Here is a 144,179-nt window from a genome sequence, read left to right on the forward strand (position 1 = left end):
TTTCTTGCCTAAAAACACAGATCACAGATGATCTCTTGCATAGAAATGAGAAAACGCTCATATAACACACAAAATAAGCATCATTTTTGCTTAGAAAAACTAAGCTTTAATTTAGAAAGAAATTCATTATTATAAGTATTATTATCATTATTATTATTATTATTATTATTATTATTATTATTATTATTATTATTATTATTACTATTATTATTATTATTATTATTACTATTATTATTATTATTATTATTATTATTATTATTATTATTACTATTATTATTATTATTATTATTATTATTATTAACTTTTGTATAGTAAATGTTTTTATACCAGTTTTAAAATGAGTTATTAATTTTAGACAATTTCTTGCCTAAAAATACAGATCACAGATGATTTCTTGCATAGAAATGAGAAGGCGCTCATATAACACACAAAATAAGCTTCATTTTTGCTTAGAAAAACTAAGCTTTAATTTAGAAAGAAATTTATTATTATAAGTATTATTATCATTATTATTATTATTATTATTATTATTATTATTATTATTGTTTCTTTTATTACTATTATTATTATTATTATTATTATTATTATTATTATTAACTTTTGTATAGTAAATGTCTTTATACCAGTTTTAAAATGAGTTATTAATTTTATTCAATTTCTTGCCTAAAAACACAGATCACAGATGATCTCTTGCATAGAAATGAGAAAACGCTCATATAACACACAAAATAAGCATCATTTTTGCTTAGAAAAACTAAGCTTTAATTTAGAAAGAAATTCATTATTATAAGTATTATTATCATTATTATTATTATTATTATTATTATTATTATTATTATTATTATTATTATTATTATTACTATTATTATTATTATTATTATTACTATTATTATTATTATTATTATTATTATTATTATTATTATTATTATTATTATTATTGTTATTATTATTATTATTATTAAAAACTTATATTAAACAGACAGAAAACGTCGTATTCTGACACAAAAAAACGAATTACGTTATAGACTTGACGAGAACGGCGTATCTCGGACTCTTATAGGACTCTTATAGGGTCAAAATTATTAGTTTGGATTAAAACAAATTATTTTTGTTGACTCTCAGTCTGAATTGTTCATCAGTTCAAACAAAAACGGCTTACTTTAGACGATCTTTTGCTTTGAACAAGAAAACTTACATCGAACAGACTAAAAACGTATTAATCTGGCATAAAAGAGCAATTTATGTATCACTTTGGATAAAGGCAGCTAATCCTATTCGTTTCATTGCTTAAAATAGACAAAATTGTTAATAAATCTAACAAAAACGCTGTATTCTAGCACAAAATACTAATTACATTATAGTTTCGACGAGAATAGCTAATTTGGAATGATTCTATGCTTCCAAACGAGTAAATTTTTAATAAACAGATGCCAAACATCATGTTTTGTCCTATAAAGACATTTTATATTGCAGTTTGTATTAAAACAAAATATTTTCGTTGATTCTTTGTTAGAAGCAGCAAACCTAACATTAAAGAATCTGAAAACTTTGTATTCGGACACAAACCACCGAATTTTGTTTCAGTTTAGACAAAAACGGTTGATTTTCGACAATATTTTGCTTTGAACAAGAAAGCTTATATCAAACTGACTAAAAACGTCTTATTTTAGCACAAAACAAAAGATTTGCGTTATAGTCTTAAAGCTGATTTATGCCACAGTTTGGATAAAAACCAATTATTTTTGTTAATTCATTGTTACAAACAAGAAACCTTACATCAAAGAAACTGAAAACCCCTTATTTAGGCACAGAAATTCGAATTACGTTTCAGTCTGGACAAAAACTGCTTATTTTAGACGATCCTTTGTTTTGAACACGAAAACTTACATTAAAAAGATTAAAAACGTCTTATTCTGGCTGAAAACTGCAAATTATATATTACTCTAGATAAAAGCAATTTATCCTGATTACTCCTTTACTTAGAATAGAGTAAACTTGTATAAAACTTAATGAAAACTTTAAATTTCGTCTCAAAGAAATAATTTACGTTATAGTTTTGACCAGCACTGTTTATTTCAAACGAAATTATGATTCGAAACTAATGAACTTTTATGGGGCAGATGCAAAACCACATATTACCATATAAAGCGTTGTTTTAAGGCAAAGTATTACCTTTTGCAACAAGAAATTTCACGTCAAAGAAACTGAAAACTTCGTATCCATACATAAATATCTAATTACGTATCAGTTTAGGCAAATACAGCTTATTTTAAACGATTCCTTGCTATAAACAAGAAAAATTTTATCAAGCATATTGAAAACGTCTTATTCTCGAAAATAAGAGCAAATTATGTATCAGTTTTAACAAAAGCGGATTACTCTGTTTGATTCTATGCTTAGAGTAGAGTAAACTACTATAAAACGTAATGAAAACTCTATATTCAAGCTCAAAAGAACAAATTACGTTATAGTTTTGACAAAAAAAATATTTCGGACGATTACATACTTCGAAGTAAGCAAACTTTAATTGAACATGTGCAAAAGCTAATACTTTGCTTTAAAATAATGATTTATGTGGTAATATGGTATTTTGCATCTGTCCTATAAAAGTTTACCCGTTTCGCTCCATTGAATCATTAGAAATAAATTATTTTGACACAACAACAACACAAATAATTTGCTTTTGTTTAAACTGTAACATAAGTCGCTTTTATAAACCGAACTAAGACGTTTGGCATCTGTTTAGTGAAAGTTTTCTCGTTTGGGGGCATAAAATCGTTTGAAATTAACAGTTCTGGTCAAAACTATTACGTAAATTATTTCTTTGTATCACTTTAAAGATTTGCGTTATAGTCTTGACGAGAACTGTTAATTTCAAACGATTCTATGCTTTGAAACCACTATACTTTCACTGAACAGAGACAAAACGTCTGATTTCGCCTTTAAAAAACGATTTATGTCACAGTTTGGATTAAAACCAATGATTTTCGTTTATTCATTGTTACAAACAAGAAACCTTACATCAAAGAAACTGAAAATCTCTTATTCAGGCCCAGAAAATCAAATTACGTTTCAGTCTGGACACAAATTGCTTATTTTAGACGATTCTTTCTTTTGAACACGAAAACTTACATTAAAAAGATTAAAAACGTCTTATTCTGGCTCAAAACTGCAAATTATGTATTACTTTGGATAAAAGCAGTTTATCCTGATTACTCCTTTGCTTAGAATAGAGCAAACTTGTATAAAACTTAATGAAAACTTTAAATTTCGTCTCAAAGAAATAATTTACGTTATAGTTTTGACCAGAACTGTTAATTTCAAACGATTTTATGCCCCCAAACGAGAAAACTTTCACTAAACAGATGCCAAACGTCTTAGTTCGTTTTATAAAAACGACATGTTACAGTTTAAACAAAAAAATTATTTTCGTTGTTGTGTCAAAATAATTTATTTCGAATGATTCAATGGAGCGAAACGAGTAAACTTTTATAGGACAGATGCAAAATACCATATTACCACATAAATCGTTATTTTAAAGCAAAGTATTAGCTTTTGCACTTGTTCAATTAAAGTTTGCTTACTTCGAAATATGTAGTCGTCCGAAATAATTTTTTTTTGTCAAAACTATAACGTAATTTGTTCTTTTGAGCTTGAATATAGAGTTTTCATTACGTTTTATAGTAGTTTACTCTACTCTAAGCATAGAGTCAAACAGAGTAATCCGCTTTTGTTAAAACTGATACATAATTTGCTCTTATTTTCGAGAATAAGACATTTTCAATATGTTTGATAAAATTTTTCTTGTTTATAGCAAGGAATCGTTTAAAATAAGCTGTATTTGCCTAAACTGATACGTAATTCGATATTTGTGCATGGATACGATGTTTTCAGTTTCTTTGACGTGAAATTTCTTGTTGCAAAAGGTAATACTTTGCTTTAAAACAACGCTTTATATGGTAATATGTGGTTTTGCATCTGCCCCATAAAAGTTCATTAGTTTCGAATCATAATTTCGTTTGAAATAAACAGTGCTGGTCAAAACTATAACGTAAATTATTTCTTTGAGACGAAATTTAAAGTTTTCATTAAGTTTTATACAAGTTTACTCTATTCTAAGTAAAGGAGTAATCAGGATAAATTGCTTTTATCTAGAGTAATATATAATTTGCAGTTTTCAGGCAGAATAAGACGTTTTTAATCTTTTTAATGTAAGTTTTCGTGTTCAAAACAAAGGATCGTCTAAAATAAGCAGTTTTTGTCCAGACTGAAACGTAATTCGAATTTCTGTGCCTAAATAAGGGGTTTTCAGTTTCTTTGATGTAAGGTTTCTTGTTTGTAACAATGAATTAACAAAAATAATTGGTTTTTATCCAAACTGTGGCATGAATCAGCTTTAAGACTATAACGCAAATCTTTTGTTTTGTGCTAAAATAAGACGTTTTTAGTCAGTTTGATATAAGCTTTCTTGTTCAAAGCAAAATATTGTCGAAAATCAACCGTTTTTGTCTAAACTGAAACAAAATTCGGTGGTTTGTGTCCGAATACAAAGTTTTCAGATTCTTTAATGTTAGGTTTGCTGCTTCTAACAAAGAATCAACGAAAATATTTTGTTTTAATACAAACTGCAATATAAAATGTCTTTATAGGACAAAACATGATGTTTGGCATCTGTTTATTAAAAATTTACTCGTTTGGAAGCATAGAATCATTCCAAATAAGCTATTCTCGTCGAAACTATAATGTAATTAGTATTTTGTGCTAGAATACAGCGTTTTTGTTAGATTTATTAACAATTTTGTCTATTTTAAGCAATGAAACGAATAGGATTAGCTGCCTTTATCCAAAGTGATACATAAATTGCTCTTTTATGCCAGATTAATACGTTTTTAGTCTGTTCGATGTAAGTTTTCTTGTTCAAAGCAAAAGATCGTCTAAAGTAAGCCGTTTTTGTTTGAACTGATGAACAATTCAGACTGAGAGTCAACAAAAATAATTTGTTTTAATCCAAACTGATAATTTTTGACCCTATAAGAGTCCTATAAGAGTCCGAGATACGCCGTTCTCGTCAAGTCTATAACGTAATTCGTTTTTTTGTGTCAGAATACGACGTTTTCTGTCTGTTTAATATAAGTTTTTAATAATAATAATAATAATAACAATAATAATAATAATAATAATAACAATAATAATAATAATAATAATAATAATAATAATAATAATAATAATAATAATAATAATAATAATAATAATAATAATAATAATAATAATAAAAATAATAATAGAAATAAAAGTAAGCTTAGTTTTCTAAGCAAAAATGAAGCTTATTTTGTGTGTTATATGAGCGCTTTCTCATTTCTATGCAAGAAATCATCTGTGATCTGTATTTTTAGGCAAGAAATTGTCTAAAATTAATAACTCATTTTAAAACTGGTATAAAAACATTTACTATACAAAAGTTAATAATAATAATAATAATAATAATAATAATAATAATAATAATAATAGTAATAATAATAATAATAATAATAATAATAATAATAATAATAGTAATAAAAGAAATAATAATAATAATAATAATAATAATAATAATAATAATGATAATAATACTTATAATAATGAATTTCTTTCTAAATTAAAGCTTAGTTTTTCTAAGCAAAAATGATGCTTATTTTGTGTGTTATATGAGCGTTTTCTCATTTCTATGCAAGAGATCATCTGTGATCTGTGTTTTTAGGCAAGAAATTGAATAAAATTAATAACTCATTTTAAAACTGGTATAAAAACATTTACTATACAAAAGTTAATAATAATAATAATAATAATAATAATAATAATAATAATAATAATAATAATAATAATAATAATAATAATAATAATAATAATAATAGTAATAAAAGAAACAATAATAATAATAATAATAATAATAATAATAATGATAATAATACTTATAATAATAAATTTCTTTCTAAATTAAAGCTTAGTTTTTCAAAGCAAAAATGATGCTTATTTTGTGTTATCTGAGCGTTTTTTCATTTCTATGCAAGAGATCATCTGTGATCTGTGTTTTTAGGCAAGAAATTGTCTAAAATTAATAACTCATTTTAAAACTGGTATAAAAACATTTACTATACAAAAGTTATAATCGGTCTTTAATAATAATAATATTAATAATAATAATAATAATAATAATAATAATAATAATAATAATAATAATAATAATAATAATAATAATAATAATAATAATAGTAATAATAATAATAAAAATAATAGTAATAATAATAATAATAAAAATAAAAATAATAGTAGTAGTAAAAGTAAGCTTAGTTTTCTAAGCCAAAATGAAGCTTATTTTGTGTTATATGAGCGTTTTCTCATTTCTATGCAAAAGATCATGTGTGATCTGTGTTTTAAGTTGTGTCAGAATACGACGTTTTCTGTCTGTTTAATATAAGTTTTTAATAATAATAATAATAATAATAATAATAATAATAATAATAATAATAATAATAACAATAATAATAATAATAATAATAATAATAGTAATAGTAACAAAAGTAATAATAATAATAATACTTTTAAAAAGGAAAAATGGAGCTTATTTTGTGTGTTACATGAGCGTTTTCTCATTTTTATGCAAAAGATCATGTGTGATCTGTGTTTTTAGGCAATCTAAGCCATTTTATAGTTTTTAATATTTAACAAAAATTTGCTTTAAAATAAAATGTTTGAAAAACCGAAATTAAACTAAATTAATTGTGTCTAACACTTTAGTAGAGGAAAAAGGAGGAGACATAAAAGTCACTAAAGTCTTAAAGTTGTCTTTAGTCGTCATATTAATAACAATAACATTTATAATAACAATACTAGTAGTACTAAATTTGCTTATATGCAAGCGCTTAATTAAGGTAACAGTTTTTTTGTTTTTTGCCTATATCTCGAAAACAGTTACTCCTATCAATTTTTACTTTTTCACCAAAATTAAAGGTGATAAAATTTCCTACAAAATAGTTATTTGCATTTTTCATGTAAAACTAACCATAAGCGAGATATAAGTTTGAAAATAATTATTAATTAAAAAAAAGTGTTTTAACAGAAAATGTCTTGTGATTTAAAATACACTTAATTTGTTGGGTCCAATACTTTATTAGAAGAAAAAGGAGGTGACATAAAAGTCACTGAAGTCTTCAGAGTCGTTTTTAAATGCTGCATTTTTGACTTCGTCTCAAACATTGAAAACTGAATTACATTTTTGTTCAGTAACAGTTACAGTTTTCTTATTGGTTTTTTGCTTATATCTCGAAAACGGTTACTCCTATCAAATTTTATCTTTCTTTCAAAATTAAAGCTGATAAAATTTCCAACAAAATAGTTATTTACATTTTTCTTGTAGGACCAAGCATAAACGAGTTATAGAGTTGGATATAAATAATATTTAACAAAAATTTGCTTTAAAATAAAATGCTGGAAAAACCGGAATTAAACTAAATTAATTGTGTCTAACACTTTAGTAGAGGAAAAAGGAGAAGACATAAAAGTCACTAAATGTTTCAGAGTCGTATTTAGTCGTCATATTAATAACAATAACATTAATAATAATAATACTAATAGTACTAAATTTACTTATATGCAAACGCTTAATTAACGTAACATTTTTTTGGTTTCTTGCTTATATCTCGAAAACAGTTACTCCTATCAATTTTTATCTTTTTTTCAAAATTAAAGCTAATAAAATTTCCTACAAAAGAGTTATTTGCATTTTTTTGTAGGACCAACCATAAGCGAGTTATAGAGTTGGATATAAATAATATTTAACAAAAATTTGCTTTAAAATAAAATGTTTGAAAAACCGAAATTAAACTAAATTAATTGAGTCTAACACTTTAGTAGAGGAAAAAGAAAAAGACATAAAAGTCACTAAAGGTTTCAGAGTTGTCTTTAGTTGTCATATTAATAACAATAACATTAATAATAATAATACTAATAGTACTAAATTTGCTTATATGCAAACGCTTAATTAAGGTAACAGTGTTTTGGTTTCTTGCTTATGTCTCGAAAACAGTTACTCCTATCAATTTTTATCTTTTTACTAAAATTCAAGCTGATAAAATTTCCTACAAAATAGTTATTTGCATTTTTCATGTAGGACTAACCATAAGCGAGATATATGATTGAAAATAATTAATATTTAAAAAAAAAGTGCTTTAACAGAAAATGTCTTGTGATTTAAAATACACTTAATTTATTGGGTCCAATACTTTATTAGAAGAAAAAGGAAGTGACATAAAAGTCACTGAAGTCTTCAGAGTCGTTTTTAAATGCTGCAGTTTCGTCTTCGTCTCAAACATTGAAAACTGAATTACATTTTTGTTCAGTAACAGTCACAGTTTTCTTATTGGTTTTTTGCTTATATCTCGAAAACAGTTACTCCTATCAATTTTTATCTTTCTGTCAAAATTAAAGCTGATAAAATTTCCTACAAAATAGTTATTTGCATTTTTTTTGTAGGACCAACCATAAGCGAGTTATAGAGTTGGATATAAATAATATTTAACAAAAATTTGCTTTAAAATAAAATGTTTGAAAAACTGAAATTAAACTAATTTAATTGTGTCTAACACTTTAGTAGAGGAAAAAGAAGAAGACATAAAAGTCACTAAAGGTTTCAAAGTTGTCTTTAATCGTCATATTAATAACAATAACATTAATAATAATAATACTAATAGTACTAAATTTGCTTATATGCAAACGCTTAATTAAGGTTACAGTGTTTTGGTTTCCTGCTTATATCTCGAAAACAGTTACTCCTATCAATTTTTATCTTTTTACTAAAATTCAAGCTGATAAAATTTCCTACAAAATAGTTATTTGCATTTTTCATGTAGGACTAACCATAAGCGAGATATAAGTTTGAAAATAATTAAAATTTAAAAAAAAGTGCTTCAACAGAAAATGTCTTGTGATTTAAAATACACTTAATTTATTGGGTCCAATACTTTATTAGAAGAAAAAAGAGGTGAGAGAAAGGTCACTGAAGTCTTTAGAGTCGTTTGTAAATGCTGCATTTTTGTCTTCGTCTCAAACATTGAAAACTGAATTACATTTTTGTTCAGTAACTGTTACAGTTTTCTTATTGGTTTTTTGCTTATATCTTGAAAACAGTTGCTCCTATCAATTTTTATCTTTCTTTTAAAATTAAAGCTGATAAAGCTTCCTACAAAATAGTTGTTTGCATTTTTCTTGTAGGACCAACCATAAGCGAGTTATAGAGTTGGATATAAATAATATTTAACAAAAATTTGCTTTAAATAAAATGTTTAAAAAACCGAAATTAAACTAAATTAATTGAGTCTAACACTTTAGTAGAGAAAAAAGAAAAAGACATAAAAGTCACCAAAGTCTTCAGAATCGTTTTTAGTCGTCATATTAATAACAATAACATTATTAATAATAATACTAATAGTACTAAATCTGCTTATATGCAAGCGCTTTATTAAGGTAACAGTTTTTTGGTTTCTTGCTTATATCTCGAAAACAGTTACTCCTATCAATTTTTATCTTTTTTTCAAAATTAAAGCTGATAAAATTTCCTACAAAATAGTTATTTGCATTTTTCTTGTAGGACCAACCATAAGCGAGTTATAGAGTTGGATATAAATAATATTTAACAAAAATTTGCTTTAAAATAAAATGTTTGAAAAACTGAAATTAAACTAATTTAATTGTGTCTAACACTTTAGTAGAGGAAAAAGAAGAAGACATAAAAGTCACTAAAGGTTTCAAAGTTGTCTTTAATTGTAATATTAATAACAATAACATTAATAATAATAATACTAATAGTACTAAATTTGCTTATATGCAAACGCTTAATTAAGGTAACAGTGTTTTGGTTTCTTGCTTATATCTCGAAAACAGTTACTCCTATCAATTTTTATCTTTTTACTAAAATTAAAGCTGATAAAATTTCCTACAAAATAGTTAATTGCATTTTTAATGTAGGACTAACCATAAGCGAGATATAAGTTTGAAAATAATTAAAATTTAAAAAAAAGTGCTTCAACAGAAAATGTCTTGTGATTTAAAATACACTTAATTTATTGGGTCCAATACTTTATTAGAAGAAAAAAGAGGTGACAGAAAGGTCACTGAAGTCTTTAGAGTCGTTTGTAAATGCTGCATTTTTGTCTTCGTCTCAAACATTGAAAACTGAATTACATTTTTGTTCAGTAACTGTTACAGTTTTCTTATTGGTTTTTTGCTTATATCTTGAAAACAGTTGCTCCTATCAATTTTTATCTTTCTTTTAAAATTAAAGCTGATAAAGCTTCCTACAAAATAGTTGTTTGCATTATTCTTGTAGGACCAACCATAAGCGAGTTATAGAGTTGGATATAAATAATATTTAACAAAAATTTGCTTTAAATAAAATGTTTAAAAAACCGAAATTAAACTAAATTAATTGAGTCTAACACTTTAGTAGAGAAAAAAGAAAAAGACATAAAAGTCACCAAAGTCTTCAGAATCGTTTTTAGTCGTCATATTAATAACAATAACATTATTAATAATAATACTAATAGTACTAAATCTGCTTATATGCAAGCGCTTTATTAAGGTAACAGTTTTTTGGTTTCTTGCTTATATCTCGAAAACAGTTACTCCTATCAATTTTTATCTTTTTTTCAAAATTAAAGCTGATAAAATTTCCTACAAAATAGTTATTTGCATTTTTCTTGTAGGACCAACCATAAGCGAGTTATAGAGTTGGATATAAATAATATTTAACAAAAATTTGCTTTAAAATAAAATGTTTGAAAAACTGAAATTAAACTAATTTAATTGTGTCTAACACTTTAGTAGAGGAAAAAGAAGAAGACATAAAAGTCACTAAAGGTTTCAAAGTTGTCTTTAATCGTCATATTAATAACAATAACATTAATAATAATAATACTAATAGTACTAAATTTGCTTATATGCAAACGCTTAATTAAGGTAACAGTGTTTTGGTTTCTTGCTCATATCTCGAAAACAGTTACTCCTATCAATTTTTATCTTTTTACTAAAATTCAAGCTGATAAAATTTCCTACAAAATAGTTATTTGCATTTTTTATGTAGGACTAACCATAAGCGAGATATAAGATTGAAAATAATTAATATTTAAAAAAGAAGTGCTTTAACAGAAAATGTCTTGTGATTTAAAATACACTTAATTTATTAGGTCCAATACTTTATTAAAAAAAAAGGGGGTGACATATAAGTCACTGAAGTCTTCAGAGTCGATTTTAAATGCTGCATTTTCGTCTTCGTCTCAAACATTGAAAACTGAATTACATTTTTGTTCTGAAACGGTAACAGTTTTTACTTTGGTTTTTTGCTTATATCTCGAAAACAGTTACTCCTATCAATTTTTATCTTTCTTTCAAAATTAAAGCTGATAACATTTCCTACAAAATAGTTATTTGCATTTTTCTTGTAAGACCAACCATAAGCGAGTTATAAAGTTGGATATAAATAATATTTAACAAAAATTTGCTTTAAATAAAATGTTTAAAAAACCGAAATTAAACTAAATTAATTGAGTCTAACACTTTAGTAGAGAAAAAAGAAAAAGACATAAAAGTCACCAAAGTCTTCAGAATCGTTTTTAGTCGTCATATTAATAACAATAACATTATTAATAATAATACTAATAGTACTAAATCTGCTTATATGCAAGCGCTTTATTAAGGTAACAGTTTTTTGGTTTCTTGCTTATATCTCGAAAACAGTTACTCCTATCAATTTTTATCTTTTTTTCAAAATTAAAGCTGATAAAATTTCCTACAAAATAGTTATTTGCATTTTTCTTGTAGGACCAACCATAAGCGAGTTATAGAGTTGGATATAAATAATATTTAACAAAAATTTGCTTTAAAATAAAATGTTTGAAAAACTGAAATTAAACTAATTTAATTGTGTCTAACACTTTAGTAGAGGAAAAAGAAGAAGACATAAAAGTCACTAAAGGTTTCAAAGTTGTTTTAATCGTCATATTAATAACAATAACATTAATAATAATAATACTAGTAGTACTAAATTTGCTTATATGCAAACGCTTAATTAAGGTAACAGTGTTTTGGTTTCTTGCTCATATCTCGAAAACAGTTACTCCTGTCAATTTTTATCTTTTTACTAAAATTCAAGCTGATAAAATTTCCTACAAAATAATTATTTGCATTTTTTATGTAGGACTAACCATAAGCGAGATATAAGATTGAAAATAATTAATATTTAAAAAAGAAGTGCTTTAACAGAAAATGTCTTGTGATTTAAAATACACTTAATTTATTAGGTCCAATACTTTATTAGAAAAAAAGGGGGTGACATATGAGTCACTGAAGTCTTCAGAGTCGATTTTAAATGCTGCATTTTCGTCTTCGTCTCAAACATTGAAAACTGAATTATATTTTTGTTCTGAAACGGTAACAGTTTTTACTTTGGTTTTTTGCTTATATCTCGAAAACAGTTACTCCTATCAATTTTTATCTTTCTTTCAAAATTAAAGCTGATAACATTTCCTACAAAATAGTTATTTGCATTTTTCTTGTAGGACCAACCATAAGCGAGTTATAAAGTTGGATATAAATAATATTTAACAAAAACTTGCTTAAAAATAAAATGTTTGAAATACTGAAATTAAACTAAATTAATTGTGTCTAACACTTTAGTAAAGAAAAAAGGAAAAGACATAAAAGTCACCAAAGTCTTCAGAATCGTTTTTAGTCGTCATATTAATAACAATAACATTAATAATAATAATACTAATAGTACTAAATCTGCTTATATGCAAGCGCTTTATTAAGGTAACAGTTTTTTGGTTTCTTGCTTATATCTCGAAAACAGTTACTCCTATGAATTTTTGTCTTTCTTTCAAAATCAAAGCTGATAAAATATTCTACAAAATAGTTATTTGCATTTTTCTTGTAGGACCAACCATAAGCGAGTTATAGAGTTGGATATAAATAATATTTAACAAAAATTTGCTTTAAAATAAAATGTTTGAAAAACTGAAATTAAACTAATTTTACTGTGTCTAACACTTTAGTAGAGAAAAAACGAAAAGACATAAAAGTCACTAAAGGTTTCAGAGTTGTCTTTAGTTGTCATATTAATAACAATAACATTAATAATAATAATACTAATAGTTCTAAATTTGCTTATATGCAAACGCTTAATTAAGGTAACAGTGTTTTGGTTTCTTGCTTATATCTCGAAAACAGTTACTCCTATCAATTTTTATCTTTTTACTAAAATTCAAGCTGATAAAATTTCCTACAAAATAGTTATTTGCATTTTTCATGTAGGACTAACCATAAGCGAGATATATAATTGAAAATAATTAATATTTAAAAAAAAAGTGCTTTAACAGAAAATGTCTTGTGATTTAAAATACACTTAATTTATTGGGTCCAATACTTTATTAGAAGAAAAAGGAAGTGACATAAAAGTCACTGAAATCTTCAGAGTCGTTTTTAAATGCTGCAGTTTCGTCTTCGTCTCAAACATTGAAAACCGAATTACATTTTTGTTCAGTAACAGTCACAGTTTTCTTATTGGTTTTTTGCTTATATCTCGAAAACAGTTACTCCTATCAATTTTTATCTTTCTTTCAAAATTAAAGCTGATAAAATTTCCTACAAAATAGTTATTTGCATTTTTCTTGTACGACCAACCATAAGCGAGTTATAGAGTTGGATATAAATAATATTTAACAAAAATTTGCTTTAAAATAAAATGTTTGAAAAACTGAAATTAAACTAATTTAATTGTGTCTAACACTTTAGTAGAGGAAAAAGAAGAAGACATAAAAGTCACTAAATGTTTCAAAGTTGTCTTTAATCGTCATATTAATAACAATAACATTAATAATAATAATACTAATAGTACTAAATTTGCTTATATGCAAACGCTTAATTAAGGTAACAGTGTTTTGGTTTCTTGCTCATATCTCGAAAACAGTTACTCCTATCAATTTTTATCTTTCTTTCAAAATTAAAGCTGATAACATTTCCTACAAAATAGTTATTTGCATTTTTCTTGTGGGACCAACCATAAGCGAGTTATAAAGTTGGATATAAATAATATTTAACAAAAACTTGCTTAAAAATAAAATGTTTGAAATACTGAAATTAAACTAAATTAATTGTGTCTAACACTTTAGTAGAGAAAAAAGAAAAAGACATAAAAGTCACCAAAGTCTTCAGAATCGTTTTTAGTCGTCATATTAATAACAATAACATTAATAATAATAATACTAATAGTACTAAATCTGCTTATATGCAAGCGCTTTATTAAGGTAACAGTTTTTTGGTTTCTTGCTTATATCTCGAAAACAGTTACTCCTATGAATTTTTGTTTTTTTTTCAAAATTAAAGCTGATAAAATTTCCTACAAAATAGTTATTTGCATTTTTCTTGTAGGACCAACCATAAGCGAGTTATAGAGTTGGATATAAATAATTTTTAACAAAAATTTGCTTTAAAATAAAATGTTTGAAAAACTGAAATTAAACTAATTTAATTGTGTCTAACACTTTAGTAGAGGAAAAAGGAAAAGACATAAAAGTCACTAAAGGTATCAGAGTTGTCTTTAGTTGTCATATTAATAACAATAACATTAATAATAATAATACTAATAGTACTAAATTTGCTTATATGCAAACGCTTAATTAAGGTAACAGTGTTTTGGTTTCTTGCTTATATCTCGAAAACAGTTACTCCTATCAATTTTTATCTTTTTACTAAAATTCAAGCTGATAAAATTTCCTATAAAATAGTTATTTGCATTTTTCATGTAGGACTAACCATAAGCGAGATATATGATTGAAAATAATTAATATTTAAAAAAAAGTGCTTTAACAGAAAATGTCTTGTGATTTAAAATACACTTAATTTATTGGGTCCAATACTTTATTAGAAGAAAAAGGAAGTGACATAAAAGTCACTGAAGTCTTCAGAGTCGTTTTTAAATGCTGCAGTTTCGTCTTCGTCTCAAACATTGAAAACTGAATTACATTTTTGTTCAGTAACAGTCACAGTTTTCTTATTGGTTTTTTGCTTATATCTCGAAAACAGTTACTCCTATCAATTTTTATCTTTCTGTCAAAATTAAAGCTGATAAAATTTCCTACAAAATAAATATTTGCATTTTTCTTGTAGGACCAACCATAAGCGAGTTATAGAGTTGGATATAAATAATATTTAACAAAAATTTGCTTTAAAATAAAATGTTTGAAAAACTGAAATTAAACTAATTTAATTGTGTCTAACACTTTAGTAGAGGAAAAAGAAGAAGACATAAAAGTCACTAAAGGTTTCAAAGTTGTCTTTAATCGTCATATTAATAACAATAACATTAATAATAATAATACTAATAGTACTAAATTTGCTTATATGCAAACGCTTAATTAAGGTAACAGTGTTTTGGTTTCTTGCTCATATCTCGAAAACAGTTACTCCTATCAATTTTTATCTTTCTTTCAAAATTAAAGCTGATAACATTTCCTACAAAATAGTTATTTGCATTTTTCTTGTGGGACCAACCATAAGCGAGTTATAAAGTTGGATATAAATAATTTTTAACAAAAACTTGCTTAAAAATAAAATGTTTGAAATACTGAAATTAAACTAAATTAATTGTGTCTAACACTTTAGTAGAGAAAAAAGAAAAAGACATAAAAGTCACCAAAGTCTTCAGAATCGTTTTTAGTCGTCATATTAATAACAATAACATTAATAATAATATTACTAATAGTACTAAATCTGCTTATATGCAAGCGCTTTATTAAGGTAACAGTTTTTTGGTTTCTTGCTTATATCTCGAAAACAGTTACTCCTATGAATTTTTGTCTTTTTTTCAAAATTAAAGCTGATAAAATTTCCTACAAAATAATTATTTGCATTTTTCTTGTAGGACCAACCATAAGCGAGTTATAGAGTTGGATATAAATACTTTTTAACAAAAATTTGCTTTAAAATAGAATGTTTGAAAAACTGAAATTAAACTAATTTAATTGTGTCTAACACTTTAGTAGAGGAAAAAGGAAAAGACATAAAAGTCACTAAAGGTTTCAGAGTTGTCTTTAGTTGTCATATTAATAACAATAACATTAATAATGATAATACTAATAGTACTAAATTTGATTATATGTAAACGCTTAATTAAGGTAACAGTGTTTTGGTTTCTTGCTTATATCTCGAAAACAGTTACTCCTATCAATTTTTATCTTTTTACTAAAATTCAAGCTGATAAAATTTCCTATAAAATAGTTATTTGCATTTTTCATGTAGGGCTAACCATAAGCGAGATATATGATTGAAAATAATTAATATTTAAAAAAAAAGTGCTTTAACAGAAAATGTCTTGTGATTTAAAATACACTTAATTTATTGGGTCCAATACTTTATTAGAAGAAAAAGGAAATGACATAAAAGTCACTGAAGTCTTCAGAGTCGTTTTTAAATGCTGCAGTTTTGTCTTCGTCTCAAACATTGAAAACTGAATTACATTTTTGTTCAGTAACAGTCACAGTTTTCTTATTGGTTTTTTGCTTATATCTCGAAAACAGTTACTCCTATCAATTTTTATCTCTCTGTCAAAATTAAAGCTGATAAAATTTCCTACAAAATAGTTATTTGCATTTTTCTTGTAGGACCAACCATAAGCGAGTTATAGAGTTGGATATAAATAATATTTAACAAAAATTTGCTTTAAAATAAAATGTTTGAAAAACTGAAATTAAACTAATTTAATTGTGTCTAACACTTTAGTAGAGGAAAAAGAAGAAGACATAAAAGTCACTAAAGGTTTCAAAGTTGTCTTTAACCGTCATATTAATAACAATAACATTAATAATAATAATACTAATAGTACTAAATTTGCTTATATGCAAACGCTTAATTAAGGTAACAGTGTTTTGGTTTCTTGCTCATATCTCGAAAACAGTTACTCCTATCAATTTTTATCTTTCTTTCAAAATTAAAGCTGATAACATTTCCTACAAAATAGTTATTTGCATTTTTCTTGTGGGACCAACCATAAGCGAGTTATAAAGTTGGATATAAATAATATATTTAACAAAAACTTGCTTAAAAATAAAATGTTTGAAATACTGAAATTAAACTAAATTAATTGTGTCTAACACTTTAGTAGAGAAAAAAGAAAAAGACATAAAAGTCACCAAAGTCTTCAGAATCGTTTTTAGTCGTCATATTAATAACAATAACATTAATAATAATAATACTAATAGTACTAAATCTGCTTATATGCAAGCGCTTTATTAAGGTAACAGTTTTTTGGTTTCTTGCTTATATCTCGAAAACAGTTACTCCTATGAATTTTTGTTTTTTTTTTCAAAATTAAAGCTGATAAAATTTCCTACAAAATAGTTATTTGCATTTTTCTTGTAGGACCAACCATAAGCGAGTTATAGAGTTGGATATAAATAATTTTTAACAAAAATTTGCTTTAAAATAAAATGTTTGAAAAACTGAAATTAAACTAATTTAATTGTGTCTAACACTTTAGTAGAGGAAAAAGGAAAAGACATAAAAGTCACTAAAGGTATCAGAGTTGTCTTTAGTTGTCATATTAATAACAATAACATTAATAATAATAATACTAATAGTACTAAATTTGCTTATATGCAAACGCTTAATTAAGGTAACAGTGTTTTGGTTTCTTGCTTATATCTCGAAAACAGTTACTCCTATCAATTTTTATCTTTTTACTAAAATTCAAGCTGATAAAATTTCCTATAAAATAGTTATTTGCATTTTTCATGTAGGACTAACCATAAGCGAGATATATGATTGAAAATAATTAATATTTAAAAAAAAGTGCTTTAACAGAAAATGTCTTGTGATTTAAAATACACTTAATTTATTGGGTCCAATACTTTATTAGAAGAAAAAGGAAGTGACATAAAAGTCACTGAAGTCTTCAGAGTCGTTTTTAAATGCTGCAGTTTCGTCTTCGTCTCAAACATTGAAAACTGAATTACATTTTTGTTCAGTAACAGTCACAGTTTTCTTATTGGTTTTTTGCTTATATCTCGAAAACAGTTACTCCTATCAATTTTTATCTTTCTGTCAAAATTAAAGCTGATAAAATTTCCTACAAAATAAATATTTGCATTTTTCTTGTAGGACCAACCATAAGCGAGTTATAGAGTTGGATATAAATAATATTTAACAAAAATTTGCTTTAAAATAAAATGTTTGAAAAACTGAAATTAAACTAATTTAATTGTGTCTAACACTTTAGTAGAGGAAAAAGAAGAAGACATAAAAGTCACTAAAGGTTTCAAAGTTGTCTTTAATCGTCATATTAATAACAATAACATTAATAATAATAATACTAATAGTACTAAATTTGCTTATATGCAAACGCTTAATTAAGGTAACAGTGTTTTGGTTTCTTGCTCATATCTCGAAAACAGTTACTCCTATCAATTTTTATCTTTCTTTCAAAATTAAAGCTGATAACATTTCCTACAAAATAGTTATTTGCATTTTTCTTGTGGGACCAACCATAAGCGAGTTATAAAGTTGGATATAAATAATTTTTAACATAAAACTTGCTTAAAAATAAAATGTTTGAAATACTGAAATTAAACTAAATTAATTGTGTCTAACACTTTAGTAGAGAAAAAAGAAAAAGACATAAAAGTCACCAAAGTCTTCAGAATCGTTTTTAGTCGTCATATTAATAACAATAACATTAATAATAATATTACTAATAGTACTAAATCTGCTTATATGCAAGCGCTTTATTAAGGTAACAGTTTTTTGGTTTCTTGCTTATATCTCGAAAACAGTTACTCCTATGAATTTTTGTCTTTTTTTTCAAAATTAAAGCTGATAAAATTTCCTACAAAATAATTATTTGCATTTTTCTTGTAGGACCAACCATAAGCGAGTTATAGAGTTGGATATAAATACTTTTTAACAAAAATTTGCTTTAAAATAGAATGTTTGAAAAACTGAAATTAAACTAATTTAATTGTGTCTAACACTTTAGTAGAGGAAAAAGGAAAAGACATAAAAGTCACTAAAGGTTTCAGAGTTGTCTTTAGTTGTCATATTAATAACAATAACATTAATAATGATAATACTAATAGTACTAAATTTGATTATATGCAAACGCTTAATTAAGGTAACAGTGTTTTGGTTTCTTGCTTATATCTCGAAAACAGTTACTCCTATCAATTTTTATCTTTTTACTAAAATTCAAGCTGATAAAATTTCCTATAAAATAGTTATTTGCATTTTTCATGTAGGGCTAACCATAAGCGAGATATATGATTGAAAATAATTAATATTAAAAAAAAAAGTGCTTTAACAGAAAATGTCTTGTGATTTAAAATACACTTAATTTATTGGGTCCAATACTTTATTAGAAGAAAAAGGAGGTAACATAAAAGTCACTGAAGTCTTCAGAGTCGTTTTTAAATGCTGCATTTTTGTCTTCGTCTCAAACATTGAAAACTGAATTACATTTTTGTTCAGTAACAGTTACAGTTTTCTTATTGGTTTTTTGCTTATATCTCGAAAACAGTTACTCCTATCAATTTTTATCTCTCTGTCAAAATTAAAGCTGATAAAATTTCCTACAAAATAGTTATTTGCATTTTTCTTGTAGGACCAACCATAAGCGAGTTATAGAGTTGGATATAAATAATATTTAACAAAAATTTGCTTTAAAATAAAATGTTTGAAAAACTGAAATTAAACTAATTTAATTGTGTCTAACACTTTAGTAGAGGAAAAAGAAGAAGACATAAAAGTCACTAAAGGTTTCAAAGTTGTCTTTAACCGTCATATTAATAACAATAACATTAATAATAATAATACTAATAGTACTAAATTTGCTTATATGCAAACGCTTAATTAAGGTAACAGTGTTTTGGTTTCTTGCTCATATCTCGAAAACAGTTACTCCTATCAACTTTTATCTTTTTACTAAAAATCAAGCTGATAAAATTTCCTACAAAATAATTATTTGCATTTTTTATGTAGGACTAACCATAAGCGAGATATAAGATTGAAAATAATTAATATTTAAAAAAGAAGTGCTTTAACAAAAAATGTCTTGTGATTTAAAATACACTTAATTTATTAGGTCCAATACTTTATTAGAAAAAAAAGGGAGTGACATATAAGTCACTGAAGTCTTCAGAGTCGATTTTTAATGCTGCATTTTCGTCTTCGTCTCAAACATTGAATACTGAATTACATTTTTGTTCTGAAACGGTAACAGTTTTTACTTTGGTTTTTTGCTTATATCTCGAAAACAGTTACTCCTATCAATTTTTATCTTTCTTTCAAAATTAAAGCTGATAACATTTCCTACAAAATAGTTATTTGCATTTTTCTTGTAGGACCAACCATAAGCGAGTTATAAAGTTGGATATAAATAATATTTAACAAAAACTTGCTTAAAAATAAAATGTTTGAAATACTGAAATTAAACTAAATTAATTGTGTCTAACACTTTAGTAGAGAAAAAAGAAAAAGACATAAAAGTCACCAAAGTCTTTAAAATCGTTTTTAGTCGTCATATTAATAACAATAACATTAATAATAATAATACTAATAGTACTAAATCTGCTTATATGCAAGCGCTTTATTAAGGTAACAGTTTTTTGGTTTCTTGCTTATATCTCGAAAACAGTTACTCCTATGAATTTTTGTCTTTCTTGTCTTCTTCTTTTTCCTCTACTAAAGTGTTAGACACAATTAAATTAGTTTAATTTCAGTTTTTCAAACATTTTATTTTAAAGCAAATTTTTGTTAAATATTATTTATATCCAACTCTATAACTCGCTTATGGTTGGTCCTACAAGAAAAATGCAAATAACTATTTTGTAGGAAATTTTATCAGCTTTAATTTTGAAAAAAAGATAAAAATTGATAGGAGTAACTGTTTTCGAGATATAAGCAAAAAACCAATAAGAAAACTGTGACTGTTACTGAACAAAAATGTAATTCGGTTTTCAATGTTTGAGACGAAGACGAAACTGCAGCATTTAAAAACGACTCTGAAGACTTCAGTGATTTTTATGTCACTACCTTTTTCTTCTAATAAAGTATTGGACCCAATAAATTAAGTGTATTTTAAATCACAAGACATTTTCTGTTAAAGCACTTTTTTTTTAAATATTAATTATTTTCAATCATATATCTCGCTTATGGTTAGTCCTACATGAAAAATGCAAATAACTATTTTGTAGGAAATTTTATCAGCTTGAATTTTAGTAAAAAGATAAAAATTGATAGGAGTAACTGTTTTCGAGATATAAGCAAGAAACCAAAACACTGTTACCTTAATTAAGCGTTTGCATATAAGCAAATTTAGTACTATTAGTATTATTATTATTAATGTTATTGTTATTAATATGACAACTAAAGACAACTCTGAAACCTTTAGTGACTTTTATGTCTTTTCCTTTTTTCTCTACTAAAGTGTTAGACACAGTTAAATTAGTTTAATTTCAGTTTTTCAAACATTTTATTTTAAAGCAAATTTTTGTTAAATATTATTTATATCCAACTCTATACTCGCTTATGGTTGGTCCTACAAGAAAAATGCAAATAACTATTTTGTAGAATATTTTATCAGCTTTAATTTTGAAAGAAAGACAAAAATTCATAGGAGTAACTGTTTTCGAGATATAAGCAAGAAACCAAAAAACTGTTATCTTAATAAAGCGCTTGCATATAAGCAGATTTAGTACTATTAGTATTATTATTATTAATGTTATTGTTATTAATATGACGACTAAAAACGATTCTGAAGACTTTGGTGACTTTTATGTCTTTTTCTTTTTTCTCTACTAAAGTGTTAGACACAATTAATTTAGTTTAATTTCAGTTTTTCAAACATTTTATTTTAAAGCAAATTTTTGTTAAATATTATTTATATCCAACTCTATACTCGCTTATGGTTGGTCCTACAAGAAAAATGCAAATAACTATTTTGTAGGAAATGTTATCAGCTTTAATTTTGAAAGAAAGATAAAAATTGATAGGAGTAACTGTTTTCGAGATATAAGCAAAAAACCAAAGTAAAAACTGTTACCGTTTCAGAACAAAAATGTAATTCAGTTTTCAATGTTTGAGACGAAGACGAAAATGCAGCATTTAAAATCGACCCTGAAGACTTCAGTGACTTATATGTCACCCCCTTTTTTTTTTAATAAAGTATTGGACCTAATAAATTAAGTGTATTTTAAATTACAAGACATTTTCTGTTAAAGCACTTCTTTTTTAAATATTAATTATTTTCAATCTTATATCTCGCTTATGGTTAGTCCTACATAAAAAATGCAAATAACTATTTTGTAGGAAATTTTATCAGCTTGAATTTTAGTAAAAAGATAAAAATTGGTAGGAGTAACTGTTTTCGAGATATGAGCAAGAAACCAAAACACTGTTACCTTAATTAAGCGTTTGCATATAAGCAAATTTAGTACTATTAGTATTATTATTATTAATGTTATTGTTATTAATATGACGATTAAAGACAACTTTGAAACCTTTAGTGACTTTTATGTCTTCTTCTTTTTCCTCTACTAAAGTGTTAGACACAATTAAATTAGTTTAATTTCAGTTTTTCAAACATTTTACTTTAAAGCAAATTTTTGTTAAATATTATTTATATCCAACTCTATAACTCGCTTATGGTTGGTCCTACAAGAAAAATGCAAATAACTATTTTGTAGGAAATTTTATCAGCTTTAATTTTGAAAGAAACATAAAAATTGATAGGAGTAACTGTTTTCGAGATATAAGCAAAAAACCAATAAGAAAACTGTGACTGTTACTGAACAAAAATGTAATTCGGTTTTCAATGTTTGAGACAAAGACGAAACTGCAGCATTTAAAAACGACTCTGAAGACTTCAGTGACTTTTATGTCACTTCCTTTTTCTTCTAATAAAGTATTGGACCCAATAAATTAAGTGTATTTTAAATCACAAGACATTTTCTGTTAAAGCACTTTTTTTTTAAATATTAATTATTTTCAATCATATATCTCGCTTATGGTTAGTCCTACATGAAAAATGCAAATAACTATTTTGTAGAATATTTTATCAGCTTTAATTTTGAAAGAAATATAAAAATTCATAGGAGTAACTGTTTTCGAGATATAAGCAAGAAACCAAAAAACTGTTACCTTAATAAAGCGCTTGCATATAAGCAGATTTAGTACTATTAGTATTATTATTATTAATGTTATTGTTATTAATATGACGACTAAAAACGATTCTGAAGACTTTGGTGACTTTTATGTCTTTTTTTTTCTCTACTAAAGTGTTAGACACAATTAATTTAGTTTAATTTCAGTATTTCAAACATTTTATTTTTAAGCAAGTTTTTGTTAAATATTATTTATATCCAACTTTATAACTCGCTTATGGTTGGTCTTACAAGAAAAATGCAAATAACTATTTTGTAGGAAATGTTATCAGCTTTAATTTTGAAAGAAAGATAAAAATTGATAGGAGTAACTGTTTTCGAGATATAAGCAAAAAACCAAAGTAAAAACTGTTACCGTTTCAGAACAAAAATGTAATTCAGTTTTCAATGTTTGAGACGAAGACGAAAATGCAGCATTTAAAATCGACTCTGACTTATATGTCACCCCCTTTTTTTTTAATAAAGTATTGGACCTAATAAATTAAGTGTATTTTAAATCACAAGACATTTTCTGTTAAAGCACTTCTTTTTTAAATATTAATTATTTTCAATCTTATATCTCGCTTATGGTTAGTCCTACATAAAAAATGCAAATAACTATTTTGTAGGAAATTTTATCAGCTTGAATTTTAGTAAAAAGATAAAAATTGATAGGAGTAACTGTTTTCGAGATATGAGCAAGAAACCAAAACACTGTTACCTTAATTAAGCGTTTGCATATAAGCAAATTTAGTACTATTAGTATTATTATTATTAATGTTATTGTTATTAATATGACGATTAAAGACAACTTTGAAACCTTTAGTGACTTTTATGTCTTCTTCTTTTTCCTCTACTAAAGTGTTAGACACAATTAAATTAGTTTAATTTCAGTTTTTCAAACATTTTATTTTAAAGCAAATTTTTGTTAAATATTATTTATATCCAACTCTATAACTCGCTTATGGTTGGTCCTACAAGAAAAATGCAAATAACTATTTTGTAGAATATTTTATCAGCTTTAATTTTGAAAGAAATATAAAAATTCATAGGAGTAACTGTTTTCGAGATATAAGCAAGAAACCAAAAAACTGTTACCTTAATAAAGCGCTTGCATATAAGCAGATTTAGTACTATTAGTATTATTATTATTAATGTTATTGTTATTAATATGACGACTAAAAACGATTCTGAAGACTTTGGTGACTTTTATGTCTTTTTTTTTCTCTACTAAAGTGTTAGACACAATTAATTTAGTTTAATTTCAGTATTTCAAACATTTTATTTTTAAGCAAGTTTTTGTTAAATATTATTTATATCCAACTTTATAACTCGCTTATGGTTGGTCTTACAAGAAAAATGCAAATAACTATTTTGTAGGAAATGTTATCAGCTTTAATTTTGAAAGAAAGATAAAAATTGATAGGAGTAACTGTTTTCGAGATATAAGCAAAAAACCAAAGTAAAAACTGTTACCGTTTCAGAACAAAAATGTAATTCAGTTTTCAATGTTTGAGACGAAGACGAAAATGCAGCATTTAAAATCGACTCTGAAGACTTCAGTGACTTATATGTCACCCCCTTTTTTTTTAATAAAGTATTGGACCTAATAAATTAAGTGTATTTTAAATCACAAGACATTTTCTGTTAAAGCACTTCTTTTTTAAATATTAATTATTTTCAATCTTATATCTCGCTTATGGTTAGTCCTACATAAAAAATGCAAATAACTATTTTGTAGGAAATTTTATCAGCTTGAATTTTAGTAAAAAGATAAAAATTGATAGGAGTAACTGTTTTCGAGATATGAGCAAGAAACCAAAACACTGTTACCTTAATTAAGCGTTTGCATATAAGCAAATTTAGTACTATTAGTATTATTATTATTAATGTTATTGTTATTAATATGACGATTAAAGACAACTTTGAAACCTTTAGTGACTTTTATGTCTTCTTCTTTTTCCTCTACTAAAGTGTTAGACACAATTAAATTAGTTTAATTTCAGTTTTTCAAACATTTTATTTTAAAGCAAATTTTTGTTAAATATTATTTATATCCAACTCTATAACTCGCTTATGGTTGGTCCTACAAGAAAAATGCAAATAACTATTTTGTAGAATATTTTATCAGCTTTAATTTTGAAAGAAAGACAAAAATTCATAGGAGTAACTGTTTTCGAGATATAAGCAAGAAACCAAAAAACTGTTACCTTAATAAAGCGCTTGCATATAAGCAGATTTAGTACTATTAGTATTATTATTATTAATGTTATTGTTATTAATATGACGACTAAAAACGATTCTGAAGACTTTGGTGACTTTTATGTCTTTTTCTTTTTTCTCTACTAAAGTGTTAGACACAATTAATTTAGTTTAATTTCAGTATTTCAAACATTTTATTTTTAAGTAAGTTTTTGTGAAATATTATTTATATCCAACTTTATAACTCGCTTATGGTTGGTCTTACAAGAAAAATGCAAATAACTATTTTGTAGGAAATGTTATCAGCTTTAATTTTGAAAGAAAGATAAAAATTGATAGGAGTAACTGTTTTCGAGATATAAGCAAAAAACCAAAGTAAAAACTGTTACCGTTTCAGAACAAAAATGTAATTCAGTTTTCAATGTTTGAGACGAAGACGAAAATGCAGCATTTAAAATCGACTCTGAAGACTTCAGTGACTTATATGTCACCCCCTTTTTTTTTTAATAAAGTATTGGACCTAATACATTAAGTGTATTTTAAATCACAAGACATTTTCTGATAAAGCACTTCTTTTTTAAATATTAATTATTTTCAATCTTATATCTCGCTTATGGTTAGTCCTACATAAAAAATGCAAATAACTATTTTGTAGGAAATTTTATCAGCTTGAATTTTAGTAAAAAGATAAAAATTAATAGGAGTAACTGTTTTCGAGATATGAGCAAGAAACCAAAACACTGTTACCTTAATTAAGCGTTTGCATATAAGCAAATTTAGTACTATTAGTATTATTATTATTAATGTTATTGTTATTAATATGACGATTAAAGACAACTTTGAAACCTTTAGTGACTTTTATGTCTTCTTCTTTTTCCTCTACTAAAGTGTTAGACACAATTAAATTAGTTTAATTTCAGTTTTTCAAACATTTTATTTTAAAGCAAATTTTTGTTAAATATTATTTATATCCAACTCTATAACTCGCTTATGGTTGGTCCTTCAAGAAAAATGCAAATAACTATTTTGTAGGAAATTTTATCAGCTTTAATTTTGACAGAAAGATAAAAATTCATAGGAGTAACTGTTTTCGAGATATAAGCAAGAAACCAATAAGAAAACTGTGACTGTTACTGAACAAAAATGTAATTCAGTTTTCAATGTTTGAGACGAAGACGAAAATGCAGCATTTAAAATCGACTCTGAAGACTTCAGTGACTTATATGTCACCCCCTTTTTTTTTAATAAAGTATTGGACCTAATAAATTAAGTGTATTTTAAATCACAAGACATTTTCTGTTAAAGCACTTCTTTTTTAAATATTAATTATTTTCAATCTTATATCTCGCTTATGGTTAGTCCTACATAAAAAATGCAAATAACAATTTTGTAGGAAATTTTATCAGCTTGAATTTTAGTAAAAAGATAAAAATTGATAGGAGTAACTGTTTTCGAGATATGAGCAAGAAACCAAAACACTGTTACCTTAATTAAGCGTTTGCATATAAGCAAATTTAGTACTATTAGTATTATTATTATTAATGTTATTGTTATTAATATGACGATTAAAGACAACTTTGAAACCTTTAGTGACTTTTATGTCTTCTTCTTTTTCCTCTACTAAAGTGTTAGACACAATTAAATTAGTTTAATTTCAGTTTTTCAAACATTTTATTTTAAAGCAAATTTTTGTTAAATATTATTTATATCCAACTCTATAACTCGCTTATGGTTGGTCCTACAAGAAAAATGCAAATAACTATTTTGTAGGAAATTTTATCAGCTTTAATTTTGACAGGAAGATAAAAATTGATAGGAGTAACTGTTTTCGAGATATAAGCAAAAAACCAATAAGAAAACTGTGACTGTTACTGAACAAAAATGTAATTCAGTTTTCAATGTTTGAGACGAAGACGAAACTGCAGCATTTAAAAACGACTCTGAAGACTTCAGTGACTTTTATGTCACTTCCTTTTTCTTCTAATAAAGTATTGGACCCAATAAATTAAGTGTATTTTAAATCACAAGACATTTTCTGTTAAAGCACTTCTTTTTAAATATTAATTATTTTCAATCATATATCTCGCTTATGGTTAGTCCTACATGAAAAATGCAAATAACTATTTTGTAGGAAATTTTATCAGCTTGAATTTTAGTAAAAAGATAAAAAATGATAGGAGTAACTGTTTTCGAGATATAAGCAAGAAACCAAAACACTGTTACCTTAATTAAGCGTTTGCATATAAGCAAATTTAGTACTATTAGTATTATTATTATTAATGTTATTGTTATTAATATGACAACTAAAGACAACTCTGAAACCTTTAGTGACTTTTATGTCTTTTCTTTTTTTCTCTACTAAAGTGTTAGACACAGTTAAATTAGTTTAATTTCCGTTTTTCAAACATTTTATTTTAAAGCAAATTTTTGTTAAATATTATTTATATCCAACTCTATAACTCGCTTATGGTTGGTCCTACAAGAAAAATGCAAATAACTATTTTGTAGAATATTTTATCAGCTTTAATTTTGAAAGAAAGACAAAAATTCATAGGAGTAACTGTTTTCGAGATATAAGCAAGAAACCAAAAAAACTGTTACCTTAATAAAGCGCTTGCATATAAGCAGATTTAGTACTATTAGTATTATTATTATTAATGTTATTGTTATTAATATGACGACTAAAAACGATTCTGAAGACTTTGGTGACTTTTATGTCTTTTTCTTTTTTCTCTACTAAAGTGTTAGACACAATTAATTTAGTTTAATTTCAGTATTTCAAACATTTTATTTTTAAGTAAGTTTTTGTTAAATATTATTTATATCCAACTTTATAACTCGCTTATGGTTGGTCTTACAAGAAAAATGCAAATAACTATTTTGTAGGAAATGTTATCAGCTTTAATTTTGAAAGAAAGATAAAAATTGATAGGAGTAACTGTTTTCGAGATATAAGCAAAAAACCAAAGTAAAAACTGTTACCGTTTCAGAACAAAAATGTAATTCAGTTTTCAATGTTTGAGACGAAGACGAAAATGCAGCATTTAAAATCGACTCTGAAGACTTCAGTGACTTATATGTCACCCCCTTTTTTTTTTTAATAAAGTATTGGACCTAATAAATTAAGTGTATTTTAAATCACAAGACATTTTCTGATAAAGCACTTCTTTTTTAAATATTAATTATTTTCAATCTTATATCTCGCTTATGGTTAGTCCTACATAAAAAATGCAAATAACTATTTTGTAGGAAATTTTATCAGCTTGAATTTTAGTAAAAAGATAAAAATTGATAGGAGTAACTGTTTTCGAGATATGAGCAAGAAACCAAAACACTGTTACCTTAATTAAGCGTTTGCATATAAGCAAATTTAGTACTATTAGTATTATTATTATTAATGTTATTGTTATTAATATGACGATTAAAGACAACTTTGAAACCTTTAGTGACTTTTATGTCTTCTTCTTTTTCCTCTACTAAAGTGTTAGACACAATTAAATTAGTTTAATTTCAGTTTTTCAAACATTTTATTTTAAAGCAAATTTTTGTTAAATATTATTTATATCCAACTCTATAACTCGCTTATGGTTGGTCCTACAAGAAAAATGCAAATAACTATTTTGTAGGAAATTTTATCAGCTTTAATTTTGACAGAAAGATAAAAATTCATAGGAGTAACTGTTTTCGAGATATAAGCAAGAAACCAAAAAACTGTTACCTTAATAAAGCGCTTGCATATAAGCAGATTTAGTACTATTAGTATTATTATTATTAATGTTATTGTTATTAATATGACGACTAAAAACGATTCTGAAGACTTTGGTGACTTTTATGTCTTTTTCTTTTTTCTCTACTAAAGTGTTAGACACAATTAATTTAGTTTAATTTCAGTATTTCAAACATTTTATTTTTAAGCAAGTTTTTGTTAAATATTATTTATATCCAACTTTATAACTCGCTTATGGTTGGTCTTACAAGAAAAATGCAAATAACTATTTTGTAGGAAATGTTATCAGCTTTAATTTTGAAAGAAAGATAAAAATTGATAGGAGTAACTGTTTTCGAGATATAAGCAAAAAACCAAAGTAAAAACTGTTACCGTTTCAGAACAAAAATGTAATTCAGTTTTCAATGTTTGAGACGAAGACGAAAATGCAGCATTTAAAATCGACTCTGAAGACTTCAGTGACTTATATGTCACCCCCTTTTTGTTTTAATAAAGTATTGGACCTAATAAATTAAGTGTATTTTAAATCACAAGACATTTTCTGTTAAAGCACTTCTTTTTTAAATTTTAATTATTTTCAATCTTATATCTCGCTTATGGTTAGTCCTACATAAAAAATGCAAATAACTATTTTGTAGGAAATTTTATCAGCTTGAATTTTAGTAAAAAGATAAAAATTGATAGGAGTAACTGTTTTCGAGATATGAGCAAGAAACCAAAACACTGTTACCTTAATTAAGCGTTTGCATATAAGCAAATTTAGTACTATTAGTATTATTATTATTAATGTTATTGTTATTAATATGACGATTAAAGACAACTTTGAAACTTTTAGTGACTTTTATGTCTTCTTCTTTTTCCTCTACGAAAGTGTTAGACACAATTAAATTAGTTTAATTTCAGTTTTTCAAACATTTTATTTTAAAGCAAATTTTTGTTAAATATTATTTATATCCAACTCTATAACTCGCTTATGGTTGGTCCTACAAGAAAAATGCAAATAACTATTTTGTAGGAAATTTTATCAGCTTTAATTTTGACAGAAAGATAAAAATTGATAGGAGTAACTGTTTTCGAGATATAAGCAAAAAACCAATAAGAAAACTGTGACTGTTACTGAACAAAAATGTAATTCAGTTTTCAATGTTTGAGACGAAGACGAAACTGCAGCATTTAAAAACGACTTTGAAGACTTCAGTGACTTTTATGTCACTTCCTTTTTCTTCTAATAAAGTATTGGACCCAATAAATTAAGTGTATTTTAAATCACAAGACATTTTCTGTTAAAGCACTTTTTTTTTAAATATTAATTATTTTCAATCATATCTCTCGCTTATGGTTAGTCCTACATGAAAAATGCAAATAACTATTTTGTAGGAAATTTTATCAGCTTGAATTTTAGTAAAAAGATAAAAATTGATAGGAGTAACTGTTTTTGAGATATAAGCAAGAAACCAAAACACTGTTACCTTAATTAAGCGTTTGCATATAAGCAAATTTAGTACTATTAGTATTATTATTATTAATGTTATTGTTATTAATATGACAACTAAAGACAACTCTGAAACCTTTAGTGACTTTTATGTCTTTTTCTTTTTCCTCTACTAAAGTGTTAGACTCAATTAATTTAGTTTAATTTCGGTTTTTCAAACATTTTATTTTAAAGCAAATTTTTGTTAAATATTATTTATATCCAACTCTATAACTCGCTTATGGTTGGTCCTACAAAAAAATGCAAACAACTATTTTGTAGGAAATTTTATCAGCTTTAATTTTGAAAAAAAGATAAAAATTGATAGGAGTAACTGTTTTCGAGATATAAGCAAGAAACCAAAAAAATGTTACGTTAATTAAGCGTTTGCATATAAGCAAATTTAGTACTATTAGTATTATTATTATTAATGTTATTGTTATTAATATGACGACTAAAGACGACTCTGAAACATTTAGTGACTTTTATGTCTTCTCTTTTTTCCTCTACTAAAGTGTTAGACACAATTAATTTAGTTTAATTCCGGTTTTTCAAGCATTTAATTTTAAAGCAAATTTTTGTTAAATATTATTTATATCCAACTCTATAACTCGTTTATGCTTGGTTCTACAAAAAAAATGTAAATAACTATTTTGTTGGAAATTTTATCAGCTTTAATTTTGAAAGAAAGATAAAATTTGATAGGAGTAACTGTTTTCGAGATATAAGCAAAAAACCAATAAGAAAACTGTAACTGTTACTGAACAAAAATGTAATTCAGTTTTCAATGTTTGAGACGAAGTCAAAAATGCAGCATTTAAAAACGACTCTGAAGACTTTAGTGACTTTTATGTCACCTCCTTTTTCTTCTAATAAAGTATTGGACCCAACAAATTAAGTGTATTTTAAATCACAAGACATTTTCTGTTAAAACACTTTTTTTTAATTAATAATTATTTTCAAACTTATATCTCGCTTATGGTTAGTTCTACATGAAAAATGCAAATAACTATTTTGTAGGAAATTTTATCACCTTTAATTTTGGTGAAAAAGTAAAAATTGATAGGAGTAACTGATTTCGAGATATAGGCAAAAAACAAAAAAACTGTTACCTTAATTAAGCGCTTGCATATAAGCAAATTTAGTACTACTAGTATTGTTATTATAAATGTTATTGTTATTAATATGACGACTAAAGACAACTTTAAGACTTTAGTGACTTTTATGTCTCCTCCTTTTTCCTCTACTAAAGTGTTAGACACAATTAATTTAGTTTAATTTCGGTTTTTCAAACATTTTATTTTAAAGCAAATTTTTGTTAAATATTAAAAACTATAAATTGGCTTAGATTGTCTAAAAACACAGATCACACATGATCTTTTGCATAAAAATGAGAAAACGCTCATGCAACACACAAAATAAGCTCCATTTTTCCTTTTTAAAAGTATTATTATTATTATTACTTTTGTTACTATTACTATTATTATTATTATTATTATTATTATTATTATTATTGTTATTATTATTATTATTATTATTATTATTATTATTATTATTATTATTATTATTATTATTATTATTATTATTATTATTATTATTATTATTATTATTAAAAACTTATATTAAACAGACAGAAAACGTCGTATTCTGACACAACTTAAAACACAGATCACACATGATCTTTTGCATAGAAATGAGAAAACGCTCATATAACACAAAATAAGCTTCATTTTGGCTTAGAAAACTAAGCTTACTTTTACTACTACTATTATTTTTATTTTTATTATTATTATTATTATTATTACTATTATTTTTATTATTATTATTACTATTATTATTATTATTATTATTATTATTATTATTATTAATATTATTATTATTAAAGACCGATTATAACTTTTGTATAGTAAATGTTTTTATACCAGTTTTAAAATGAGTTATTAATTTTAGACTTATTTCTTTGTATCACTTTAAAGATTTGCGTTATAGTCTTGACGAGAACTGTTAATTTCAAACGATTCTATGCTTTGAAACCACTATACTTTCACTGAACAGAGACAAAACGTCTGATTTCGCCTTTAAAAAACGATTTATGTCACAGTTTGGATTAAAACCAATGATTTTCGTTTATTCATTGTTACAAACAAGAAACCTTACATCAAAGAAACTGAAAATCTCTTATTCAGGCCCAGAAAATCAAATTACGTTTCAGTCTGGACACAAATTGCTTATTTTAGACGATTCTTTCTTTTGAACACGAAAACTTACATTAAAAAGATTAAAAACGTCTTATTCTGGCTTAAAACTGCAAATTATGTATTACTTTGGATAAAAGCAGTTTATCCTGATTACTCCTTTGCTTAGAATAGAGCAAACTTGTATAAAACTTAATGAAAACTTTAAATTTCGTTTCAAAGAAATAATTTACGTTATAGTTTTGACCAGAACTGTTAATTTCAAACGATTTTACGCCCCCAAACGAGAAAACTTTCACTAAACAGATGCCAAACGTCTTAGTTCGTTTTATAAAAACGACATGTTATAGTTTAAACAAAAAAATTATTTTCGTTGTTGTGTCAAAATAATTTATTTCGAATGATTCAATGGAGCGAAACGAGTAAACTTTTATATGACAGATGCAAAATACCATATTACCACATAAATCGTTATTTTAAAGCAAAGTATTAGCTTTTGCACTTGTTCAATTAAAGTTTGCTTACTTCGAAATATGTAGTCGTCCGAAATAATTTTTTTTTGTCAAAACTATAACGTAATTTGTTCTTTTGAGCTTGAATATAGAGTTTTCATTACGTTTTATAGTAGTTTACTCTACTCTAAGCATAGAATCAAACAGAGTAATCCGCTTTTGTTAAAACTGATACATAATTTGCTCTTATTTTCGAGAATAAGACATTTTCAATATGTTTGATAAAATTTTTCTTGTTTATAGCAAGGAATCGTTTAAAATAAGCTGTATTTGCCTAAACTGATACGTAATTCGATATTTGTGCATGGATACGATGTTTTCAGTTTCTTTGACGTGAAATTTCTTGTTGCAAAAGGTAATACTTTGCTTTAAAACAACGCTTTATATGGTAATATGTGGTTTTGCATCTGCCCCATAAAAGTTCATTAGTTTCGAATCATAATTTCGTTTGAAATAAACAGTGCTGGTCAAAACTACAACGTAAATTATTTCTTTGAGACGAAATTTAAAGTTTTCATTAAGTTTTATACAAGTTTACTCTATTCTAAGTAAAGGAGTAATCAGGATAAATTGCTTTTATCTAGAGTAATATATAATTTGCAGTTTTCAGCCAGAATAAGACGTTTTTTAATCTTTTTAATGTAAGTTTTCGTGTTCAAAACAAAGGATCGTCTAAAATAAGCAGTTTTTGTCCAGACTGAAACGTAATTCGAATTTCTGTGCCTAAATAAGGGGTTTTCAGTTTCTTTGATGTAAGGTTTCTTGTTTGTAACAATGAATTAACAAAAATAATTGGTTTTTATCCAAACTGTGGCATGAATCAGCTTTAAGACTATAACGCAAATCTTTTGTTTTGTGCTAAAATAAGACGTTTTTAGTCAGTTTGATATAAGCTTTCTTGTTCAAAGCAAAATATTGTCGAAAATCAACCGTTTTTGTCTAAACTGAAACAAAATTCGGTGGTTTGTGTCCGAATACAAAGTTTTCAGATTCTTTAATGTTAGGTTTGCTGCTTCTAACAAAGAATCAACGAAAATATTTTGTTTTAATACAAACTGCAATATAAAATGTCTTTATAGGACAAAACATGATGTTTGGCATCTGTTTATTAAAAATTTACTCGTTTGGAAGCATAGAATCATTCCAAATAAGCTATTCTCGTCGAAACTATAATGTAATTAGTATTTTGTGCTAGAATACAGCGTTTTTGTTAGATTTATTAACAATTTTGTCTATTTTAAGCAATGAAACGAATAGGATTAGCTGCCTTTATCCAAAGTGATACATAAATTGCTCTTTTATGCCAGATTAATACGTTTTTAGTCTGTTCGATGTAAGTTTTCTTGTTCAAAGCAAAAGATCGTCTAAAGTAAGCCGTTTTTGTTTGAACTGATGAACAATTCAGACTGAGAGTCAACAAAAATAATTTGTTTTAATCCAAACTGATAATTTTTGACCCTATAAGAGTCCTATAAGAGTCCGAGATACGCCGTTCTCGTCAAGTCTATAACGTAATTCGTTTTTTTGTGTCAGAATACGACGTTTTCTGTCTGTTTAATATAAGTTTTTAATAATAATAATAATAATAACTACAATAATAATAATAATAATAATAATAACAATAATAATAATAATAATAATAATAATAATAATAATAATAATAATAATAATAATAATAATAATAAAAATAATAATAGAAATAAAAGTAAGCTTAGTTTTCTAAGCAAAAATGATGCTTATTTTGTGTGTTATATGAGCGTTTTCTCATTTCTATGCAAGAGATCATCTGTGATCTGTGTTTTTAGGCAAGAAATTGAATAAAATTAATAACTCATTTTAAAACTGGTATAAAAACATTTACTATACAAAAGTTAATAATAATAATAATAATAATAATAATAATAATAGTAATAAAAGAAACAATAATAATAATAATAATAATAATAATAATAATAATAATAATAATAATAATAATAATGATAATAATACTTATAATAATAAATTTCTTTCTAAATTAAAGCTTAGTTTTTCTAAGCAAAAATGATGCTTATTTTGTGTTATCTGAGCGTTTTCTCATTTCTATGCAAGAGATCATCTGTGATCTGTGTTTTTAGGCAAGAAATTGTCTAAAATTAATAACTCATTTTAAAACTGGTATAAAAACATTTACTATACAAAAGTTATAATCGGTCTTTAATAATAATAATATTAAAATAATAATAATAATAATAATAGTAATAATAATAATAAAAATAATAGTAATAATAATAATAATAATAATAATAATAACAATAATAATAATAATAATAATAATAATAATAATAATAATAATAGTAATAGTAACAAAAGTAATAATAATAATAATACTTTTAAAAGGAAAAATGGAGCTTATTTTGTGTGTTACATGAGCGTTTTCTCATTTTTATGCAAAAGATCATGTGTGATCTGTGTTTTTAGGCAATCTAAGCCATTTTATAGTTTTTAATATTAACAAAAATTTGCTTTAAAATAAAATGTTGGAAAAACCGAAATTAAACTAAATTAATTGTGTCTAACACTTTAGTAGAGGAAAAAGGAGGAGACATAAAAGTCACTAAAGTCTTAAAGTTGTCTTTAGTCGTCATATTAATAACAATAACATTTATAATAACAATACTAGTAGTACTAAATTTGCTTATATGCAAGCGCTTAATTAAGGTAACAGTTTTTTTGTTTTTTGCCTATATCTCGAAAAACAGTTACTCCTATCAATTTTTACTTTTTCACCAAAATTAAAGGTGATAAAATTTCCTACAAAATAGTTATTTGCATTTTTCATGTAGAACTAACCATAAGCGAGATATAAGTTTGAAAATAATTATTAATTAAAAAAAGTGTTTTAACAGAAAATGTCTTGTGATTTAAAATACACTTAATTTGTTGGGTCCAATACTTTATTAGAAGAAAAAGGAGGTGACATAAAAGTCACTGAAGTCTTCAGAGTCGTTTTTAAATGCTGCATTTTTGACTTCGTCTCAACATTGAAAACTGAATTACATTTTTGTTCAGTAACAGTTACAGTTTTCTTATTGGTTTTTTGCTTATATCTCGAAAACAGTTACTCTTATCAAATTTTATCTTTCTTTCAAAATTAAAGCTGATAAAATTTCCAACAAAATAGTTATTTACATTTTTCTTGTAGGACCAAGCATAAACGAGTTATAGAATTGGATATAAATAATATTTAACAAAAATTTGCTTTAAAATAAAATGCTTGAAAAACCGGAATTAAACTAAATTAATTGTGTCTAACACTTTAGTAGAGGAAAAAGGAGAAGACATAAAAGTCACTAAATGTTTCAGAGTCGTCTTTAGTCGTCATATTAATAACAATAACATTAATAATAATAATACTAATAGTACTAAATTTGCTTATATGCAAACGCTTAATTAACGTAACATTTTTTTGGTTTCTTGCTTATATCTCGAAAACAGTTACTCCTATCAATTTTTATCTTTTTTTCAAAATTAAAGCTAATAAAATTTCCTACAAAATAATTATTTGCATTTTTTTGTAGGACCAACCATAAGCGAGTTATAGAGTTGGATATAAATAATATTTAACAAAAATTTGCTTTAAAATAAAATGTTTGAAAAACCGAAATTAAACTAAATTAATTGAGTCTAACACTTTAGTAGAGGAAAAAGAAAAAGACATAAAAGTCACTAAAGGTTTCAGAGTTGTCTTTAGTTGTCATATTAATAACAATAACATTAATAATAATAATACTAATAGTACTAAATTTGCTTATATGCAAACGCTTAATTAAGGTAACAGTGTTTTGGTTTCTTGCTTATGTCTCAAAAACAGTTACTCCTATCAATTTTTATCTTTTTACTACAATTCAAGCTGATAAAATTTCCTACAAAATAGTTATTTGCATTTTTCATGTAGGACTAACCATAAGCGAGATATATGATTGAAAATAATTAATATTTAAAAAAAAAGTGCTTTAACAGAAAATGTCTTGTGATTTAAAATACACTTAATTTATTGGGTCCAATACTTTATTAGAAGAAAAAGGAAGTGACATAAAAGTCACTGAAGTCTTCAGAGTCGTTTTTAAATGCTGCAGTTTCGTCTTCGTCTCAAACATTGAAAACTGAATTACATTTTTGTTCAGTAACAGTCACAGTTTTCTTATTGGTTTTTTGCTTATATCTCGAAAACAGTTACTCCTATCAATTTTTATCTTTTTGTCAAAATTAAAGCTGATAAAATTTCCTACAAAATAGTTATTTGCATTTTTCTTGTAGGACCAACCATAAGCGAGTTATAGAGTTGGATATAAATAATATTTAACAAAAATTTGCTTTAAAATAAAATGTTTGAAAAACTGAAATTAAACTAATTTAATTGTGTCTAACACTTTAGTAGAGGAAAAAGAAGAAGACATAAAAGTCACTAAAGGTTTCAAAGTTGTCTTTAATCGTCATATTAATAACAATAACATTAATAATAATAATACTAATAGTACTAAATTTGCTTATATGCAAACGCTTAATTAAGGTAACAGTGTTTTGGTTTCTTGCTCATATCTCGAAAACAGTTACTCCTATCAATTTTTATTTTTTTACTAAAATTCAAGCTGATAAAATTTCCTACAAAATAGTTATTTGCATTTTTTATGTAGGACTAACCATAAGCGAGATATAAGATTGAAAATAATTAATATTTAAAAAAGAAGTGCTCTAACAGAAAATGTCTTGTGATTTAAAATACACTTAATTTATTAGGTCCAATACTTTATTAAAAAAAAAAAGGGGGTGACATATAAGTCACTGAAGTCTTCAGAGTCGATTTTAAATGCTGCATTTTCGTCTTCGTCTCAAACATTGAAAACTGAATTACATTTTTGTTCTGAAACGGTAACAGTTTTTACTTTGGTTTTTTGCTTATATCTCGAAAACAGTTACTCCTATCAATTTTTATCTTTCTTTCAAAATTAAAGCTGATAACATTTCCTACAAAATAGTTATTTGCATTTTTCTTGTAGGACCAACCATAAGCGAGTTATAAAGTTGGATATAAATAATATTTAACAAAAACTTGCTTAAAAATAAAATGTTTGAAATACTGAAATTAAACTAAATTAATTGTGTCTAACACTTTAGTAGAGAAAAAAGAAAAAGACATAAAAGTCACCAAAGTCTTCAGAATCGTTTTTAGTCGTCATATTAATAACAATAACATTAATAATAATAATACTAATAGTACTAAATCTGCTTATATGCAAGCGCTTTATTAAGGTAACAGTTTTTTGGTTTCTTGCTTATATCTCGAAAACAGTTACTCCTATAAATTTTTGTCTTTCTTTCAAAATTAAAGCTGATAAAATATTCTACAAAATAGTTATTTGCATTTTTCTTGTAGGACCAACCATAAGCGAGTTATAGAGTTGGATATAAATAATATTTAACAAAAATTTGCTTTAAAATAAAATGTTTGAAAAACTGAAATTAAACTAATTTAACTGTGTCTAACACTTTAGTAGAGAAAAAGGAAAAGACATAAAAGTCACTAAAGGTTTCAGAGTTGTCTTTAGTTGTCATATTAATAACAATAACATTAATAATAATAATACTAATAGTACTAAATTTGCTTATATGCAAACGCTTAATTAAGGTAACAGTGTTTTGGTTTCTTGCTTATATCTCGAAAACTGTTACTCCTATCAATTTTTATCTTTTTACTAAAATTCAAGCTGATAAAATTTCCTACAAAATAGTTATTTGCATTTTTCATGTAGGACTAACCATAAGCGAGATATATGATTGAAAATAATTAATATTTAAAAAAAAAGTGCTTTAACAGAAAATGTCTTGTGATTTAAAATACACTTAATTTATTAGGTCCAATACTTTATTAAAAAAAAAAGGGGGTGACATATAAGTCACTGAAGTCTTCAGAGTCGATTTTAAATGCTGCATTTTCGTCTTCGTCTCAAACATTGAAAACTGAATTACATTTTTGTTCTGAAACGGTAACAGTTTTTACTTTGGTTTTTTGCTTATATCTCGAAAACAGTTACTCCTATCAATTTTTATCTTTCTTTCAAAATTAAAGCTGATAACATTTCCTACAAAATAGTTATTTGCATTTTTCTTGTAGGACCAACCATAAGCGAGTTATAAAGTTGGATATAAATAATATTTAACAAAAACTTGCTTAAAAATAAAATGTTTGAAATACTGAAATTAAACTAAATTAATTGTGTCTAACACTTTAGTAGAGAAAAAAGAAAAAGACATAAAAGTCACCAAAGTCTTCAGAATCGTTTTTAGTCGTCATATTAATAACAATAACATTAATAATAATAATACTAATAGTACTAAATCTGCTTATATGCAAGCGCTTTATTAAGGTAACAGTTTTTTGGTTTCTTGCTTATATCTCGAAAACAGTTACTCCTATGAATTTTTGTCTTTCTTTCAAAATTAAAGCTGATAAAATATTCTACAAAATAGTTATTTGCATTTTTCTTGTAGGACCAACCATAAGCGAGTTATAGAGTTGGATATAAATAATATTTAACAAAAATTTGCTTTAAAATAAAATGTTTGAAAAACTGAAATTAAACTAATTTAACTGTGTCTAACACTTTAGTAGAAAAAAAAAGGAAAAGACATAAAAGTCACTAAAGGTTTCAGAGTTGTCTTTAGTTGTCATATTAATAACAATAACATTAATAATAATAATACTAATAGTACTAAATTTGCTTATATGCAAACGCTTAATTAAGGTAACAGTGTTTTGATTTCTTGCTTATATCTCGAAAACAGTTACTCCAATCAATTTTTATCTTTTTACTAAAATTCAAGCTGATAAAATTTCCTACAAAATAGTTATTTGCATTTTTCATGTAGGACTAACCATAAGCGAGATATATGATTGAAAATAATTAATATTTAAAAAAAAAGTGCTTTAACAGAAAATGTCTTGTGATTTAAAATACACTTAATTTATTGGGTCCAATACTTTATTAGAAGAAAAAGGAAGTGACATAAAAGTCACTGAAGTCTTCAGAGTCGTTTTTAAATGCTGCAGTTTCGTCTTCGTCTCAAACATTGAAAACCGAATTACATTTTTGTTCAGTAACAGTCACAGTTTTCTTATTGGTTTTTTGCTTATATCTCGAAAACAGTTACTCCTATCAATTTTTATCTTTTTTTTCAAAATTAAAGCTGATAAAATTTCCTACAAAATAGTTATTTGCATTTTTCTTGTAGGACCAACCATAAGCGAGTTATAGAGTTGGATATTAATAATATTTAACAAAAATTTGCTTTAAAATAAAATGTTTGAAAAACTGAAATTAAACTAATTTAATTGTGTCTAACACTTTAGTAGAGGAAAAAGAAGAAGACATAAAAGTCACTAAAGGTTTCAAAGTTGTCTTTAATCGTAATATTAATAACAATAACATTAATAATAATAATACTAATAGTACTAAATTTGCTTATATGCAAACGCTTAATTAAGGTAACAGTGTTTTGGTTTCTTGCTTATAACTCGAAAACAGTTACTCCTATCAATTTTTATCTTTTCACTAAAATTAAAGCTGATAAAATTTCCTACAAAATAGTTAATTGCATTTTTAATGTAGGACTAACCATAAGCGAGATATAAGTTTGAAAATAATTAAAATTTAAAAAAAAGTGCTTCAACAGAAAATGTCTTGTGATTTAAAATACACTTAATTTATTGGGTCCAATACTTTATTAGAAGAAAAAAGAGGTGACAGAAAGGTCACTGAAGTCTTTAGAGTCGTTTGTAAATGCTGCATTTTTGTCTTCGTCTCAAACATTGAAAACTGAATTACATTTTTGTTCAGTAACTGTTACAGTTTTCTTATTGGTTTTTTGCTTATATCTCGAAAACAGTTGCTCCTATCAATTTTTATCTTTCTTTTAAAATTAAAGCTGATAAAGCTTCCTACAAAATAGTTGTTTGCATTTTTCTTGTAGGACCAACCATAAGCGAGTTATAGAGTTGGATATAAATAATATTTAACAAAAATTTGCTTTAAATAAAATGTTTGAAAAACCGAAATTAAACTAAATTAATTGAGTCTAACACTTTAGTAGAGAAAAAAGAAAAAGACATAAAAGTCACCAAAGTCTTCAGAATCGTTTTTAGTCGTCATATTAATAACAATAACATTATTAATAATAATACTAATAGTACTAAATCTGCTTATATGCAAGCGCTTTATTAAGGTAACAGTTTTTTGGTTTCTTGCTTATATCTCGAAAACAGTTACTCCTATCAATTTTTATCTTTTTTTCAAAATTAAAGCTGATAAAATTTCCTACAAAATAGTTATTTGCATTTTTCTTGTAGGACCAACCATAAGCGAGTTATAGAGTTGGATATAAATAATATTTAACAAAAATTTGCTTTAAAATAAAATGTTTGAAAAACTGAAATTAAACTAATTTAATTGTGTCTAACACTTTAGTAGAGGAAAAAGAAGAAGACATAAAAGTCACTAAAGGTTTCAAAGTTGTCTTTAATCGTCATATTAATAACAATAACATTAATAATACTAATACTAATAGTACTAAATTTGCTTATATGCAAACGCTTAATTAAGGTAACAGTGTTTTGGTTTCTTGCTCATATCTCGAAAACAGTTACTCCTATCAATTTTTATCTTTTTACTAAAATTCAAGCTGATAAAATTTCCTACAAAATAATTATTTGCATTTTTTATGTAGGACTAACCATAAGCGAGATATAAGATTGAAAATAATTAATATTTAAAAAAGAAGTGCTTTAACAGAAAATGTCTTGTGATTTAAAATACACTTAATTTATTAGGTCCAATACTTTATTAGAAAAAAAGGGGGTGACATATAAGTCACTGAAGTCTTCAGAGTCGATTTTAAATGCTGCATTTTCGTCTTCGTCTCAAACATTGAAAACTGAATTATATTTTTGTTCTGAAACGGTAACAGTTTTTACTTTGGTTTTTTGCTTATATCTCGAAAACAGTTACTCCTATCAATTTTTATCTTTCTTTCAAAATTAAAGCTGATAACATTTCCTACAAAATAGTTATTTGCATTTTTCTTGTAGGACCAACCATAAGCGAGTTATAAAGTTGGATATAAATAATATTTAACAAAAACTTGCTTAAAAATAAAATGTTTGAAATACTGAAATTAAACTAAATTAATTGTGTCTAACACTTTAGTAGAGAAAAAAGAAAAAGACATAAAAGTCACCAAAGTCTTCAGAATCGTTTTTAGTCGTCATATTAATAACAATAACATTAATAATAATAATACTAATAGTACTAAATCTGCTTATATGCAAGCGCTTTATTAAGGTAACAGTTTTTTGGTTTCTTGCTTATATCTCGAAAACAGTTACTCCTATGAATTTTTGTCTTTCTTTCAAAATCAAAGCTGATAAAATATTCTACAAAATAGTTATTTGCATTTTTCTTGTAGGACCAACCATAAGCGAGTTATAGAGTTGGATATAAATAATATTTAACAAAAATTTGCTTTAAAATAAAATGTTTGAAAAACTGAAATTAAACTAATTTTACTGTGTCTAACACTTTAGTAGAGAAAAAACGAAAAAACATAAAAGTCACTAAAGGTTTCAGAGTTGTCTTTAGTTGTCATATTAATAACAATAACATTAATAATAATAATACTAATAGTTCTAAATTTGCTTATATGCAAACGCTTAATTAAGGTAACAGTGTTTTGGTTTCTTGCTTATATCTCGAAAACAGTTACTCCTATCAATTTTTATCTTTTTACTAAAATTCAAGCTGCTAAAATTTCCTACAAAATAATTATTTGCATTTTTCATGTAGGACTAACCATAAGCGAGATATATGATTGAAAATAATTAATATTTAAAAAAGAAGTGCTTTAACAGAAAATGTCTTGTGATTTAAAATACACTTAATTTATTAGGTCCAATACTTTATTAGAAAAAAAGGGGGTGACATATAAGTCACTGAAGTCTTCAGAGTCGATTTTAAATGCTGCATTTTCGTCTTCGTCTCAAACATTGAAAACTGAATTATATTTTTGTTCTGAAACGGTAACAGTTTTTACTTTGGTTTTTTGCTTATATCTCGAAAACAGTTACTCCTATCAATTTTTATCTTTCTTTCAAAATTAAAGCTGATAACATTTCCTACAAAATAGTTATTTGCATTTTTCTTGTAGGACCAACCATAAGCGAGTTATAAAGTTGGATATAAATAATATTTAACAAAAACTTGCTTAAAAATAAAATGTTTGAAATACTGAAATTAAACTAAATTAATTGTGTCTAACACTTTCGTAGAGAAAAAAGAAAAAGACATAAAAGTCACCAAAGTCTTCAGAATCGTTTTTAGTCGTCATATTAATAACAATAACATTAATAATAATAATACTAATAGTACTAAATCTGCTTATATGCAAGCGCTTTATTAAGGTAACAGTTTTTTGGTTTCTTGCTTATATCTCGAAAACAGTTACTCCTATGAATTTTTGTCTTTCTTTCAAAATCAAAGCTGATAAAATATTCTACAAAATAGTTATTTGCATTTTTCTTGTAGGACCAACCATAAGCGAGTTATAGAGTTGGATATAAATAATATTTAACAAAAATTTGCTTTAAAATAAAATGTTTGAAAAACTGAAATTAAACTAATTTTACTGTGTCTAACACTTTAGTAGAGAAAAAACGAAAAAACATAAAAGTCACTAAAGGTTTCAGAGTTGTCTTTAGTTGTCATATTAATAACAATAACATTAATAATAATAATACTAATAGTTCTAAATTTGCTTATATGCAAACGCTTAATTAAGGTAACAGTGTTTTGGTTTCTTGCTTATATCTCGAAAACAGTTACTCCTATCAATTTTTATCTTTTTACTAAAATTCAAGCTGCTAAAATTTCCTACAAAATAATTATTTGCATTTTTCATGTAGGACTAACCATAAGCGAGATATATGATTGAAAATAATTAATATTTAAAAAAGAAGTGCTTTAACAGAAAATGTCTTGTGATTTAAAATACACTTAATTTATTAGGTCCAATACTTTATTAGAAAAAAAGGGGGTGACATATAAGTCACTGAAGTCTTCAGAGTCGATTTTAAATGCTGCATTTTCGTCTTCGTCTCAAACATTGAAAACTGAATTATATTTTTGTTCTGAAACGGTAACAGTTTTTACTTTGGTTTTTTGCTTATATCTCGAAAACAGTTACTCCTATCAATTTTTATCTTTCTTTCAAAATTAAAGCTGATAACATTTCCTACAAAATAGTTATTTGCATTTTTCTTGTAGGACCAACCATAAGCGAGTTATAAAGTTGGATATAAATAATATTTAACAAAAACTTGCTTAAAAATAAAATGTTTGAAATACTGAAATTAAACTAAATTAATTGTGTCTAACACTTTATTAATGTTATTAATAACAATAACATTAATAATAATAATACTAATAGTACTAAATTTGCTTATATGCAAACGCTTAATTAAGGTAACAGTGTTTTGGTTTCTTGCTCATATCTCGAAAACAGTTACTCCTATCAATTTTTATCTTTCTTTCAAAATTAAAGCTGATAACATTTCCTACAAAATAGTTATTTGCATTTTTCTTGTGGGACCAATCATAAGCGAGTTATAAAGTTGGATATAAATAATATTTAACAAAAACTTGCTTAAAAATAAAATGTTTGAAATACTGAAATTAAACTAAATTAATTGTGTCTAACACTTTAGTAGAGAAAAAAGAAAAAGACATAAAAGTCACCAAAGTCTTCAGAATCGTTTTTAGTCGTCATATTAATAACAATAACATTAATAATAATAATACTAATAGTACTAAATCTGCTTATATGCAAGCGCTTTATTAAGGTAACAGTTTTTTGGTTTCTTGCTTATATCTCGAAAACAGTTACTCCTATCAATTTTTATCTTTTTACTAAAATTCAAGCTGCTAAAATTTCCTACAAAATAATTATTTGCATTTTTCATGTAGGACTAACCATAAGCGAGATATATGATTGAAAATAATTAATATTTAAAAAAGAAGTGCTTTAACAGAAAATGTCTTGTGATTTAAAATACACTTAATTTATTAGGTCCAATACTTTATTAGAAAAAAAGGGGGTGACATATAAGTCACTGAAGTCTTCAGAGTCGATTTTAAATGCTGCATTTTCGTCTTCGTCTCAAACATTGAAAACTGAATTATATTTTTGTTCTGAAACGGTAACAGTTTTTACTTTGGTTTTTTGCTTATATCTCGAAAACAGTTACTCCTATCAATTTTTATCTTTCTTTCAAAATTAAAGCTGATAACATTTCCTACAAAATAGTTATTTGCATTTTTCTTGTAGGACCAACCATAAGCGAGTTATAAAGTTGGATATAAATAATATTTAACAAAAACTTGCTTAAAAATAAAATGTTTGAAATACTGAAATTAAACTAAATTAATTGTGTCTAACACTTTCGTAGAGAAAAAAGAAAAAGACATAAAAGTCACCAAAGTCTTCAGAATCGTTTTTAGTCGTCATATTAATAACAATAACATTAATAATAATAATACTAATAGTACTAAATCTGCTTATATGCAAGCGCTTTATTAAGGTAACAGTTTTTTGGTTTCTTGCTTATATCTCGAAAACAGTTACTCCTATGAATTTTTGTCTTTCTTTCAAAATCAAAGCTGATAAAATATTCTACAAAATAGTTATTTGCATTTTTCTTGTAGGACCAACCATAAGCGAGTTATAGAGTTGGATATAAATAATATTTAACAAAAATTTGCTTTAAAATAAAATGTTTGAAAAACTGAAATTAAACTAATTTTACTGTGTCTAACACTTTAGTAGAGAAAAAACGAAAAAACATAAAAGTCACTAAAGGTTTCAGAGTTGTCTTTAGTTGTCATATTAATAACAATAACATTAATAATAATAATACTAATAGTTCTAAATTTGCTTATATGCAAACGCTTAATTAAGGTAACAGTGTTTTGGTTTCTTGCTTATATCTCGAAAACAGTTACTCCTATCAATTTTTATCTTTTTACTAAAATTCAAGCTGCTAAAATTTCCTACAAAATAATTATTTGCATTTTTCATGTAGGACTAACCATAAGCGAGATATATGATTGAAAATAATTAATATTTAAAAAAGAAGTGCTTTAACAGAAAATGTCTTGTGATTTAAAATACACTTAATTTATTAGGTCCAATACTATATTAGAAAAAAAGGGGGTGACATATAAGTCACTGAAGTCTTCAGAGTCGATTTTAAATGCTGCATTTTCGTCTTCGTCTCAAACATTGAAAACTGAATTATATTTTTGTTCTGAAACGGTAACAGTTTTTACTTTGGTTTTTTGCTTATATCTCGAAAACAGTTACTCCTATCAATTTTTATCTTTCTTTCAAAATTAAAGCTGATAACATTTCCTACAAAATAGTTATTTGCATTTTTCTTGTAGGACCAACCATAAGCGAGTTATAAAGTTGGATATAAATAATATTTAACAAAAACTTGCTTAAAAATAAAATGTTTGAAATACTGAAATTAAACTAAATTAATTGTGTCTAACACTTTAGTAGAGAAAAAAGAAAAAGACATAAAAGTCACCAAAGTCTTCAGAATCGTTTTTAGTCGTCATATTAATAACAATAACATTAATAATAATAATACTAATAGTACTAAATCTGCTTATATGCAAGCGCTTTATTAAGGTAACAGTTTTTTGGTTTCTTGCTTATATCTCGAAAACAGTTACTCCTATGAATTTTTGTCTTTCTTTCAAAATCAAAGCTGATAAAATATTCTACAAAATAGTTATTTGCATTTTTCTTGTAGGACCAACCATAAGCGAGTTATAGAGTTGGATATAAATAATATTTAACAAAAATTTGCTTTAAAATAAAATGTTTGAAAAACTGAAATTAAACTAATTTTACTGTGTCTAACACTTTAGTAGAGAAAAAACGAAAAAACATAAAAGTCACTAAAGGTTTCAGAGTTGTCTTTAGTTGTCATATTAATAACAATAACATTAATAATAATAATACTAATAGTTCTAAATTTGCTTATATGCAAACGCTTAATTAAGGTAACAGTGTTTTGGTTTCTTGCTTATATCTCGAAAACAGTTACTCCTATCAATTTTTATCTTTTTACTAAAATTCAAGCTGCTAAAATTTCCTACAAAATAATTATTTGCATTTTTCATGTAGGACTAACCATAAGCGAGATATATGATTGAAAATAATTAATATTTAAAAAAGAAGTGCTTTAACAGAAAATGTCTTGTGATTTAAAATACACTTAATTTATTAGGTCCAATACTTTATTAGAAAAAAAGGGGGTGACATATAAGTCACTGAAGTCTTCAGAGTCGATTTTAAATGCTGCATTTTCGTCTTCGTCTCAAACATTGAAAACTGAATTATATTTTTGTTCTGAAACGGTAACAGTTTTTACTTTGGTTTTTTGCTTATATCTCGAAAACAGTTACTCCTATCAATTTTTATCTTTCTTTCAAAATTAAAGCTGATAACATTTCCTACAAAATAGTTATTTGCATTTTTCTTGTAGGACCAACCATAAGCGAGTTATAAAGTTGGATATAAATAATATTTAACAAAAACTTGCTTAAAAATAAAATGTTTGAAATACTGAAATTAAACTAAATTAATTGTGTCTAACACTTTCGTAGAGAAAAAAGAAAAAGACATAAAAGTCACCAAAGTCTTCAGAATCGTTTTTAGTCGTCATATTAATAACAATAACATTAATAATAATAATACTAATAGTACTAAATCTGCTTATATGCAAGCGCTTTATTAAGGTAACAGTTTTTTGGTTTCTTGCTTATATCTCGAAAACAGTTACTCCTATGAATTTTTGTCTTTCTTTCAAAATCAAAGCTGATAAAATATTCTACAAAATAGTTATTTGCATTTTTCTTGTAGGACCAACCATAAGCGAGTTATAGAGTTGGATATAAATAATATTTAACAAAAATTTGCTTTAAAATAAAATGTTTGAAAAACTGAAATTAAACTAATTTAATTGTGTCTAACACTTTAGTAGAGAAAAAAGAAAAAGACATAAAAGTCACTAAAGGTTTCAAAGTTGTCTTTAATCGTCATATTAATAACAATAACATTAATAATAATAATACTAATAGTACTAAATTTGCTTATATGCAAACGCTTAATTAAGGTAACAGTGTTTTGGTTTCTTGCTCATATCTCGAAAACAGTTACTCCTATCAATTTTTATCTTTTTTTCAAAATTAAAGCTGATAACATTTCCTACAAAATAGTTATTTGCATTTTTCTTGTGGGACCAACCATAAGCGAGTTATAAAGTTGGATATAAATAATATTTAACAAAAACTTGCTTAAAAATAAAATGTTTGAAATACTGAAATTAAACTAAATTAATTGTGTCTAACACTTTAGTAGAGAAAAAAGAAAAAGACATAAAAGTCACCAAAGTCTTCAGAATCGTTTTTAGTCGTCATATTAATAACAATAACATTAATAATAATATTACTAATAGTACTAAATCTGCTTATATGCAAGCGCTTTATTAAGGTAACAGTTTTTTGGTTTCTTGCTTATATTTCGAAAACAGTTACTCCTATGAATTTTTGTCTTTTTTTCAAAATTAAAGCTGATAAAATTTCCTACAAAATAGTTGTTTGCATTTTTCTTGTAGGACCAACCATAAGCGAGTTATAGAGTTGGATATAAATACTTTTTAACAAAAATTTGCTTTAAAATAAAATGTTTGAAAAACTGAAATTAAACTAATTTAATTGTGTCTAACACTTTAGTAGAGAAAAAAGGAAAAGACATAAAAGTCACTAAAGGTTTCAGAGTTGTCTTTAGTTGTCATATTAATAACAATAACATTAATAATAATAATACTAATAGTACTAAATTTGCTTATATGCAAACGCTTAATTAAGGTAACAGTGTTTTGGTTTCTTGCTTATATCTCGAAAACAGTTACTCCTATCAATTTTTATCTTTTTACTAAAATTCAAGCTGATAAAATTTCCTATAAAATATTTATTTGCATTTTTCATGTAGGGCTAACCATAAGCGAGATATATGATTGAAAATAATTAATATTTAAAAAAAAAGTGCTTTAACAGAAAATGTCTTGTGATTTAAAATACACTTAATTTATTGGGTCCAATACTTTATTAGAAGAAAAAGGAAGTGACATAAAAGTCACTGAAGTCTTCAGAGTCGTTTTTAAATGCTGCAGTTTCGTCTTCGTCTCAAACATTGAAAACTGAATTACATTTTTGTTCAGTAACAGTCACAGTTTTCTTATTGGTTTTTTGCTTATATCTCGAAAACAGTTACACCTATCAATTTTTATCTTTCTATCAAAATTAAAGCTGATAAAATTTCCTACAAAATAGTTATTTGCATTTTTCTTGTAGGACCAACCATAAGCGAGTTATAGAGTTGGAAATAAATAATATTTAACAAAAATTTGCTTTAAAATAAAATGTTTGAAAAACTGAAATTAAACTAATTTAATTGTGTCTAACACTTTAGTAGAGGAAAAAGAAGAAGACATAAAAGTCACTAAAGGTTTTAAAGTTGTCTTTAATCGTCATATTAATAACAATAACATTAATAATAATAATACTAATAGTACTAAATTTGCTTATATGCAAACGCTTAATTAAGGTAACAGTGTTTTGGTTTCTTGCTCATATCTCGAAAACAGTTACTCCTATCAACTTTTATCTTTTTACTAAAATTCAAGCTGATAAAATTTCCTACAAAATAATTATTTGCATTTTTTATGTAGGACTAACCATAAGCGAGATATAAGATTGAAAATAATTAATATTTAAAAAAGAAGTGCTTTAACAAAAAATGTCTTGTGATTTAAAATACACTTAATTTATTAGGTCCAATACTTTATTAGAAAAAAAAGGGAGTGACATATAAGTCACTGAAGTCTTCAGAGTCGATTTTAAATGCTGCATTTTCGTCTTCGTCTCAAACATTGAATACTGAATTACATTTTTGTTCTGAAACGGTAACAGTTTTTACTTTGGTTTTTTGCTTATATCTCGAAAACAGTTACTCCTATCAATTTTTATCTTTCTTTCAAAATTAAAGCTGATAACATTTCCTACAAAATAGTTATTAGCATTTTTCTTGTAGGACCAACCATAAGCGAGTTATAAAGTTGGATATAAATAATATTTAACAAAAACTTGCTTAAAAATAAAATGTTTAAAATACTGAAATTAAACTAAATTAATTGTGTCTAACACTTTAGTAGAGAAAAAAGAAAAAGACATAAAAGTCACCAAAGTCTTCAAAATCGTTTTTAGTCGTCATATTAATAACAATAACATTAATAATAATAATACTAATAGTACTAAATCTGCTTATATGCAAGCGCTTTATTAAGGTAACAGTTTTTTGGTTTCTTGCTTATATCTCGAAAACAGTTACTCCTATGAATTTTTGTCTTTCTTGTCTTCTTCTTTTTCCTCTACTAAAGTGTTAGACACAATTAAATTAGTTTAATTTCAGTTTTTCAAACATTTTATTTTAAAGCAAATTTTTGTTAAATATTATTTATATCCAACTCTATAACTCGCTTATGGTTGGTCCTACAAGAAAAATGCAAATAACTATTTTGTAGGAAATTTTATCAGCTTTAATTTTGACAGAAAGATAAAAATTGATAGGAGTAACTGTTTTCGAGATATAAGCAAAAAACCAATAAGAAAACTGTGACTGTTACTGAACAAAAATGTAATTCAGTTTTCAATGTTTGAGACGAAGACGAAACTGCAGCATTTAAAAACGACTTTGAAGACTTCAGTGACTTTTATGTCACTTCCTTTTTCTTCTAATAAAGTATTGGACCCAATAAATTAAGTGTATTTTAAATCACAAGACATTTTCTGTTAAAGCACTTTTTTTTAAATATTAATTATTTTCAATCTGATATCTCGCTTATGGTTAGTCCTACATAAAAAATGCAAATAACTATTTTGTAGGAAATTTTATCAGCTTGAATTTTAGTAAAAAGATAAAAATTGATAGGAGTAACTGTTTTCGAGATATGAGCAAGAAACCAAAACACTGTTACCTTAATTAAGCGTTTGCATATAAGCAAATTTAGTACTATTAGTATTATTATTATTAATGTTATTGTTATTAATATGACGATTAAAGACAACTTTGAAACCTTTAGTGACTTTTATGTCTTCTTCTTTTTCCTCTACTAAAGTGTTAGACACAATTAAATTAGTTTAATTTCAGTTTTTCAAACATTTTATTTTAAAGCAAATTTTTGTTAAATATTATTTATATCCAACTCTATAACTCGCTTATGGTTGGTCCTACAAGAAAAATGCAAATAACTATTTTGTAGGAAATTTTATCAGCTTTAATTTTGAAAGAAAGATAAAAATTGATAGGAGTAACTGTTTTCGAGATATAAGCAAAAAACCAATAAGAAAACTGTGACTGATACTGAACAAAAATGTAATTCAGTTTTCAATGTTTGAGACGAAGACGAAACTGCAGCATTTAAAAACGACTTTGAAGACTTCAGTGACTTTTATGTCACTTCCTTTTTCTTCTAATAAAGTATTGGACCCAATAAATTAAGTGTATTTTAAATCACAAGACATTTTCTGTTAAAGCACTTCTTTTTTAAATATTAATTATTTTCAATCATATATCTCGCTTATGGTTAGTCCTACATGAAAAATGCAAATAACTATTTTGTAGGAAATTTTATCAGCTTGAATTTTAGTAAAAAGATAAAAATTGATAGGAGTAACTGTTTTCGAGATATAAGCAAGAAACCAAAACACTGTTACCTTAATTAAGCGTTTGCATATAAGCAAATTTAGTACTATTAGTATTATTATTATTAATGTTATTGTTATTAATATGACAACTAAAGACAACTCTGAAACCTTTAGTGACTTTTATGTCTTTTCCTTTTTTCTCTACTATAGTGTTAGACACAGTTAAATTAGTTTAATTTCCATTTTTCAAACATTTTATTTTAAAGCAAATTTTTGTTAAATATTATTTATATCCAACTCTATAACTCGCTTATGGTTGGTCCTACAAGAAAAATGCAAATAACTATTTTGTAGAATATTTTATCAGCTTTAATTTTGAAAGAAAAACAAAAATTCATAGGAGTAACTGTTTTCGAGATATAAGCAAGAAACCAAAAAACTGTTACCTTAATAAAGCGCTTGCATATAAGCAGATTTAGTACTATTAGTATTATTATTATTAATGTTATTGTTATTAATATGACGACTAAAAACGATTCTGAAGACTTTGGTGACTTTTATGTCTTTTTCTTTTTTCTCTACTAAAGTGTTAGACACAATTAATTTAGTTTAATTTCAGTATTTCAAACATTTTATTTTTAAGCAAGTTTTTGTTAAATATTATTTATATCCAACTTTATAACTCGCTTATGGTTGGTCTTACAAGAAAAATGCAAATAACTATTTTGTAGGAAATGTTATCAGCTTTAATTTTGAAAGAAAGATAGAAATTGATAGGAGTAACTGTTTTCGAGATATAAGCAAAAAGCCAAAGTAAAAACTGTTACCGTTTCAGAACAAAAATGTAATTCAGTTTTCAATGTTTGAGACGAAGACGAAAATGCAGCATTTAAAATCGACTCTGAAGACTTCAGTGACTTATATGTCACCCCCTTTTTTTTTTAATAAAGTATTGGACCTAATAAATTAAGTGTATTTTAAATCACAAGACATTTTCTGTTAAAGCACTTCTTTTTTAAATATTAATTATTTTCAATCTTATATCTCGCTTATGGTTAGTCCTACATAAAAAATGCAAATAACTATTTTGTAGGAAAATTTATCAGCTTGAATTTTAGTAAAAAGATAAAAACTGATAGGAGTAACTGTTTTCGAGATATGAGCAAGAAACCAAAACACTGTTACCTTAATTAAGCGTTTGCATATAAGCAAATTTAGTACTATTAGTATTATTATTATTAATGTTATTGTTATTAATATGACGATTAAAGACAACTTTGAAACCTTTAGTGACTTTTATGTCTTCTTCTTTTTCCTCTACTAAAGTGTTAGACACAATTAAATTAGTTTAATTTCAGTTTTTCAAACATTTTATTTTAAAGCAAAGTTTTGTTAAATATTATTTATATCCAACTCTATAACTCGCTTATGGTTGGTCCTACAAGAAAAATGCAAATAACTATTTTGTAGGAAATGTTATCAGCTTTAATTTTGAAAGAAAGATAGAAATTGATAGGAGTAACTGTTTTCGAGATATAAGCAAAATGCCAAAGTAAAAACTGTTACCGTTTCAGAACAAAAATGTAATTCAGTTTTCAATGTTTGAGACGAAGACGAAAATGCAGCATTTAAAATCGACTCTGAAGACTTCAGTGACTTATATGTCACCCCCTTTTTTTTTTTAATAAAGTATTGGACCTAATAAATTAAGTGTATTTTAAATCACAAGACATTTTCTGTTAAAGCACTTCTTTTTTAAATATTAATTATTTTCAATCTTATATCTCGCTTATGGTTAGTCCTACATAAAAAATGCAAATAACTATTTTGTAGGAAAATTTATCAGCTTGAATTTTAGTAAAAAGATAAAAACTGATAGGAGTAACTGTTTTCGAGATATGAGCAAGAAACCAAAACACTGTTACCTTAATTAAGCGTTTGCATATAAGCAAATTTAGTACTATTAGTATTATTATTATTAATGTTATTGTTATTAATATGACGATTAAAGACAACTTTGAAACCTTTAGTGACTTTTATGTCTTCTTCTTTTTCCTCTACTAAAGTGTTAGACACAATTAAATTAGTTTAATTTCAGTTTTTCAAACATTTTATTTTAAAGCAAAGTTTTGTTAAATATTATTTATATCCAACTCTATAACTCGCTTATGGTTGGTCCTACAAGAAAAATGCAAATAACTATTTTGTAGGAAATTTTATCAGCTTTAATTTTGACAGAAAGATAAAAATTTATAGGAGTAACTGTTTTCGAGATATAAGCAAGAAACCAAAAAACTGTTACCTTAATAATGCGCTTGCATATAAGCAGATTTAGTACTATTAGTATTATTATTATTAATGTTATTGTTATTAATATGACGACTAAAAACGATTCTGATGACTTTGGTGACTTTTATGTCTTTTTCTTTTTTCTCTACTAAAGTGTTAGACACAATTAATTTAGTTTAATTTCAGTATTTCAAACATTTTATTTTTAAGCAAGTTTTTGTTAAATATTATTTATATCCAACTTTATAACTCGCTTATTGTTGGTCTTACAAGAAAAATGCAAATAACTATTTTGTAGGAAATGTTATCAGCTTTAATTTTGAAAGAAAGATAAAAATTGATAGGAGTAACTGTTTTCGAGATATAAGCAAAAAACCAAAGTAAAAACTGTTACCGTTTCAGAACAAAAATGTAATTCAGTTTTCAATGTTTGAGACAAAGACGAAAATGCAGCATTTAAAATCGACTCGGAAGACTTCAGTGACTTTTATGTCTCCTCCTTTTTCTTCTAATAAAGTATTGGACCCATTAAATTAAGTGTATTTTAAATCACAAGACATTTTCTGTCAAAGCACTTTTTTTTAAATATTAATTATTTTCAAACTTATATCCCGCTTATGGTTAGTCCTACATAAAAAATGCAAACAACTATTTTGTAGAAAATTTTATCAGCCTTAATTTTTGTAAAAAGATAAAAATTGATAGGAGTAACTGTTTTCGAGATATAAGCAAGAAACTGTTGCCTTAATTAAGCGCTTGCATATAAGCAAATTTAGTAATATTAGTATTATTATTATTAATGTTATTGTAATTAATATGACGACTAAAAACGACTCTCAAGACTTTGGTGACTTTTATGTCTTCTCCTTTTTCTTCTACTAATGTGTTAGTCTTAATTAATTTAGTTTAATTTCGGATTTTCAAACATTTTATTTTAAAGCAAATTTTTGTTAAATATTATTTATATCCAACTCCATAACTCGTTTATGCTTGGTCCTACAAGAAAAATGTAAATAACTATTTTGTTGGAAATTTTATCAGCTTTAATTTTGAAAAAAAGATAAAATTTGATAGGAGTAACAGTTTTCGAGATATAAGCAAAAAACCAATAAGAAAACTGTAACTGTTACTGAACAAAAATGTAATTCAGTTTTCAATGTTTGAGGCGAAGACGAAAATGCAGCATTTAAAAACGACTCTGAAGACTTCAGTGACTTTTATGTCACCTCCTTTTTCTTCTAATAAAGTATTGGACCCAATAAATTAAGTGTATTTTAAATCACAAGACATTTTCTGTTAAAGCACTTTTTTTTTAAATATTAATTATTTTCAAACTTATATCTCGCTTATGGTTAGTCCTACATAAAAAATGCAAATAAGTATTTTGTAGGAAATTTTATCAGCTTTAATTTTAGTGAAAAGATAAAAATTGATAGGAGTAACTGTTTTCGAGATATAAGCAAGAAACCAAAAAACTGTTACCTTAATTAGGGGCTTACATATAAGCAAATTTAGTACTAAAAACCACTCTGAAAACTTTGGTGACTTTTATGTCACCTCCTTTTTTTTCTAATAAAGTATTGAACCCATTAAATTAAGTGTATTTTAAATCACAAGACATTTTCTGTTAAAGCACTTTTTCTTTAAATATTAATTATTTTCAAACTTATATCTCGCTTATGGTTAGTTCTACATAAAAAATGCAAATAGCTATTTTGTAGGAAATTTTATCAGCTTTAATTTTAGTAAAAAGATAAAAATTGATAGGAGTAACTGTTTTCGAGATATAAGCAAGAAACTGTTATCTTAATTAAGCGCTTGCATATAAGCAAATTTAGTAATATTAGAATTATTATTATTAATGTTATTGTTATTAATATGACGATTAAAAACGACTCTCAAGACTTTGGTGACTTTTATGTCTTCTCCTTTTTCCTATACTAAAGTGTTAGACTCAATTTATTTAGTTTAATTTCAGTTTTTCAAACATTTTATTTTAAAGCAAATTTTTGTTAATGATTATTTATATCCAACACTATAACTCGCTTATAGTTGGTCTTACAAAAAAAATGCAAATAACTATTTTGTAGGAAATTTTATCAGCTTTAATTTTGAAAGAAAGATAAAAATTGATAAGAGTAATAGTTTTTGAGATATAAGCAAAAAACCAAAGTGAAAACTGTTACAGTTACTGAACAAAAATGTAATTCAGTTTTCATTGTTTGAGACGAAGACGAAAATGCAGCATTTAAAAACGACTCTTAAAACTTTAGTGACTTTTATGTCACCTCCCTTTTCTTCTAATAAAGTATTGGACCCAATAAATTAAGTGTATTATAAATCACAAGACATTTTCTGTTAAACACTTTTTTTTTAAATATTAATTATTTTCAAACTTATATCTCGCTTATGGTTAGTCCTACATAAAAAATGCAAATAACTATTTTGTAGGAAATTTTATCAGCTTTAATTTTTGTAAAAAGATAAAAATTGATAGGAGTAACTGTTTTCGAGATATAAGCAAGAAACTGTTGCCTTAATTAAGCGCTTGCATATAAGCAAATTTAGTAATATTAGTATTATTATTATTAATGTTATTGTTATTAATATGACGACTAAAAACGACTCTCAAGATTTTGGTGACTTTTATGTCTTCTCCTTTTTCCTCTACTAATGTGTTAGTCTTAATTAATTTAGTTTAATTTCGGATTATCAAACATTTTATTTTAAAGCAAATTTTTGTTAAAGATTATTTATATCCAACTCTATAACTCGCTTATGGTTGGTCTTACAAAAAAAATGCAATTAACTATTTTGTAGGAAATTTTATCAGCTTTAATTATTATTATTATTATTATTATTATTATTATTATTATTATTATTATCATTATTATTATTATTATTATTATTAACTTTTGTATAGTAAATGTTTTTATACCAGTTTTAAAATGAGTTATTAATTTTATTCAATTTCTTGCCTAAAAACACAGATCACAGATTATTTCTTGCATAGAAATGAGTAAACGCTCATATAACACACAAAATAAGCTTCATTTTTGCATAGAAAACTAAGCTTACTTTTATTACTATTATTATTATTATTACTATTATTATTATTATTATTATTATTATTATTATTATTATTAACTTTTGTATAGTAAATGTTTTTATACCAGTTTTAAAATGAGTTATTAATTTTAGACAATTTCTTGCCTAAAAACACAGATCACAGATGATTTCTTGCATAGAAATGAGAAAACGCTCATATATCACACAAAATAAGCTTCATTTTTGCTTAGAAAACTAAGCTTACTTTTATTACTATTATTATTTTCATTATTATTATTATTAATATTATTATTATTATTACTATTATTAATATTATTATTATTATTATTATTATTATTATTGTTATTATTATTATTAAAAACATATTAAACAGACAGAAAACGTCGTATTCTGACACAAAAAAACGAATTACGTTATAAACTTGACGAGAACGGCGTATCTCGGACTCTTATAGGACTCTTATAGGGTCAAAAAGTATCAGTGTGGATTAAAACAAATTATTTTTGTTGAGTCTCAGTCTGAATTGTTTATCAGTTCAAACAAAAACGGCTTATTTTAGTCGATCTTTTGCTTTGAACAAGAAAACTTACGTCGAACAGACTAAAAAGGTATTAATCTGGCATAAAAGAGCAATTTATGTATCACTTTGAATAAAGGCAGCTAATCCTATTCGTTTCATTGCTTAAAATAGACAAAATTGTTAATAAATCTAACAAAAACGCTGTATTCTAGCACAAAATACTAATTACATTATAGTTTCGACGAGAATAGCTTATTTGGAATGATTCTATGCTTCCAAACGAGTAAATTTTTATTAAACAGATGCCAAACATCATGTTTTGTCCTATAAAGACATTTTATATTGCAGTTTGTATTAAAACAAAATATTTTCGTTGATTCTTTGTTAGAAGCAGCAAACCTAACATTAAAAAATCTGAAAACTTTGTATTCGGACACAAACCACCGAATTTTGTATCAGTTTAGACAAAAACGGTTGATTTTCGACAATATTTTGCTTTGAACAAGAAAACTTATATCAAACTGACTAAAAACGTCTTATTTTAGCACAAAACAAAAGATTTGCGTTATAGTCTTAACGAGAGCTGTTAATTTCAAACGGTTCTTTGCTTTGAAACGAGTAAACTTTCACTGTACAGCGGAAAAACATCTTATTTCGCCTTTTAAAAACGATTCATGCCACAATTTGGATAAAAACCAATTATTTTCGTTAATTCATTGTTACAAACATGAAACCTTACATCAAAGTAACTGAAAACCCCTTATTCAGGCACAGAAATTCGAATTACATTTCAGTCTGGACAAAAACTGCTTACTTTAGACGATCCTTTGTTTTAAATACAAAAACTTACATTAAAAAGAATAAATACATCTTATTCTGGCTGAAAACTGCAAATTATATATTACTCTAGATAAAAGCAATTTATCCTGATTACTCCTTTCCTTAGAATAGAGTAAACTTGTATAAAACTTAATGAAAACTTTAAATTTCGTCTCAAAGAAATAATTTACGTTATAGTTTTGACCAGCACTGTTTATTTCAAACGATTTTATGATTCGAAACTAATGAACTTTTATGGGGCAGATGCAAAACCACATATTACCATATAAAGCGTTGTTTTAAAGCAAATTATTACCTTTTGCAACAAGAAATTTCACGTCAAAGAAACTGAAAACAGCGTATCCATGCACAAATATCGAATTACGTATCAGTTTAGGCAAATACAGCTTATTTTAAACGATTCCTTGCTATAAACAAGAAAAATTTTATCAAACATATTGAAAATGTCTTATTCTCGAAAATAAGAGCAAATTATGTATCAGTTTTAACAAAAGCGGATTACTCTGTTTGATTCTATGCTTAGAGTAGAGTAAACTACTATAAAACGTAATGAAAACTCTATATTCAAGCTCAAAAGAACAAATTACGTTATAGTTTTGACAAAAAAAATTATTTCGGACGACTACATATTTCGAAGTAAGCAAACTTTAATTGAACAAGTGCAAAAGCTAATACTTTGCTTTAAAATAACGATTTATGTGGTAATATGGTATTTTGCATCTGTCCTATAAAAGTTTACTCGTTTCGCTCCATTGAATCATTCGAAATAAATTATTTTGACACAACAACGAAAATAATTTGTTTTTGTTTAAACTGTAACATAAGTCGTTTTTATAAAACGAACTAAGACGTTTGGCATCTGTATAGTGAAAGTTTTCTCGTTTGGGGGCATAAAATCGTTTGAAATTAAGAGTTCACAGTTTGGATTAAAACCAATGATTTTCGTTTATTCATTGTTACAAACAAGAAACCTTACATCAAAGAAACTGAAAACCTCTTATTCAGGCCCAGAAAATCAAATTACGTTTCAGTCTGGACACAAATTGCTTATTTTAGACGATTCTTTCTTTTGAACACGAAAACTTACATTAAAAAGATTAAAAACGTCTTATTCTGGCTCAAAACTGCAAATTATGTATTACTTTGGATAAAAGCAGTTTATCCTGATTACTCCTTTGCTTAGAATAGAGCAAACTTGTATAAAACTTAATGTAAACTTTAAATTTCGTCTCAAAGATATAATTTACGTTTAGTTTTGACCAGAACTGTTAATTTCAAACGATTTTATGCCCCAAACGAGAAAACTTTCACTAAACAGATGCCAAACGTCTTAGTTCGTTTTATATAAACGACATGTTACAGTTTAAACAAATAATTATTTTCGTTGTTGTGTCAAAATAATTTATTTCGAATGATTCAATGGAGCGAAACGAGTAAACTTTTATAGTACAGATGCAAAATACCATATTACCACATAAATCGTTATTTTAAAGCAAAGTATTAGCTTTTGCACTTGTTCAATTTTTTTTTTCTCAAAACTATAACGTAATTTGTTCTTTTGAGCTTGAATATAAAGTTTTCATTACGTTTTATAGTAGTTTACTCTACTCTAAGCATAGAATCAAACAGAGTAATCCGCTTTTGTTAAAACTGATACATAATTTGCTCTTATTTTCAAGAATAAGACATTTTCAATATGTTTGATAAAATTTTTCTTGTTTATAGCAAGGAATCGTTTAAAATAAGCTGTATTTGCCTAAACTGATACGTAATTCGATATTTGTGCATGGATACGATGTTTTCAGTTTCTTTGACGTGAAATTTCTTGTTGCAAAAGGTAATAATTTGCTTTAAAACAACGCTTTATATGGTAATATGTGGTTTTGCATCTGCCCCATAAAAGTTCATTAGTTTCGAATCATTAAATCGTTTGAAATAAACAGTGCTGGTCAAAACTATAACGTAAATTATTTCTTTGAGACAAAATTTAAAGTTTTCATTAAGTTTTATACAAGTTTACTCTATTCTAAGTAAAGGAGTAATCAGGATAAATTGCTTTTATCTAGAGTAATATATAATTTGCAGTTTTCAGCCAGAATAAGACGTTCTTAATCTTTTTAATGTAAGTTTTTGTATTCAAAACAAAGGATCGTCTAAAGTAAGCAGTTTTTGTCCAGACTGAAACGTAATTCGAATTTCTGTGCCTAAATAAGGGGTTTTCAGTTTCTTTGATGTAAGGTTTCTTGTCTGTAACAATGAATTAACAAAAATAATTGGTTTTTATCCAAACTGTGGCATGAATCAGCTTTAAGACTATAACGCAAATCTTTTGTTTTGTGCTAAAATAAGACGTTTTTAGTCAGTTTGATATAAGTTTTCTTGTTCAAAGCAAAATATTGTCGAAAATCAACCGTTTTTGTCTAAACTGATACAAAATTCGGTGGTTTGTGTCCGAATACAAAGTTTTCAGATTCTTTAATGTTAGGTTTGCTGCTTCTAACAAAGAATCAACGAAAATATTTTGTTTTAATACAAACTGCAATATAAAATGTCTTTATAGGACAAAACATGATGTTTGGCATCTGTTTAATAAAAATTTACTCGTTTGGATGCATAGAATCATTCCAAATAAGCTATTCTCGTCGAAACTATAATGTAATTAGTATTTTGTGCTAGAATACAGCGTTTTTGTTAGATTTATTAACAATTTTGTCTATTTTAAGCAATGAAACGAATAGGATTAGCTGCCTTTATCCAAAGTGATACATAAATTGCTCTTTTAGGCCAGATTAATACGTTTTTAGTCTGTTCGATGTAAGTTTTCTTGTTCAAAGCAAAAGATCGTCTAAAATAAGCCGTTTTTGTTTAAACTGATAAACAATTCAGACTGAGACTCAACAAAAATAATTTGTTTTAATCCAAACTGATACTTTTTGACCTTATAAGAGTCCTATAAGTGTCCGAGATACGCCGTTCTCGTCAAGTCTATAACGTAATTCGTTTTTTTGTGACAGAATACGACGTTTTCTGTCTGTTTAATATAAGTTTTTAATAATAATAATAATAACAATAATAATAATAATAATAATAATAATAATAATAATAATAATAATAATAATAATAATAGTAATAATAATAATAATATTAATAATAATAATAATGAAAATAATAATAGTAATAAAAGTAAGCTTAGTTTTCTAAGCAAAAATGAAGCTTATTTTGTGTGTTATATGAGCGTTTTTTCATTTCTATGCAAGAAATCATCTGTGATCTGTGTTTTTAGGCAAGAAATTGTCTAAAATTAATAACTCATTTTAAAACTGGTATAAAAATATTTACTATACAAAAGTTAATAATAATAATAATAATAATAATAATAATAATAATAATAATAATAATAGTAATAATAATAATAATAGTAATAAAAGTAAGCTTAGTTTTCTATGCAAAAATGAAGCTTATTTTGTGTGTTATATGAGCGTTTACTCATTTCTATGCAAGAAATAATCTGTGATCTGTGTTTTTAGGCAAGAAATTGAATAAAATTAATAACTCATTTTAAAACTGGTATAAAAACATTTACTATACAAAAGTTAATAATAATAATAATAATAATAATAATGATAATAATAATAATAATAATAATAATAATAATAATAATAATATTAATAATAATAATAATAATAATAATAATAATAATAATAATAATAATAATGATAATAATACTTATAATAATGAATTTCTTTCTAAATTAAAGCTTAGTTTTTCTAAGCAAAAATGATGCTTATTTTGTGTTATCTGAGCGTTTTCTCATTTCTATGCAAGAGATCATCTGTGATCTGTGTTTTTAGACAAGAAATTGTCTAAAATTAATAACTCATTTTAAAACTGGTATAATAACATTTACTATACAAAAGTTATAATCGGTTTTTAATAATAATTATATTAATAATAATAATAATAATAATAATAGTAATAATAATAATAAAAATAATAGTAATAATAATAATAATAATAATAATAATAATAATAATAATAGTAATAGTAACATAAGTAATAATAATAATAATACTTTTAATAAGGAAAAATGGAGCTTATTTTGTGTGTTACATGAGCGTTTTCTCATTTCTATGCAAAAGATCATGTGTGATCTGTGTTTTTAGGCAATCTAAGCCGATTTATAGTTTTTAATATTTAACAAATATTTGCTTTAAAATAAAATGTTTGAAAAACTGAAATTAAACTAAATTAATTGTGTCTAACACTTTAGTAGAGGAAAAAGGAGGAGACATAAAAGTCACTAAAGTCTTAGAGTTGTCTTTAGTCGTCATATTAATAACAATAACATTTATAATAACAATAATAGTAGTACTAAATTTGCTTATATGCAAGCGCTTAATTAAGGTAACAGTTTTTTTGTTTCTTGCTTATATCTCGAAAACAGTTACTCCTATCAATTTTTATCTTTTTACTAAAATTAAAGCTGATAAAATTTCCTACAAAATAGTAATTTGCATTTTTCATGTAGGACTAACCATAAGCGAGATATAAGTTTGAAAATAATTAATATTTAAAAAAAAAGTGTTTTAACAGAAAATGTCTTGGGATTTAAAATACACTTAATTTATTGGGTCCAATAGTTTATTAGAAGAAAAAGGAGGTGACATAAAAGTCACTGAAGTCTTCAGAGTCGATTTTAAATGCTGCATTTTCGTCTTCGTCTCAAACATTGAAAACTGAATTACATTTTTGTTCAGTAACAGTTACAGTTTTCTTATTGGCTTTTTGCTTATATCTCGAAAACTGTTACTCCTATCAATTTTTATCTTTATTTCAAAATTAAAGCTGATAAAATTTCCTACAAAATCGTTATTTGCATTTTTCATGTAGGACTAACCATAAGCGAGTTATAGAGTTGGATATAAATAATATTTAACAAAAATTTGCTTTAAAATAAAATGTTTGAAAAACTGAAATTAAACTAATTTAATTGGGTCTAACACTTTAGTAGAGGAAAAAGAAAAAGACATAAAAGTCACTAAAGGTTTCAGAGTCGTCTTTAGTCGTCATATTAATAACAATAACATTAATGATAATAATACTAATAGTACTAAATTTGCTTATATGCAAACGCTTAATTAAGGTAACAGTGTTTTGGTTTCTTGCTTATATCTCGAAAACAGTTACTCCTATCAATTTTTATCTTTTACTAAAATTAAAGCTGATAAAATTTCCTACAAAATAGTAATTAGCATTTTTCATGTAGGACTAACCATAAGCGAGATATAAGTTTGAAAATAACTAATATTTAAAAAAAAGTGCTTTAACAGAAAATGTCTTGTGATTTAAAATACACTTAATTTATTGGGTCCAATACTTTATTAGAAGAAAAAGGAGGTGACATAAAAGTCACTGAAGTCTTCAGAGTCGATTTTAAATGCTGCATTTTCGTCTTCGTCTCAAACATTGAAAACTGAATTACATTTTTGTTCAGTAACAGTTACAGTTTTCTTATTGGTTTTTTGCTTATATCTTGAAAACTGTTACTCCTATCAATTTTTATCTTTCTTTCAAAATTAAAGCTGATAAAATTTCCTACAAAATCGTTATTAGCATTTTTCTTGTAGGACCAACCATAAGCGAGTTATAGAGTTGGATATAAATAATATTTAACAAAAATTTGCTTTAAAATAAAATGTTTGAAAAACTGAAATTAAACTAGTTTAATTGTGTCTACCACTTTAGTAGAGAAAAAAGAAAAAGACATAAAAGTCACTAAAGGTTTCAGAGTCGTCTTTAGTCGTCATATTAATAACAATAACATTAATAATAATAATATTAATAGTACTAAATTTGCTTATATGCAAACGCTTAATTAAGGTAACAGTGTTTTGGTTTCTTGCCTATATCTCGAAAACAGTTACTCCTATCAATTTTTAGCTTATACTAAAATTAAAGCTGATAAAATTTTCTACAAAATAGTTATTTGCATTTTTCTTGTAGGACCAAGCATAAGCGAGTTATAGAAATGGATATAAATAATATTTAACAAAAATTTGCTTTAAAATAAAATGTTTGAAATACTGAAATTAAACTAAATTAATTGTGTCTAACACTTTAGTATAGGAAAAAGGAGAAGACATAAAAGTCACCAAAGTCTTTAGAGTCTTTTTTAGTCGTCATTTTAATAACAATAACATTAATAATAATAATACTAATAGTACTAAATTTGCTTATATGCAAGCGCTTTATTACGGTAACAGTTTTTTGGTTTTTTGCTTATATCTCGAAAACAGTTACTCCTATTAATTTTTATCTTTTTACTAAAATTAAAGCTGATAAAATTTCCTACAAAATAGTTATTTGCATTTTTCTTGTAGGACCAAGCATAAGCGAGTTATAGAGATGGATATAAATAATGTTTAACAAAAATTTGCTTTAAAATAAAATGTTTGAAATACTGAAATTAAACTAAATTAATTGTGTCTAACACTTTAGTAGAGGAAAAAGAAAAAGACATAAAAGTCACTAAAGGTTTCAGAGTCGTCTTTAGTCGTCATATTAATAACAATAACATTAATAATAATAATACTAATAGTACTAAATTTGCTTATATGCAAACGCTTAATTAAGGTAACAGTGTTTTGGTTTCTTGCTTATATCTCGAAAACAGTTACTTCTATCAATTTTTATCTTTTTACTAAAATTAAAGCTGATAAAATTTCCTACAAAATAGTTATTTGCATTTTTTTGTAAGACCAACCATAAGCGAGTTATAGAGTTGGAAATAAATAATCTTCAACAAAAATTTGCTTTAAAATAAAATGTTTGAAAAACCGAAATTAAACTAAATTAATTGAGTCTAACATTTTAGTATAGGAAAAAGGAGAAGACATAAAAGTCACCAAAGTCTTTAGAGTTTTTTTTAGTCGTCATTTTAATAACAATAACATTAATAATAATAATACTAATAGTACTAAATTTGCTTATATGAAAGCGCTTTATTAAGGTAACAGTTTTTTGGTTTTTTGCTTATATCTCGAAAACAGTTACTCCTATCAATTTTTATCTTTCTACTAAAATTAAAGCTGATAAAATTTCCTACAAAATAGTTATTTGCATTTTTTTTGTAGGACCAAGCATAAGCGAGTTATAGAGATGGATATAAATAATATTTAACAAAAATTTGCTTTAAAATAAAATGTTTGAAATACTGAAATTAAACTAAATTAATTGTGTCTAACACTTTAGTAGAGGAAAAAGAAAAAGACATAAAAGTCACTAAAGGTTTTAGAGTCGTCTTTAGTCGTCATATTAATAACAATAACATTAATAATAATAATACTAATAGTACTAAATTTGCTTATATGCAAGCGCTTAATTAAGGTAACAGTTTCTTGCTTATATCTCGAAAACAGTTACTCCTATCAATTTTTATTTTTTACTAAAATTAAAGCTTATAAAATTTCCTACAAAATAGTTATTTGCATTTTTTATGTAGAACTAACCATAAGCGAGATATAAGTTTGAAAATAATTAATATTTAAAGAAAAAGTGCTTTAACAGAAAATGTCTTGTGATTTAAAATACACTTAATTTAATGGGTCCAATACTTTATTAGAAGAAAAAAGAGGTGACAAAAAAGTCACCAAAGTTTTCAGAGTTGTTTTTAGTACTAAATTTGCTTATATGTAAGCCCTTAATTAAGGTAACAGTTTTTTGGTTTCTTGCTTATATCTCGAAAACAGTTACTCCTATCAATTTTTATCTTTTCACTAAAATTAAAGCTGATAAAATTTCCTACAAAATAGTTATTTGCATTTTTTATGTAGGACTAACCATAAGCGAGATATAAGTTTGTAAATAATTAATATTTAAAAAAAAATTGCTTTAACAGAAAATGTCTTGTGATTTAAAATACACTTAATTTAATGGGTCCAATACTTTATTAGAAGAAAAAAAAGGTGACATAAAAGTCACTGAAGTTTTCAGAGTTGTTTTTAAATGCTGCATTTTCGTCTTAGTCTCAAATATTGAAAACTGAATTACATTTTTGTTCAGTAACAGTTACAGTTTTCTTATTGGTTTTTTGCTTATATCTCGAAACCAGTTACTTCTATCAATTTTTACCTTTTTTTCAAAATTAAAGCTGATAAAATTTCCTACAAAATAGTTAATTGCATTTTTTTTGTAAGACCAACCATAAGCGAGTGATAGAGTTGGATATAGATAATCTTTAACAAAAATTTGCTTTAAAATAAAATGTTTGATAATCCGAAATTAAACTAAATTAATTAAGACTAACACATTAGTAGAGGAAAAAGGAGAAGACATAAAAGTCACCAAAATCTTGAGAGTCGTTTTTAGTCGTCATATTAATAACAATAACATTAATAATAATAATACTAATATTACTAAATTTGCTTATATGCAAGCGCTTAATTAAGGCAACAGTTTCTTGCTTATATCTCGAAAACAGTTACTCCTATCAATTTTTATCTTTTTACAAAAATTAAAGCTGATAAAATTTCCTACAAAATAGTTATTTGCATTTTTTATGTAGGACTAACCATAAGCGAGATTTAAGTTTGAAAATAATTAATATTTAAAAAAAAAGTGTTTGACAGAAAATGTCGTGTGATTTATAATACACTTAATTTATTGGGTCCAATACTTTATTAGAAGAAAAGGGAGGTGACATAAAAGTCACTAAAGTTTTAAGAGTCGTTTTTAAATGCTGCATTTTCGTCTTCGTCTCAAACAATGAAAACTGAATTACATTTTTGTTCAGTAACTGTAACAGTTTTCACTTTGGTTTTTTGCTTATATCTCGAAAACAATTACTCTTATCAATTTTTATCTTTCTTTCAAAATTAAAGCTGATAAAATTTCCTACAAAATAGTTATTTGCATTTTTCTTGTAGGACCAAGCATAAGCGAGTTATAGAGATGGATATAAATAATATTTAACAAAAATTTGCTTTAAAATAAAATGTTTGAAATACTGAAATTAAACTAAATTAATTGTGTCTAACACTTTAGTAGAGGAAAAAGAAAAAGACATAAAAGTCACTAAAGGTTTCAGAGTCGTCTTTAGTCGTCATATTAATAACAATAACATTAATAATAATAATACTAATAGTACTAAATTTGCTTATATGCAAACGCTTAATTAAGGTAACAGTGTTTTGGTTTCTTGCTTATATCTCGAAAACAGTTACTTCTATCAATTTTTATCTTTCTACTAAAATTAAAGCTGATAAAATTTCCTACAAAATAGTTATTTGCATTTTTTTTGTAGGACCAAGCATAAGCGAGTTATAGAGATGGATATAAATAATATTTAACAAAAATTTGCTTTAAAATAAAATGTTTGAAATACTGAAATTAAACTAAATTAATTGTGTCTAACACTTTAGTAGAGGAAAAAGAAAAAGACATAAAAGTCACAAAAGGTTTTAGAGTCGTCTTTAGTCGTCATATTAATAACAATAACATTAATAATAATAATACTAATAGTACTAAATTTGCTTATATGCAAGCGCTTAATTAAGGTAACAGTTTCTTGCTTATATCTCGAAAACAGTTACTCCTATCAATTTTTATCTTTTTACTAAAATTAAAGCTTATAAAATTTCCTACAAAATAGTTATTTGCATTTTTTATGTAGAACTAACCATAAGCGAGATATAAGTTTGAAAATAATTAATATTTAAAGAAAAAGTGCTTTAACAGAAAATGTCTTGTGATTTAAAATACACTTAATTTAATGGGTCCAATACTTTATTAGAAGAAAAAAGAGGTGACATAAAAGTCACCAAAGTTTTCAGAGTTGTTTTTAGTACTAAATTTGCTTATATGTAAGCCCTTAATTAAGGTAACAGTTTTTTGGTTTCTTGCTTATATCTCGAAAACAGTTACTCCTATCAATTTTTATCTTTTCACTAAAATTAAAGCTGATAAAATTTCCTACAAAATAGTTATTTGCATTTTTTATGTAGGACTAACCATAAGCGAGATATAAGTTTGTAAATAATTAATATTTAAAAAAAAATTGCTTTAACAGAAAATGTCTTGTGATTTAAAATACACTTAATTTAATGGGTCCAATACTTTATTAGAAGAAAAAAAAGGGACATAAAAGTCACTGAAGTTTTCAGAGTTGTTTTTAAATGCTGCATTTTCGTCTTAGTCTCAAATATTGAAAACTGAATTACATTTTTGTTCAGTAACAGTTACAGTTTTCTTATTGGTTTTTTGCTTATATCTCGAAACCAGTTACTTCTATCAATTTTTACCTTTTTTTCAAAATTAAAGCTGATAAAATTTTCTACAAAATAGTTAATTGCATTTTTTTTGTAAGACCAACCATAAGCGAGTGATAGAGTTGGATATAGATAATCTTTAACAAAAATTTGCTTTAAAATAGAATGTTTGATAATCCGAAATTAAACTAAATTAATTAAGACTAACACATTAGTAGAGGAAAAAGGAGAAGACATAAAAGTCACCAAAATCTTGAGAGTCGTTTTTAGTCGTCATATTAATAACAATAACATTAATAATAATAATACTAATATTACTAAATTTGCTTATATGCAAGCGCTTAATTAAGGCAACAGTTTCTTGCTTATATCTCGAAAACAGTTACTCCTATCAATTTTTATCTTTTTACAAAAATTAAAGCTGATAAAATTTCCTACAAAATAGTTATTTGCATTTTTTATGTAGGACTAACCATAAGCGAGATTTAAGTTTGAAAATAATTAATATTTAAAAAAAAAGTGTTTGACAGAAAATGTCGTGTGATTTATAATACACTTAATTTATTGGGTCCAATACTTTATTAGAAGAAAAGGGAGGTGACATAAAAGTCACTAAAGTTTTAAGAGTCGTTTTTAATTGCTGCATTTTCGTCTTCGTCTCAAACAATGAAAACTGAATTACATTTTTGTTCAGTAACTGTAAGAGTTTTCACTTTGGTTTTTTGCTTATATCTCGAAAACAATTACTCTTATCAATTTTTATCTTTCTTTCAAAATTAAAGCTGATAAAATTTCCTACAAAATCGGTATTTGCATTTTTCTTGTAGGACCAACCATAAGCGAGTTATAGAGTTGGATATAAATAATATTTAACAAAAATTTGCTTTAAAATAAAATGTTTGAAAAACTGAAATTAAACTAATTTAATTGTGACTAACACTTTAGTAGAGGAAAAAGAAAAAGACATAAAAGTCACTAAAGGTTTCAGAGTCGTCTTTAGTCGTCATATTAATAACAATAACATTAATGATAATAATACTAATAGTACTAAATTTGCTTATATGCAAACGCTTAATTAAGATAACAGTGTTTTGGTTTCTTGCTTATATCTCGAAAACAGTTACTCCTATAAATTTTATCTTTTTACTAAAATTAAAGCTGATAAAATTTCCTACAAAATAGTTGTTTGCATTTTTTTTGTAAGACCAACCATAAGCGAGTTATAGAGTTGGATATAAATAATCTTCAACAAAAATTTGCTTTAAAATAAAATGTTTGAAAAACCGAAATTAAACTAAATTAATTGAGTCTAACACTTTACTATAGGAAAAAGGAGAAGACATAAAAGTCACCAAAGTCTTCAGAGTCGTTTTTAGTCGACATTTTAATAACAATAACATTAATAATAATAATACTAATAGTACTAAATTTGCTTATATGCAAGCGCTTTATTAAGGTAACAGTTTTTTGGTTTCTTGCTTATATCTCGAAAACAGTTACTCCTATCAATTTTTATCTTTTTACTAAAATTAAAGCTGATAAAATTTTCTACAAAATAGTTATTTGCATTTTTCTTGTAGGACCAAGCATAAGCGAGTTATAGAGATGGATATAAATAATATTTAACAAGAATTTGCTTTAAAATAAAATGTTTGAAATACTGAAATTAAACTAAATTAATTGTGTCTAACACTTTAGTAGAGGAAAAAGAAGAAGACATAAAAGTCACTAAAGGTTTCAGAGTCGTCTTTAGTCGTCATATTATTAGCAATAACATTAATAATAATAATACTATTAGTACTAAATTAGCTTATATGCAAACGCTTAATTAAGGTAACAGTTTTTTGGTTTCTTGCTTATATCTCGAAAACAGTTACTCCTATCAATTTTTATCTTTTTTTATTTTTATATCAAATTTTTGTTAAAGATTATTTATATCCAACTCTATAACTAGCTTATAGTTGGTCCTACAAAAAAATGCAAAAAACTATTTTGTAAAAAATTTTATCAGCTTTAATTTTGAAGGAAAGATAAAAATTGATAGGAGTAACTGTTTTCGAGATATAAGCAAAAAACCAAAGTGAAAACTGTAACAGTTACTAAACAAAATGTAATTCAGTATTTAATGTTTGAGACGAAGACGAAAATGCAGCATTTACTGTCACCTCCTTTTTCTTCTAATTAAGTATTGGACCCAATAAATTAAGTGTATTTTAAATCACAAGACATTTTCTGTTAAAGCACATTTTTTTTAATTATTAATTATTTTCAAACTTATATCTTGCTTATGGTTAGTTCTACATGAAAAATGCAAATAACGATTTTGAAGGAAATTTTATCAGCTTTAATTTTGGTGAAAAGGTAAAAACTGATAGGAGTAACTGTTTTCGAGATATAAGCAAACAACAAAAAAACTGTTACCTTAATTAAGCGCTTGCATATAAGCAAATTTAGTACTAATAGTATTGTTATTATTAATGTTATTGTTATTAATATGACGACTAAAGACGATTCTGAAGACTTTAATGACTTTTATGTCTCCTCCTTTTTCCTCTACTAAAGTGTTAGACACAATTAATTTAGTTTAATTTCGGTTTTTCAAACATTTTATTTTAAAGCAAATTTTTGTTTAATATTATTTATATCCAACTCTATAACTTGCTTATGCTTGGTCCTACAAGAAAAATGTAAATAACTATTTTGGTGTTTTTGAGATATAAGCAAAAAACCAAAGTGAAAACTGTTACAGTTACTTAACAAAAATGTAATTCAGTTTTCAATGTTTGAGACGAAGACGAAAATGCAGCATTTAAAAACGACTCTGAAGACTTCAGTGACTTTTATGTCACCTCCTTTTTCTTCTAATAAAGTATTGGACCCAATAAATTAAGTGTATTTTAAATCACAAGACATTTTCTGTTAAAGCACTTTTTTTTTAAATATTAATTATTTTCAAACTTATATCTCGCTAATGGTTAGTCCTACATAAAAAATGCAAATAAATATTTTGTAGGAAATTTTATCAGCTTTAATTTTAGTAAAAAGATAACAATTGATAGGAGTAACTGTTTTTGAGATATAAGCAAGAAACTGTTACCTTAATTAACCGCTTGCATATAAGCAAATTTAGTAATATTAGTATTATTATTATTAATGTTATTGTTATTAATATGACGACTAAAAACGACTCTCAAGACTTTGGTGACTTTTATGTTTTCTCTTTTTTCCTCTACTAAAGTGTTAGTCTTAATTAATTTAGTTTAATTTCGGTTTTTCAAACATTTTATTTATTTTTATTTTTATAGGAGTAACTGTTTTCGAGATATAAGCAAAAAACCAATAAGAAAACTGTAACTGTTACTGAACAAAAATGTAATTCAGTTTTCAATGTTTGAGACAAAAACAAAAATGCAGCATTTAAAATCGACTCTGAAGACTTTAGTGACTTTTATGCCTCCTCCTTTTTCTTCTAATAAAGTATTGACCCAACTGTGACATAAATCGTTTTTTAAAGGCGAAATCAGACGTTTTGCCTCTGTTCAGTGAAAGTATACTGGTTTCAAAGCATAGAATCGTTTGAAATTAACAGTTCTCGTCAAGACTATAACGCAAATCTTTAAAGTGGTACAAAGAAATAATTTACGTAATAGTTTTGACCAGAACTGTTAATTTCAAACGATTTTATGCCCTCAAACGAGAAAACTTTCACTAAACAGATGCCAAACGTCTTAGTTCGTTTTATAAAAGCGACTTATGTTACAGTTTAAACAAAAACAAATTATTTGTGTTGTTGTTGTGTCAAAATAATTTATTTCTAATGATTCAATGGAGCGAAACGGGTAAACTTTTATAGGACAGATGCAAAATACCATATTACCACATAAATCATTATTTTAAAGCAAAGTATTAGCTTTTGCACATGTTCAATTAAAGTTTGCTTACTTCGAAGTATGTAATCGTCCGAAATATTTTTTTTTGTCAAAACTATAACGTAATTTGTTCTTTTGAACTTGAATATAGAGTTTTCATTACGTTTTATAGTAGTTTACTCTACTCTAAGCATAGAATCAAACGGAGTAATCCGCTTTTGTTAAAACTGATACATAATTTGCTCTTATTTTCGAGAATAAGACGTTTTCAATATGCTTGATAAAATTTTTCTTGTTTATAGCAAGGAATCGTTTAAAATAAGCTGTATTTGCCTAAACTGATACGTAATTAGATATTTATGTATGGATACGAAGTTTTCAGTTTCTTTGACGTGAAATTTCTTGTTGCAAAAGGTAATACTTTGCTTTAAAACAACGCTTTATATGGTAATATGTGGTTTTGCATCTGCCCCATAAAAGTTCATTAGTTTCGAATCATAATTTTGTTTGAAATAAACAGTGCTGGTCAAAACTATAACGTAAATTATTTCTTTGAGACGAAATTTAAAGTTTTCATTAAGTTTTATACAAGTTTACTCTATTCTAAGTAAAGGAGTAATCAGGATAAATTGCTTTTATCTAGAGTAATATATAATTTGCAGTTTTCAGCCAGAATAAGACGTTTTTAATCTTTTTAATGTAAGTTTTCGTGTTCAAAACAAAGGATCGTCTAAAATAAGCAGTTTTTGTCCAGACTGAAACGTAATTCGAATTTCTGTGCCTAAATAAGGGGTTTTCAGTTTCTTTGATGTAAGGTTTCTTGTTTGTAACAATGAATTAACAAAAATAATTGGTTTTTATCCAAACTGTGGCATGAATCAGCTTTAAGACTATAACGCAAATCTTTTGTTTTGTGCTAAAATAAGACGTTTTTAGTCAGTTTGATATAAGCTTTCTTGTTCAAAGCAAAATATTGTCGAAAATCAACCGTTTTTGTCTAAACTGAAACAAAATTCGGTGGTTTGTGTCCGAATACAAAGTTTTCAGATTCTTTAATGTTAGGTTTGCTGCTTCTAACAAAGAATCAACGAAAATATTTTGTTTTAATACAAACTGCAATATAAAATGTCTTTATAGGACAAAACATGATGTTTGGCATCTGTTTATTAAAAATTTACTCGTTTGGAAGCATAGAATCATTCCAAATAAGCTATTCTCGTCGAAACTATAATGTAATTAGTATTTTGTGCTAGAATACAGCGTTTTTGTTAGATTTATTAACAATTTTGTCTATTTTAAGCAATGAAACGAATAGGATTAGCTGCCTTTATCCAAAGTGATACATAAATTGCTCTTTTATGCCAGATTAATACGTTTTTAGTCTGTTCGATGTAAGTTTTCTTGTTCAAAGCAAAAGATCGTCTAAAGTAAGCCGTTTTTGTTTGAACTGATGAACAATTCAGACTGAGAGTCAACAAAAATAATTTGTTTTAATCCAAACTGATAATTTTTGACCCTATAAGGGTCCTATAAGAGTCCGAGATACGCCGTTCTCGTCAAGTCTATAAGGTAATTCGTTTTTTTGTGTCAGAATACGACGTTTTCTGTCTGTTTAATATAAGTTTTTAATAATAATAATAATAATAATAACAATAATAATAATAATATTAATAATAACAATAATAATAATAATAATAATAATAATAATAATAATAATAATAATAATAATAATAATAATAAAAATAATAATAGAAATAAAAGTAAGCTTAGTTTTCTAAGCAAAAATGAAGCTTATTTTGTGTGTTATATGAGCGCTTTCTCATTTCTATGCAAGAAATCATCTGTGATCTGTATTTTTAGGCAAGAAATTGTCTAAAATTAATAACTCATTTTAAAACTGGTATAAAAACATTTACTATACAAAAGTTAATAATAATAATAATAATAATAATAATAATAATAATAATAATAGTAATAATAATAATAATAATAGTAATAATAATAATAATAATAATAATAATAGTAATAAAAGAAATAATAATAATAATAATAATAATAATACTTATAATAATGAATTTCTTTCTAAAATAAAGCTTAGTTTTTCTAAGCAAAAATGATGCTTATTTTGTGTGTTATATGAGCGTTTTCTCATTTCTATGCAAGAGATCATCTGTGATCTGTGTTTTTAGGCAAGAAATTGAATAAAATTAATAACTCATTTTAAAACTGGTATAAAAACATTTACTATACAAAAGTTAATAATAATAATAATAATAATAATAATAATAATAATAATAATAATAATAATAGTAATAAAAGAAACAATAATAATAATAATAATAATAATAATAATAATAATGATAATACTTATAATAATAAATTTCTTTCTAAATTAAAGCTTAGTTTTTCTAAGCAAAAATGATGCTTATTTTGTGTTATCTGAGCGTTTTCTCATTTCTATGCAAGAGATCATCTGTGATCTGTGTTTTTAGGCAAGAAATTGTCTAAAATTAATAACTCATTTTAAAACTGGTATAAAAACATTTACTATACAAAAGTTATAATCGGTCTTTAATAATAATAATATTAATAATAATAATAATAATAATAATAATAATAATAATAATAGTAATAATAATAATAAAAATAATAGTAATAATAATAATAATAATAAAAATAAAAATAATAGTAGTAGTAAAAGTAAGCTTAGTTTTCTAAGCCAAAATGAAGTTTATTTTGTGTTATATGAGCGTTTTCTCATTTCTATGCAAAAGATCATGTGTGATCTGTGTTTTAAGTTGTGTCAGAATACGACGTTTTCTGTCTGTTTAATATAAGTTTTTAATAATAATAATAATAATAATAATAATAATAATAATAATAATAATAATAATAATAATAATAATAATAATAATAATAATAATAATAATAACAATAATAATAATAATAATAATAATAATAATAATAATAATAATAATAATAGTAATAGTAACAAAAGTAATAATAATAATAATACTTTTAAAAAGGAAAAATGGAGCTTATTTTGTGTGTTACATGAGCGTTTTCTCATTTTTATGCAAAAGATCATGTGTGATCTGTGTTTTTAGGCAATCTAAGCCAATTTATAGTTTTTAATATTTAACAAAAATTTGCTTTAAAATAAAATGTTTGAAAAACCGAAATTAAACTAAATTAATTGTGTCTAACACTTTAGTAGAGGAAAAAGGAGGAGACATAAAAGTCACTAAAGTCTTAAAGTTGTCTTTAGTCATCATATTAATAACAATAACATTTATAATAACAATACTAGTAGTACTAAATTTGCTTATATGCAAGCGCTTAATTAAGGTAACAGTTTTTTTGTTTTTTGCCTATATCTCGAAAACAGTTACTCCTATCAATTTTTACTTTTTCACCAAAATTAAAGGTGATAAAATTTCCTACAAAATAGTTATTTGCATTTTTCATGTAGAACTAACCATAAGCGAGATATAAGTTTGAAAATAATTAATAATTAAAAAAAAGTGTTTTAACAGAAAATGTCTTGTGATTTAAAATACACTTAATTTGTTGGGTCCAATACTTTATTAGAAGAAAAAGGAGGTGACATAAAAGTCACTGAAGTCTTCAGAGTCGTTTATAAATGCTGCATTTTTGACTTCGTTTCAAACATTGAAAACTGAATTACATTTTTGTTCAGTAACAGTTACAGTTTTCTTATTGGTTTTTTGCTTATATCTCGAAAACAGTTACTCCTATCAAATTTTATCTTTCTTTCAAAATTAAAGCTGATAAAATTTCCAACAAAATAGTTATTTACATTTTTCTTGTAGGACCAAGCATAAACGCGTTATAGAGTTGGATATAAATAATATTTAACAAAAATTTGCTTTAAAATAAAATGCTTGAAAAACCGGAATTAAACTAAATTAATTGTGTCTAACACTTTAGTAGAGGAAAAAGGAGAAGACATAAAAGTCACTAAATGTTTCAGAGTCGTCTTTAGTCGTCATATTAATAACAATAACATTAATAATAATAATACTAATAGTACTAAATTTGCTTATATGCAAACGCTTAATTAACGTAACATTTTTTTGGTTTCTTGCTTATATCTCGAAAACAGTTACTCCTATCAATTTTTATCTTTTTTTCAAAATTAAAGCTGATAAAATTTCCTACAAAATAGTTATTTGCATTTTTTTGTAGGACCAACCATAAGCGAGTTATAGAGTTGGATATAAATAATATTTAACAAAAATTTGCTTTAAAATAAAATGTTTGAAAAACCGAAATTAAACTAAATTAATTGAGTCTAACACTTTAGTAGAGGAAAAAGAAAAAGACATAAAAGTCACTAAAGGTTTCAGAGTTGTCTTTAGTTGTCATATTAATAACAATAACATTAATAATAATAATACTAATAGTACTAAATTTGCTTATATGCAAACGCTTAATTAAGGTAACAGTGTTTTGGTTTCTTGCTTATATCTCAAAAACAGTTACTCCTATCAATTTTTATCTTTTTACTAAAATTCAAGCTGATAAAATTTCCTACAAAATAGTTATTTGCATTTTTCATGTAGGACTAACCATAAGCGAGATATATGATTGAAAATAATTAATATTTAAAAAAAAATGTTTTAACAGAAAATGTCTTGTGATTTAAAATACACTTAATTTATTGGGTCCAATACTTTATTAGAAGAAAAAGGAAGTGACATAAAAGTCACTGAAGTCTTCAGAGTCGTTTTTAAATGCTGCAGTTTCGTCTTCGTCTCAAACATTGAAAACTGAATTACATTTTTGTTCAGTAACAGTTACAGTTTTCTTATTGGTTTTTTGCTTATATCTCGAAAACAGTTACTCCTATCAATTTTTATCTTTCTGTCAAAATTAAAGCTGATAAAATTTCCTACAAAATAGTTATTTGCATTTTTCTTGTAGGACCAACCATAAGCGAGTTATAGAGTTGGATATAAATAATATTTAACAAAAATTTGCTTTAAAATAAAATGTTTGAAAAACTGAAATTAAACTAATTTAATTGTGTCTAACACTTTAGTAGAGGAAAAAGAAGAAGACATAAAAGTCACTAAAGGTTTCAAAGTTGTCTTTAATCGTCATATTAATAACAATAACATTAATAATAATAATACTAATAGTACTAAATTTGCTTATATGCAAACGCTTAATTAAGGTAACAGTGTTTTGGTTTCTTGCTCATATCTCGAAAACAGTTACTCCTATCAATTTTTATCTTTTTACTAAAATTCAAGCTGATAAAATTTCCTACAAAATAGTTATTTGCATTTTTTATGTAGGACTAACCATAAGCGAGATATAAGATTGAAAATAATTAATATTTAAAAAAGAAGTGCTTTAACAGAAAATGTCTTGTGATTTAAAATACACTTAATTTATTAGATCCAATACTTTATTAAAAAAAAAAAGGGGGTGACATATAAGTCACTGAAGTCTTCAGAGTTGATTTTAAATGCTGCATTTTCGTCTTCGTCTCAAACATTGAAAACTGAATTACATTTTTGTTCTGAAACGGTAACAGTTTTTACTTTGGTTTTTTGCTTATATCTCGAAAACAGTTACTCCTATCAATTTTTATTTTTTTTTCAAAATTAAAGCTGATAACATTTCCTACAAAATAGTTATTTGCATTTTTCTTGTAAGACCAACCATAAGCGAGTTATAAAGTTGGATATAAATAATATTTAACAAAAACTTGCTTAAAAATAAAATGTTTGAAATACTGAAATTAAACTAAATTAATTGTGTCTAACACTTTTGTAGAGAAAAAAGAAAAAGACATAAAAGTCACCAAAGTCTTCAGAATCGTTTTTAGTCGTCATATTAATAACAATAACATTAATAATAATAATACTAATAGTACTAAATCTGCTTATATGCAAGCGCTTTATTAAGGTAACAGTTTTTTGGTTTCTTGCTTATATCTCGAAAACAGTTACTCCTATGAATTTTTGTCTTTCTTTCAAAATTAAAGCTGATAAAATATTCTACAAAATAGTTATTTGCATTTTTCTTGTAGGACCAACCATAAGCGAGTTATAGAGTTGGATATAAATAATATTTAACAAAAATTTGCTTTAAAATAAAATGTTTGAAAAACGGAAATTAAACTAATTTAACTGTGTCTAACACTTTAGTAGAGAAAAAAGGAAAAAACATAAAAGTCACTAAAGGTTTCAGAGTTGTCTTTAGTTGTCATATTAATAACAATAACATTAATAATAATAATACTAATAGTACTAAATTTGCTTATATGCAAACGCTTAATTAAGGTAACAGTGTTTTGGTTTCTTGCTTATATCTCGAAAACAGTTACTCCTATCAATTTTTATCTTCTCACTAAAATTCAAGCTGATAAAATTTCCTACAAAATAGTTATTTGCATTTTTCATGTAGGACTAACTATAAGCGAGATATATGATTGAAAATAATTAATATTTAAAAAAAAAGTGCTTTAACAGAAAATGTCTTGTGATTTAAAATACACTTAATTTATTGGGTCCAATACTTTATTAGAAGAAAAAGGAAGTGACATAAAAGTCACTGAAGTCTTCAGAGTCGTTTTTAAATGCTGCAGTTTCGTCTTCGTCTCAAACATTGAAAACCGAATTACATTTTTGTTCAGTAACTGTCACAGTTTTCTTATTGGTTTTTTGCTTATATCTCGAAAACAGTTACTCCTATCAATTTTTATCTTTTTTTCAAAATTAAAGCTGATAAAATTTCCTACAAAATAGTTATTTGCATTTTTCTTGTAGGACCAACCATAAGCGAGTTATAGAGTTGGATATAAATAATATTTAACAAAAATTTGCTTTAAAATAAAATGTTTGAAAAACTGAAATTAAACTAATTTAATTGTGTCTAACACTTTAGTAGAGGAAAAAGAAGAAGACAAGAAAGACAAAAATTTATAGGAGTAACTGTTTTCGAGATATAAGCAAGAAACCAAAAAACTGTTCAGTATTTCAAACATTTTATTTTTAAGCAAGTTTTTGTTAAATATTATTTATATCCAACTTTATAACTCGCTTATGGTTGGTCCTACAAGAAAAATGCAAATAACTATTTTGTAGGAAATGTTATCAGCTTTAATTTTGAAAGAAAGATAAAAATTGATAGGAGTAACTGTTTTCGAGATATAAGCAAAAAACCAAAGTAAAAACTGTTACCGTTTCAGAACAAAAATGTAATTCAGTATTCAATGTTTGAGACGAAGACGAAAATGCAGCATTTAAAATCGACTCTGAAGACTTCAGTGACTTATATGTCACTTCCTTTTTTTTCTAATAAAGTATTGGACCTAATAAATTAAGTGTATTTTAAATCACAAGACATTTTCTGTTAAAGCACTTCTTTTTTAAATATTAATTATTTTCAATCTTATATCTCGCTTATGGTTAGTCCTACATAAAAAATGCAAATAACTATTTTGTAGGAAATTTTATCAGCTTGAATTTTAGTAAAAAGATAAAAATTGATAGGAGTAACTGTTTTCGAGATATGAGCAAGAAACCAAAACACTGTTACCTTAATTAAGCGTTTGCATATAAGCAAATTTAGTACTATTAGTATTATTATTATTAATGTTATTGTTATTAATATGACGATTAAAGACAACTTTAAAACCTTTAGTGACTTTTTTTCTTGCTTATTTCTCGAAAACAGTTACTCCTATCAATTTTTATCTTTTTACTAAAATTAAAGCTGATAAAATTTCCTACAAAATAGTTATTTGCATTTTTCTTGTAGGACCAACCATAAGCGAGTTATAGAGATGGATATAAATAATATTTAACAAAAATTTGCTTTAAAATAAAATGTTTGAAATACTGAAATTAAACTAAATTTATTGTGTCTAACACTTTAGTATAGGAAAAAGGAGAAGACATAAAAGTCACCAAAGTCTTTAGAGTTTTTTTTAGTCGTCATTTTAATAACAATAACATTAATAATAATAATACTAATAGTACTAAATTTGCTTATATGCAAGCGCTTTATTAAGGTAACAGTTTTTTGGTTTTTTGCTTATATCTCGAAAACAGTTACTCCTATCAATTTTTATCTTTTCACTAAAATTAAAGCTGATAAAATTTCCTACAAAATAGTTATTTGCATTTTTCTTGTAGGACCAAGCATAAGCGAGTTATAGAGATGGATATAAATAATATTTAACAAAAATTTGCTTTAAAATAAAATGTTTGAAATACTGAAATTAAACTAAATTAATTGTGTCTAACACTTTAGTAGAGGAAAAAGAAAAAGACATAAAAGTCACTAAAGGTTTCAGAGTCGTTTTTAGTCGTCATATTAATAACAATAACATTAATAATAATAATACTAATAGTACTAAATTTGCTTATATGCAAACGCTTAATTAAGGTAACAGTGTTTTGGTTTCTTGCATATATCTCGAAAACAGTTATTCCTATCAATTTTTATCTTTTTACTAAAATTAAAGCTGATAAAATTTCCTACAAAATAGTTATTTGCATTTTTTTGTAAGACCAACCATAAGCGAGTTATAGAGTTGGATATAAATAATCTTCAACAAAAATTTGCTTTAAAATAAAATGTTTGAAAAACCGAAATTAAACTAAATTAATTGAGTCTAACACTTTAGTATAGGAAAAAGGAGAAGACATAAAAGTCACCAAAGTTTTTAGAGTCTTTTTTAGTCGTCATTTTAATAACAATAACATTAATAATAATAATACTAATAGTACTAAATTTGCTTATATGCAAGCGCTTTATTAAGGTAACAGTTTTTTGGTTTTTTGCTTATATCTCGAAAACAGTTACTCCTATCAATTTTTATCTTTTTACTAAAATTAAAGCTGATAAAATTTCTTACAAAATAGTTATTTGCATTTTTTTTGTAGGACCAAGCATAAGCGAGTTATAGAGATGGATATAAATAATATTTAACAAAAATTTGCTTTAAAATGAAATGTTTGAAAAACTGAAATTAAACTAAATTAATTGTGTCTAACACTTTAGTAGAGGAAAAAGAAAAAGACATAAAAGTCACTAAAGGTTTTAGAGTCGTCTTTAGTCGTCATATTAATAACAATAACATTAATAATAATAATACTAATAGTACTAAATTTGCTTATATGCAAGCGCTTAATTAAGGTAACAGTTTCTTGCTTATATCTCGAAAACAGTTACTCCTATCAATTTTTATCTTTTTACTAAAATTAAAGCTTATAAAATTTCCTACAAAATAGTTATTTGCATTTTTTATGTAGAACTAACCATAAGCGAGATATAAGTTTGAAAATAATTAATATTTAAAGAAAAAGTGCTTTAACAGAAAATGTCTTGTGATTTAAAATACACTTAATTTAATGGGTCCAATACTTTATTAGAAGAAAAAAAAGGTGACATAAAAGTCACTGAAGTTTTCAGAGTTGTTTTTAAATGCTGCATTTTCGACTTAGTCTCAAATATTGAAAACTGAATTACATTTTTGTTCAGTAACAGTTACAGTTTTCTTATTGGTTTTTTGCTTATATCTCGAAACCAGTTACTCCTATCAATTTTTACCTTTTTTTCAAAATTAAAGCTGATACAATTTCCTACAAAATAGTTAATTGCATTTTTTTTGTAAGACCAACCATAAGCGAGTTATAGAGTTGGATATAAATAATCTTTAACAAAAATTTGCTTAAAAATAAAATGTTTGAAATACTGAAATTAAACTAAATTAATTGTGTCTAACACTTTAGTAGAGAAAAAAGAAAAAGACATAAAAGTCACCAAAGTCTTCAGAATCGTTTTTAGTCGTCATATTAATAACAATAACATTAATAATAATAATACTAATAGTACTAAATCTGCTTATATGCAAGCGCTTTATTAAGGTAACAGTTTTTTGGTTTCTTGCTTATATCTCGAAAACAGTTACTCCTATGAATTTTTGTCTTTCTTTCAAAATTAAAGCTGATAAAATATTCTACAAAATAGTTATTTGCATTTTTCTTGTAGGACCAACCATAAGCGAGTTATAGAGTTGGATATAAATAATATTTAACAAAAATTTGCTTTAAAATAAAATGTTTGAAAAACGGAAATTAAACTAATTTAACTGTGTCTAACACTTTAGTAGAGAAAAAAGGAAAAAACATAAAAGTCACTAAAGGTTTCAGAATTGTCTTTAGTTGTCATATTAATAACAATAACATTAATAATAATAATACTAATAGTACTAAATTTGCTTATATGCAAACGCTTAATTAAGGTAACAGTGTTTTGGTTTCTTGCTTATATCTCGAAAACAGTTACTCCTATCAATTTTTATCTTTTCACTAAAATTCAAGCTGATAAAATTTCCTACAAAATAGTTATTTGCATTTTTCATGTAGGACTAACTATAAGCGAGATATATGATTGAAAATAATTAATATTTAAAAAAAAAGTGCTTTAACAGAAAATGTCTTGTGATTTAAAATACACTTAATTTATTGGGTCCAATACTTTATTAGAAGAAAAAGGAAGTGACATAAAAGTCACTGAAGTCTTCAGAGTCGTTTTTAAATGCTGCAGTTTCGTCTTCGTCTCAAACATTGAAAACCGAATTACATTTTTGTTCAGTAACAGTCACAGTTTTCTTATTGGTTTTTTGCTTATATCTCGAAAACAGTTACTCCTATCAATTTTTATCTTTTTTTCAAAATTAAAGCTGATAAAATTTCCTACAAAATAGTTATTTGCATTTTTCTTGTAGGACCAACCATAAGCGAGTTATAGAGTTGGATATAAATAATATTTAACAAAAATTTGCTTTAAAATAAAATGTTTGAAAAACTGAAATTAAACTAATTTAATTGTGTCTAACACTTTAGTAGAGGAAAAAGAAGAAGACAAGAAAGACAAAAATTTATAGGAGTAACTGTTTTCGAGATATAAGCAAGAAACCAAAAAACTGTTACCTTAATAAAGCGCTTGCATATAAGCAGATTTAGTACTATTAGTATTATTATTATTAATGTTATTGTTATTAATATGACGACTAAAAACGATTTTGAAGACTTTGGTGACTTTTATGTCTTTTTCTTTTTTCTCTACTAAAGTGTTAGACACAATTAATTTAGTTTAATTTCAGTATTTCAAACCTTTTATTTTTAAGCAAGTTTTTGTTAAATATTATTTATATCCAACTTTATAACTCGCTTATGGTTGGTCCTACAAGAAAAATGCAAATAACTATTTTGTAGGAAATGTTATCAGCTTTAATTTTGAAAGAAAGATAAAAATTGATAGGAGTAACTGTTTTCGAGATATAAGCAAAAAACCAAAGTAAAAACTGTTACCGTTTCAGAACAAAAATGTAATTCAGTATTCAATGTTTGAGACGAAGACGAAAATGCAGCATTTAAAATCGACTCTGAAGACTTCAGTGACTTATATGTCACTTCCTTTTTTTTCTAATAAAGTATTGGACCTAATAAATTAAGTGTATTTTAAATCACAAGACATTTTCTGTTAAAACACTTCTTTTTTAAATATTAATTATTTTCAATCTTATATCTCGCTTATGGTTAGTCCTACATAAAAAATGCAAATAACTATTTTGTAGGAAATTTTATCAGCTTGAATTTTAGTAAAAAGATAAAAATTGATAGGAGTAACTGTTTTCGAGATATGAGCAAGAAACCAAAACACTGTTACCTTAATTAAGCGTTTGCATATAAGCAAATTTAGTACTATTAGTATTATTATTATTAATGTTATTGTTATTAATATGACGATTAAAGACAACTTTGAAACCTTTAGTGACTTTTTTTCTTGCTTATTTCTCGAAAACAGTTACTCCTATCAATTTTTATCTTTTTACTAAAATTAAAGCTGATAAAATTTCCTACAAAATAGTTATTTGCATTTTTCTTGTAGGACCAACCATAAGCGAGTTATAGAGATGGATATAAATAATATTTAACAAAAATTTGCTTTAAAATAAAATGTTTGAAATACTGAAATTAAACTAAATTTATTGTGTCTAACACTTTAGTATAGGAAAAAGGAGAAGACATAAAAGTCACCAAAGTCTTTAGAGTTTTTTTTAGTCGTCATTTTAATAACAATAACATTAATAATAATAATACTAATAGTACTAAATTTGCTTATATGCAAGCGCTTTATTAAGGTAACGGTTTTTTGGTTTTTTGCTTATATCTCGAAAACAGTTACTCCTATCAATTTTTATCTTTTCACTAAAATTAAAGCTGATAAAATTTCCTACAAAATAGTTATTTGCATTTTTCTTGTAGGACCAAGCATAAGCGAGTTATAGAGATGGATATAAATAATATTTAACAAAAATTTGCTTTAAAATAAAATGTTTGAAATACTGAAATTAAACTAAATTAATTGTGTCTAACACTTTAGTAGAGGAAAAAGAAAAAGACATAAAAGTCACTAAAGGTTTCAGAGTCGTTTTTAGTCGTCATATTAATAACAATAACATTAATAATAATAATACTAATAGTACTAAATTTGCTTATATGCAAACGCTTAATTAAGGTAACAGTGTTTTGGTTTCTTGCATATATCTCGAAAACAGTTATTCCTATCAATTTTTATCTTTTTACTAAAATTAAAGCTGATAAAATTTCCTACAAAATAGTTATTTGCATTTTTTTGTAAGACCAACCATAAGCGAGTTATAGAGTTGGATATAAATAATCTTCAACAAAAATTTGCTTTAAAATAAAATGTTTGAAAAACCGAAATTAAACTAAATTAATTGAGTCTAACACTTTAGTATAGGAAAAAGGAGAAGACATAAAAGTCACCAAAGTTTTTAGAGTCTTTTTTAGTCGTCATTTTAATAACAATAACATTAATAATAATAATACTAATAGTACTAAATTTGCTTATATGCAAGCGCTTTATTAAGGTAACAGTTTTTTGGTTTTTTGCTTATATCTCGAAAACAGTTACTCCTATCAATTTTTATCTTTTTACTAAAATTAAAGCTGATAAAATTTCCTACAAAATAGTTATTTGCATTTTTTATGTAGAACTAACCATAAGCGAGATATAAGTTTGAAAATAATTAATATTTAAAGAAAAAGTGCTTTAACAGAAAATGTCTTGTGATTTAAAATACACTTAATTTAATGGGTTCAATACTTTATTAGAAGAAAAAGGAGGTGACATAAAAGTCACCAAAGTCTTCAGAGTGGTTTTTAGTACTAAATTTGCTTATATGTAAGCCCTTAATTAAGGTAACAGTTTTTTGATACTTGCTTATATCTCGAAAACTGTTACTCCTATCAATTTTTATCTTTTCACTAAAATTAAAGCTGATAAAATTTCCTACAAAATACTTATTTGCATTTTTCATGTAGGACTAACCATAAGCGAGATATAAGTTTGAAAATAATTAATATTTAAAAAAAAAGTGTTTTAACAGAAAATGTCTTGGGATTTAAAATACACTTAATTTATTGGGTCCAATAGTTTATTAGAAGAAAAAGGAGGTGACATAAAAGTCACTGAAGTCTTCAGAGTCGATTTTAAATGCTGCATTTTCGTCTTCGTCTCAAACATTGAAAACTAAATTACATTTTTGTTCAGTAACAGTTACAGTTTTCTTATTGGTTTTTTGCTTATATCTCGAAAACTGTTACTCCTATCAATTTTTATCTTTATTTCAAAATTAAAGCTGATAAAATTTCCTACAAAATCGTTATTTGCATTTTTCTTGTAGGACCAACCATAAGCGAGTTATAGAGTTGGATATAAATAATATTTAACAAAAATTTGCTTTAAAATAAAATGTTTGAAAAACTGAAATTAAACTAATTTAATTGTGTCTAACACTTTAGTAGAGGAAAAAGAAAAAGACATAAAAGTCACTAAAGGTTTCAGAGTCGTCTTTAGTCGTCATATTAATAACAATAACATTAATGATAATAATACTAATAGTACTAAATTTGCTTATATGCAAACGCTTAATTAAGATAACAGTGTTTTGGTTTCTTGCTTATATCTCGAAAACAGTTACTTCTATCAATTTTTATCTTTTTACTAAAATTAAAGCAGATAAAATTTCCTACAAAATAGTTATTTGCATTTTTCTTGTAGGACCAAGCATAAGCGAGTTATAGAGATGGATATAAATAATATTTAACAAAAATTTGCTTTAAAATAAAATGTTTGAAAAACCGAAATTAAACTAAATTAATTGAGTCTAACACTTTAGTATAGAAAAAAAGAGAAGACATAAAAGTCACCAAAGTCTTCAGAGTCGTTTTTAGTCGTCATTTTAATAACAATAACATTAATAATAATAATACTAATAGTACTAAATTTGCTTATATGCAAGCGCTTTATTAAGGTAACAGTTTTTTGGTTTCTTGCTTATATCTCGAAAACAGTTACTCCTATCAATTTTTATCTTTTTACTAAAATTAAAGCTGATAAAATTTCCTACAAAATAGTTATTTGCATTTTTCTTGTAGGACCAAGCATAAGCGAGTTATAGAGATGGATATAAATAATATTTAACAAAAATTTGCTTTAAAATAAAATGTTTGAAATACTGAAATTAAACTAAATTAATTGTGTCTAACACTTTAGTAGAGGAAAAAGAAGAAGACATAAAAGTCACTAAAGGTTTCAGAGTCGTCTTTAGTCGTCATATTATTAACAATAACATTAATAATAATAATACTATTAGTACTAAATTAGCTTATATGCAAACGCTTAATTAAGGTAACAGTTTTTTGGTTTCTTGCTTATATCTCGAAAACAGTTACTCCTATCAATTTTTATCTTTTTTTATTTTTATATCAAATTTTTGTTATCCAACTCTATAACTCGCTTATAGTTGGTCCTACAAAAAAATGCAAAAAACTATTTTGTAAAAAATTTTATCAGCTTTAATTTTGAAGGACAGATAAAAATTGATAGGAGTAACTGTTTTCGAGATATAAGCAAAAAACCAAAGTGAAAACTGTAACAGTTACTAAACAAAAATGTAATTCAGTATTTAATGTTTGAGACGAAGACGAAAATGTAGCATTTACTGTCACCTCCTTTTTCTTCTAATTAAGTATTGGACCCAATAAATTAAGTGTATTTTAAATCACAAGACATTTTCTGTTAAAACACATTTTTTTTAATTATTAATTATTTTCAAACTTATATCTTGCTTATGGTTAGTTCTACATGAAAAATGCAAATAACGATTTTGAAGGAAATTTTATCAGCTTTAATTTTGGTGAAAAGGTAAAAACTGATAGGAGTAACTGTTTTCGAGATATAAGCAAACAACAAAAAAACTGTTACCTTAATTAAGCGCTTGCATATAAGCAAATTTAGTACTAATAGTATTGTTATTATTAATGTTATTGTTATTAATATGACGACTAAAGACGATTCTGAAGAGTTTAGTGACTTTTATGTCTCCTCCTTTTTCCTCTACTAAAGTGTTTGACACAATTAATTTAGTTTAATTTCGGTTTTTCAAACATTTTATTTTAAAGCAAATTTTTGTTTAATATTATTTATATCCAACTCTATAACTTGCTTATGCTTGGTCCTACAAGAAAAATGTAAATAACTATTTTGGTGTTTTTGAGATATAAGCAAAAAACCAAAGTAAAAACTGTTACAGTTACTTAACAAAAATGTAATTCAGTTTTCAATGTTTGAGACGAAGACGAAAATGCAGCATTTAAAAACGACTCTGAAGACTTCAGTGACTTTTATGTCACCTCCTTTTTCTTCTAATAAAGTATTGGACCCAATAAATTAAGTGTATTTTAAATCACAAGACATTTTCTGTTAAAGCACTTTTTTTTTAAATATTAATTATTTTCAAACTTATATCTCGCTTATGGTTAGTCCTACATAAAAAATGCAAATAAATATTTTGTAGGAAATTTTATCAGCTTTAATTTTAATAAAAAGATAACAATTGATCGGAGTAACTGTTTTTGAGATATAAGCAAGAAACTGTTACCTTAATTAACCGCTTGCATATAAGCAAATTTAGTAATATTAGTATTATTATTATTAATGTTATTGTTATTAATATGACGACTAAAAACGACTCTCAAGACTTTGGTGACTTTTATGTGTTCTCTTTTTTCCTCTACTAAAGTGTTAGTCTTAATTAATTTAGTTTAATTTCGGTTTTTCAAACATTTTATTTATTTTTATTTTTATAGGAGTAACTGTTTTCGAGATATAAGCAAAAAACCAATAAGAAAACTTTAACTGTTACTGAACAAAAATGTAATTCAGTTTTCAATGTTTGAGACAAAGACAAAAATGCAGCATTTAAAATCGACTCTGAAGACTTTAGTGACTGTTATGCCTCCTTCTTTTTCTTCTAATAAAGTATTGAACCCATTAAATTAAGTGTATTTTAAATCACAAGACATTTTCTGTTAAAGCACTTTTTTTTTAAATATTAATTATTTTCAAACTTATATCTTGCTTATGGTTAGTCCTACATGAAAAATGCAAATTACTATTTTGTACAAAATTTTATCAGCTTGCTTTAATTTTAGTAAAAATTTAAAAATTGATAGGAGTAACTGTTTTCGAGATATAAGCAAGAAACCAAAAAACTGTTACCTTAATTAAGCGCTGGCATATAAGCAAATTTAGTAATATTAGTATTATTATTATTAATGTTATTGTTATTAATATGACGACTAAAAACGACTCTCAAGACTTTGGTGACTTTTATGTCTTCTCCTTTTACCTCTACTAAAGTGTTAGTCTTAGTTTATTTTAATTTCGGTTTTTCAAACATTTTATTTTAAAGCAAATTTTTGTTAAAGATTATTTATATCCAACTCTATAACTCGCTTATGGTTGGTCCTACAAAAAAAAGCAAATAACTATTTTGTAGGAAATTTTATCAGCTTTAATTTTGAAAAAAAGATAAAAATTGATAGGAGTAACTGTTTTCGAGATATAAGCAAGAAACCAAAAAACTGTTACCTTAATTAAGCGTTTGCATATAAGCAAATTTAGTACTATTAGTATTATTATTATTAATGTTATTGTTATTAATATGACGACTAAAGACGACTCTGAAACATTTAGTGACTTTTATGTCTTCTCCTTTTTCCTCTACTAAAGTGTTAGACACAATTAATTTAGTTTAATTCCGGTTTTTCAAGCATTTTATTTTAAAGCAAATTTTTGTTAAATATTATTTATATCCAACTCTATAACTCGTTTATTCTTGGTCCTACAAGAAAAATGTAAATAACTATTTTGTTGGAAATTTTATCAGCTTTAATTTTGAAAGAAAGATAAAATTTGATAGGAGTAACTGTTTTCGAGATATAAGCAAAAAACCAATAAGAAAACTGTAACTGTTACTGAACAAAAATGTAATTCAGTTTTCAATGTTTGAGACAAAGACAAAAATGCAGCATTTAAAAACGACTCTGAAGACTTCAGTGACTTTTATGTTACCTCCTTTTTCTTCTAATAAAGTATTGGACCCAATAAATTAAGTGTATTTTAAATCACAAGACATTTTCTGTTAAAACACTTTTTTTTAATTATTAATTACTTTCAAACTTATATCTCGCTTATGGTTAGTTCTACATGAAAAATGCAAATAACTATTTTGTAGGAAATTTTATCACCTTTAATTTTGGTGAAAAAGTAAAAATTGTTAGGAGTAACTGTTTTCGAGATATAAGCAAAAAACAAAAAAACTGTTACCTTAAGTAAGCCTTGCATATAAGCAAATTTAGTACTACTAGTATTGTTATTATAAATGTTATTGTTATTAATATGACGACTAAAGACAACTCTAAGACTTTAGTGACTTTTATGTCTCCTCCTTTTTCCTCTACTAAAGTGTTAGACACAATTAATTTAGTTTAATTTCAGTTTTTCAAACATTTTATTTTAAAGCAAATTTTTGTTAAATATTAAAAACTATAAAATGGGTTAGATTGCCTAAAAACACAGATCACACATGATCTTTTGCATAGAAATGAGAAAACGCTCATGTAACACACAAAATAAGCTCCATTTTTCCTTATTAAAAGTATTATTATTATTACTACTTATGTTACTATTACTATTATTATTATTATTATTATTATTATTATTATTATTATTATTATTATTATTACTATTATTATTATTATTATTATTATTATTATTATTATTATTATTATTATTATTATTATTATTATTATTATTATTAATTTTATTATTATTAAAAACTGATTATAACTTTTGTATAGTAAATGTTTTTATACCAGTTTTAAAATGAGATATTAATTTTAGACAATTTGTTGCCTAAAAACACAGATCACAGATGATTTCTTGCATAGAAATGAGAAAACGCTCATATAACACACAAAATAAGCTTCATTTTTGCTTAGAAAACTAAGCTTACTTTTATTACTATTATTATTTTCATTATTATTATTATTAATATTATTATTATTATTACTATTATTATTATTATTATTAATATTATTATTATTATTATTGTTATTATTATTATTATTAAAAACTTATATTAAACAGACAGAAAACGTCGTATTCTGACACAAAAAAACGAATTACGTTATAGACTTGACGAGATCGGCGTATCTCGGACTCTTATAGGACTCTTATAGGGTCAAAAAGTATCAGTTTGGATTAAAACAAATTATTTTTGTTGAGTCTCAGTCTGAATTGTTTATCAGTTCAAACAAAAACGGCTTATTTTAGACGATCTTTTGCTTTGAACAAGAAAACTTACATAGAACAGATTAAAAACGTATTAATCTGGCATAAAAGAGCAATTTATGTATCACTTCGGATAAAGGCAGCTCTAACATTAAAGAATCTGAAAACTTTGTATTCGGACACAAACCACCGAATTTTGTATCAGTTTAGACAAAAACGGTTGATTTTCGACAATATTTTGCTTTGAACAAGAAAACGTATATCAAACTGACTAAAAACGTCTTGTTTTAGCACAAAACAAAAGATTTGCGTTATAGTCTTAACGAGAGCTGTTAATTTCAAACGGTTCTATGCTTTGAAACGAGTAAACTTTCACTGTACAGAGGAAAAACATCTTATTTCGCCTTTTAAAAACGATTCATGCCACAGTATGGATAAAAACCAATTATTTTCGTTAATTCATTGTTACAAACATGAAACCTTACATCAAAGTAACTGAAAACCCCTTATTCAGGCACAGAAATTCGAATTACGTTTCAGTCTGAACAAAAACTGCTTACTTTAGACGATCCTTTGTTTTGAATACAAAAACTTACATTAAAAAGATTAAAAACGTCTTATTCTGGCTGAAAACTGCAAATTATATATTACTCTAGATAAAAGCAATTTATCCTGATTACTCCTTTACTTAGAATAGAGTAAACTTGTATAAAACTTAATAAAAACTTTAAATTTCGTCTCAAAGAAATAATTTACGTTATAGTTTTGACCAGCACTGTTTATTTCAAACGATTTTATGATTCGAAACTAATGAACTTTTATGGGGCAGATGCAAAACCACATATTACAATATAAAGCGATGTTTTAAAGCAAATTATTACCTTTTGCAACAAGAAATTTCACGTCAAAGAAACTGAAAACATCGTATCCATGCACAAATATCGAATTACGTATCAGTTTAGGCAAATACAGCTTATTTTAAACGATTCCTTGCTATAAACAAGAAAAATTTTATCAAACATATTGAAAATGTCTTATTCTCGAAAATAAGAGCAAATTATGTATCAGTTTTAACAAAAGCGGATTACTCTGTTTGATTCTATGCTTAGAGTAGAGTAAACTACTATAAAACGTAATGAAAACTCTATATTCAAGCTCAAAAGAACAAATTACGTTATAGTTTTGACAAAAAAAAATTATTTCGGACGACTACATATTTCGAAGTAAGCAAACTTTAATTGAACAAGTGCAAAAGCTAATACTTTGCTTTAAAATAACGATTTATGTGGTAATATGGTATTTTGCATCTGTCCTATAAAAGTTTACTCGTTTCGCTCCATTGAATCATTCGAAATAAATTATTTTGACACAACAACGAAAATAATTTTTTTGTTTAAACTGTAACTGTAACTGTTTTTATAAAACGAACTAAGACGTTTGGCATCTGTTTAGTGAAAGTTTTCTCGTTTGGGGGCATAAAATCGTTTGAAATTAACAGTTCTGGTCAAAACTATAACGTAAATTATTTCTTTGAGACGAAATTTAAAGTTTTCATTAAGTTTTATACAAGTTTGCTCTATTCTAAGCAAAGGAGTAATCAGGATAAACTGCTTTTATCCAAAGTAATACATAATTTGCAGTTTTGAGCCAGAATAAGACGTTTTTAATCTTTTTAATGTAAGTTTTCGTGTTCAAAAGAAAGAATCGTCTAAAATAAGCAATTTGTGTCCAGACTGAAACGTAATTTGATTTTCTGGGCCTGAATAAGAGGTTTTCAGTTTCTTTGATGTAAGGTTTCTTGTTTGTAACAATGAATAAACGAAAATCATTGGTTTTAATCCAAACTGTGACATAAATCGTTTTTTAAAGGCGAAATCAGACGTTTTGCCTCTGTTCAGTGAAAGTATACTGGTTTCAAAGCATAGAATCGTTTGAAATTAACAGTTCTCGTCAAGACTATAACGCAAATCTTTAAAGTGATACAAAGAAATAATTTACGTAATAGTTTTGACCAGAACTGATAATTTCAAACGATTTTATGCCCCCAAACGAGAAAACTTTCACTAAGCAGATGCCAAACGTCTTAGTTCGATTTATAAAAGCGACTTATGTTACAGTTTAAACAAAAACAAATTATTTGTGTTGTTGTTGTGTCAAAATAATTTATTTCTAATGATTCAATGGAGCGAAACGGGTAAACTTTTATAGGACAGATGCAAAATACCATATTACCACATAAATCATTATTTTAAAGCAAAGTATTAGCTTTTGCACATGTTCAATTAAAGTTTGCTTACTTCGAAGTATGTAATCGTCCGAAATATTTTTTTTTTTGTCAAAACTATAACGTAATTTGTTCTTTTGAGCTTGAATATAGAGTTTTCATTACGTTTTATAGTAGTTTACTCTACTCTAAGCATAGAATCAAACAGAGTAATCCGCTTTTGTTAAAACTGATACATAATTTGCTCTTATTTTCGAGAATAAGACGTTTTCAATATGCTTGATAAAATTTTTCTTGTTTATAGCAAGGAATCGTTTAAAATAAGCTGTATTTGCCTAAACTGATACGTAATTAGATATTTATGTATGGATACGAAGTTTTCAGTTTCTTTGACGTGAAATTTCTTGTTGCAAAAGGTAATACTTTGCTTTAAAACAACGCTTTATATGGTAATATGTGGTTTTGCATCTGCCCCATAAAAGTTCATTAGTTTCGAATCATAATTTCGTTTGAAATAAACAGTGCTGGTCAAAACTATAACGTAAATTATTTCTTTGAGACGAAATTTAAAGTTTTCATTAAGTTTTATACAAGTTTACTCTATTCTAAGTAAAGGAGTAATCAGGATAAATTGCTTTTATCTAGAGTAATATATAATTTGCAGTTTTCAGCCAGAATAAGACGTTTTTAATCTTTTTAATGTAAGTTTTCGTGTTCAAAACAAAGGATCGTCTAAAATAAGCAGTTTTTGTCCAGACTGAAACGTAATTCGAATTTCTGTGCCTAAATAAGGGGTTTTCAGTTTCTTTGATGTAAGGTTTCTTGTTTGTAACAATGAATTAACAAAAATAATTGGTTTTTATCCAAACTGTGGCATGAATCAGCTTTAAGACTATAACGCAAATCTTTTGTTTTGTGCTAAAATAAGACGTTTTTAGTCAGTTTGATATAAGCTTTCTTGTTCAAAGCAAAATATTGTCGAAAATCAACCGTTTTTGTCTAAACTGAAACAAAATTCGGTGGTTTGTGTCCGAATACAAAGTTTTCAGATTCTTTAATGTTAGATTTGCTGCTTCTAACAAAGAATCAACGAAAATATTTTGTTTTAATACAAACTGCAATATAAAATGTCTTTATAGGACAAAACATGATGTTTGGCATCTGTTTATTAAAAATTTACTCGTTTGGAAGCATAGAATCATTCCAAATAAGCTATTCTCGTCGAAACTATAATGTAATTAGTATTTTGTGCTAGAATACAGCGTTTTTGTTAGATTTATTAACAATTTTGTCTATTTTAAGCAATGAAACGAATAGGATTAGCTGCCTTTATCCAAAGTGATACATAAATTGCTCTTTTATGCCAGATTAATACGTTTTTAGTCTGTTCGATGTAAGTTTTCTTGTTCAAAGCAAAAGATCGTCTAAAGTAAGCCGTTTTTGTTTGAACTGATGAACAATTCAGACTGAGAGTCAACAAAAATAATTTGTTTTAATCCAAACTGATAATTTTTGACCCTATAAGAGTCCTATAAGAGTCCGAGATACGCCGTTCTCGTCAAGTCTATAACGTAATTCGTTTTTTTGTGTCAGAATACGACGTTTTCTGTCTGTTTAATATAAGTTTTTAATAATAATAATAATAATAACAATAATAATAATAATAATAATAATAACAATAATAATAATAAAAATAATAATAGAAATAAAAGTAAGCTTAGTTTTCTAAGCAAAAATGAAGCTTATTTTGTGTTATATGAGCGCTTTCTCATTTCTATGCAAGAAATCATCTGTGATCTGTATTTTTAGGCAAGAAATTGTCTAAAATTAATAACTCATTTTAAAACTGGTATAAAAACATTTACTATACAAAAGTTAATAATAATAATAATAATAATAATAATAATAATAATAATAATAATAATAATAATAATAATAATAATAATAATAATAATAATAATAATAATAATAATGATAATAATACTTATAATAATGAATTTCTTTCTAAATTAAAGCTTAGTTTTTCTAAGCAAAAATGATGCTTATTTTGTGTGTTATATGAGCGTTTTCTCATTTCTATGCAAGAGATCATCTGTGATCTGTGTTTTTAGGCAAGAAATTGAATAAAATTAATAACTCATTTTAAAACTGGTATAAAAACATTTACTATACAAAAGTTAATAATAATAATAATAATAATAATAATAATAATAATAATAATAATAATAATAGTAATAATAATAATAATAATAATAATATTAATAATAATAGTAATAAAAGAAATAATAATAATAATAATAATAATAATAATAATAATAATGATTATAATACTTATAATAATGAATTTCTTTCTAAATTAAAGCTTAGTTTTTCTAAGCAAAAATGATGCTTATTTTGTGTTATATGAGCGTTTTCTCATTTCTATGCAAGAGATCATCTGTGATCTGTGTTTTTAGGCAAGAAATTTAATAAAATTAATAACTCATTTTAAAACTGGTATAAAAACATTTACTATACAAAAGTTAATAATAATAATAATAATAATAATAATAATAATAATAATAACAATAATAATAATAATAATAATAATAATAATAATAATAATAATAATAATAATAATAATAATAATAATAATAATAATAATAATAATAATAATAATAGTAATAATAATAATAATAATAGTAATAATGATAATAATACTTATAATAATGAATTTCTTTCTAAATTAAAGCTTAGTTTTTCTAAGCAAAAATGATGCTTATTTTGTGTGTTATATGAGCGCTTTCTCATTTCTATGCAAGAAATCATCTGTGATCTGTATTTTTAGGCAAGAAATTGTCTAAAATTAATAACTCATTTTAAAACTGGTATAAAAACATTTACTATACAAAAGTTAATAATAATAATAATAACAATAATAATAATAATAATAATAATAATAATAATAATAATAATAATAATAATAATAATAATAATAATAATAATAATAATAATAATAAAAATAATAATAGAAATAAAAGTAAGCTTAGTTTTCTAAGCAAAAATGAAGCTTATTTTGTGTGTTATATGAGCGCTTTCTCATTTCTATGCAAGAAATCATCTGTGATCTGTATTTTTAGGCAAGAAATTGTCTAAAATTAATAACTCATTTTAAAATTGGTATAAAAACATTTACTATACAAAAGTTAATAATAATAATAATAATAATAATAATAATAATAATAGTAATAATAATAATAATAATAGTAATAATAATAATAATAATAATAATAGTAATAAAAGAAATAATAATAATAATAATAATAATAATGATAATAATACTTATAATAATGAATTTCTTTCTAAATTAAAGCTTAGTTTTTCTAAGCAAAAATGATGCTTATTTTGTGTGTTATATGAGCGTTTTCTCATTTCTATGCAAGAGATCATCTGTGATCTGTGTTTTTAGGCAAGAAATTGAATAAAATTAATAACTCATTTTAAAACTGGTATAAAAACTTTTACTATACAAAAGTTAATAATAATAATAATAATAATAATAATAATAAAAATAATAATAATAGTAATAAAAGAAACAATAATAATAATAATAATAATAAAAATAATAATAATAATGATAATAATACTTATAATAATAAATTTCTTTCTAAATTAAAGCTTAGTTTTTCTAAGCAAAAATGATGCTTATTTTGTGTTATCTGAGCGTTTTCTCATTTCTATGGTGATAGAAAACAACAAGCAAAAAAAACAAGTTGACAAGGAGGGTAACACAGTCCAGGACAAAAAACCCGAAACAAGCCAATCATTAAACCAACGAAACGACGAAAAAGAAAAAGACATCAGGACAAAGGTTGCAAAAAAATCGAAACAGGACGTAATCACAGGGACAGCTAGAGTAGATGAGGCTGACGGCTTCAGAGGCGCCCGTAAGATGGGATGGCTGTTTGTTGGCCGTGCAACAAGTACTACGACAGAAGATAAAGTATCAAATTATCTCAAACAACTACATCCTGATGAACATTTCACCGTGGAAGAACTACCCAAGCACATCAACAATAAGAGCAAAATAAATCCTTTAAAGTTGGACTACGATTTGAATTAGTAGAAGAAATGATGAAACCTGAGTCGTGGCCCGAAAACCTAACCATACAGAGGTTCAAGTTTTTTCGAAGACCCCAACAAATCGGTAGGTTTTGAAAACCTAACCACAATAATAAACTATAACATACAATCACTATCGAAAAAAATAGACGCACTGACTATACAGTTAACAGAAGACGAAGTAGACATTGTAATTATCACTGAGCACTGGTGCAAGGACAACACCCTGGAAAGCTTAACCATCCCAGGATATAATATTATAAGCCACTTTAGCAGATCACTTAACCAGCATGGCGGATCCTTAATCGCAACAAGGGAGGGTATTTCCGCAAAAAATATTGAAGGCATTAGACCCTTATGTGAAGAATTCACTGCAGAAATCTCAGCTGCTGAGATTCCTTCAAAAAACTTAATAATAATGGCGGTATATCGATCTCCAAATCAGAACTTCAAGCACTTCATAGATAAAATTAATGAAGCACTAGAAAACCTGACACAAAGGAACCACTCTAGACGATACATTGTCGCTGGGGACTTTAACACCAATATTCTCAAGGATGGCGTCGAACAATCTTTATTAATCGAAACTTTCACAACATATGGTATGCAACCACTAATGAGAGAGGCATCTAGAACAACTGAAACTTCTTCTAGCTGCATAGATAATATATTTTCAAATATTAACATAGAAGAAATCTTCTCAAAAGAGACAAAAAGTTGGTGCATGTCTGATCACTACTGTCAAGTCCTGAAGATTAAGAACCCAGTGCAAGAACCTAGAAAACCAGAAAAACATATATACAGAAGAATAAATGAACAGAATACTTACTACTTTAAGGAGTACTTAACCGGAATTGAGTGGGCTCGTGTCTTCAAACACCGTAATGCAAAAGAGGCCTACACTGTCTTCCATACAACTCTGACAGCTGCCTTTGACAAATTCTTCCCTAGAAAAGAAAAAATTAATAAACCAAAATTCAATAAGAGACCTACGTGGATTAGTAAAAAAATCATGAGTATGAAAAATACACTAGAAGCTCTACAAACAATAGCAAGAGTTGAGAAAAGCCAACAATCAGCTGAGGTCTTCAAGTCATATAAACGCAGCTACTTCCAAGAAATTGAAGAAAACCACAGAAACTACAACGCTTATATCCTAAACAATGCTGATAATAAGCAAAAAGCCATTTGGAAAATCATCAATACAAAAACGAAGACAAGCAATACCAAAGAATGCAAATTGAATGCCGACGACCTCAATCTCTACTTTGCCACGATAGGAGAGAAAACGTCAGACAGTATAAAAAAAATCGACAAAGATCCTTGTGATTTCCTCAAGGCGTGTAAAAGCAATGCAAAATCGTTTTGGTTAGCGCCTGTTAGTGAAGAAGAGGTCACAAGACTGATAAGATCCTTAAAATGCAAAAACTCCAAAGATGTGTACGATATGTCTACGTCATTTTTGAAAGAAATACTCCTAGAAATTACAAATACACTTACTATGCTCATAAACAAAAGTTTTATTGAAGGATACTTTCCTGACGAGTTAAAGGTGGCAAAAATTATTCCGGTTCCAAAAGAAAAAGGCGAAGTAGAAAACATCAACAAATTTAGACCAATCTCTATTCTACCTACAATTTCAAAAGTCTTCGAGGCTGCTCTGAAGAATCGTTTAATGAAGTATCTTGAGCAAAATGACTTATTTAGTGAGTCACAACATGGCTATAGAAGTGGTAGATCAACCATTACTGCAGCATTGGATCTATACAAGAAAATAACAAGAGCCCTAGATAACCGAGAAATGGTAGAAGTAGCGATGTGCGATCTAAGCAAAGCGTTTGACACCCTGCCACACAAGTTGATTCTACAAAAATTACAACACTATGGGATACGAGGGATCACGCAAGAAATTTTTAAGTCCTACCTTGAAAATAGAACCCAGATAGTAAAATGGAATGAAAAATGGTCAAAGCCTCTGCCAACAAGGTGTGGAGTGCCCCAGGGATCAATCCTCGGTCCACTGCTATTTATAATCTATGTAAATGACTTGCCTATCAATATGAGAGTGGATGGACAGTGTCTATATGCGGACGACACTTCCTTCTGCATCAAAGAAGAAACAGAGGATACGCTAAAACCAAAAATGAGAAAAATCCTTGAAGATGCCAATGAATGGTTCACAGCAAATAAACTGAAACTCAATGGAGACAAGACTCAGGAACTATTTATATCTTCAAAACCCACCAACGTCACATCGGTAAAATTCTTGGGATTTTACCTAAATAGCAAAGCATCTTGGAAGGACCACATTCAGGAAACCTGCAAAAACCTAGCATCAGCTTTATTCAGTATCAGAAGAATCAAGAATATCTCAACTCCCCAAGCTGCAAGGGTGACATACTTTGCTAACTTCCACAGCAAAGCCACCTATGGTATACTTCTATGGGGTACTTCATCAGATGCTGACAAGATCTTCGTCCTGCAAAAGAAAGCAATCAGAATCCTGTGCCAAATGAACTATCGGGAAAGCTGCCGCCCAGCCTTCAAACAACAACAAATTCTTACCATCCCTTCCGCGTACATATTGAGCTGTCTGAGGTACGTCCACAACCACCTCCACGAGTTCATCAAGAATGGCTCATATCACGAGCATAACACAAGACACGCTGACGCGCTCTCAACACCGTACCATCGGCTTAAAGTGTCACAGCACAGCATTGACCATTGGGGCCCGAAGCTTTATAACAAGCTTCAGGACCCGATGAAGAGACTAGCTCCGGCTCTGTTTGAGAAGAAGGTAAAGGACGCACTATTAGAAATGAGTTATTATTCTATCCAAGAGTTCCTGGATAACCCTCCAGATTTAAAATAAATGTATGTATTGTCCCATATACACTTACATGTACATAATTATATGACGCGCCATGTATTATTTATTGATGGCAATAAATCTATTATTATATGTATTATTATTATTATTATATTATGCAAGAGATCATCTGTGATCTGTGTTTTTAGGCAAGAAATTGTCTAAAATTAATAACTCATTTTAAAACTGGTATAAAAACATTTACTATACAAAAGTTATAATCGGTCTTTAATAATAATAATATTAATAATAATAATAATAATAATAATAATAATAATAATAATAATAATAATAATAATAATAATAATAATAGTAATAATAATAAAAAAAATAATAGTAATAATAATAATAATAATAAAAATAAAAATAATAGTAGTAGTAAAAGTAAGCTTAGTTTTCTAAGCCAAAATGAAGCTTATTTTGTGTTATATGAGCGTTTTCTCATTTCTATGCAAAAGATCATGTGTGATCTGTATTTTTAGGCAAGAAATTGTCTAAAATTAATAACTCATTTTAAAATTGGTATAAAAACATTTACTATACAAAAGTTAATAATAATAATAATAATAATAATAATAATAATAATAATAATAGTAATAATAATAATAATAATAATAATAGTAATAATAATAATAATAATAATAATAATAGTAATAAAAGAAATAATAATAATAATAATAATAATAATAATAATAATGATAATAATACTTATAATAATAAATTTCTTTCTAAATTAAAGCTTAGTTTTTCTAAGCAAAAATGATGCTTATTTTGTGTGTTATATGAGCGTTTTCTCATTTCTATGCAAGAGATCTGTGATCTGTGTTTTTAGGCAAGAAATTGAATAAAATTAATAACTCATTTTAAAACTGGTATAAAAACATTTACTATACAAAAGTTAATAATAATAATAATAATAATAATAATAATAATAATAATAATAATAATAATAGTAATAAAAGAAACAATAATAATAATAATAATAATAATAATAATAATAATGATAATAATACTTATAATAATAAATTTCTTTCTAAATTAAAGCTTAGTTTTTCTAAGCAAAAATGATGCTTATTTTGTGTGTTATATGAGCGCTTTCTCATTTCTATGCAAGAAATCATCTGTGATCTGTATTTTTAGGCAAGAAATTGTCTAAAATTAATAACTCATTTTAAAACTGGTATAAAAACATTTACTATACAAAAGTTAATAATAATAATAATAACAATAATAATAATAATAATAATAATAATAATAATAATAATAATAATAATAATAATAATAATAATAATAATAATAATAATAATAATAATAATAATAATAATAATAATAATAATAATAATAATAATAATAATAATAATAATAATAATAATAATAATAATAAAAATAATAATAGAAATAAAAGTAAGCTTAGTTTTCTAAGCAAAAATGAAGCTTGTTTTGTGTGTTATATGAGCGCTTTCTCATTTCTATGCAAGAAAGAGGAAAAAGAATAAGACATAAAAGTCACTAAAGGTTTCAAAGTTGTCTTTAGTTGTCATATTAATAACAATAACATTAATAATAATAAAACTAATAGTACTAAATTTGCTTATATGCAAACGCTTAATTAAGGTAACAGTGTTTTGGTTTCTTGCTTATATCTCGAAAACAGTTACTCCTATCAATTTTTATCTTTTTACTAAAATTATAGCTGATAAAATTTCCTACAAAATAGTTAATTGCATTTTTAATGTAGGACTAACCATAAGCGAGATATAAGTTTGAAAATAATTAAAATTTAAAAAAAAGTGCTTCAACAGAAAATGTCTTGTGATTTAAAATACACTTAATTTATTGGGTCCAATACTTTATTAGAAGAAAAAAGAGGTGACAGAAAGGTCACTGAAGTCTTTAGAGTCGTTTGTAAATGCTGCATTTTCGTCTTCGTCTCAAACATTGAAAACTGAATTACATTTTTGTTCAGTAACAGTCACAGTTTTCTTATTGGTTTTTTGCTTATATCTCGAAAACAGTTACTCCTATCAATTTTTATCTTTCTGTCAAAATTAAAGCTGATAAAATTTCCTACAAAATAGTTATTTGCATTTTTCTTGTAGGACCAACCATAAGCGAGTTATAGAGTTGGATATAAATAATATTTAACAAAAATTTGCTTTAAAATAAAATGTTTGAAATACTGAAATTAAACTAATTTAATTGTGTCTAACACTTTAGTAGAGGAAAAAGAAGAAGACATAAAAGTCACTAAAGGATTCAAAATTGTCTTTAATCGTCATATTAATAACAATAACATTAATAATAATAATACTAATAGTACTAAATTTGCTTATATGCAAACGCTTAATTAAGGTAACAGTGTTTTGGTTTCTTGCTCATATCTCGAAAACAGTTACTCCTATCAATTTTTATCTTTTTACTAAAATTCAAGCAGATAAAATTTCCTACAAAATAGTTATTTGCATTTTTTATGTAGGACTAACCATAAGCGAGATATAAGATTGAAAATAATTAATATTTAAAAAAGAAGTGCTTTAACAGAAAATGTCTTGTGATTTAAAATACACTTAATTTATTAGGTCCAATACTTTATTAGAAAAAAAGGGGGTGACATATAAGTCACTGAAGTCTTCAGAGTCGATTTTAAATGCTGCATTTTCGTCTTCGTCTCAAACATTGAAAACTGAATTATATTTTTGTTCTGAAACGGTAACAGTTTTTACTTTGGTTTTTTGCTTATATCTCGAAAACAGTTACTCCTATCAATTTTTATCTTTTTTTCAAAATTAAAGCTGATAACATTTCCTACAAAATAGTTATTTACATTTTTCTTGTAGGACCAACCATAAGCGAGTTATAAAGTTGGATATAAATAATATTTAACAAAAACTTGCTTAAAAATAAAATGTTTGAAATACTGAAATTAAACTAAATTAATTGAGTCTAACACTTTAGTAGAGAAAAAAGAAAAAGACATAAAAGTCACCAAAGTCTTCAGAATCGTTTTTAGTCGTCATATTAATAACAATAACATTAATAATAATAATACTAATAGTACTAAATCTGCTTATATGCAAGCGCTTTATTAAGGTAACAGTTTTTTGGTTTCTTGCTTATATCTCGAAAACAGTTACTCCTATGAATTTTTGTCTTTTTTTCAAAATTAAAGCTGATAAAATTTCCTACAAAATAGTTATTTGCATTTTTCTTGTAGGACCAACCATAAACGAGTTATAGAGTTGGATATAAATAATATTTAACAAAAATTTGCTTTAAAATAAAATGTTTGAAAAACTGAAATTAAACTAATTTAATTGTGTCTAACACTTTAGTAGAGGAAAAAGGAAAAGACATAAAAGTCACTAAAGGTTTCAGAGTTGTCTTTAGTTGTCATATTAATAACAACAACATTAATAATAATAATACTAATAGTACTAAATTTGCTTATATGCAAACGCTTAATTAAGGTAACAGTGTTTTGGTTTCTTGCTTATATCTCGAAAACAGTTACTCCTATCAATTTTTATCTTTTTACTAAAATTCAAGCTGATAAAATTTCCTACAAAATAGTTATTTGCATTTTTCATGTAGGACTAACCATAAGCGAGATATAAGTTTGAAAATAATTAAAATTTAAAAAAAAGTGCTTCAACAGAAAATGTCTTGTGATTTAAAATACACTTAATTTATTGGGTACAATACTTTTTTAGAAGAAAAAGAAAGTGACAGAAAGGTCACTGAAGTCTTTAGAGTCGTTTGTAAATGCTGCATTTTCGTCTTCGTCTCAAACATTGAAAACTGAATTACATTTTTGTTCATAACAGTCACAGTTTTCTTATTGGTTTTTTGCTTATATCTCGAAAACAGTTACTCCTATTAATTTTTATTTTTTTGTCAAAATTAAAGCTGATAAAATTTCCTACAAAATAGTTATTTGCATTTTTCTTGTAGGACCAACCATAAGCGAGTTATAGAGTTGGATATAAATAATATTTAACAAAAATTTGCTTTAAAATAAAATGTTTGAAAAACTGAAATTAAACTAATTTAATTGTGTCTAACACTTTAGTAGAGGAAAAAGAAGAAGACATAAAAGTCACTAAAGGTTTCAAAGTTGTCTTTAATCGTCATATTAATCGTCATATTAAACTTATATCTCGCTTATGGTTAGTTCTACATGAAAAATGCAAATAACTATTTTGTAGGAAATTTTATCACCTTTAATTTTGGTGAAAAAGTAAAAATTGCTAGGAGTAACTGTTTTCGAGATATAGGCAAAAAACAAAAAAACTGTTACCTTAATTAAGCGCTTGCATATAAGCAAATTTAGTACTACTAGTATTGTTATTATAAATGTTATTGTTATTAATATGACGACTAAAGACAACTTTAAGACTTTAGTGACTTTTATGTCTCCTCCTTTTTCCTCTACTAAAGTGTTAGACACAATTAATTTAGTTTAATTTCGGTTTTTCAAACATTTTATTTTAAAGCAAATTTTTGTTAAATATTAAAAACTATAAAATGGCTTAGATTGCCTAAAAACACAGATCACACATGATCTTTTGCATAAAAATGAGAAAACGCTCATGTAACACACAAAATAAGCTCCATTTTTCCTTTTTAAAAGTATTATTATTATTATTACTTTTGTTACTATTACTATTATTATTATTATTATTATTATTATTATTGTTATTATTATTATTATTATTATTATTATTATTATTATTATTATTATTATTATTATTATTATTATTATTATTATTATTATTATTATTATTATTATTATTATTATTATTATTATTATTATTATTAAAAACTTATATTAAACAGACAGAAAACGTCGTATTCTGACACAACTTAAAACACAGATCACACATGATCTTTTGCATAGAAATGAGAAAACGCTCATATAACACAAAATAAGCTTCATTTTGGCTTAGAAAACTAAGCTTACTTTTACTACTACTATTATTTTTATTTTTATTATTATTATTATTATTACTATTATTTTTATTATTATTATTACTATTATTATTATTATTATTATTATTATTATTATTATTATTATTATTATTATTATTATTATTATTATTATTATTATTATTATTATTATTATTATTATTATTATTATTATTAACTTTTGTATAGTAAATGTTTTTATACCAGTTTTAAAGTGAGTTATTAATTTTATTCAATTTCTTGCCTAAAAACACAGATCACAGATGATCTCTTGCATAGAAATGAGAAAACGCTCATATAACACACAAAATATGCATCATTTTTGCTTAGAAAAACTAAGCTTTAATTTAGAAAGAAATTCATTATTATAAGTATTATTATCATTATTATTATTATTATTATTATTATTATTATTATTATTATTATTATTATTACTATTATTATTATTATTATTACTATTATTATTATTATTATTATTATTATTATTATTATTATTATTAACTTTTGTATAGTAAATGTTTTTATACCAGTTTTAAAATGAGTTATTAATTTTAGACAATTTCTTGCCTAAAAATACAGATCACAGATGATTTCTTGCATAGAAATGAGAAAGCGCTCATATAACACAAAATAAGCTCCATTTTTGCTTAGAAAACTAAGCTTACTTTTATTTCTATTATTATTTTTATTATTATTATTATTATTATTATTATTATTATTATTATTGTTATTATTATTATTATTATTATTATTATTGTTATTATTATTATTATTATTAAAAACTTATATTAAACAGACAGAAAACGTCGTATTCTGACACAAAAAAACGAATTACGTTATAGACTTGACGAGAACGGCGTATCTCGGACTCTTATAGGACTCTTATAGGGTCAAAAATTATCAGTTTGGATTAAAACAAATTATTTTTGTTGACTCTCAGTCTGAATTGTTCATCAGTTCAAACAAAAACGGCTTACTTTAGACGATCTTTTGCTTTGAACAAGAAAACTTACATCGAACAGACTAAAAACGTATTAATCTGGCATAAAAGAGCAATTTATGTATCACTTTGGATAAAGGCAGCTAATCCTATTCGTTTCATTGCTTAAAATAGACAAAATTGTTAATAAATCTAACAAAAACGCTGTATTCTAGCACAAAATACTAATTACATTATAGTTTCGACGAGAATAGCTTATTTGGAATGATTCTGTGCTTCCAAACGAGTAAATTTTTAATAAACAGATGCCAAACATCATGTTTTGTCCTATAAAGACATTTTATATTGCAGTTTGTATTAAAACAAAATATTTTCGTTGATTCTTTGTTAGAAGCAGCAAACCTAACATTAAAGAATCTGAAAACTTTGTATTCGGACACAAACCACCGAATTTTGTTTCAGTTTAGACAAAAACGGTTGATTTTCGACAATATTTTGCTTTGAACAAGAAAGCTTATATCAAACTGACTAAAAACGTCTTATTTTAGCACAAAACAAAAGATTTGCGTTATAGTCTTAAAGCTGATTCATGCCACAGTTTGGATAAAAACCAATTATTTTTGTTAATTCATTGTTACAAACAAGAAACCTTACATCAAAGAAACTGAAAACCCCTTATTTAGGCACAGAAATTCGAATTACGTTTCAGTCTGGACAAAAACTGCTTATTTTAGACGATCCTTTGTTTTGAACACGAAAACTTACATTAAAAAGATTAAAAACGTCTTATTCTGGCTGAAAACTGCAAATTATATATTACTCTAGATAAAAGCAATTTATCCTGATTACTCCTTTACTTAGAATAGAGTAAACTTGTATAAAACTTAATGAAAACTTTAAATTTCGTCTCAAAGAAATAATTTACGTTATAGTTTTGACCAGCACTGTTTATTTCAAACGAAATTATGATTCGAAACTAATGAACTTTTATGGGGCAGATGCAAAACCACATATTACCATATAAAGCGTTGTTTTAAAGCAAAGTATTACCTTTTGCAACAAGAAATTTCACGTCAAAGAAACTGAAAACATCGTATCCATGCACAAATATCGAATTACGTATCAGTTTTGGCAAATACAGCTTATTTTAAACGATTCCTTGCTATAAACAAGAAAAATTTTATCAAACATATTGAAAATGTCTTATTCTCGAAAATAAGAGCAAATTATGTATCAGTTTTAACAAAAGCGGATTACTCTGTTTGATTCTATGCTTAGAGTAGAGTAAACTACTATAAAACGTAATGAAAACTCTATATTCAAGCTCAAAAGAACAAATTACGTTATAGTTTTGACAAAAAAAAATATTTCGGACGATTACATACTTCGAAGTAAGCAAACTTTAATTGAACATGTGCAAAAGCTAATACTTTGCTTTAAAATAATGATTTATGTGGTAATATGGTATTTTGCATCTGTCCTATAAAAGTTTACCCGTTTCGCTCCATTGAATCATTAGAAATAAATTATTTTGACACAACAACAACACAAATAATTTGTTTTTGTTTAAACTGTAACATAAGTCGCTTTTATAAAACGAACTAAGACGTTTGGCATCTGTTTAGTGAAAGTTTTCTCGTTTGGGGGCATAAAATCGTTTGAAATTAACAGTTCTGGTCAAAACTATTACGTAAATTATTTCTTTGTATCACTTTAAAGATTTGCGTTATAGTCTTGACGAGAACTGTTAATTTCAAACGATTCTATGCTTTGAAACCACTATACTTTCACTGAACAGAGACAAAACGTCTGATTTCGCCTTTAAAAAACGATTCATGTCACAGTTTGGATTAAAACCAATGATTTTCGTTTATTCATTGTTACAAACAAGAAACCTTACATCAAAGAAACTGAAAATCTCTTATTCAGGCCCAGAAAATCAAATTACGTTTCAGTCTGGACACAAATTGCTTATTTTAGACGATTCTTTCTTTTGAACACGAAAACTTACATTAAAAAGATTAAAAACGTCTTATTCTGGCTCAAAACTGCAAATTATGTATTACTTTGGATAAAAGCAGTTTATCCTGATTACTCCTTTGCTTAGAATAGAGCGAACTTGTATAAAACTTAATGAAAACTTTAAATTTCGTCTCAAAGAAATAATTTACGTTATAGTTTTGACCAGAACTGTTAATTTCAAACGATTTTATGCCCCCAAACGAGAAAACTTTCACTAAACAGATGCCAAACGTCTTAGTTCGTTTTATAAAAGCGACTTATGTTACAGTTTAAACAAAAACAAATTATTTGTGTTGTTGTTGTGTCAAAATAATTTATTTCTAATGATTCAATGGAGCGAAACGGGTAAACTTTTATAGGACAGATGCAAAATACCATATTACCACATAAATCATTATTTTAAAGCAAAGTATTAGCTTTTGCACATGTTCAATTAAAGTTTGCTTACTTCGAAGTATGTAATCGTCCGAAATATTTTTTTTTGTCAAAACTATAACGTAATTTGTTCTTTTGAGCTTGAATATAGAGTTTTCATTACGTTTTATAGTAGTTTACTCTACTCTAAGCATAGAATCAAACAGAGTAATCCGCTTTTGTTAAAACTGATACATAATTTGCTCTTATTTTCGAGAATAAGACGTTTTCAAAATGCTTGATAAAATTTTTCTTGTTTATAGCAAGGAATCGTTTAAAATAAGCTGTATTTGCCTAAACTGATACGTAATTCGATATTTGTGCATGGATACGATGTTTTCAGTTTCTTTGACGTGAAATTTCTTGTTGCAAAAGGTAATACTTTGCTTTAAAACAACGCTTTATATGGTAATATGTGGTTTTGCATCTGCCCCATAAAAGTTCATTAGTTTCGAATCATAATTTCGTTTGAAATAAACAGTGCTGGTCAAAACTATAACGTAAATTATTTCTTTGAGACGAAATTTAAAGTTTTCATTAAGTTTTATACAAGTTTACTCTATTCTAAGTAAAGGAGTAATCAGGATAAATTGCTTTTATCTAGAGTAATATATAATTTGCAGTTTTCAGCCAGAATAAGACGTTTTTAATCTTTTTAATGTAAGTTTTCGTGTTCAAAACAAAGGATCGTCTAAAATAAGCAGTTTTTGTCCAGACTGAAACGTAATTCGAATTTCTGTGCCTAAATAAGGGGTTTTCAGTTTCTTTGATGTAAGGTTTCTTGTTTGTAACAATGAATTAACAAAAATAATTGGTTTTTATCCAAACTGTGGCATGAATCAGCTTTAAGACTATAACGTAAATCTTTTGTTTTGTGCTAAAATAAGACGTTTTTAGTCAGTTTGATATAAGCTTTCTTGTTCAAAGCAAAATATTGTCGAAAATCAACCGTTTTTGTCTAAACTGAAACAAAATTCGGTGGTTTGTGTCCGAATACAAAGTTTTCAGATTCTTTAATGTTAGGTTTGCTGCTTCTAACAAAGAATCAACGAAAATATTTTGTTTTAATACAAACTGCCATATAAAATGTCTTTATAGGACAAAACATGATGTTTGGCATCTGTTTATTAAAAATTTACTCGTTTGGAAGCATAGAATCATTCCAAATAAGCTATTCTCGTCGAAACTATAATGTAATTAGTATTTTGTGCTAGAATACAGCGTTTTTGTTAGATTTATTAACAATCTTGTCTATTTGAAGCAATGAAACGAATAGGATTAGCTGCCTTTATCCAAAGTGATACATAAATTGCTCTTTTATGCCAGATTAATACGTTTTTAGTCTGTTCGATGTAAGTTTTCTTATTCAAAGCAAAAGATCGTCTAAAGTAAGCCGTTTTTGTTTGAACTGATGAACAATTCAGACTGAGAGTCAACAAAAATAATTTGTTTTAATCCAAACTGATAATTTTTGACCCTATAAGAGTCCTATAAGAGTCCGAGATACGCCGTTCTCGTCAAGTCTATAACGTAATTCGTTTTTTTGTGTCAGAATACGACGTTTTCTGTCTGTTTAATATAAGTTTTTAATAATAATAATAATAATAACAATAATAATAATAATAATAATAATAATAATAATAATAATAATAATAATAATAATAATAATAATAAAAATAATAATAATAATAATAGTAATAATAATAATAATAATAATAGTAATAATAATAATAATAATAATAATAATAATAATAATGATAATAATACTTATAATAATGAATTTCTTTCTAAATTAAAGCTTAGTTTTTCTAAGCAAAAATGATGCTTATTTTGTGTGTTATATGAGCGTTTTCTCATTTCTATGCAAGAGATCATCTGTGATCTGTGTTTTTAGGCAAGAAATTGAATAAAATTAATAACTCATTTTAAAACTGGTATAAAAACATTTACTAAACAAAAGTTAATAATAATAATAATAATAATAATAATAATAATAATAATAATAATAATAATAATAATAATAATAATAATAATAGTAATAAAAGAAACAATAATAATAATAATAATAATAATAATAATAATAATAATGATAATAATACTTATAATAATAAATTTCTTTATAAATTAAAGCTTAGTTTTTCTAAGCAAAAATGATGCTTATTTTGTGTTATCTGAGCGTTTTCTCATTTCTATGCAAGAGATCATCTGTGATCTGTGTTTTTAGGCAAGAAATTGTCTAAAATTAATAACTCATTTTAAAACTGGTATAAAAACATTTACTATACAAAAGTTATAATCGGTCTTTAATAATAATAATATTAATAATAATAATAATAATAATAATAATAATAATAATAATAATAATAATAATAATAATAATAATAATAATAGTAATAATAATAATAAAAATAATAGTAATAATAATAATAATAATAAAAATAAAAATAATAGTAGTAGTAAAAGTAAGCTTAGTTTTCTAAGCCAAAATGAAGCTTATTTTGTGTTATATGAGCGTTTTCTCATTTCTATGCAAAAGATCATGTGTGATCTGTGTTTTAAGTTGTGTCAGAATACGACGTTTTCTGACTGTTAACAAAAATTTGCTTTAAAATAAAATGTTTGAAAAACCGAAATTAAACTAAATTAATTGTGTCTAACACTTTAGTAGAGGAAAAAGAAAAAGACATAAAAGTCACTAAAGGTTTCAGAGTTGTCTTTAGTTGTCATATTAATAACAATAACATTAATAATAATAATACTAATAGTACTAAATTTGCTTATATGCAAACGCTTAATTAAGGTAACAGTGTTTTGGTTTCTTGCTTATTTCTCGAAAACAGTTACTCCTATCAATTTTTATCTTTTTCACCAAAATTAAAGGTGATAAAATTTCCTACAAAATAGTTATTTGCATTTTTCATGTAGAACTAACCATAAGCGAGATATAAGTTTAAAAATAATTATTAATTAAAAAAAAGTGTTTTAACAGAAAATGTCTTGTGATTTAAAATACACTTAATTTGTTGGGTCCAATACTTTATTAGAAGAAAAAGGAGGTGACATAAAAGTAACTGAAGTCTTCAGAGTCGTTTTTAAATGCTGCATTTTTGACTTCGTCTCAAACATTGAAAACTGAATTACATTTTTGTTCAGTAACAGTTACAGTTTTCTTATTGGTTTTTTGCTTATATCTCAAAAACAGTTACTCCTATCAAATTTTATCTTTCTTTCAAAATTAAAGCTGATAAAATTTCCAACAAAATAGTTATTTACATTTTTCTTGTAGGACCAAGCATAAACGAGTTATAGAGTTGGATATAAATAATATTTAACAAAAATTTGCTTTAAAATAAAATGCTTGAAAAACCGGAATTAAACTAAATTAATTGTGTCTAACACTTTAGTAGAGGAAAAAGGAGAAGACATAAAAGTCACTAAATGTTTCAGAGTCGTTTTTGGTCGTCATATTAATAACAATAACATTAATAATAATAATACTAATAGTACTAAATTTGCTTATATGCAAACGCTTAATTAACGTAACATTTTTTTGGTTTCTTGCTTATATCTCGAAAACAGTTACTCCTATCAATTTTTATCTTTTTTTCAAAATTAAAGCTAATAAAATTTCCTACAAAATAGTTATTTGCATTTTTTTGTAGGACCAACCATAAACGAGTTATAGAGTTGGATATAAATAATATTTAACAAAAATTTGCTTTAAAATAAAATGTTTGAAAAACCGAAATTAAACTAAATTAATTGAGTCTAACACTTTAGTAGAGGAAAAAGAAAAAGACATAAAAGTCACTAAAGGTTTCAGAGTTGTCTTTAGTTGTCATATTAATAACAATAACATTAATAATAATAATACTAATAGTACTAAATTTGCTTATATGCAAACGCTTAATTAAGGTAACAGTGTTTTGGTTTCTTGCTTATGTCTCGAAAACAGTTACTCCTATCAATTTTTATCTTTTTACTAAAATTCAAGCTGATAAAATTTCCTACAAAATAGTTATTTGCATTTTTCATGTAGAACTAACCATAAGCGAGATATATGATTGAAAATAATTAATATTTAAAGAAAAAGTGCTTTAACAGAAAATGTCTTGTGATTTAAAATACACTTAATTTATTGGGTCCAATACTTTATTAGAAGAAAAAGGAAGTGACATAAAAGTCACTGAAGTCTTCAGAGTCGTTTTTAAATGCTGCAGTTTCGTCTTCGTCTCAAACATTGAAAACTGAATTACATTTTTGTTCAGTAACAGTCACAGTTTTCTTATTGGTTTTTTGCTTATATCACGAAAACAGTTACTCCTATCAATTTTTATCTTTCTGTCAAAATTAAAGCTGATAAAATTTCCTACAAAATAGTTATTTGCATTTTTCTTGTAGGACCAACCATAAGCGAGTTATAGAGTTGGATATAAATAATATTTAACAAAAATTTGCTTTAAAATAAAATGTTTGAAAAACTGAAATTAAACTAATTGAATTGTGTCTAACACTTTAGTAGAGGAAAAAGAAGAAGACATAAAAGTCACTAAAGGTTTCAAAGTTGTCTTTAATCGTCATATTAATAACAATAACATTAATAATAATAATACTAATAGTACTAAATTTGCTTATATGCAAACGCTTAATTAAGGTAACAGTGTTTTGGTTTCTTGCTCATATCTCGAAAACAGTTACTCCTATCAATTTTTATCTTTTTACTAAAATTCAAGCAGATAAAATTTCCTACAAAATAGTTATTTGCATTTTTTATGTAGGACTAACCATAAGCGAGATATAAGATTGAAAATAATTAATATTTAAAAAAGAAGTGCTCTAACAGAAAATGTCTTGTGATTTAAAATACACTTAATTTATTAGGTCCAATACTTTATTAAAAAAAAAAGGGGGTGACATATAAGTCACTAAAGTCTTCAGAGTCGATTTTAAATGCTGCATTTTCGTCTTCGTCTCAAACATTGAAAACTGAATTACATTTTTGTTCTGAAACGGTAACAGTTTTTACTTTGGTTTTTTGATTATATCTCGAAAACAGTTACTCCTATCAATTTTTATCTTTCTTTCAAAATTAAAGCTGATAACATTTCCTACAAAATAGTTATTTGCATTTTTCTTGTAGGACCAACCATAAGCAAGTTATAAAGTTGGATATAAATAATATTTAACAAAAACTTGCTTAAAAATAAAATGTTTGAAATACTGAAATTAAACTAAATTAATTGTGTCTAACACTTTAGTAGAGAAAAAAGAAAAAGACATAAAAGTCACCAAAGTCTTCAGAATCGTTTTTAGTCGTCATATTAATAACAATAACATTAATAATAATAATACTAATAGTACTAAATCTGCTTATATGCAAGCGCTTTATTAAGGTAACAGTTTTTTGGTTTCTTGCTTATATCTCGAAAACAGTTACTCCTATGAATTTTTGTCTTTCTTTCAAAATTAAAGCTGATAAAATATTCTACAAAATAGTTATTTGCATTTTTCTTGTAGGACCAACCATAAGCGAGTTATAGAGTTGGATATAAATAATATTTAACAAAAATTTGCTTTAAAATAAAATGTTTGAAAAACTGAAATTAAACTAATTTAACTGTGTCTAACACTTTAGTAGAGAAAAAAGGAAAAGACATAAAAGTCACTAAAGGTTTCAGAGTTGTCTTTAGTTGTCATATTAATAACAATAACATTAATAATAATAATACTAATAGTACTAAATTTGCTTATATGCAAACGCTTAATTAAGGTAACAGTGTTTTGGTTTCTTGCTTATATCTCGAAAACAGTTACTCCTATCAATTTTTATCTTTTTACTAAAATTCAAGCTGATAAAATTTCCTACAAAATAGTTATTTGCATTTTTCATGTAGGACTAACAATAAGCGAGATATATGATTGAAAATAATTAATATTTAAAAAAAAAGTGCTTTAACAGAAAATGTCTTGTGATTTAAAATACACTTAATTTATTAGGTCCAATACTTTATTAAAAAAAAAAGGGGGTGACATATAAGTCACTGAAGTCTTCAGAGTCGATTTTAAATGCTGCATTTTTGTCTTCGTCTCAAACATTGAAAACTGAATTACATTTTTGTTCTGAAACGGTAACAGTTTTTACTTTGGTTTTTTGCTTATATCTCGAAAACAGTTACTCCTATCAATTTTTATCTTTCTTTCAAAATTAAAGCTGATAACATTTCCTACAAAATAGTTATTTGCATTTTTCTTGTAGGACCAACCATAAGCGAGTTATAAAGTTGGATATAAATAATATTTAACAAAAACTTGCTTAAAAATAAAATGTTTGAAATACTGAAATTAAACTAAATTAATTGTGTCTAACACTTTAGTAGAGAAAAAAGAAAAAGACATAAAAGTCACCAAAGTCTTCAGAATCGTTTTTAGTCGTCATATTAATAACAATAACATTAATAATAATAATACTAATAGTACTAAATCTGCTTATATGCAAGCGCTTTATTAAGGTAACAGTTTTTTGGTTTCTTGCTTATATCTCGAAAACAGTTACTCCCATGAATTTTTGTCTTTCTTTCAAAATTAAAGCTGATAAAATATTCTACAAAATAGTTATTTGCATTTTTCTTGTGCGACCAACCATAAGCGAGTTATAAAGTTGGATATAAATAATATTTAACAAAAATTTGCTTTAAAATAAAATGTTTGAAAAACTGAAATTAAACTAATTTAATTGTGTCTAACACTTTAGTAGAGGAAAAAGAAAAAGACATAAAAGTCACTAAAGGTTTCAAAGTTGTCTTTAATCGTCATATTAATAACAATAACATTAATAATAATAATACTAATAGTACTAAATTAGCTTATATGCAAACGCTTAATTAAGGTAACAGTGTTTTGGTTTCTTGCTCATATCTCGAAAACAGTTACTCCTATCAATTTTTATCTTTTTACTAAAATTCAAGCTGATAAAATTTCCTACAAAATAGTTATTTGCATTTTTTGTGTAGGACTAACCATAAGCGAGATATAAGATTGAAAATAATTAATATTTAAAAAAGAAGTGCTTTAACAGAAAATGTCTTGTGATTTAAAATACACTTAATTTATTAGGTCCAATACTTTATTAAAAAAAAAGGGGGTGACATATAAGTCACTGAAGTCTTCAGAGTCGATTTTAAATGCTGCATTTTCGTCTTCGTCTCAAACATTGAAAACTGAATTACATTTTTGTTCTGAAACGGTAACAGTTTTTACTTTGGTTTTTTGCTTATATCTCGAAAACAGTTACTCCTATCAATTTTTATCTTTCTTTCAAAATTAAAGCTGATAACATTTCCTACAAAATAGTTATTTGCATTTTTCTTGTAGGACCAACCATAAGCGAGTTATAAAGTTGGATATAAATAATATTTAACAAAAACTTGCTTAAAAATAAAATGTTTGAAATACTGAAATTAAACTAAATTAATTGTGTCTAACACTTTAGTAGAGAAAAAAGAAAAAGACATAAAAGTCACCAAAGTCTTCAGAATCGTTTTTAGTCGTCATATTAATAACAATAACATTAATAATAATAATACTAATAGTACTAAATCTGCTTATATGCAAGCGTTTTATTAAGGTATCAGTTTTTTGGTTTCTTGCTTATATCTCGAAAACAGTTACTCCTATGAATTTTTGTCTTTCTTTCAAAATTAAAGCTGATAAAATATTCTACAAAATAGTTATTTGCATTTTTCTTGTAGGACCAACCATAAGCGAGTTATAGAGTTGGATATAAATAATATTTAACAAAAATTTGCTTTAAAATAAAATGTTTGAAAAACTGAAATTAAACTAATTTAACTGTGTCTAACACTTTAGTAGAGAAAAAAGGAAAAGACATAAAAGTCACTAAAGGTTTCAGAGTTGTCTTTAGTTGTCATATTAATAACAATATCATTAATAATAATAATACTAATAGTACTAAATTTGCTTATATGCAAACGCTTAATTAAGGTAACAGTGTTTTGGTTTCTTGCTTATATCTCGAAAACAGTTACTCCTATCAATTTTTATCTTTTTACTAAAATTCAAGCTGATAAAATTTCCTACAAAATAGTTATTTGCATTTTTCATGTAGGACTAACAATAAGCGAGATATATGATTGAAAATAATTAATATTTAAAAAAAAAGTGCTTTAACAGAAAATGTCTTGTGATTTAAAATACACTTAATTTATTAGGTCCAATACTTTATTAAAAAAAAAAGGGGGTGACATATAAGTCACTGAAGTCTTCAGAGTCGATTTTAAATGCTGCATTTTTGTCTTCGTCTCAAACATTGAAAACTGAATTACATTTTTGTTCTGAAACGGTAACAGTTTTTACTTTGGTTTTTTGCTTATATCTCGAAAACAGTTACTCCTATCAATTTTTATCTTTCTTTCAAAATTAAAGCTGATAACATTTCCTACAAAATAGTTATTTGCATTTTTCTTGTAGGACCAACCATAAGCGAGTTATAAAGTTGGATATAAATAATATTTAACAAAAACTTGCTTAAAAATAAAATGTTTGAAATACTGAAATTAAACTAAATTAATTGTGTCTAACACTTTAGTAGAGAAAAAAGAAAAAGACATAAAAGTCACCAAAGTCTTCAGAATCGTTTTTAGTCGTCATATTAATAACAATAACATTAATAATAATAATACTAATAGTACTAAATCTGCTTATATGCAAGCGCTTTATTAAGGTAACAGTTTTTTGGTTTCTTGCTTATATCTCGAAAACAGTTACTCCCATGAATTTTTGTCTTTCTTTCAAAATTAAAGCTGATAAAATATTCTACAAAATAGTTATTTGCATTTTTCTTGTGGGACCAACCATAAGCGAGTTATAAAGTTGGATATAAATAATATTTAACAAAAATTTGCTTTAAAATAAAATGTTTGAAAAACTGAAATTAAACTAATTTAATTGTGTCTAACACTTTAGTAGAGGAAAAAGAAAAAGACATAAAAGTCACTAAAGGTTTCAAAGTTGTCTTTAATCGTCATATTAATAACAATAACATTAATAATAATAATACTAATAGTACTAAATTAGCTTATATGCAAACGCTTAATTAAGGTAACAGTGTTTTGGTTTCTTGCTCATATCTCGAAAACAGTTACTCCTATCAATTTTTATCTTTTTACTAAAATTCAAGCTGATAAAATTTCCTACAAAATAGTTATTTGCATTTTTTGTGTAGGACTAACCATAAGCGAGATATAAGATTGAAAATAATTAATATTTAAAAAAGAAGTGCTTTAACAGAAAATGTCTTGTGATTTAAAATACACTTAATTTATTAGGTCCAATACTTTATTAAAAAAAAAGGGGGTGACATATAAGTCACTGAACTCTTCAGAGTCAATTTTAAATGCTGCATTTTCGTCTTCGTCTCAAACATTGAAAACTGAATTACATTTTTGTTCTGAAACGGTAACAGTTTTTACTTTGGTTTTTTGCTTATATCTCGAAAACAGTTACTCCTATCAATTTTTATCTTTCTTTCAAAATTAAAGCTGATAACATTTCCTACAAAATAGTTATTTGCATTTTTCTTGTAGGACCAACCATAAGCGAGTTATAAAGTTGGATATAAATAATATTTAACAAAAACTTGCTTAAAAATAAAATGTTTGAAATACTGAAATTAAACTAAATTAATTGTGTCTAACACTTTAGTAGAGAAAAAAGAAAAAGACATAAAAGTCACCAAAGTCTTCAGAATCGTTTTTAGTCGTCATATTAATAACAATAACATTAATAATAATAATACTAATAGTACTAAATCTGCTTATATGCAAGCGTTTTATTAAGGTAACAGTTTTTTGGTTTCTTGCTTATATCTCGAAAACAGTTACTCCTATGAATTTTTGTCTTTCTTTCAAAATTAAAGCTGATAAAATATTCTACAAAATAGTTATTTGCATTTTTCTTGTAGGACCAACCATAAGCGAGTTATAGAGTTGGATATAAATAATATTTAACAAAAATTTGCTTTAAAATAAAATGTTTGAAAAACTGAAATTAAACTAATTTAACTGTGTCTAACACTTTAGTAGAGAAAAAAGGAAAAGACATAAAAGTCACTAAAGGTTTCAGAGTTGTCTTTAGTTGTCATATTAATAACAATTACATTAATAATAATAATACTAATAGTACTAAATTTGCTTATATGCAAACGCTTAATTAAGGTAACAGTGTTTTGGTTTCTTGCTTATATCTCGAAAACAGTTACTCCAATCAATTTTTATCTTTTTACTAAAATTCAAGCTGATAAAATTTCCTACAAAATAGTTATTTGCATTTTTCATGTAGGACTAACCATAAGCGAGATATATGATTGAAAATAATTAATATTTAAAAAAAAAGTGCTTTAACAGAAAATGTCTTGTGATTTAAAATACACTTAATTTATTGGGTCCAATACTTTATTAGAAGAAAAAGAAAGTGACATAAAAGTCACTGAAGTCTTCAGAGTCGTTTTTAAATGCTGCAGTTTCGTCTTCGTCTCAAACATTGAAAACCGAATTACATTTTTGTTCAGTAACAGTCACAGTTTTCTTATTGGTTTTTTGCTTATATCTCGAAAACAGTTACTCCTATCAATTTTTATCTTTTTTTCAAAATTAAAGCTGATAAAATTTCCTACAAAATAGTTATTTGCATTTTTCTTATAGGACCAACCATAAGCGAGTTATAGAGTTGGATATAAATAATATTTAACAAAAATTTGCTTTAAAATAAAATGTTTGAAAAACTGAAATTAAACTAATTTAATTGTGTCTAACACTTTAGTAGAGAAAAAAGAAGAAGACATAAAAATCACTAAAGGTTTCAAAGTTGTCTTTAATCGTAATATTAATAACAATAACATTAATAATAATAATACTAATAGTACTAAATTTGCTTATATGCAAACGCTTAATTAAGGTAACAGTGTTTTGGTTTCTTGCTTATATCTCTAAAACAGTTACTCCTATCAATTTTTATCTTTTTACTAAAATTAAAGCTGATAAAATTTTCTACAAAATAGTTAATTGCATTTTTAATGTAGGACTAACCATAAGCGAGATATAAGTTTGAAAATAATTAAAATTTAAAAAAAAGTGCTTCAACAGAAAATGTCTTGTGATTTAAAATACACTTAATTTATTGGGTCCAATACTTTATTAGAAGAAAAATGAGGTGACAGAAAGGTCACTGAAGTCTTTAGAGTCGTTTGTAAATGCTGCATTTTCGTCTTCGTCTCAAACATTGAAAACTGAATTACATTGTTGTTCAGTAACTGTTACAGTTTTCTTATTGGTTTTTTGCTTATATCTCGAAAACAGTTACTCCTATCAATTTTTATCTTTCTTTTAAAATTAAAGCTGATAAAGCTTCCTACAAAATAGTTGTTTGCATTTTTCTTGTAGGACCAACCATAAGCGAGTTATAGAGTTGGATATAAATAATATTTAACAAAAATTTGCTTTAAATAAAATGTTTGAAAAACCGAAATTAAACTAAATTAATTGAGTCTAACACTTTAGTAGAGACAAAAGAAAAAGACATAAAAGTCACCAAAGTCTTCAGAATCGTTTTTAGTCGTCATATTAATAACAATAACATTATTAATAATAATACTAATAGTACTAAATCTGCTTATATGCAAGCGCTTTATTAAGGTAACAGTTTTTTGGTTTCTTGCTTATATCTCGAAAACAGTTACTCCTATCAATTTTTATCTTTTTTTCAAAATTAAAGCTGATAAAATTTCCTACAAAATAGTTATTTGCATTTTTCTTGTAGGACCAACCATAAGCGAGTTATAGAGTTGGATATAAATAATATTTAACAAAAATTTGCTTTAAAATAAAATGTTTGAAAAACTGAAATTAAACTAATTTAATTGTGTCTAACACTTTAGTAGAGGAAAAAGAAGAAGACATAAAAGTCACTAAAGGTTTCAAAGTTGTCTTTAATCGTCATATTAATAACAATAACATTAATAATAATAATACTAATAGTACTAAATTTGCTTATATGCAAACGCTTAATTAAGGTAACAGTGTTTTGGTTTCTTGCTCATATCTCGAAAACAGTTACTCCTATCAATTTTTATCTTTTTACTAAAATTCAAGCTGATAAAATTTCCTACAAAATAATTATTTGCATTTTTTATGTAGGACTAACCATAAGCGAGATATAAGATTGAAAATAATTAATATTTAAAAAAGAAGTGCTTTAACAGAAAATGTCTTGTGATTTAAAATACACTTAATTTATTAGGTCCAATACTTTATTAGAAAAAAAGGGGGTGACATATAAGTCACTGAAGTCTTCAGAGTCGATTTTAAATGCTGCATTTTCGTCTTCGTCTCAAACATTGAAAACTGAATTATATTTTTGTTCTGAAACGGTAACAGTTTTTACTTTGGTTTTTTGCTTATATCTCGAAAACAGTTACTCCTATCAATTTTTATCTTTTTTTCAAAATTAAAGCTGATAACATTTCCTACAAAATAGTTATTTGCATTTTTCTTGTAGGACCAACCATAAGCGAGTTATAAAGTTGGATATAAATAATATTTAACAAAAACTTGCTTAAAAATAAAATGTTTGAAATACTGAAATTAAACTAAATTAATTGTGTCTAACACTTTAGTAGAGAAAAAAGAAAAAGACATAAAAGTCACCAAAATCTTCAGAATCGTTTTTAGTCGTCATATTAATAACAATAACATTAATAATAATAATACTAATAGTACTAAATCTGCTTATATGCAAGCGCTTTATTAAGGTAACAGTTTTTTGGTTTCTTGCTAATATCTCGAAAACAGTTACTCCTATGAATTTTTGTCTTTCTTTCAAAATCAAAGCTGATAAAATATTCTACAAAATAGTTATTTGCATTTTTCTTGTAGGACCAACCATAAGCGAGTTATAGAGTTGGATATAAATAATATTTAACAAAAATTTGCTTTAAAATAAAATGTTTGAAAAACTGAAATTAAACTAATTTTACTGTGTCTAACACTTTAGTAGAGAAAAAACGAAAAGACATAAAAGTCACTAAAGGTTTCAGAGTTGTCTTTAGTTGTCATATTAATAACATGAACATTAATAATAATAATACTAATAGTACTAAATTTGCTTATATGCAAACGCTTAATTAAGGTAACAGTATTTTGGTTTCTTGCTCATATCTCGAAAACAGTTACTCCTATCAATTTTTATCTTTTTTTCAAAATTAAAGCTGATAACATTTCCTACAAAATAGTTATTTGCATTTTTCTTGTGGGACCAACCATAAGCGAGTTATAAAGTTGGATATAAATAATATTTAACAAAAACTTGCTTAAAAATAAAATGTTTGAAATACTGAAATTAAACTAAATTAATTGTGTCTAACACTTTAGTAGAGAAAAAAGAAAAAGACATAAAAGTCACCAAAGTCTTTAGAATCGTTTTTAGTCGTCATATTAATAACAATAACATTAATAATAATAATACTAATAGTACTAAATCTGCTTATATGCAAGCGCTTTATTAAGGTAACAGTTTTTTGGTTTCTTGCTTATATCTCGAAAACAGTTACTCCTATGAATTTTTGTCTTTTTTTCAAAATTAAAGCTGATAAAATTTCCTACAAAATAGTTATTTGCATTTTTCTTGTAGGACCAACCATAAGCGAGTTATAGAGTTGGATATAAATAATTTTTAACAAAAATTTGCTTTAAAATAAAATGTTTGAAAAACTGAAATTAAACTAATTTAATTGTGTCTAACACTTTAGTAGAGGAAAAAGGAAAAGACATAAAAGTCACTAAAGGTTTCAGAGTTGTCTTTAGTTGTCATATTAATAACATGAACATTAATAATAATAATACTAATAGTACTAAATTTGCTTATATGCAAACGCTTAATTAAGGTAACAGTGTTTTGGTTTCTTGCTTATATCTCGAAAACAGTTACTCCTATCAATTTTTATCTTTTTACTAAAATTCAAGCTGATAAAATTTCCTATAAAATAGTTATTTGCATTTTTCATGTAGGGCTAACCATAAGCGAGATATATGATTGAAAATAATTAATATTTAAAAAAAAAGTGCTTTAACAGAAAATGTCTTGTGATTTAAAATACACTTAATTTATTGGGTCCAATACTTTATTAGAAGAAAAAGGAAGTGACATAAAAGTCACTGTAGTCTTCAGAGTCGTTTTTAAATGCTGCAGTTTCGCCTTCGTCTCAAACATTGAAAACTGAATTACATTTTTGTTCAGTAACAGTCACAGTTTTCTTATTGGTTTTTTGCTTATATCTCGAAAACAGTTACTCCTATCAATTTTTATCTTTCTGTCAAAATTAAAGCTGATAAAATTTCCTACAAAATAAATATTTGCATTTTTCTTGTAGGACCAACCATAAGCGAGTTATAGAGTTGGATATAAATAATATTTAACAAAAATTTGCTTTAAAATAAAATGTTTGAAAAACTGAAATTAAACTAATTTAATTGTGTCTAACACTTTAGTAGAGGAAAAAGAAGAAAACATAAAAGTCACTAAAGGTTTCAAAGTTGTCTTTAATCGTCATATTAATAACAATAACATTAATAATAATAATACTAATAGTACTAAATTTGCTTATATGCAAACGCTTAATTAAGGTAACAGTGTTTTGGTTTCTTGCTCATATCTCGAAAACAGTTACTCCTATCAATTTTTATCTTATTTCCAAAATTAAAGCTGATAACATTTCCTACAAAATAGTTATTTGCATTTTTCTTGTGGGACCAACCATAAGCGAGTTATAAAGTTGGATATAAATAATATTTAACAAAAACTTGCTTAAAAATAAAATGTTTGAAATACTGAAATTAAACTAAATTAATTGTGTCTAACACTTTAGTAGAGAAAAAAGAAAAAGACATAAAAGTCACCAAAGTATCCAGAATCGTTTTTAGTCGTCATATTAATAACAATAACATTAATAATAATATTACTAATAGTACTAAATCTGCTTATATGCAAGCGCTTTATTAAGGTAACAGTTTTTTGGTTTCTTGCTTATATCTCGAAAACAGTTACTCCTATGAATTTTTGTCTTTTTTTCAAAATTAAAGCTGATAAAATTTCCTACAAAATAGTTATTTGCATTTTTCTTGTAGGACCAACCATAAGCGAGTTATAGAGTTGGATATAAATACTTTTTAACAAAAATTTGCTTTAAAATAAAATGTTTGAAAAACTGAAATTAAACTAATTTAATTGTGTCTAACACTTTAGTAGAGGAAAAAGAAAAAGACATAAAAGTCACTAAAGGTTTCAGAGTTGTCTTTAGTTGTCATATTAATAACAATAACATTAATAATAATAATACTAATAGTACTAAATTTGCTTATATGCAAACGCTTAATTAAGGTAACAGTGTTTTGGTTTCTTGCTTATATCTCGAAAACAGTTACTCCTATCAATTTTTATCTTTTTACTAAAATTCTAGCTGATAAAATTTCCTATAAAATAGTTATTTGCATTTTTTATGTAGGGCTAACCATAAGCGAGATATATGATTGAAAATAATTAATATTTAAAAAAAAAGTGCTTTAACAGAAGATGTCTTGTGATTTAAAATACACTTAATTTATTGGGTCCAATACTTTATTAGAAGAAAAAGGAAGTGACATAAAAGTCACTAAAGTCTTCAGAGTCGTTTTTAAATGCTGCAGTTTCGTCTTCGTCTCAAACATTGAAAACTGAATTACATTTTTGTTCAGTAACAGTCACAGTTTTCTTATTGGTTTTTTGCTTATATCTCGAAAACAGTTACTCCTATCAATTTTTATCTTTCTGTCAAAATTAAAGCTGATAAAATTTCCTACAAAATAGTTATTTGCATTTTTCTTGTAGGACCAACCATAAGCGAGTTATAGAGTTGGATATAAATAATATTTAACAAAAATTTGCTTTAAAATAAAATGTTTGAAAAACTGAAATTAAACTAATTTAATTGTGTCTAACACTTTAGTAGAGGAAAAAGAAGAAGACATAAAAGTCACTAAAGGTTTCAAAGTTGTCTTTAATAGTCATATTAATAACAATAACATTAATAATAATAATACTAATAGTACTAAATTTGCTTATATGCAAACGCTTAATTAAGGTAACAGTGTTTTGGTTTCTTGCTCATATCTCGAAAACAGTTACTCCTATCAACTTTTATCTTTTTACTAAAATTCAAGCTGATAAAATTTCCTACAAAATAATTATTTGCATTTTTTATGTAGGACTAACCATAAGCGAGATATAAGATTGAAAATAATTAATATTTAAAAAAGAAGTGCTTTAACAAAAAATGTCTTGTGAATTAAAATACACTTAATTTATTAGGTCCAATACTTTATTAGAAAAAAAAGGGAGTGACAAATAAGTCACTGAAGTCTACAGAGTCGATTTTAAATGCTGCATTTTCGTCTTCGTCTCAAACATTGAATACTGAATTACATTTTTGTTCTGAAACGGTAACAGTTTTTACTTTGGTTTTTTGCTTATATCTCGAAAACAGTTACTTCTATCAATTTTTATCTTTCTTTCAAAATTAAAGCTGATAACATTTCCTACAAAATAGTTATTTGCATTTTTCTTGTAGGACCAACCATAAGCGAGTTATAAAGTTGGATATAAATAATATTTAACAAAAACTTGCTTAAAAATAAAATGTTTGAAATACTGAAATTAAACTAAATTAATTGTGTCTAACACTTTAGTAGAGAAAAAAGAAAAAGACATAAAAGTCACCAAAGTCTTCAAAATCGTTTTTAGTCGTCATATTAATAACAATAACATTAATAATAATAATACTAATAGTACTAAATCTGCTTATATGCAAGCGCTTTATTAAGGTAACAGTTTTTTGGTTTCTTGCTTATATCTCGAAAACAGTTACTCCTATGAATTTTTGTCTTTCTTTCAAAATTAAAGCTGATAAAATATTCTACAAAATAGTTATTTGCATTTTTCTTGTAGGACCAACCATAAGCGAGTTATAGAGTTGGATATTAATAATATATAACAAAAATTTGCTTTAAAATAAAATGTTTGAAAAACTGAAATTAAACTAATTTAACTGTGTCTAACACTTTAGTAGAGGAAAAAGGAAAAGACATAAAAGTCACTAAAGGTTTCGGAGTTGTCTTTAGTTGTCCTATTAATAACAATAACATTAATAATAATAATACTAATAGTACTAAATTTGCTTATATGCAAACGCTCAATTAAGGTAACAGTGTTTTGGTTTCTTGCTTATATCTCGAAAACAGTTACTCTTATCAATTTTTATCTTTTTACTAAAATTCAAGCTGATAAAATTTCCTACAAAATAGTTATTTGCATTTTTCATGTAGGACTAACCATAAGCGAGATATAAGTTTGAAAATAATTAATATTTAAAAAAAAGTGCTTTAACAGAAAATGTCTTGTGATTTAAAATACACTTAATTTATTAGGTCCAATACTTTATTAGAAGAAAAAGGAGGTGACATATAAGTCACTGAAGTCTTCAGAGTCGATTGTAAATGCTGCATTTTCGTCTTCGTCTCAAACATTGAAAACTGAATTACATTTTTGTTCTGAAACGGTAACAGTTTTCACTTTGGTGTTTCTGTCTTTCTTGTCTTCTTCTTTTTCCTCTACTAAAGTGTTAGACACAATTAAATTAGTTTAATTTCAGTTTTTCAAACATTTTATTTTAAAGCAAATTTTTGTTAAATATTATTTATATCCAACTCTATAACTCGCTTATGGTTCGTCCTACAAGAAAAATGCAAATAACTATTTTGTAGGAAATTTTATCAGCTTTAATTTTGAAAAAAAGATAAAAATTAATAGGAGTAACTGTTTTCGAGATATAAGCAAAAAACCAATAAGAAAACTGTGACTGTTACTGAACAAAAATGTAATTCAGTTTTCAATGTTTGAGACGAAGACGAAACTGCAGCATTTAAAAACGACTCTGAAGACTTCAGTGATTTTTATGTCACTTCCTTTTTCTTCTAATAAAGTATTGGACCCAATAAATTAAGTGTATTTTAAATCACAAGACATTTTCTGTTAAAGCACTTTTTTTTTAAATATTAATTATTTTCAATCATATATCTCGCTTATGGTTAGTCTTGCATAAAAAATGCAAATAACTATTTTGTAGGAAATTTTATCAGCTTAAATTTTAGTAAAAAGATAAAAATTGATAGGAGTAACTGTTTTCGAGATATAAGCAAGAAACCAAAACACTGTTACCTTAATTAAGCGTTTGCATATAAGCAAATTTAGTACTATTAGTATTATTATTATTAATGTTATTGTTATTAATATGACAACTAAAGACAACTTTGAAACCTTTAGTGACTTTTATGTCTTTTCCTTTTTTCTCTACTAAAGTGTTAGACACAGTTAAATTAGTTTAATTTCAGTTTTTCAAACATTTTATTTTAAAGCAAATTTTTGTTAAATATTATTTATATCCAACTCTATACTCGCTTATGGTTGGTCCTACAAGAAAAATGCAAATAACTATTTTGTAGAGTATTTTATCAGCTTTAATTTTGAAAAAAAGACAAAAATTCATAGGAGTAACTGTTTTCGAGATATAAGCAAGAAACCAAAAAACTGTTACCTTAATAAAGCGCTTGCATATAAGCAGATTTAGTACTATTAGTATTATTATTATTAATGTTATTGTTATTAATATGACGACTAAAAACGATTCTGAAGACTTTGGTGACTTTTATGTCTTTTTCTTTTTTCTCTACTAAAGTGTTAGACACAATTAATTTAGTTTAATTTCAGTTTTTCAAACATTTTATTTTAAAGCAAATTTTTGTTAAATATTATTTATATCCAACTCTATACTCGCTTATGGTTGGTCCTACAAGAAAAATGCAAATAACTATTTTGTAGGAAATGTTATTAGCTTTAATTTTGAAAGAAAGATAAAAATTGATAGGAGTAACTGTTTTCGAGATATAAGCAAAAAACCAAAGTAAAAACTGTTACCGTTTAAGAACAAAAATGTAATTCAGTTTTCAATGTTTGAGACGAAGACGAAAATGCAGCATTTAAAATCGACCCTGAAGACTTCAGTGACTTATATGTCACCCCCTTTTTTTTTTAATAAAGTATTGGACCTAATAAATTAAGTGTATTTTAAATTACAAGACATTTTCTGTTAAAGCACTTCTTTTTTAAATATTAATTATTTTCAATCTTATATCTCGCTTATGGTTAGTCCTACATAAAAAATGCAAATAACTATTTTGTAGGAAATTTTATCAGCTTGAATTTTAATAAAAAGATAAAAATTGATAGGAGTAACTGTTTTCGAGATATGAGCAAGAAACCAAAACACTGTTACCTTAATTAAGCGTTTGCATATAAGCAAATTTAGTACTATTAGTATTATTATTATTATTAATGTTATTGTTATTAATATGACGATTAAAGACAACTTTGAAACCTTTAGTGACTTTTATGTCTTCTTCTTTTTCCTCTACTAAAGTGTTAGACACAATTAAATTAGTTTAATTTCAGTTTTTCAAACATTTTATTTTAAAGCAAATTTTTGTTAAATATTATTTATATCCAACTCTATAACTCGCTTATGGTTGGTCCTAGAAGAAAAATGCAAATAACTATTTTGTAGGAAATTTTATCAGCTTTAATTTTGAAAAAAAGATAAAAATTGATAAGAGTAACTGTTTTCGAGATATAAGCAAAAAACCAATATGAAAACTGTGACTGTTACTGAACAAAATTGTAATTCAGTTTTCAATGTTTGAGACGAAGACGAAACTGCAGCATTTAAAAACGACTCTGAAGACTTCAGTGACTTTTATGTCACTTCCTTTTTCTTCTAATAAAGTATTGGACCCAATAAATTAAGTGTATTTTAAATCACAAGACATTTTCTGTTAAAGCACTTTTTTTTTAAATATTAATTATTTTCAATCATATATCTCGCTTATGGTTAGTCCTACATGAAAAATGCAAATAACTATTTTGTAGGAAATTTTATCAGCTTGAATTTTAGTAAAAAGATAAAAATTGATAGGAGTAACTGTTTTCGAGATATAAGCAAGAAACCAAAACACTGTTACCTTAATTAAGCGTTTGCATATAAGCAAATTTAGTACTATTAGTATTATTATTATTAATGTTATTGTTATTAATATGACAACTAAAGACAACTCTGAAACCTTTAGTGACTTTTATGTCTTTTCCTTTTTTCTCTACTAAAGTGTTAGACACAGTAAAATTAGTTTAATTTCCGTTTTTCAAACATTTTATTTTAAAGCAAATTTTTGTTAAATATTATTTATATCCAACTCTATAACTCGCTTATGGTTGGTCCTACAAGAAAAATGCAAATAACTATTTTGTAGAATATTTTATCAGCTTTAATTTTGAAAGAAAGACAAAAATTCATAGGAGTAACTGTTTTCGAGATATAAGCAAGAAACCAAAAAACTGTTACCTTAATAAAGCGCTTGCATATAAGCAGATTTAGTACTATTAGTATTATTATTATTAATGTTATTGTTATTAATATGACGACTAAAAACGATTCTGAAGACTTTGGTGACTTTTATGTCTTTTTCTTTTTTCTCTACTAAAGTGTTAGACACAATTAATTTAGTTTAATTTCAGTATTTCAAACATTTTATTTTTAAGCAAGTTTTTGTTAAATATTATTTATATCCAACTTTATAACTCGCTTATGGTTGGTCTTACAAGAAAAATGCAAATAACTATTTTGTAGGAAATGTTATCAGCTTTAATTTTGAAAGAAAGATAAAAATTGATAGGAGTAACTGTTTTCGAGATATAAGCAAAAAACCAAAGTAAAAACTGTTACCGTTTCAGAATAAAAATGTAATTCAGTTTTCAATGTTTGAGACGAAGACGAAAATGCAGCATTTAAAATTGACTCTGAAGACTTCAGTGACTTATATGTCACCCCCTTTTTTTTTTAATAAAGTATTGGACCTAATAAATTAAGTGTATTTTAAATCACAAGACATTTTCTGTTAAAGCACTTCTTTTTTAAATATTAATTATTTTCAATCTTATATCTCGCTTATGGTTAGTCCTACATAAAAAATGCAAATAACTATTTTGTAGGAAATTTTATCAGCTTGAATTTTAGTAAAAAGATAAAAATTGATAGGAGTAACTGTTTTCGAGATATGAGCAAGAAACCAAAACACTGTTACCTTAATTAAGCGTTTGCATATAAGCAAATTTAGTACTATTAGTATTATTATTATTAATGTTATTGTTATTAATATGACGATTAAAGACAACTTTGAAACCTTTAGTGACTTTTATGTCTTCTTCTTTTTCCTCTACTAAAGTGTTAGACACAATTAAATTAGTTTAATTTCAGTTTTTCAAACATTTTATTTTATAGCAAATTTTTGTTAAATATTATTTATATCCAACTCTATAACTCGCTTATGGTTGGTCCTACAAGAAAAATGCAAATAACTATTTTGTAGGAAATTTTATCAGCTTTAATTTTGACAGAAAGATAAAAATTGATAGGAGTAACTGTTTTCGAGATATAAGCAAAAAACCAATAAGAAAACTGTGACTGTTACTGAACAAAAATGTAATTCAGTTTTCAATGTTTGAGACGAAGACGAAACTGCAGCATTTAAAAACGACTCTGAAGACTTCAGTGACTTTTATGTCACTTCCTTTTTCTTCTAATAAAGTATTGGACCCAATAAATTAAGTGTATTTTAAATCACAAGACATTTTCTGTTAAAGCACTTCTTTTTTAAATATTAATTATTTTCCATCATATATCTCGCTTATGGTTAGTCCTGCATGAAAAATGCAAATAACTATTTTGTAGGAAATTTTATCAGCTTGAATTTTAGTAAAAAGATAAAAATTGATAGGAGTAACTGTTTTCGAGATATAAGCAAGAAACCAAAACACTGTTACCTTAATTAAGCGTTTGCATATAAGCAAATTTAGTACTATTAGTATTATTATTATTAATGTTATTGTTATTAATATAACAACTAAAGACAACTCTGAAACCTTTAGTGACTTTTATGTCTTTTCCTTTTTTCTCTACTAAAGTGTTAGACACAGTTAAATTAGTTTAATTTCCGTTTTTCAAACATTTTATTTTAAAGCAAATTTTTGTTAAATATTATTTATATCCAACTCTATAACTCGCTTATGGTTGGTCCTACAAGAAAAATGCAAATAACTATTTTGTAGAATATTTTATCAGCTTTAATTTTGAAAGAAAGACAAAAATTCATAGGAGTAACTGTTTTCGAGATATAAGCAAGAAACCAAAAAACTGTTACCTTAATAAAGCGCTTGCATATAAGCAGATTTAGTACTATTAGTATTATTATTATTAATGTTATTGTTATTAATATGACGACTAAAAACGATTCTGAAGACTTTGGTGACTTTTATGTCTTTTTCTTTTTTCTCTACTAAAGTGTTAGACACAATTAATTTAGTTTAATTTCAGTATTTCAAACATTTTATTTTTAAGCAAGTTTTTGTTAAATATTATTTATATCCAACTTTATAACTCGCTTATGGTTGGTTTTTCAAGAAAAATGCAAATAACTATTTTGTAGGAAATGTTATCAGCTTTAATTTTGAAAGAAAGATAAAAATTGATAGGAGTAACTGTTTTCGAGATATAAGCAAAAAACCAAAGTAAAAACTGTTACCGTTTCAGAACAAAAATGTAATTCAGTTTTCAATGTTTGAGACGAAGACGAAAATGCAGCATTTAAAATCGACTCTGAAGACTTCAGTGACTTATATGTCACCCCCTTTTTTTTTAATAAAGTATTGAACCTAATAAATTAAGTGTATTTTAAATCACAAGACATTTTCTGTTAAAGCACTTCTTTTTTAAATATTAATTATTTTCAATCTTATATCTCGCTTATGGTTAGTCCTTCATAAAAAATGCAAATAACTATTTTGTAGGAAATTTTATCAGCTTGAATTTTAGTAAAAAGATAAAAATTGATAGGAGTAACTGTTTTCGAGATATGAGCAAGAAACCAAAACACTGTTACCTTAATTAAGCGTTTGCATATAAGCAAATTTAGTACTATTTGTATTATTATTATTAATGTTATTGTTATTAATATGACGATTAAAGACAACTTTGAAACCTTTAGTGACTTTTATGTCTTCTTCTTTTTCCTCTACTAAAGTGTTAGACACAATTAAATTAGTTTAATTTCAGTTTTTCAAACATTTTATTTTAAAGCAAATTTTTGTTAAATATTATTTATATCCAACTCTATAACTCGCTTATGGTTGGTCCTACAAGAAAAATGCAAATAACTATTTTGTAGGAAATTTTATCAGCTTTAATTTTGACAGAAAGATAAAAATTGATAGGAGTAACTGTTTTCGAGATATAAGCAAGAAACCAAAAAACTGTTACCTTAATAAAGCGCTTGCATATAAGCAGATTTAGTACTATTAGTATTATTATTATTAATGTTATTGTTATTAATATGACGACTAAAAACGATTCTGAAGATTTTGGTGACTTTTATGTCTTTTTCTTTTTTCTCTACTAAAGTGTTAGACACAATTAATTTAGTTTAATTTCAGTATTTCAAACATTTTATTTTTAAGCAAGTTTTTGTTAAATATTATTTATATCCAACTCTATAACTCGCTTATGGTTGGTCCTACAAGAAAAATGCAAATAACTATTTTGTAGGAAATTTTATCAGCTTTAATTTTGACAGAAAGATAAAAATTGATAGGAGTAACTGTTTTCGAGATATAAGCAAAAAACCAATAAGAAAACTGTGACTGTTACTGAACAAAAATGTAATTCAGTTTTCAATGTTTGAGACGAAGACGAAACTGCAGCATTTAAAAACGACTTTGAAGACTTCAGTGACTTTTATGTCACTTCCTTTTTCTTCTAATAAAGTATTGGACCCAATAAATTAAGTGTATTTTAAATCACAAGACATTTTCTGTTAAAGCACTTTTTTTTTAAATATTAATTATTTTCAATCATATATCTCGCTTATGGTTAGTCCTACATGAAAAATGCAAATAACTATTTTGTAGGAAATTTTATCAGCTTGAATTTTAGTAAAAAGATAAAAATTGATAGGAGTAACTGTTTTTGAGATATAAGCAAGAAACCAAAACACTGTTACCTTAATTAAGCGTTTGCATATAAGCAAATTTAGTACTATTAGTATTATTATTATTAATGTTATTGTTATTAATATGACAACTAAAGACAACTCTGAAACCTTTAGTGACTTTTATGTCTTTTTCTTTTTCCTCTACTAAAGTGTTAGACTCAATTAATTTAGTTTAATTTCGGTTTTTCAAACATTTTATTTTAAAGCAAATTTTTGTTAAATATTATTTATATCCAACTCTATAACTCGCTTATGGTTGGTTCTACAAAAAAATGCAAATAACTATTTTGTAGGAAATTTTATCAGCTTTAATTTTGAAAAAAAGATAAAAATTGATAGGAGTAACTGTTTTCGAGATATAAGCAAGAAACCAAAAAAATGTTACGTTAATTAAGCGTTTGCATATAAGCAAATTTAGTACTATTAGTATTATTATTATTAATGTTATTGTTATTAATATGACGACTAAAGACGACTCTGAAACATTTAGTGACTTTTATGTCTTCTCTTTTTTCCTCTACTAAAGTGTTAGACACAATTAATTTAGTTTAATTCCGGTTTTTCAAGCATTTTATTTTAAAGCAAATTTTTGTTAAATATTATTTATATCCAACTCTATAACTCGTTTATGCTTGGTCCTACAAGAAAAATGTAAATAACTATTTTGTTGGAAATTTTATCAGCTTTAATTTTGAAAGAAAGATAAAATTTGATAGGAGCAACAGTTTTCGAGATATAAGCAAAAAACCAATAAGAAAACTGTAACTGTTACTGAACAAAAATGTAATTCAGTTTTCAATGTTTGAGACGAAGTCAAAAATGCAGCATTTAAAAACGACTCTGAAGACTTCAGTAACTTTTATGTCACCTCCTTTTTTTTCTAATAAAGTATTGGACCCAACAAATTAAGTGTATTTTAAATCACAAGACATTTTCTGTTAAAACACTTTTTTTTAATTAATAATTATTTTCAAACTTATATCTCGCTTATGGTTAGTTCTACATGAAAAATGCAAATAACTATTTTGTAGGAAATTTTATCACCTTTAATTTTGGTGAAAAAGTAAAAATTGATAGGAGTAACTGTTTTCGAGATATAGGCAAAAAACAAAAAAACTGTTACCTTAATTAAGCGCTTGCATATAAGCAAATTTAGTACTACTAGTATTGTTATTATAAATGTTATTGTTATTAATATGACGACTAAAGACAACTTTAAGACTTTAGTGACTTTTATGTCTCCTCCTTTTTCCTCTACTAAAGTGTTAGACACAATTAATTTAGTTTAATTTCGGTTTTTCAAACATTTTATTTTAAAGCAAATTTTTGTTAAATATTAAAAACTATAAATTGGCTTAGATTGCCTAAAAACACAGATCACACATGATCTTTTGCATAAAAATGAGAAAACGCTCATGTAACACACAAAATAAGCTCCATTTTTCCTTTTTAAAAGTATTATTATTATTATTACTTTTGTTACTATTACTATTATTATTATTATTATTATTATTATTATTATTATTGTTATTATTATTATTATTATTATTATTGTTATTATTATTATTATTATTATTATTATTATTATTATTATTATTATTATTATTATTATTATTATTATTATTATTATTATTATTATTATTAAAAACTTATATTAAACAGACAGAAAACGTCGTATTCTGACACAACTTAAAACACAGATCACACATGATCTTTTGCATAGAAATGAGAAAACGCTCATATAACACAAAATAAGCTTTATTTTGGCTTAGAAAACTATGCTTACTTTTACTACTACTATTATTTTTATTTTTATTATTATTATTATTATTACTATTATTTTTATTATTATTATTATTATTATTATTATTATTATTATTATTATTATTAATATTATTATTATTAAAGACCGATTATAACTTTTGTATAGTAAATGTTTTTATACCAGTTTTAAAATGAGTTATTAATTTTAGACAATTTCTTGCCTAAAAACACAGATCACAGATGATCTCTTGCATAGAAATGAGAAAACGCTCAGATAACACAAAATAAGCATCATTTTTGCTTAGAAAAACTAAGCTTTAATTTAGAAAAAAATTTATTATTATAAGTATTATTATCATTATTATTATTATTATTATTATTATTATTGTTTCTTTTATTACTATTATTATTATTATTATTATTATTATTATTATTATTATTATTATTATTATTATTATTATTATTAACTTTTGTATAGTAAATGTTTTTATACCAGTTTTAAAATGAGTTATTAATTTTATTCAATTTCTTGCCTAAAAACACAGTTCACAGATGATCTCTTGCATAGAAATGAGAAAACGCTCATATAACACACAAAATAAGCATCATTTTTGCTTAGAAAAACTAAGCTTTAATTTAGAAAGAAATTCATTATTATAAGTATTATTATTATTATTATTATTTCTTTTATTACTATTATTATTATTATTATTATTATTATTATTATTACTATTATTATTATTATTATTACTATTATTATTATTATTATTATTATTATTAACTTTTGTATAGTAAATGTTTTTATACCAGTTTTAAAATGAGTTATTAATTTTAGACAATTTCTTGCCTAAAAATACAGATCACAGATGATTTCTTGCATAGAAATGAGAAAGCGCTCATATAACACACAAAATAAGCTTCATTTTTGCTTAGAAAACTAAGCTTACTTTTATTTCTATTATTTTTATTATTATTATTATTATTATTATTATTATTATTATTATTATTGTTATTATTATTATTATTATTAAAAACTTATATTAAACAGACAGAAAACGTCGTATTCTGACACAAAAAAACGAATTACGTTATAGACTTGACGAGAACGGCGTATCTCGGACTCTTATAGGACTCTTATAGGGTCAAAAATTATCAGTTTGGATTAAAACAAATTATTTTTGTTGACTCTCAGTCTGAATTGTTCATCAGTTCAAACAAAAACGGCTTACTTTAGACGATCTTTCGCTTTGAACAAGAAAACTTACATCGAACAGACTAAAAACGTATTAATCTGGCATAAAAGAGCAATTTATGTATCACTTTGGATAAAGGCAGCTAATCCTATTCGTTTCATTGCTTAAAATAGACAAAATTGTTAATAAATCTAACAAAAACGCTGTATTCTAGCACAAAATACTAATTACATTATAGTTTCGACGAGAATAGCTTATTTGGAATGATTCTATGCTTCCAAACGAGTAAATTTTTAATAAACAGATGCCAAACATCATGTTTTGTCCTATAAAGACATTTTATATTGCAGTTTGTATTAAAACAAAATATTTTCGTTGATTCTTTGTTAGAAGCAGCAAACCTAACATTAAAGAATCTGAAAACTTTGTATTCGGACACAAACCACCGAATTTTGTTTCAGTTTAGACAAAAACGGTTGATTTTCGACAATATTTTGCTTTGAACAAGAAAGCTTATATCAAACTGACTAAAAACGTCTTATTTTAGCACAAAACAAAAGATTTGCGTTATAGTCTTAAAGCTGATTCATGCCACAGTTTGGATAAAAACCAATTATTTTTGTTAATTCATTGTTACAAACAAGAAACCTTACATCAAAGAAACTGAAAACCCCTTATTTAGGCACAGAAATTCGAATTACGTTTCAGTCTGGACAAAAACTGCTTATTTTAGACGATCCTTTGTTTTGAACACGAAAACTTACATTAAAAAGATTAAAAACGTTTTATTCTGGCTGAAAACTGCAAATTATATATTACTCTAGATAAAAGCAATTTATCCTGATTACTCCTTTACTTAGAATAGAGTAAACTTGTATAAAACTTAATGAAAACTTTAAATTTCGTCTCAAAGAAATAATTTACGTTATAGTTTTGACCAGCACTGTTTATTTCAAACGAAATTATGATTCGAAACTAATGAACTTTTATGGGGCAGATGCAAAACCACATATTACCATATAAAGCGTTGTTTTAAAGCAAAGTATTACCTTTTGCAACAAGAAATTTCACGTCAAAGAAACTGAAAACTTCGTATCCATACATAAATATCTAATTACGTATCAGTTTAGGCAAATACAGCTTATTTTAAACGATTCCTTGCTATAAACAAGAAAGATTTTATCAAGCATATTGAAAACGTCTGATTCTCGAAAATAAGAGCAAATTATGTATCACTTTTAACAAAAGCGGATTACTCCGTTTGATTCTATGCTTAGAGTAGAGTAAACTACTATAAAACGTAATGAAAACTCTATATTCAAGCTCAAAAGAACAAATTACGTTATAGTTTTAACAAAAAAAAATATTTCGGACGATTACATACTTCGAAGTAAGCAAACTTTAATTGAACATGTGCAAAAGCTAATACTTTGCTTTAAAATAATGATTTATGTGGTAATATGGTATTTTGCATCTGTCCTATAAAAGTTTACCCGTTTCGCTCCATTAAATCATTAGAAATAAATTATTTTGACACAACAACAACACAAATAATTTGTTTTTGTTTAAACTGTAACATAAGTCGCTTTTATAAAACGAACTAAGACGTTTGGCATCTGTTTAGTGAAAGTTTTCTCGTTTGGGGGCATAAAATCGTTTGAAATTAACAGTTCTGGTCAAAACTATTACGTAAATTATTTCTTTGTATCACTTTAAAGATTTGCGTTATAGTCTTGACGAGAACTGTTAATTTCAAACGATTCTATGCTTTGAAACCAGTATACTTTCACTGAACAGAGGCAAAACGTCTGATTTCGCCTTTAAAAAACGATTTATGTCACAGTTTGGATTAAAACCAATGATTTTCGTTTATTCATTGTTACAAACAAGAAACCTTACATCAAAGAAACTGAAAACCTCTTATTCAGGCCCAGAAAATCAAATTACGTTTCAGTCTGGACACAAATTGCTTATTTTAGACGATTCTTTCTTTTGAACACGAAAACTTACATTAAAAAGATTAAAAACGTCTTATTCTGGCTCAAAACTGCAAATTATGTATTACTTTGGATAAAAGCAGTTTATCCTGATTACTCCTTTGCTTAGAATAGAGCAAACTTGTATAAAACTTAATGAAAACTTTAAATTTCGTCTCAAAGAAATAATTTACGTTATAGTTTTGACCAGAACTGTTAATTTCAAACGATTTTATGCCCCCAAACGAGAAAACTTTCACTAAACAGATGCCAAACGTCTTAGTTCGTTTTATAAAAACGACATGTTACAGTTTAAACAAAAAAATTATTTTCGTTGTTGTGTCAAAATAATTTATTTCGAATGATTCAATGGAGCGAAACGAGTAAACTTTTATAGGACAGATGCAAAATACCATATTACCACATAAATCGTTATTTCAAAGCAAAGTATTAGCTTTTGCACTTGTTCAATTAAAGTTTGCTTACTTCGAAATATGTAGTCGTCCGAAATAATTTTTTTTTTGTCAAAACTATAACGTAATTTGTTCTTTTGAGCTTGAATTTAGAGTTTTCATTACGTTTTATAGTAGTTTACTCTACTCTAAGCATAGAATCAAACAGAGTAATCCGCTTTTGTTAAAACTGATACATAATTTGCTCTTATTTTCGAGAATAAGACATTTTCAATATGTTTGATAAAATTTTTCTTGTTTATAGCAAGGAATCGTTTAAAATAAGCTGTATTTGCCTAAACTGATACGTAATTCGATATTTGGGCATGGATACGATGTTTTCAGTTTCTTTGACGTGAAATTTCTTGTTGCAAAAGGTAATAATTTGCTTTAAAACAACGCTTTATATTGTAATATGTGGTTTTGCATCTGCCCCATAAAAGTTCATTAGTTTCGAATCATAAAATCGTTTGAAATAAACAGTGCTGGTCAAAACTATAACGTAAATTATTACTTTGAGACGAAATTTAAAGTTTTTATTAAGTTTTATACAAGTTTACTCTATTCTAAGTAAAGGAGTAATCAGGATAAATTGCTTTTATCTAGAGTAATATATAATTTGCAGTTTTCAGCCAGAATAAGACGTTTTTAATCTTTTTAATGTAAGTTTTTGTATTCAATACAAAGGATCGTCTAAAGTAAGCAGTTTTTGTCCAGACTGAAACGTAATTCGAATTTCTGTGCCTGAATAAGGGGTTTTCAGTTACTTTGATGTAAGGTTTCATGTTTGTAACAATGAATTAACGAAAATAATTGGTTTTTATCCAAACTGTGGCATGAATCGTTTTTAAAAGGCGAAATAAGATGTTTTTCCTCTGTACAGTGAAAGTTTACTCGTTTCAAAGCATAGAACCGTTTGAAATTAACAGCTCTCGTTAAGACTATAACGCAAATCTTTTGTTTTGTGCTAAAATAAGACGTTTTTAGTCAGTTTGATATAAGTTTTCTTGTTCAAAGCAAAATATTGTCGAAAATCAACCGTTTTTGTCTAAACTGATACAAAATTCGGTGGTTTGTGTCCGAATACAAAGTTTTCAGATTCTTTAATGTTAGGTTTGCTGCTTCTAACAAAGAATCAACGAAAATATTTTGTTTTAATACAAACTGCAATATAAAATGTCTTTATAGGACAAAACATGATGTTTGGCATCTGTTTAATAAAAATTTACTCGTTTGGAAGCATAGAATCATTCCAAATAAGCTATTCTCGTCGAAACTATAATGTAATTAGAATTTTGTGCTAGAATACAGCGTTTTTGTTAGATTTATTAACAATTTTGTCTATTTTAAGCAATAAAACGAATAGGATTAGCTGCCCTTATCCGAAGTGATACATAAATTGCTCTTTTATGCCAGATTAATACGTTTTTAGTCTGTTCGATGTAAGTTTTCTTGTTCAAAGCAAAAGATCGTCTAAAATAAGCCGTTTTTGTTTGAACTGATAAACAATTCAGACTGAGACTCAACAAAAATAATTTGTTTTAATCCAAACTGATACTTTTTGACCCTATAAGAGTCCTATAAGAGTCCGAAATACGCCGATCTCGTCAAGTCTATAACGTAATTCGTTTTTTTGTGTCAGAATACGACGTTTTCTGTCTGTTTAATATAAGTTTTTAATAATAATAATAATAACAATAATAATAATAATAATAATAATAATAATAATAATAATAATAATAATAATAGTAATAATAATAATAATATTAATAATAATAATAATGAAAATAATAATAGTAATAAAAGTAAGCTTAGTTTTCTAAGCAAAAATGAAGCTTATTTTGTGTGTTATATGAGCGTTTTCTCATTTCTATGCAAGAAATCATCTGTGATCTGTGTTTTTAGGCAACAAATTGTCTAAAATTAATAACTCATTTTAAAACTGGTATAAAAACATTTACTATACAAAAGTTATAATCAGTTTTTAATAATAATAAAATTAATAATAATAATAATAATAATAATAATAATAATAATAATAATAATAATAATAATAATAAAAATAATAGTAATAATAATAATAATAATATAAATAATAATAATAATAGTAATAGTAACATAAGTAATAATAATAATAATACTTTTAATAAGGAAAAATGGGGCTTATTTTGTGTGTTACATAAGCGTTTTCTCATTTCTATGCAAAAGATCATGTGTGATCTGTGTTTTTAGGCAATCTAACCCATTTTATAGTTTTTAATATTTAACAAAAATTTGCTTTAAAATAAAATGTTTGAAAAACTGAAATTAAACTAAATTAATTGTGTCTAACACTTTAGTAGAGGAAAAAGGAGAGACATAAAAGTCACTAAAGTCTTAAAGTTGTCTTTAGTCGTCATATTAATAACAATAACATTTATAATAACAATACTAGTAGTACTAAATTTGCTTATATGCAAGCGCTTAATTAAGGTAACAGTTTTTTTGTTTTCTGCCTATATCTCGAAAACAGTTACTCCTATCAATTTTTACTTTTTCACCAAAATTAAAGGTGATAAAATTTCCTACAAAATAGTTATTTGCATTTTTCATGTAGAACTAACCATAAGCGAGATATAAGTTTGAAAATAATTATTAATTAAAAAAAAGTGTTTTAACAGAAAATGTCTTGTGATTTAAAATACACTTAATTTATTGGGTCCAATAATTTATTAGAAGAAAAAGGAGGTAACATAAAAGTCACTAAAGTCTTAGAGTTGTCTTTAGTCGTCATATTAATAACAATAACATTTATAATAACAATACTAGTAGTACTAAATTTGCTTATATGCAAGCGCTTACTTAAGTTAACAGTTTTTTTGTTTTTTGCTTATATCTCGAAAACAGTTACTCCTAACAATTTTTACTTTTTCACCAAAATTAAAGGTGATAAAATTTCCTACAAAATAGTTATTTGCATTTTTCATGTAGAACTAACCATAAGCGAGATATAAGTTTGAAAATAATTAATAATTAAAAAAAAGTGTTTTAACAGAAAATGTCTTGTGATTTAAAATACACTTAATTTATTGGGTCCAATAATTTATTAGAAGAAAAAGGAGGTAACATAAAAGTCACTGAAGTCTTCAGAGTCGTTTTTAAATGCTGCATTTTTGTATTCGTCTCAAACATTGAAAACTGAATTACATTTTTGTTCAGTAACAGTTACAGTTTTCTTATTGGTTTTTTGCTTATATCTCGAAAACAGTTACTCCTATCAAATTTTATCTTTCTTTCAAAATTAAAGCTGATAAAATTTCCAACAAAATAGTTATTTACATTTTTCTTGTAGGACCAAGAATAAACGAGTTATAGAGTTGGATATAAATAATATTTAACAAAAATTTGCTTTAAAATAAAATGCTTGAAAAACCGGAATTAAACTAAATTAATTGTGTCTAACACTTTAGTAGAGGAAAAAGGAGAAGACATAAAAGTCACTAAATGTTTCAGAGTCGTCTTTAGTCGTCATATTAATAACAATAACATTAATAATAATAATACTAATAGTACTAAATTTGCTTATATGCAAACGCTTAATTAAGGTAACAGTTTTTTGGTTTCTTGCTTATATCTCGAAAACAGTTACTCCTATCAATTTTTAAATTTTTACTAAAATTAAAGCAAGCTGATAAAATTTTGTACAAAATAGTAATTTGCATTTTTCATGTAGGACTAACCATAAGCGAGATATAAGTTTGAAAATAATTAATATTTAAAAAAAAAGTGCTTTAACAGAAAATGTCTTGTGATTTAAAATACGCTTAATTTAATGGGTCCAATACTTTATTAGAAGATAAAGGAGGAGGCATAAAAGTCACTAAAGTCTTCAGAGTCGATTTTAAGTGCTGCATTTTTGTCTTTGTCTCAAACATTGAAAACTGAATTACATTTTTGTTCAGTAACAGTTACAGTTTTCACTTTGGTTTTTTGCTTATATCTCAAAAACACCAAAATAGTTATTTACATTTTTCTTGTAGGACCAAGCATAAGCAAGTTATAGAGTTGGATATAAATAATATTAAACAAAAATTTGCTTTAAAATAAAATGTTTGACAAACCGAAATTAAACTAAATTAATTGTGTCTAACACTTTAGTAGAGGAAAAAGGAGGAGACATAAAAGTCATTAAAGTCTTCAGAATCGTCTTTAGTCGTCATATTAATAACAATAACATTAATAATAACAATACTATTAGTACTAAATTTGCTTATATGCAAGCGCTTAATTAAGGTAACAGTTTTTTTGTTGTTTGCTTATATCTCGAAAACAGTTACTCCTATCAGTTTTTACCTTTTCACCAAAATTAAAGCTGATAAAATTTCCTTCAAAATCGTTATTTGCATTTTTCATGTAGAACTAACCATAAGCAAGATATAAGTTTGAAAATAATTAATAATTAAAAAAAATGTGCTTTAACAGAAAATGTCTTGTGATTTAAAATACACTTAATTTATTGGGTCCAATACTTAATTAGAAGAAAAAGGAGGTGACAGTAAATGCTGCATTTTCGTCTTCGTCTCAAACATTAAATACTGAATTACACTTTGTTTAGTAACTGTTACAGTTTTCACTTTGGTTTTTTGCTTATATCTCGAAAACAGTTACTCCTATCAATTTTTATCTTTCCTTCAAAATTAAAGCTGATAAAATTTTTTACAAAATAGTTTTTTGCATTTTTTTGTAGGACCAACTATAAGCTAGTTATAGAGTTGGATATAAATAATCTTTCACAACAATTTGATATAAAAATAAAAAAAGATAAAAATTGATAGGAGTAACTGTTTTCGAGATATAAGCAAGAAACCAAAAAACTGTTACCTTAATTAAGCGTTTGCATATAAGCTAATTTAGTACTAATAGTATTATTATTGTTAATGTTATTGTTAATAATATGACGACTAAAGACGACTCTGAAACCTTTAGTGACTTTTATGTCTTCTTCTTTTTCCTCTACTAAAGTGTTAGACACAATTAATTTAGTTTAATTTCAGTATTTCAAACATTTTATTTTAAAGCAAATTCTTGTTAAATATTATTTATATCCATCTCTATAACTCGCTTATGCTTGGTCCTACAAGAAAAATGCAAATAACTATTTTGTAGGAAATTTTATCAGCTTTAATTTTAATAAAAAGATAAAAATTGATAGGAGTAACTGTTTTCGAGATATAAGCAAGAAACCAAAAAACTGTTACCTTAATAAAGCGCTTG

General features: G+C 25.4%; 1 long non-coding RNA gene across 2 annotated transcripts; it reads right to left on the reverse strand.

Annotated features, from left to right (window-relative positions):
* Nucleotides 1–98,638: 98,638 nt before the first annotated feature.
* LOC135267408 (uncharacterized) lies at nt 98,639–101,035 on the reverse strand. Of its 2 annotated transcripts, XR_010335831.1 has the most exons (4): nt 100,646–101,035; nt 100,005–100,559; nt 98,910–99,027; nt 98,639–98,856 (listed from the first exon to the last, which is right to left on the reverse strand). It is a non-coding gene; the product is annotated as an uncharacterized LOC135267408 (long non-coding RNA). The 2 variants fall into 2 exon arrangements; XR_010335830.1 differs by having other exon boundaries at nt 100,005–101,035.
* Between the last annotated feature and the right edge of the window lie 43,144 nt (nt 101,036–144,179).

The sequence above is a fragment of the Tribolium castaneum genome, unplaced genomic scaffold, assembly GCF_031307605.1.
Source record: "Tribolium castaneum strain GA2 unplaced genomic scaffold, icTriCast1.1 ptg000006l, whole genome shotgun sequence".
Taxonomy (NCBI): Eukaryota; Metazoa; Arthropoda; class Insecta; order Coleoptera; family Tenebrionidae; genus Tribolium; species Tribolium castaneum.